Source organism: Manis pentadactyla, chromosome 2 (assembly GCF_030020395.1).
Source record: "Manis pentadactyla isolate mManPen7 chromosome 2, mManPen7.hap1, whole genome shotgun sequence".
NCBI lineage: Eukaryota > Metazoa > Chordata > Mammalia > Pholidota > Manidae > Manis > Manis pentadactyla.
The window spans coordinates 202,164,260-202,308,438 of record NC_080020.1 but is presented as its reverse complement, the minus strand read 5'-3'; the positions used below and the strand labels follow the sequence as shown (position 1 = coordinate 202,308,438).

At 43.4% G+C, this 144,179-nt stretch overlaps 1 long non-coding RNA gene across 1 annotated transcript; it reads right to left on the bottom strand.

The window, feature by feature from the left end:
• Window positions 1-43,115: 43,115 nt before the first annotated feature.
• Window positions 43,116-109,370, bottom strand: LOC130682606 (uncharacterized). The gene is made up of 3 exons (XR_008995872.1): window positions 109,254-109,370; window positions 54,414-54,569; window positions 43,116-44,672 (listed from the first exon to the last, which is right to left on the bottom strand). It is a non-coding gene; the product is annotated as an uncharacterized LOC130682606 (long non-coding RNA).
• Between the last annotated feature and the right edge of the window lie 34,809 nt (window positions 109,371-144,179).

Below are 144,179 nucleotides of genomic sequence, written 5' to 3'. Positions count from 1 at the left end.
TAGCCCTTCAACAAATAGTGTTGGAGGAGTCAGACATTCATAGGCCAAACAAATGAACCTTGATCTAAGTCTCACACCTTTTACACAAATTGACTTAAAACAGATCACAGACTTACATGTGAATCATGAAACTTTAAAACTTTAGAAAGAAAAATTAAAAGCAAATCAGGATCCAGGGATAAGCAAAGAATGCTTAGACTTACTTGATATCAAAAGCATGATACACAAAATGAAAATTTGATAAATTAGACTTCATCAAAGTTTTGACATTTGCTCTGCAAAAGGCTCCATTAAGATGATAAAAAGGCAAGCTACATATCATAAGAAAAAAATGCAAACTGCATATCCGAGAAAGAACTAGAATCTAGAATATATGAAGTACTCTCAAAACTTGACTGTAAAGAAACAAACAATTCAATTAGAAAATGAGGAAAAGACATGAACAGACATTTCAGCAAGGATGATATACAAATGGCAAATAGGCACTCAAAAACATTTTCACATCACCAGCCATTAAGAAAATGTAAATTAACATCATGATATCTCTACATACCTATCATAATTATCAAAATAAAAATGACATCAGCAAATGCTGGTGAGATTGTGGAGAAACTGAATCACTCATACACTGCTGTTGAGAAAGAAAAATGGTACAGACTCTCTAGAAAAAATTTTCTTTAAAAACTAAACATGTACCTACCATATGACCCAGCAATTATACTGCTGTGTGTGGAAAATTCTCTGTGCAATTGTCAAGTGTGGAAATTCTCTGCAATTCTCCAAAATTCTTGAATCTCTCCACCCCACCAAATGCCACCCTTTCCCCATTATTATAACAACTAAAAATTATCCTACTCACTCCCAATAGACAATAACAACCACATTGAAAACCACTGCACTAGAAGCTGACATTCTATACAGCTGATAGGAAAAACCTCCTTTATCAATGAGAAGCTGAGGGGTCTCACTAAGGTGAAGGCACCCAACTAAAATCACACAAGTAATTTCTATACCCCTGTTTTCCACCTTCACACCTCTTAACATAATAATTTCATTCCACTAGATTTCTGATCATCTACAATCTTGAAAGCTCCTTCCAAAATACTACCTTAATTCACCCTTGAGATGAATAGTAGACAGCTAGGATAGTGACAGTCATTGCAGTCTCTTTTAGCCCATATGGCTAACATCCTGATGGTCCTAACCTGAGGTGGCCACCACAGGAAAGCCAGCCAGCTTTGGTGGCCAGATACGTTAACTGCCATAATCCTGGGACTCACCAGGATGCTCACTCTGTTTTACTTAGAAGTGAGGGTTTAGTACTTACAGATGTTCATTTTCATAAACAGAGTAATCTGCTTCAGTAGCAGCAGCTACAAAAGTACCAAAAGAAGGCTCATTGAAGGATTAAAGATGGCGGCATGAGAGGAGAGACAGAGGCTTCCTCCTAAAACTGGATACAATTAGAAAATATAGTTGGCACAACTAATCCTGAGAGAGCAACAGGAAAGAGGATGGCGCCAGACTGTACACACCTGGAGAAAAGAGCAGACCTCAGCGAACGGGGTAACGTACCAGAGCTGTGGCTCAGCAGGACCCAAGCCCTTCCCCGACCCCAGCTCACCAGTGGGGGGAAGACAAACGGAGCAGGGAGGGAGTGGAAGGCTTGGGACTGCTGAATACCTAGCTCTGGAGATCTGCGCTGCGAGCACAAACCTACATTTCATGGTGCTTTCATCATACTCTTCTGATTATGGGGTTGGAAGCGGGAAAAGGCAGAGTTCCTGGGGAGACTGGGATTCCGGCTGCTTGTGGAAAGCAGGGATCCATATCTGGCTGCTCTGGGACAAAAGCTTATATCTGTGTGCTCGGCCCACTGGCTCAGGCAGTGGAGACAGGCACAGCAGCCAGGAGGAGGGGAACAGCTCTTTCCTCCCCCTAGGCACCAATACTGCTCCCCTGAAATCCCCGACATTGCTTCAGGGGCTGAGCAGCTCTATAATAGGGCTTATGAACACTAGAGGGCGCCATATACAAATATGAAATGCCAAAGGAACCTGGTCCAGAGTAAAATGATTAATACAACTCCTGAGAAAGAAATAAATGATATGGACCTTGTGACTCTTCCTGAAAGGGAGTTCAAAATAAAAATCATCAACATGCTAATGAAGGTACGGAAAGACATCCAAGAACTCAAGAATGAATTCAGGTCAGAGATCCAATCATTGAAGAGCATGATGGAGGGTATTAAAAGCAGGTGGAATACAGTGGAGGAGATGACAAATGAAATAGAAACTAGAGAAGAGGAATACAAAGAAGCTGAGGCACAGAGAGAGAAAAGGATCTCTAATAATGAAAGAATATTGAGAGAACTGTGTGACCAATCCAAGCAGAACAATATTTGCATTATAGGGACACCAGAAGAAGAAGAAGAGAGAGAAAGGGATAGAAAGTGTCTTTGAGGAGGTAGTTGCTGAAAACTTCCCCAAACTGGGGAAGGACATAGTCTCTCAGGCCATGGAGATCCACAGATCCCCCAACACAAGGGACCCAAGGAAGACAACACCAAGACACATAGTAATTAAAATGGGAAAGATCAAGGATAAGGACAGACTGTTAAAAGCAGCCAGAGGCAGAAATAAGATCACATACAAAGGAAAGCACATCAGGCTAACATCAGACTTCTCAACAGAAACCTTACAGGCCAGAAGGGAGTGGAATGATGTATTAAATGCCATGAAGCAGAAGGGCCTGGAACCAAAAATACTTTATCTGGCACGATTATCATCTAAATTTGAAGGAGGGATTAAACAATTTCCAGATAAGCAAAAGCTGAGAGTCACTGAATGGATAAAAAAACAAGACCCATCTATATGCTGCTTACAAGAGACTCACCTCAAACCCAAAGACATGCACAGACTAAAAGTCAAGGGATGGAAAAAGATATTTCATGCAAACAATAGGGAGAAAAAAGCAGGTGTTCCAGTACTAGTATCAGACAAAATAGACTTCAAAACAAAGAAAGTAACAAGAGATAAAGAAGGAAATTACATAATGATAAAGGGCTCAGTCCAACAAGAGGATATAACCATTATAAATATATATGCACCCAACACAGGAGCACCAGATTATGTGAAACAAATACTAACAGAACTAAAGGAGGAAATAGACTGCAATGCATTCATTTTAGGAGACTTCAACACACCATTCACTCTGAAGGACAGATCCACCAGACAGAAAATAAGTAAGGACACAGAGGCACTGAACAACACACTAGAACAGATGGACCTAATAGACATCTATAGAACTCTACACCCAAAAGCAACAGGATACATATTCTTCTCAAGTGCACATGGAACATTCTCCAGAATAGACCACATACTAGGCCACAAATAGAGCCTCAGTAAATTCAAAAAGATTGAAATTCTACCAACCAACTTTTCAGACCACAAAGGTATAAAACTAGAACTAAATTGTACAAAGAAAGCAAAAAGGCCCATAAACACATGGAGGCTTAACAACATGCTCCTAAATAATCAATGGATCAACAACCAAATTAAAATAGAGATCAAGCAATATGTGGAAACAAATGAAAACAACAACACAAAGCCCCAACTTCTGTGGGATGCAGGGAAAGCAGTCTTAAGAGCAAAGTATATAGCAATCCAGGCATATTTAAAGAAGGAAGAACAAACCCAAATGAATAGTCTAACGTCACAATTATCAAAATTGGAAAAAGAAGAACAAATGAGGTCTAAAGTCAGCAGAAGGAAGGACATAATAAAGATCAGAGAAGAAATAAATAAAATTGAGAAGAATAAAACAATAGAAAAAATCAATGAAACCAGGAGCTGGTTCTTTGAGAAAATAAACAAAATAGATAGGCCAGACTTCTTAAGAGAAAAAGAGAATCAACACACATGAACAGAATCAGAAACAAGAAAGGAAACATCACGATGGACCCCACAGAAATACAAAGATTTATTAGAGACTACTTTGAAAACCTATATGCTAACAAGCTGGAAAACCTAGAAGAAATGGACAACTTCCTAGAAAAATACAGCCTTCCAAGACTGACCAAGGAAGAAACACAAAATTAAACAAATGAATTACCAGCAAAGAAATTGAAGTGGTAATCAAAAAACTACCCAAGAACAAAACCCCTGGGCCAGATGGATTTACCTCAGAATTTTATCAGACATACAGAGAAGATAGAATACCCATTTGCCTTAAAGTTTTCCAAAAAATAGAAGAGGAGGGAATACTCCTAAACTCATTCTATGAAGCCAACATCACCCTAATACCAAAACCAGGCAAAGACCCCACCAAAAAGGAAAATTACAGACCAATATCCCTGATGAACATAGATGCAAAAATACTCAACAAAATATTAGCAAACCGAATTCAAAAATACATCAAAAGGATCATACACCATGACCAAGTGGGATTCATCCCAGGGATGCAAGGATGGTACAACATTTGAAAATCCATCAACATCATCCACCACATAAACAAAAAGAAGGACAAAAACCACATGATCATCTCCATAGATGCTGAAAAAGCATTGACAAAATTCAACAACCATTCATGATAAAAACTCTCAGCAAAATGGGTATAGAGGGCAAGTACCTCAACATAATAAAGGCCATGTATGATAAACCCACAGCCAACATCATACTGAACAGCGAGAAGCTGAAAGTTTTTCCTCTGAGATCAGGAACAAGACAGGGATGCCCACTCTCCCCACTGTTATTCAACATAGTACTGGAGGTCCTAGCCACGGCAATTAGACAAAACAATGAAATACAAGGAATCCAGATTGGTAAAGAAGAAGTCAAACTGTCACTATTTTCAGATGACATGATGTTGTACATAAAAAACCCTAAAGACTCCACTCCAAAACTACTAGAACTGATATCAGAATACAGCGAAGTTGCAGGATACAAAATTAACACACAGAAATCTGTGGCTTTCCTATAAACTAACAATGAACTAATGGAAAGAAAAATCAAGAAAACAATTGCATTCACAATTGCATCAAAAAAGAATAAAATACTTAGGAATAAACCTAACCAAGGAAGTGAAAGACCTATAAGCCTGAAAACTATAAGACACTCTTAAGAGAAATTAAAGAGGACACTAACAAATGCAAATTCATCCCATGCTCTTGGCTAGGAATAATTAATATCGTCAAAATGGCCATCCTGCCCAAAGCAATATACAGATTTGATGCAATCCCTATCAAATTACCAACAGCATTCTTCAATGAACTGGAACAAATAGTTAAAAATTCATATGGAACCACCAAAGACCCCGAATAGCCAAAGCAATCCTGAGCAGGAAGAATAAAGTGGGAGGGATCTCACTCCCCAACTTCAAGCTCTACTACAAAGCCACAGTAATCATGACAGTTTGGTACTGGCACAAGAACAGAGCCACAGACCAGTGGAACAGAATAGAGACTCCAGACATTAACCCAAACATACATGGTCAATTAATATACAGTAAAGGAGCCATGGACGTACAATGGGGAAATGATAGTCTCTTCAACAGATGGTGCTGGCAAAACTGGACAGCTACATGTAAGAGAATGAAACTTGATCACTGTCTAACCCCACACACAAAAGTAAATTCAAAATGAATCAAAGACCTGAATGTAAGTCATGAAACCATAAAACTCTTAGAAAAAAACATAGGCAAAAATCTCTTGAACATAAACACGAGCAACTTCTTCATGAACATATCTCCCTGGGCAAGGGAAACAAAAGCAAAAATGAACAAGTGGGACGATATCAAGCTGAAACCTTCTGTACAGCAAAGGACACCATCAATAGAACAAAAAGGTACCCTACAGTATGGGAGAATATATTCATAAATGACAGATCCGATAAAGGGTTGACATCCAAAATATATAAAGAGCTCACACACCTCAACAAACAAAAAGCAAATAATCCAATTAAAAAATGGGCAGAGTAGCTGAATAGACAGTTCTCTAAAGAAGAAATTCAGATGGCCAACAGACACATGAAAAGATGCTCCACATCGCTAGTCATCAGAGAAATGCAAATTAAAACCACAATGAGATATCATCTCACACCAGTAAGGATCACCACCATCCAAAAGACAAACAACAACAAATGTTGGAGAGGTTGTGGAGAAAGGGGAACCCTCCTACACTGCTGGTGGGAATGTAAATTAGTTCAACCATTGTGGAAAGCAGTATGGAGGTTCCTCAAAAAGCTCAAAATAGAAATACCATTTGACCCAGGAATTCCACTTCTAAGAATTTACCCTCAGAATGCAGCACTCCAGTTTGAAAAAGACAGATACACCCCTATGTTTATTGCAGCACTATTTACAATAGCCAAGAAATGGAAGCAACCTAAGGTCCATCAATAGATGAATGGATAAAGAAGATGTGGTACATATACACAATGGAATATTATTCAGCCATAAGGAGAAAACAAATCCCACCATTTGCAACAACAGATGGAGCTAGAGGGTATTATGCTCAGTGAAATAAGCCAGGCAGAGAAAGACAAGTACCAAATGATTTCACTCATATCTGGAGTATAAGAACAAAGAAAAACTGAAGGAACAAAACAGCAGCAGAATCACAGAACCCACGAATGGACTAACAGTTACCAAAAGGAAAGGGACTGGGGAGGATGGGTGGGAAGGGAGGGATAAGGGCAGGGAAGAAGAAAGGGGGCATTACGATTAGCATGTATAATGTGGGGGGGCACAGGGAGGGCTGTGCAACACAGAGAAGACAAGTAGTGATTCTACAGCATCTTACTATGCTGATGGACAGTGACTGTAATGGGGTTTGTGGGGGGTACTTGATGAAGGGGGGAGTCTAGTAAACATAATGTTCTTCATGTAATTGTAGATTAATGATAACAAAATGAATTTTTAAAATTAATTTAAAAAAAGAGAAAGCCTATTGATAGCGTTTCTGATGATATTTCAGGAGGTGCATGAAAAGAAATAAGGGATTATGTCTTTAACACTAACCCACAAGTAGCAGACTACCACTCTCACTCCCACTCCACAACTTCCTGCCTCCACATCTACCAAATCCACATTTGCACTCATATTTGCTTCCTTCACACCCAGTGAATTAAGACTCCTCCTGCTTAAAGCTAATTTCTTCCCATTAGTTTCTGGATCCTACCCACTTTCACTTCATTTTATTATTGCACCTCCTTCCAGCATCTTCAAACTTTCTCATCTCCTGGCTCTTCCACATCAAGTGATAAAACATGCTCCTTCAGCCCCATGCCCTGTTTAGAATACAGCCCATCTCCTCTTGAAGATAGACTGTACTCTCTGACTTCATTTCATCTCCTTCTTCCCACTCTAGATGCAATCTGGCCTCTGGTCCACCACTACGTTAAAATTACACTTGCCAAAGATGCCAATATGTTTCTTTGTGCTAGCTCCAATGGACCCTCTTCACTCCTTAACTTGATTCAACCTCAGCATTTGATACTACTAAATTCTCCCTTACTGGAACACTCTCTCCCATGGTCCAGGCCCCCCTAGTTTTCCTCCTACTCTCCAGCAACAGGATCTTCCTCTTCCTGCTGTCACTCAAATGTTGATTGTGCTCAGTATTATATCCTAGGCTCTCTTCTCTTTTCCTTTCATATCGTCTCCCATTACTTCAGTCACCATCTATGTTACCAGTCCACATCACTCTCTGAAGATCCAGATCCATGTAGCCTACTTCCTACTCATTATCTCACTTGTCCCACTGGGATCCAAATTCAGGAAGTCCAAATCTGAAATCATACCCCTCAAGCCTATTCCTGAATAGCTCAGAAGGAAGCATGTTCATACCACTCTCGACTCTTCTCCTTCCTCATATCCACATTAAATTTCTCACCAAGACTATTTTACCTTCTCAAAGTCCTTCAAACTATCTTCATTTCCAGTGACACTGCCTTAGCATAGACCTCTAACATCTATCAACTAGAAATGTGCAATAGCTTCCTAAGTGGTTTCCCTAGCCCTAACTGTGCCTCTTTCCAATCTCTTTTTCCAGTCACAATAAGAGTGATTTTCCAAAATGTGAGTCTCACCACATCACTCTCAGTCTTCAAACCCTTCAATGATTTCTCAGTGTCTTTCAGATGAAGTCTAGCCTTACCATACCTCTGCCTTACTTTTTTCTCCAGCCTAATCATCCTCTTCCTTCTCTAGCTCATACCCTACAACTACCTCCTCCCACAGTAAATTTTCAATTCTCCAAGTATCACATTATCTTTTGCCCTTAGGACTTCAAACAAGACTAACCCACTGTCTAGAACCCTCATCTCTAAACTCCTTCCTCAACTAGCTACCCACCACTCATCCATCACCCTCAGATAATGTACTTTCTGACATTTATTTGTTGAGGCAGGGTGCCCTTGCTTTGTTCTCCCAACACCCTGTATTTTCTCTATCATAACACTAATCACACTTTTTCATAAATGCCCATTTAACTGTTTACCCCATTAAGCCATAAGTCACTTGAGGATACTGGTCTACCTTGCTTACCTTTATACCCATTACATTAGCATAGTGCCTAGAACACACTACCACTATAGTTTTTAACAGAATATATTAAAGAATGAGTGAAGTACGAAGAAATTCAAGCCTGTATGGCCTCTCTTCTGGGACTGAGAAGTCCCCTCTGCTTCATTTTCTGGCTTATGAAACATTATGGTGACCCCTATGTGCACCATCCCTTATATGGCCAAACTGTACCCTTGGCCACCAGTGTTCTTCATTCACAGTCATGTTGGCATTGAGAAAACAGCACCCACATTGCATAACCTGCTGGACCAGCTTCAGGGAAGGACTCTGAATGTCAGGATTTCAGAAACCATGAGAAAATTCACTCCCTGTCCCACCACAGAAAAAAAAAGAAAGTTTTTTCCTGGGGAGATTCTCAAAATGCACATGTCTTTTAAATTTATACTATAAGAATAAAAATTATAAACACAAAATTATTTAATTAGCCACTGATTAAAATTAAAGTTCTGGATATCTAATGTATACTCTAATTGGTGAATATACTATACTATTAACAATACTGTATTATATACTTGACAGTCACTAAGAGAGATGTTAAATGCTCCCACCATATACACACAAAAATGGTAATTATGTGAGGTGATAGAAGGGTCAACTAACCTTACTGTGGTAATCACTTTGCAATATATATGTCTATCAAATCATTACTGTGAACACCTTAAGTCAACACAATGTTATGTGTCAATTATATCTCAATAAAGACATATTTATATATAAAATAAAATAAAAACTTTATTTTTAAAATAAAAATACTTTATTTTATTTTTAAAAATAAAATAAAATAAAAATGGGGGAAAATAGAACTTATTAAAAATCCAGAAGCCAGAAGTTTTTTGATAGGAAAGTTTTGAGAGATTACGAAGCTTTGAACTATTGACATGAGACATTAAGAATACTCTGCACGAAGCTAACAATTACACCTTGTTATAAAGATAAGGGGAAAACTGGAAAATATTTACCAGTTAACTTTTTTTTTGTCAGATTTATACTTTTTCTGTATTTTGCCATCATAAAATTCAGTAGCTTGTACACAGAAGTCTACTATGGGATTTTACTGTAACTTTGCTGGCTAATTATTTACAATCTCTAACCTTAAGACTATAAAACTCTCCTAATTGTTGCAGGAAACTGCATTTACCAATCATTGTTTATTTGTTCTAGGAAATAGCATTTTGTAATATTTTACCCACAGTAACTTCACTGAGCTTGTTATAATTAAGTCAACCAATATAAAAACTATTCAGATCCTCTTGGGGTTAATAAAAGTCACTTTTTTCCTGGTGCCAATTATTGTACAAGTAAATATAAACAGTGACTATAGTAAAAAACATTTTAAAACAACACAAAAAAAAATGCCAACTTTTCCTCTGCAGTCCTCAAGCATATGACTAAAAGAGGTGCCTTCCACAGAGTTATAATTGGGGAGGAAAAGAGCAGGAAGGCACTGGAACCCAGTGATCTTTTGAGGGAGGAGGAGAAGTTTTCACTTGCAGAGCAAGGAGATGTGGGGGCAATTCATAAAGGGAAGAAGAGGGCATCAAACAGAGTACTGATAGAAAGGCATTACACAAGGCGGAGCCAACATGGCGGCGTGAGTAGGACAGTGGGAATCTCCTCCCAAAAACATATATACTTTTGAAAATACAACAAACACAACTAGCCCTAAAAGAGAGACCAGAAGACGCAGGACAGTGGCCAGACTGCAGCTACACCAGCGAGAACCCAGCGACTGGTGAAAGGGGTAAGATACAAGCCCCGGCCCTGCGGGACCCGAGCGCCCCTCCCCCCAGCTCCCGGCGGGAGAACAATAGGCAGAGCGGGAGGGAGACGGAGCCCAGGACTGCTGAACACCCAGCCCCAGCCATCCGGGCCAGAGCGCAGACACAGTACATGCCCAGGGGGCCCGGGATACTGGGGGAACAGGGAGTAAGACCTCTGAGCGGGTGCTGAAGCTGATGCCCCTGTGACAAAGAAAAGCGGGGGCTTTTTGAAAGTCTTAAAGGGACAGGGACTTAACAGCTTGACGGAAACAACCCAGGTCACAGTACAGCAGCTGGAAATCACAGGGAAAACCGGGTGCACTAACCCCCTGGGCAACAGCTCTGAGACCCCTCACGGAGGCAAACAGTCAAGCAGCCCCCCCATCCATCACCCCACCGGGCGCTGCGAAAGCAGAGAAGCAGCCTGAGACAAATTCCGCCCACAGAAAGGGAAATTTCTCCCTCCCGGCCAGGCAAGACACAAAGACCCACTCTACACGCAATTACCCAACACAAGCCACTAGGGGTCGGAGTTGCCCAGTAAAGAAAGGCCAGTAATAAGTGAAAATTTTGGCCCTCCCAGCTGACAGTCAATAGCACCTGTCAACATGAAAAGGCAAAAAAATATGATTCAGACAAGACTAACCCAGACAGCTTCGGCATCTGCTACATCTTCCCCTGAGAAGGAATCTGGGGAGATAGATTTAGCCAGTCTACCTGAAAAAGAATTCAAAACAAAAGTCATAACCATGCTGATGGACTTGCAGAGAAATATGCAAGAACTAAGGAAGGAGAATTCAGAAATAAAACAAGCTCTGGAAGGACTTCAAAACAGAATGGACGAGATGCAAGAGACCATTAATGGACTAGAAAACAGAGAACAGGAACGCAGAGAAGCTGATGCAGAGAGAGATAAAAGGATCTCCAGGAATGAAAGAATTTTAAGAGAGCTGAGTGATCAATATAAAAGAAATAATATAAGAATCATAGGCATTCCAGAAGAAGTAGAGAGAGAAAAGGGGATAGAAAATGTCTTTGAAGAAATAATTGCTGAAAATTTCCCCAAACTAGGGGAAGAAATGGCCTCTCAGACCACAGAGGTACACAGAACTCCCATGACAAGGGATCCAAGGAGGGCAACACCAAGACACATAATAATTAAAATGGCAAAGATCAAAGACAAGGACAAAGTATTACAAGCAGCCAGAGAGAAAAAAAAGGTTACCTACAAAGGAAAACCCATCAGGCTATCATCAGACTTCTCAACAGAAACCCTACAGGCCAGAAGAGAATGGCATGATATACTTAATGCAATGAAACAGAAGGGCCTCGAACCAAGACTACTGTATCCAGCACGAATATCATTTAAATATGAAGGAGGGATTAAACAATTCCCAGACAAACAAAAATTGAGGGAATTTGCCTCCCACAAACCACCTCTACAGGGCATCCTACAGGGACTGCTCTAGATGGGAGCACTCCTAAAAAGAGCACACAACGAAACACCCAACATATGAAGAAGGGAGGAGGAGGAATAAGAAGGGAGAGAAATAAAGAATCATCAGATTGTGTTTATAATAGCTCAACAAGCGAGTTAAGGTAGACAGTAAGACAGTAAAGAAGCTAACCCTAAACCTTTGGTAACCACAGACTTAAAGCCTGCAATGGCAATAAATTCATACCTTTCAATAATCACCCTAAATGTAAATGGACTGAATGCACCAATCAAAAGACACAGAGTAATAGAATGGATAAAAAAGCAAGATCCATCCATATGCTGCTTACAAGAGACTCACCTCAAACCCAAAGACGCGCATAGACTTAAAGTCAAGGGATGGAAAAAGATATTTCAAGCAAACAACAGAGAGAAGAAAGCAGGTGTTGCAATTCTGGTATCAGACAAAACAGACTTCAAAATAAAGAAAGTAACAAAAGACAAAGAAGGACATTACATAATGATAAAGGGCTCAGTCCATCAAGAGGATATAACCATTATAAATATATATGCACCCAATACAGGAGCACCAACATACCTGAAACAAATATTAACAGAACTAAAGGAGGAAATAGAATGCAATGCATTCATTCTAGGAGACTTCAACACACCACTCACTCCAAAGGACAGATCCACCAGACAGAAAATAAGTAAGGACACAGAGGCACTGAACAACACACTAGAACAGATGGACCTAATAGACATCTACAGAACTCTACATCCAAAAGCAACAGGATACACGTTCTTCTCAAGTGCACATGGAACATTCTCCAGAATAGACCACATACTAGGACACAAAAAGAGCCTCAGTAAATTCCAAAAGATTGAAATCCTACCAACCAACTTTTCAAACCACAAAGGCATTAAACTAGAAATAAACTGTTCAAAGAAAGCAAAAAGGCTCACAAACACATGGAGGCTAAACAACACGCTCCTAAATAATCAATGGATCAATGACCAAATCAAAATGGAGATCCAGCAATATATGGAAACAAATGACAACAACAACACTAAGCCCCAACTTCTGTGGGACGCAGCAAAAGCAGTCTTAAGAGGAAAGTATATAGCAATCCAAGCATATTTAAAAAAGGAAGAGCAATCCCAAATGAACGGTCTAATGTCACAACTATCAAAATTGGAAAAAGAAGAACAAATGAGGCCTAAGGTCAGCAGAAGGAGGGACATAATAAAGATCAGAGAAGAAATAAATAAAATTGAGAAGAATAAAACAATAGCAAAAATCAATGAAACCAAGAGCTGGTTCTTCGAGAAAATAAACAAAATAGATAAGCCTCTAGCCAGACTTATTAAGAGGAAAAGAGAGTCAACACAAATCAACAGTATCAGAAATGAGAAAGGAAAAATCACAACAGATCCCGCAGAAATACAAAGAATTATTAGAGACTACTATGAAAACCTATATGCTAACAAGCTGGGAAACCTAGGAGAAATGGACAACTTCCTAGAAAAATACAACCTTCCAAGACTGACCCAAAAAGAAACAGAAAATCTAAACAGACCAATTACCAGCAACGAAATTGAAGCGGTAATCAAAAAACTACCAAAGAACAAAACCCCCGGGCCAGATGGATTTACCTCGGAATTTTATCAGACATACAGGGAAGACATAATACCCATTCTCCTTAAAGTTTTCCAAGAAATAGAAGAGGAGGGGACACTCCCAAACTCATTCTATGAAGCTAACATCACCCTAATACCAAAACCAGGCAAAGACACCACCAAAAAAGAAAACTACAGACCAATATCCCTGATGAACGTAGACGCAAAAATACTCAACAAAATTTTAGCAAACCGAATTCAAAAATACATCAAAACCATCGTACACCATGACCAAGTGGGATTCATCCCAGGGATGCAAGGATGGCACAACATTCGAAAGTCCATCAATATCATCCACCACATCAACAAAAAGAAAGACAAAAACCACATGATCATCTCCATAGATGCTGAAAAAGCATTTGACAAAGTTCAACATCCATTCATGATAAAAACTCTCAGCAAAATGGGAATAGAGGGCAAGTACCTCAACATAATAAAGGCCATCTATGAAAAACCCACAGCCAACATTATATTGAATAGCGAGAAGCTGAAAGCATTTCCGCTGAGATCGGGAACTAGACAGGGATGCCCACTCTCCCCACTGTTATTTAACATTGTACTAGAGGTCCTAGCCATGGCAATCAGACAAAACAAAAAAATACAAGGAATCCAGATTGGCAAAGAAGAAGTCAAACTGTCACTATTTGCAGATGACATGATACTGTACATAAAAAACCCTAAAGACTCCACCCCAGAACTACTAGAACTGATATCGGAATACAGCAAAGTTGCAGGATACAAAATCAACACACAGAAATCTGTGGCTTTCCTATATACCAACAATGAACCAACAGAAAGAGAAATCAGGAAAACAACTCCATTCACAATTGCATCAAAAAAAATAAAATACCTAGGAATAAAACTAACCAAAGAAGTGAAAGACTTATATTCTGAAAACTACAAGTCACTCTTAAAAGAAATTAAAGGGGACACTAACAGATGGAAACGCATCCCATGCTCATGGCTAGGAAGAATTAATATCGTCAAAATGGCCATCCTGCCCAAAGCAATATACAGATTTGATGCAATCCCTATGAAACTACCAGCAACATTCTTCAATGAACTGGAACAAATAATTCAAAAATTCATATGGAACCACCAAAGACCCCGAATAGCCAAAGCAATCCTGAGAAAGAAGAATAAAGTAGGGGGGATCTCACTCCCCAACTTCAAGCTCTATTATAAAGCCATAGTAATCAAGACAATTTGGTACTGGCACAAGAACAGAGCCACAGACCAATGGAACAGACTAGACAATCCAGACATTAACTCAGACGTATATGGTCAATTAATATTTGATAAAGGAGCCATGGACATACAATGGCGAAATGACAGTCTCTTCAACAGATGGTGCTGGCAAAACTGGACAGCTACATGTAGGAGAATGAAACTGGACCATCGTCTAACCCCATATACAAAAGTAAACTCAAAATGGATCAAAGACCTGAATGTAAGTCATGAAACCATTAAACTCTTGGAAGAAAACATAGGCACAAACCTCTTAGACATAAACATGAGTGACCTCTTCTTGAACATATCTCCCCGGGCAAGGAAAACAACAGCAAAAATGAACAAGTGGGACTATATTAAGCTGAAAAGCTTCTGTACAGCAAAAGACACCATCAATAGAACAAAAAGAAACCCTACAGTATGGGAGAATATCTTTGAAAATGACACATCCGATAAAGGCTTGACGTCCAGAATATATAAAGAGCTCACACGCCTCAACAAACAAAAAACAAATAACCCAATTAAAAAATGGGCAAAGGAACTGAACAGACGGTTCTCCAAAAAAGAAATACAGATGGCCAACAGACACATGAAAAGATGCTCCACATCGCTAATTATCAGAGAAATGCAAATTAAAACTACAATGAGGTATCACCTCACACCAGTAAGGATGGCTGCCATCCAAAAGACAAACAACAACAAATGTTGGCGAGGCTGTGGAGAAAGGGGAACCCTCCTACACTGCTGGTGGGAATGTAAACTTGTTCAACCATTGTGGAAAGCAGTATGGAGGTACATCAAAATGCTCAAAACAGACTTACCATTTGACCCAGGAATTGCACTCCTAGGAATTTACCCTAAGAATGCAGCAATCAAGTATGAGAAAGATCAGTGCACCCCTTTGTTTATCGCAGCACTATTTACAATAGCCAAGAATTGGAAGCAACCTAAATGTCCATCGATAGATGAATGGATAAAGAAGATGTGGTACATATACACAATGGAATACTACTCAGCCATAAGAAAAGGGCAAATCCAACCATTTGCAGCAACAGGGATGGAGCTGGAGGGTATTTTGCTCAGTGAAACAAGCCAAGCAGAGAAAGAGAAATACCAAATGATTTCACTCATCTGTGGAATATAAGAACAAAGGAAAAACTGAAGGAACAAAACAGCAGCAGAATCACAGAATTCAAGAATGGACTAACAGGTACCAAAGGGAAAGGGACTGGGGAGGATGGGTGGGTAGGGAGGGATAAGGGGGGGAGAAGTAGGGGGGTATTAAGATTAGCATCCATAGCGGGGTGGGAGAAAGGGGAGGGCTGTACAACACAGAGAAGACAAGTAGTGATTCTACAACAGGTTGCTACGCTGATGGACAGTGACTGTAAAGGAGTATATAGGGGGGACCTGGTATAGGGGAGAGCCTAGTAAACAAAGTATTCGTCATGTAAGTGTAGATTAATGATTAAAAAAAAAAAATGCAGTTCCTATGTGGTGACCTCTAATGAGTTCTACACAATGATATAAAGGACATATAAAAGTGTAGGCAAAGGGTCTGTTTGTGTTTATACAGAGGATCAAAGCCTAATTTGGCTACCCCGAAAATGAACTAAGAAACGATATCGATATGAAAGTGAACTTCCAACATCAGCACTCTCGGGAAGACTCATGCCAGAAGATGATCATCAAAAAACCCCAACAAAGATCCACGCACTGCTACAGCTGTAGATGCACTCATCCCACCAGCTCCTGGACTTGCCATGGGAATGAAGGAGATATCTAAGCTGGCCTGTGCATACAGTAAAACAACAAATTTGACTGGATCTATACTGTTGGAACTCAACCAAGAATTAGGAGAAGTGCAAATTGTAGCGCTCCAAAATCTTACAACTACAGACTATTTACTGTTAAAAGAACATATGGGATGTGAACAGTGCCCAGGAATGGGTTGTTTTAATTTGTCTGATTTTTCTCAAACTATTCAAATTCAGTTAGATAATAACCATCATATCATTGATAAGTTTTCACAAATGCCTAGGGTGCCTAACTGGTTTTCTTGGTTTCACTGGAGATGGCTGGTAATTACAGATATGCTTTGGTTATGTAACTATACTCCTATTATGTTAATGTGTGTGCGCAATTTAAGTAGTAGCTTAAAATCTATACATGCTGAAGTTACTCTACAAGAAGATATGTCAAAGAAATAATCAATCTTCCCATGTTTTCTCCCGCCTGCTACTTCTATAGCTTTTCTTCTTCCTTCCTAATTACAACGAATTCTTAAATAGAATTCGTGCCTCATATCAAATTTACCGAGTATCATAACTCCTCCAAGTGGTAAAGATACCTCAAGACAAATGCTGGGCATAGAAGCCACAGGGCATAAATATGCAAAGAAATAAAAAGCTAACCATTTCAAACAATAAGGCTTCTCTCTCACTTACCAACTTCACATTTCCCTGTATGGCCCCGGAAGATGACTGGTTAGCCAGAGACGGGTAAGATTCCTCAAGGGAGGAACAACCTAAGACAGGCACAGTCGCAGGGGGGTCATCAGGTGAGAAATTGGGGATCAACAGAGGTGAGGCTTAGAACCTCACCCTCCCTGTTCTGAGAGAAATCTTCTGCATACGTGGATGTTTTATTGCCCTTGTCTAGCTTGGATTAACACATAGTCTACAGGCACACACCTGATCATCTACATTTGCTCTCTTACAACACTAAACTATGTTTTCTACCTTTATGTTGTATCTACCTACCACTTCAGCATCTTATTAAAAATAATAAAGAGAGAAATGTGGTATCCACATATAAATCAAGTATAAAAATCAAATGTGTATTCATATTTGAACTGACTGTTTATAGTTCACAATGCATGAGCAAAACCAAAAGTTTCTGTGATGACTGCCCTTGTACTGTTCACCATGTAACTTATTCACTATGTAAGAATTTGTTCTCCATGTAAGAACTTGTTCGTTATGCTTCAGAAGACTGGAGACTGACGAAGATTAGGCTTGGGGTGGATTAATGATTGTGCATTGAGCATTGACTCCCCTATACAGAATTTTATTGTTGTTAACAACCATTTTATCAATAAATATGAGAGATGCCCTAACAACAACAACCAAGAAAAAGTACACACTTCCAATTGTAAAATAAATAAGTAACCGGGATGTAATGTATAGCATAAGGAATATAGTCAAAATATTGTAACAACTTGGTATGGTGATAGCTGGTACTTAGAATTATCATGTATATAAATGTTGAATCACTGTGTTGTACACCTGAAACTAATGTAATGTAATACTGTGTGTCAACTACCCTTCAATAAAAAATAATTATCTAAAAAAAAAAAAAGAAAGGCACTACAGCGTGGGGATTCTGCAGCCACCCTTTCGAGTCCATTACCTGAGTTCAAATCCCAGCTCTACCGGCTGCTCATGCTCTTTATCCCCAAGCCTCTGTTTTCTCAATTGTAAGATAATGGTACTAATGGTCAACTCACAGAAGGGTAAGGATTAAAAGAAAGGTTTATAAAGTATTTCATCCAGTTCTTAGCGTGTACTAATGTTGGATAAATGCTAGGTGCGATTTTTGCTGTGATATTGTTGTCATTATCTTCTCATTTCACCACTTCACTGAGGCCCAGTCTTGATGACAAAAATGCCCGGAACTGTAAGTCCGCAGGGACAGCCTTCTTTACCTTTCCCCCACGCTGTGGCAGCCGCAGAGCCTCCAGGGTGTGAGCGTTCTGCAGTGACTCGCCCTGGCTCATCTGCCTCACGGGAATCCTGACCTCAAGGCTCTGAGATGGCAGCTTCCTGGTTATAGCCACATCTTCCAGGTACCCTGTCAAGAACAGTCAAAGGCCATTCCAAAACATCTCCTGCCATTGTGTTGTGGTAGAGTAAAGAGAGCATAAGATCCAAAATCAGATGTAACTGAACACCACTTGCTCACTGTCTAAGCTTGCCAACTTAGCTTCTCTCCACATTCTTTATCTTAAACTGGTTTTACTGCAACCTACTTTTCAGATTCACTGCAAGTGTAAAGCATTCATCAGAAAGCTTGGCTCAAGATAGATGTCTCAACAAATGATAGCTAGTATTATACTTGTAAGAGTTTCTGTTGAATTCTCCCTCAGGTTCTGAGAAATACCGAAGACTGCAACTAGAATCAAGTTCAAAGATCATGCCTCCAACCACATCCTCTTCCATGGAAGCTATGTGTCAATCTACCTAATCTCAAAGGCTCCAAGCCTTTATCTTTCTGTTCACAGGAAGTCTTGTCTTTTATGCTACCCTGTTTTCGCTGTCATCCTCAAGATGCATATATGTATTCATAACTTAGAGGTGTTTTTGTGGCCACTGCCATGCTTCTCATCCCATGATGGCACCATGGAATGGAAAGTTGGCCCAGCACCATAAGACCAAGCCCTTCTTCCAAAGCGACAAGGGTACTGTTCCTTCTGTGTTAGATCTGGCTATGGAAGGAAGGGTCCTCAGCAAGTGTTTATTGGATAAAGCACTTTAAATTCACAAACAAAACCTCTCTGTCCTAGAATAGCTGGTATAGATGAGTTCAAGATTCTGCTGCCATGCTATACCCAGACACTTACATCTCATTTTAAAATCAGGTTCTCCTTGCCCAACTCATTCTTCCTTTTGTTAGAGTTCTCTGTCAGTGGCTTTCACCACTCCCTGAGAATAGAACTTCAGTCAGACACATACGCACACACATGCCAGTCCATCAGACATGCCTATCAATGTTTTGAACCCCAGCTGCAGACAGCAACAAAGTGCTTTTTCTCCAGCCCTTTGCAATTACACGGGGTTAGCATCATCTCCCAACTCTGTCACCAAGAGTCCCAGCTTGGCCCAGCCAAGACTCTTCTGTTATAATAAGTGAGGGAAACTCAAGGTTAAGTGATTGAGAAAGGACACATAGCAGCTGTTAGCAGGGTGTAAACTAGAACACGGGCCAGAGCTCATTCTCCTACACTGCACTCTGTTGCACAAGCTCCCTCCTCTATGCTGATGCCTTTGATTTAGCCAGACAGTTGACACATTTTTTTCTCTTTTGCCAAAAGTATGACTTGCTTTCCAAAAATCTCAAATTAATAAGCTCACGACTGCTACTTCAGATAAAGAGGATTGAATTCTAAAAAGGCACTGTAGAAAGCTATTTGACAGTATCATGTTGCTTCTGTTTCCTATCTCTGAATGCCAGATGCCTGCTTTCTCCTGTCCACCCACAGGGGATTTGTGACTGGGTCTGAATTCTTGAACACTATTTCCTGGAAAAGGCCCCAGAGCTGCTAGTGTGTCTGCAAGAAAGAAGAAAGAAACTTTTTGCCAACCCAGTTCTGGCACGCCCTAAGGCACTCTAGAGTCCTGAACTCCGATACGGGAGCTAAAAGATGTTTTGGCAATTGCTGAGGTTCAGAAGCAAACAGGAACTCAGACCTGAGCCTCTGTCTACTTAGTGGAGGGGGAAAAAAAAATGCAGCCCAAGGTTCCAGACCGACTGTGCTGATCACTGTGATATCTTTCAAATGAAATTTTAAATTTCAGTCATCCAGTTATACATTGATAGCTGGGTATTTGATATAGTTTAGGGCAGGAAGTTTTTGACTAATATTTAACCAGAATTTTTATTTTCCATGTCTTGAAGTACTTTGCAGAAATCTTCCATTTCCCCAATATAACTTAAGAAAAAAGACACACAAAAGGAGACAAGCACAATTTATTTGACCACCTTTTACTAGGGTTTAACTCAAGGCTGACAAGGCAGATACACTCTTCTGGAGACTAACAGATTACACCCATGGCACCCACTCACTCTCAGTTGTGAAGCTCTTTCACTAATCTGTACTTGTTTTACAGTCAGGACTCCCTGCTCCCAACCCTGCCCGTTGTCCCATTTCATACTTAAAAACACTGATCCATATACAATTTGGAAGAACCTGTGGACTCATTTGTTCAGGCTGCCATAACAAATACTACAGATTAGGTAGCCTGAATGAGAGAAATTTCTTTGTAGTCCTGAAGGCTAGAAATCCAAAATCAAGGTGCTGGCAGGCATGGTTTCTTCTGAGGCCTCTCCGTGGCTTGCAGGTGGCCACCCTCTCACTGCGCCCTCCTGCACATGGCCTGGCCTCTGTGCATGCCCTGCTGTCTGTGTCCTAACTTCTCCCTACAAGGACACCAGTCAGACTGGTTAGGGTCTGCCCAAACAACCCCACTTACCTCTTTAAAGGCCCTGTCTTCAAATACAGTCACATTCTGAGGTAGTGGGGCTTAGGACTTCAAAATATGAATTCTGGGAGACACTACTCAGCCATAACAATTTTATGGGAAGTTTCCAAATTATATGCAACAATAAAGAAATCCATTCCTAACTTAAGAGTCCTATGGTTGTTTAGAAAGGGTTGTTTACACAGTTCTAGGGCTGTGTAGAAAGACACAGCCAGATCTAACATGTGGTTTAATTTTAGGGACTGCATGCTTCTTGCTCCTCCAAAATACTTCACATGCCTTCAATTCTCTTACTAGAGCTTCATTTTTTCTTTTTTTACTTATATCAAACAGAGGCTTTCTTCTGTTTAAATGCAAATAGCCCTAGACTGAGTCTCATCTGTCACTGAGACTACAGTACAACCATTACTTCCTTCCTGAGAGCAGTGTCTCATGAAGGAGAGATCAGGAGACATCTATAGGGCTAAGGAGGAAATGGGGGGAGGCAAAAGGAATAGAAATAAGAAGCCAGGGACCTGAGCAAGGACAGACCATACTGGCTTCACCGTTTTAACATTCACTGTTGACATTTGTGCTACAGTGCATAGTGCTAGGAAGCAGCTACTCAGGTAAAGACTATGTTCTCTAGCTATATTAAGGGTCTAGACCAGTGCCTGGAATGTGGCAGACACATTAGCACTGAATGACAGCACTAATAATCAAGCACTTGCCAGTGCACAAAGCGCTGCAGTACACACATTATGCAAAGACTCTTTAGAGGCTTGCAGACTAGGAAAAGAGAACCACATGTCATCAACCCACTCGAACCCAATGCAAAATTAAATATATGCTAAACAGAGGTATAAAAATGCTATGGGAAAAAGGAACAGATCATTCTGATGGTGAAGGTATTAGCGAAATCTTAGGCTCAAAACTGGACCCTCATGAAAAGAAGTGGATTTCCTTTCTTTTCCTTCTTCCAAATGTTGTCAAACATTTGCTTCCTTTAAACAATATTAAATGGCATTTTATTAAGTTGTTTTAACCTGTGTAAGATGACTATCGTGACCAAACTATTTTAATGCTATGAAAGTTAAAGTAATGTGAAGAAAATATGTTATAGTCTAAAGTATAGGTTTTATATTCTTGAATAATATTAATTTCTGGACAAAAACTTATTGTTTCAGTTCTTATCATTAGAAGGGACCCTCCTAAAATCCCCCTTATCATTAAATGGGACCCTCTTAAAATTAGCAATCCAGATGCCTCCCTGGTAACTGTGCTTCAGAAAATGACTTGAATTCAGTCTATAAAGTACATACATGACTGGGTCTAAAAGAGTGTTGGCTAAGAACTAAGATGTCAACACATTCAGCTGATAATCCATGCTCACTCTAATTATTTTAAGGAGTACAGAAATAGGAAGAGATGGGCAAACAAAAGTCCTAGCTTAAACTGAGGTCCAGAACAATGACAAAGCCTTTCCCCTATTCATTCAACAAATATTAATTACTTAATCATTGTAAATTGCTTAATTAACAAATATTTACTTTGTACAAGCACTGTTTCAGGTCCCAGGAATGTATAAGTAAACAAGATTCCCAAGGTCTTTGCTCTCATGGAGATTATGTTCTGGGCAGAGGAGAGCTCATACACAACAAGACGTGGGGGGGGAGCTGGGACCATTACTGAGGTTTCTCATTCGGCCAGCCAGCCCCACTGCAACCCCCACACTTCTCTGTCTCTTCATACTGCTATTGCCCTTGGTGTCTCTGAGTATGTAAATCAATCTTTTTATTCAGAGAAGAGACAACAGTGTTAAAAATTAAGATGTTTGACGAAGAAACACTTTGTTTTATTTTGCCTTGTTTTGCTGAACTTCAAAAAGCTTGGCTTTGAACATCAAGAAAACAAAGCTTGAAAGAAGAGGGCAAAGAGTTTATCCATAAACACAGTTGAGAAAAAGAATAGATGAGATGTCAGTTTTCTCACCACACAGAGGAAGTCAAAGACCTTTCTGAGCTGAATGAAAGAGCTTCAAAATTGGGAGATAACAGCAAGAGAGAAATTTATTGGTGATGATCTCTAAAATACAGGCTCTTCCTCATGGCTGCTCTCAGAAAAGAAACTTCAGTTAGGTGGTGCTAAGGCCTCCCCAAATGGGCTTGGGAACCTAAGGGCAGAGAACTTTGCACAACCTCACATCATGTCACACAGCAGGGAATGCTCCCAGGAAAGCAGAAAGGATGTTCAGTCAGAAAGAAAACCCAATATAGCTGTCCTCCAACCACCTAAAACCAGTCCCTTTCAGCACGAATGCTATGGGAGAGCATCAGGTTTTCCCTAATCCCAATAAGGATACAGAGCTGTCTGAGAGAGCACCAGTGGGCCAGGAGAAGCAACTTGCCTTGGACAAAAAGGAAGCTGGATGACTGGCATGGACCTGGCAAGAAGGCAGGTAGTGCAAGGACCTCAGTGACTGACGGCAGCAGAGACAGAAGTCGACAACCACTCAGAAGAGATCATAGTGGACAAGCAGTGGCAATAGATCAGACGCCCCCACTCCCATAATCTCCCTCCACACGGGGCTGTAACATGCATAAGAAACTAAGTGCCTTGTGTCAAGTCACTAAAATTTGAGGCTGTTTGTGACAGTAGTTTACTATGATTATTATTAAAACTAGGAAATTTCCATTTCTTTTGCTTGTTTGAATATGTGATATACAAAACTTGTACCCAGTAAGTGTTAAATACTAAGAAAACAAAGCAAGACAATGTGATAGGGACTGAAGGAAAATGAATGATTTCTCTGTCATAAATAAATGACCTATGAAAATAATATATGAGCTGAAACTTGAATATTGAGAAGGAGCCAACCAACAAAAGCCCTAGGCAGAGGAAACACCACGTGCAGAAGAATGAGGTGGGGATGAGCTCCATGTGCTTAAGGAACTGAAAGGCCAAAGTGGCTGGAGCAGAGCATAGGAGGAGGTGAGTCCAAGAAAGGAGTATGATTGGATCATGTAGAGTCTTAAAGGCCATGGAAAGAAATAAGTCTGAATTATATACTAAATTCAAGGAGAAATCATTGGGAAATGTTAAGAAGGAAGGTGATATGATCTGATTTATCATTTATTTTTACTGCTGTTTGGAGAAAGGATAAGAGTGGGACAAAAATGGAAGCTGAGCCTCTTACTATGCTGATGGACAGTGATTGCAGTGGGGTGGGGGGAGGGACTTGATAATATGGGTGAATGTTGAAACCACAATGTTGCTCATGTGAAACCTTCATAAAATTGTATATCAATGATACCTTAATTTTTTTTAAAGCAAATCAGGTTATATAATAAATATGATAAAATTTAAAAAATGGAAGCTGAGAGAATAGATCAAAGACCATTAAAATAGTCCAGACAAAATATATTGACTGTCTAACCTGAAGATTATAGTTCTAGAAAGGAAAGAAGTGAATATACTGGAGATATATTTTGGAGATAGAACTGATTAACTGGAAGTAACATGAGAAAAAGAATTCATGACTCCCAGGTTCTTATCTTAAGAAACTGGGAAAAGGTGATGCTATTTTCTAGGGAAGAGACTGGGGAAAGAACAGTTTAGAGAGAGGGAAAAGTAGAAAATAAAGAATTCTGTTTGGAGTCCATTACATTTAAGATGCCTATTAGACTCCTCCAAGTCAGGGAGGCAGCTTGACATCAAATAAGCAGTTTGATTTATGAGCCTGCAGATCAAGGAAAGGTCAAGACTAGAGACTTACATTTGGAAGTCATCTGCATATAAATAGTATCAACATTACAGGACTAAATGAAATTCACCAGGGAGAAAGTGTAGCTGGAGAAGAGACCACAGGAAAGAGCCTGAAGGTCAAGCAAGGAAGATGGAGCCCAATTAAGAGACTGAAAGAGCCCAGTTAATGAGATTGAAGGAGGGGAACCAAACACGAGAAGTTGGTGCCACAGAAGCAAGAAAATAAAGTATCTGGGTTATCCATACTCTGAAATTAGCACAGATAGTTCAGAAGGTTTGCCAGTTGCTTAGAACATTGAGTCAATAATTTCTATTTAAGTATTCCTCATAGAAAGAAAAATGTCAAGGTGATGGACACAAACTGCCTCTCAAATGTATGCCCTTAGTCTCCTGGGGAGCTGAATAGATCTCTTCCTCCTCTCTACCGCTGGAATAGCTCATGTCTTATTGGCACTAACTCAACAAAATCTCCATTGTCAAAAAACAGAACCTTTCAAGACAGATAATTCAATCAGCTATGTCTTTCAGAGAATGACTCTGTATTTACAGCTATTATGTATATAAGAATATCAAGCTGCAGATTACCATCAGGCAGGGCACAGATGACGAATGTAAGACAGTTTGCTTACTATTAACTGGACTGTCCTTGGGGATGTATTTTAAAGGAAATATTGTTAATAGCCATCACCCTGTCTATAGAAATAGTTTGATCTCTGTAAAGATTAGTTAACTCATTACTCTATACCACTGAGTTGTCTGTTTCTAAAATCATCAAGGATAACATTTCAAGATCAAATGGTCTGTGAGAGAAAACTCCTTAAGCACCCAAATAACCTCATTTCCCACAATAATTGTGACCTATAAGATAGTGATGCAAAGTTTCTGGATTAACAAAATGACATATATCCAATTCTGTGCCAACTTTACCTCTCCATCACTACACATGACAGTTCAAGTTATGGCTTGAGAAGTCAGAGCTGGATACCCTAGTTATTACTTGTTTACTTGTTTTTATTGATGCTATCATAGTGGAAGTGATACAGTTATAAGGTACTTGAATAACAAGGAAGAATTTGAATAAAGTTCTCTAGTCACCCACATAAATCTTAAGAAGTCTACCAAAATCCATAAAATTTAATAAAATTATATAAATTAGTTGATACAGAATATTTTCATCCTCAAATGGAGAAAAAGTTAGTTTCCCCACCCACAAAAATACATGTACATAATCTTCCTCATGATTTTGTGTACAAGCTCAGATGCGTCTCAGATCCTCTGAAGACTACCTGTGTCCCCACACCTCCAGAGTTTCCAAGGTAAGCACTCTGGACTTAGCATACTTTCCCTGCATGGTGTACCCCTTCTCCTTATTTGCCATCAGAAATCAGAACTTTCAGTTTCCCAAAAAGTGTAATCTTAAGAGATGCTGAATTTTTTTTCTTTTTTTTAAAAATTCTCTAGGAACATGGGCAAGCCCCTTTGAGAATTAAGAGTTCATTTTCCATAGTGTATGGCACTGGAGATGCTGGGAGCTGTCCTGCGTCCTGAAAATCTTAGGCCAGGCACTAGGAGCTGTCCAAGGTCCAAAATGTCTTAGATAAGAGCTTCTCAAAGTATGGTCTACAGACTACCTATATCAAAATCAACTGGGTATGTGTGTTAAAATACAGATTCTTGGCCTATCCCAGAACTACCAAATCAGAATATTTATAGGCAGGCCTCACAAATCTGAATTTTGAAAGTTTCTCAGGAGATCCTTATGTCTGACACTAAGATATGTCTCACAGTACATATTAGAGAGGAGCAGGAGGGAGGATTATAAGGACACATAATATATAATACATATATTGTATATTACATAATATAAGTAATGAATACACCAGATACATTTAACAATATCTGTACTAACAGTCATGAATTATTATATTCCTGAAAAAGACATTAACCAAATTTCCTTCAGATGCTTTCTGCCACAGTCTGCCACCAAATACAAAATCCATCCCCAACAAAGAATCTCAGGAAAGGCAAACCCTTTTTGAAATCAACTTCCTTGAGCTTTTATCAAGTCTTTCCTGTCCATCCAATCCAGTAATGAAAATAATTGCAATTACAACCAATATTTACTGATCACTAACTCTGTGCCATCTGTCAAATCTGTAATAATGATAGTAACACCAAAAATACAGTTTACTATGTGGCCAGCATTGTTCACAGTTCTTCATGATTATGTCATTTAATCCTTACACCGTATAAGTACTCATGATCCCAAAAAGAGCAAGAAAAATTGTATCTTGTATTACATAGGGTGTTGGAACCCACTTACAGGTCTTGTCATATAAATATATGCTACTAAAGCTAATACTTTGATAATGCTTTTAAAAATGTGCAAAAATGGGGGAAAATAGAAATGCCCTTTATTGGTTGCTTGTGGTTTCCTGACATTTTAACATATTTTCTTCACTAAAACATTACAGCTATTTATGAGTAGGTTTTATTATCCCCATTTTAACAGGTTTATTGAGCTACTGACAAACAATAACCTGCACATGAAGTGTGCAATAGGTTTTGATAGTATATACCCATGAAACCATCACCTCCAGAAGTCTCCTTGTACCCTTTGTAACCCTCCCTCCTTCCCTTCTCTAGTTGCTTGTCTCCAGACAACCACTGGTCTACTTTCTGATGCTATACATTAGTGTGCATTTTATAGAATATTACATAAATAAAATCATACCGTGTGTATCCTTTTTGTCTATCATCTTACACCCAGCATAACTTTTTTGAGATTTGTCCAGCTACTCACTTATCAGTAGTTCACTCCTTTTTACTGCTGAGTAGTATTCCAATTATTCCCCATTTTATATATAAGTAAACTCTGTATAGAAAAACTCATCTAAGATCACCCAGTAAAGGACTAGATTCAAATGTAAGTCTGCCCAATACAAAAGCTCCAGACTGTCTCAATAAAAATTCTGCCTCTTTTTATTTTTAACTGGGATAAGTTCTATATACATTTTCAGAATGGAAGACATAAAGCCTCCAGAGGCAGCAGAATATAGTAATCACACAAAAAAACAGTTGTCAGCTGATTGGAGAGGATGTCAATTGTCCTGCCCACCCACCCCCATCATATCTGATCTCAGCAGTATCCCCTCAACCCTAACCTTTGGGCTTCCCGTTACTAAGTCACACACCCCAGGATCGCCCCTTGGATCCTGGAGATGCCAAAGGACATGAAGAGCACCATGGGCACAGCGTAAACTCCAGCTAAAGTCCACAAGGGAAGGGAGTATGTGGACGGATGACAGGAGGCAGTCAGCTTTATAGCAGGGTAGGGAGGCTTCCAAGGAATTATGAAGGACTCGTTAAACTGGATCACTTGTGTGACTTCTCCTGCTGGACAGACTTTTAATTAGGGACAGAAGAGGGGAAAACAAGTAGAAAGTGGAAAAGAAAGGAAAGGTGGACTACCCTTTCCAAACTCCCAACTGCTCATTTGGTGATCCAGGCACCCATGACTCTTGGAATATAAGAACTTAATAGATTGTACATTTTTTTCTCATATCCTCAACATATATTTTAGAAGGAATTAATAACAATGATAATAGTATACCTAAAACTATATAGTTGATACAGTTGCGTATCAACTATACTTCAATTTAAAATAATAAGAGCAACAACAACTAGTATTTATAGAATGTTTATCATGCGCCAGGCACTATACAAAGAATCTTATTCCATTTCCATTTTACTAACAAGGAAATTAATTCTTAGAAAATGTAAGTGACTTGTCCAGAGTTACACAGCCAGAGAGTGACTACATTATATCCAGAATTCAAATCTGAGTCTTATTCCAATGCTCTTCCATAACTCACAAGGACTCCAGGCTGCCCTGCACCCACCCACCACCACACACTTTACCATCATTGGTCCCACCACCAGCTCACCCTAAAGTTTACTTTGACTTAAGTCCTTCACTTTGGACCCATAACATCTTATCTTACCCCATCAGAACATGTCATTCTGTGTACCCTACCCTCACAATAGTGTTCAATACTAGTGTCAACTTAAAAGATACTCTGATAAACTAATTCTGCACAGAAGAGTTCATGAGTGTAATGTTATGCTCTTCTCAGGTACCAATTGGAGCTTAAAGGCAGGGCCTAAAAGAGCAGTAGGAACGATGGGCAGGACTGTGATGTAGAGATTTTCCAAGTCTGGTCTTCACACATGTGAATATATCCGAGATTACAGACTCCAACTCCAGGCAAAGTAACTACTCCTCCTCTTACAGAGGGGCCAACTTGAGCTCAAGTGGCCTTCTGCCTGGGGGAGGAAGAGAAACTGTAATCATAACAGTTGAGTGATAATAATAATAGGAGCCAACATTTACCAATGGCTGCACATTGGGTGTTTTTATCAGTATTATATCCATCAATCCCCAATTTCACGAAGTTGGTGTTATTATTAGTCTCATTTAAAAATGAGGAAACTGAGAGAGGCTAAGTAATTTGGGAATCAAGGGCTGGTCTTTCAAACTCCAGAACACTCATTCTTAACCAGTTCACACATTCCCACCAGTTACCACTCATTGTACACCAACAATGTGCCTGGCACTGTGCGAACCCTAAGCACATTAATTCTCTGAAACTTCACTGCAACCTTCTGAGGCAGACATTACTAGTGCCCCCATTTTACAGATGAGGCCCAGCCAGGAAAGAAAGGTACGCGAGTTCAGTGTAAAGCTGGACCGTGGACCACAGGCACTCAACCAGAGAGCCTGCTCTCCCACCCAGGACGGCGGACTCCTGTTTGAATCTAGCTCTTTCTCCTTCTAGGTCAAAAGCTTTCGGTTCCGGGAGCCAAGCAAGCCGGGCGCGGCGGACTCTGAGCCGCAGCGGCACCAGGCGTTACCCCGTAGACCACCTGAGGGCGCCGTCGGCCCCGCGCGGGAGAGAACGGCGGGGAGGCCCGATCCCTCGACGCGGCTCGGGCTCCTTGACGGCCCGCCCCGTCCCCCAGCAGCCAATCAGGAAATTCGCGACGGCGCAGCGCTTGCCGCGGCCCGGCTGTGGGGGAGGACTGGAAGATTCTCCTGAGAGACAGCAGTTGCCAAAGATGGAAAGTGACGCACATGTGACAGGAAGTCGCCACGGGAGTCTACTGTGGGGAGGGCTCCCCAACATCTTTACCTGAAAAATCATCTAGGTGAGGCGTTTCTACCCGGCCCTCCTACGGCGGCCAAGTCCGCAGCCAATCCCGATAGTCCCCTTACGCGTTTATAGCTTCCACCAATCGTCGCTCTACCTTTCGAGGCGGTCCTTTGCCACTCCAGCCTATCAGGAGCGCAGTTTGCCGCTTGCTGGCCACACAGAGCGCGGTGGGGCTCCTAGAGGCCCGAAGGGGGCGCGGAGGCGGAGGCCGGCCCTGCCCGCTCGGGGGTGCGGGCTCTGTGGGTGGGGCATCCGAGAAAGCCGCCAGGCTTCCTTTGCTGGCGCTGTAATTGGCACGCGTCTCGGTTCTGACACAGAAGTTTAGATCGGGTCCGTATTCATTCATCCCAGGGCCTTGCCTGTGCAGTACCCGCTGCTCTAATCGCACGCTCCTCCACCTCTCAGGATCTCACACAAAATAAACCTGCCTGCAGTGTATGGCCCTCTCTAAGCACCTTTGAAACTTTTTAAATATTACATTGCAGCGTTTACTGCATTGTTTCATTACTCCCACTTTGGGCTGAGGGTAAAGATCGTATCTTAAACATCAGCATTGTGTAAGTTACTTAAACTCCCTTGCAGAACTTTTCTCATCTCTAAAATGGGGATAATAGTACCTCCTGCATAAAAAGTATGCATTAAATTAATATTTGTAAAGCACTTAGAAGAGTGTCTTGCACACAGCACATGCTCAGGAAATGTTCACCACAGCTATTTATTCCTGTGCCAGGCACAAGCATATAATAAATATACAGTGGTGTTTAGAATCAGTTTCACATATACATTCTTGGAGGTTTAAATCTCAAGCTTCCTCAGAATTGCTATAAGAAAAGGATGGTTTTTCTTTCTTTTTTATATTTTAGATATATATAATTATATTTTAGATATATATATATTTATATTATTTTTTATATTTTATATTTTAGATATATATAATTATATTATTTATCATAATTACATTAATTATATAATTACATTGCTATATTAATTATATGTAATAGATATATCTAAAGTATATAATTATACATACATAATTACATATATAATTTTATATATACATCTATTTTTTACTATGAATGTGTCCAGGGTGCTTCAATGTGTTATCACAATTGAGAATAACACTCTGGAATCAGAAGCTGAGTTCAAGTTCTGACTGCAGCTTGCTAACTGAGTGATCTTAGAAATTATAAGTTCTTTAGTTCTTCAACTGTGAAATGAGGATGATAATAATAATAGAAACTACTTCATAGGGTTGTAGTGCACGCAAGTAACACAGGAGAAGTGCTTAGAACAGTGTCTCTCCTATAATAAGCTCTCAGTGTTTTCCTTCCTTATTCTAATTTCACTTTGAAAGCAAGGGCAAAAGATGTAATGGCACAGTATCACTTCATATCCTCTACCTTACACTTGTCTCCCACTTTGTTGCAAAGCACACTCATATGATCTCATTTAATGCTCCCAGCATCTCTGAGACTCAGAGCAGTTACTGATTTGCTGGAGTCCTAAAAGCATCTTTTTGATACAGTTTTATTTTCATACATGAGCATTTGGAAGAAAGTTGTTTTTTACAGTATTTTTAAATTTATTCTACAACTTGTTTTCCTAACAGTATCTCAGAGATCTTTTTATGTCTGTATCTCTATTTCTTGTTAAATACTGCACAGTCTTTCATATCTAAGTTCATTTGACCATCCCCCTATAGTCAAACTTTCTAATTTTTAAAGTCAAATTTCAGCCTCCCTCAAGACCCAAGGCTTTGGTTACTCACACTCTGAGCAGTCTCCAGGCTCAAAGATTCAAATCACCAGAAAATAAAGTCATTATAGTCAAGAGTTTCCACCTGGCTCCAGATTTCTCCCATACCACAAGCCCAAGGCTTCAACAAGCTGCAGAGGGACTAGAATCCCACCTCCCCCTGAGGAAGGGTCAGGCCAGGATGCCCACAGAGGGCTAGAAAGGGCTGATGATGAGCTTTCTGTTCATGGTATTGGAGTCATAGGGGTTCTCTCAGACAGCTCCTCCCCAGAGGGAGGGCCTTCTGAGCACCTCAGCCCTCATATCTACCCCATTCAGGTCCCTCACACACTTTGCCCCCTAAGAACTTAAATTTAACCGTAACGTGCCCCTCCAAATAAAAAAAGACTGTTGTCCTGTTGTCAGATGTGTCCCTATTCCATTAAAGCCCTGGAGAAATCCTGGCAGAGTTTCCAGTCCAGCTCTCTCTAGGGGTGAGGCTCACTAGGAGATGATAGAAAGAGCATAAGGTCACGGACACCCATCCTGACACGGGGGACCCTGAGACATTCAGTTGTAAAATGCAGCTCTGTAGCCAGGAAAGTTGCTTATCTTCCTGACCCTCAGTTGTTCATTTGTCAAATGGACTAAGAAGGTGACAAGAATCCAGGATACACAAAAGGGAGGAAGTGACATGCAAACATCATGTGCAAAGCTGTCAGGGCATGAGGTCAGGGAGAGGGGAAGCCAAGGCAAAGCCCTGCAATCTCTCCCCTGGGGTGAGCGGAGCTGCTCGGGGAGCTAGCTGCTCATGGGAGCGCCCTCTCTCCCCTCCTGGAAGAAGCAGAAAAACAGGATTGTGTCTCAGGGCATCATCTTGATGCTATTGCTGCAAGCTGTCACCCTGTGTCAGCCCTTATAAAGTGCTCTTTCCTGGAGCCCTTGAAGAGTCTGTACATTGACAGAATCAGTCCCACATAGGGCACAAGTCATCTGCTTACCCCACTATCCAGCCCTCTTTCTTCCGTAGTAACAGAACCCTGATTTTCCGCTGGGATCGCTGCCTTTTAGAAAAGGACTACATTTCCCAGACTCCTCTGCAGCTAGTTTTCTGGTCAATGAGATTTAAAAGAGAGTTTGTGTGGGGTTTCCTGGGCGTCACAGTAAGGCAGCCTCTGCCCCCTTTTGCCTTCTTCCCTTTCTTTTTTCCTCCCTCGCCGCTTTCTCAGTCCTGGTTTCTGGGAATGAGGTGACCTTCGCTGAGGATGACAGTTACAAACTAGTCGCCAATTAGGACCCTGGGACAGAAATTTAAAAGGAGCCTGAATCTTGATTAACCGTGGACCTTGAGCGGCCTGCCTCTAGACTTTTGATGTGAGAAAATAAAACCCTTATGTGTATAAGCCACTGCTGTTTTAGCTTTCCTGTTCATGTCACCTGGCCTAATTCCTAACCAACCCATCTCTCTTACCCAAGATAAAAATTGGTGGAAGGAGAGCTGCTCCAATCCCACTGATTTCGTCTTCTTTTAAGAATCACGCAGAGAAATTGAAGTCTATTTTTGGCTCAACTGCCTTAACTTTAGAGAGATACATTTATAAATTATTAGAACATTCTCCCGAGTGGATCAGGATGACCAGCACAAAATTAACTGTGGACTCACAAGACATGTAGGGCCAAAACGTACAACAAACTCTCTAAACCACACATTAGCATGGCCTTGGCATTAATGTTCATGTAGAAAGAAAGGTGATATTCTGCAGAGGGAGACTCTCAACACATAAGCAAACTCATGTACATTTTTGTTGGTGATCATGTTCAGTTCAAGCTCCAAACTGAATTCTAAGTAACAGCTTCTTTGGAATGGAAGTCAGCTACATTAGAGGTCTCCAAGGAATGTTCAAGCATTCACAGTTGATTTCGAGTTCAAAGCTTCTAAACTTCCAACCCCTGTTTCTCCTTCAGAGGGGATTCAGCTGTCCCCTCTCTTAGCAGCCTTTTGTAGCCCTGCCCTCCATGAGATAGTGTGGTTAGGAACACTTGTCCCAGAGCAATGGTCCTCACATGTGACTGCCCCAGAATCACCTGGAGAGCTTGTTAAAATACCAATTGTTGGGCTCCAGCCCTCATTTCTGATTCAGTAGATCTAGGTGGGGCCCAAATATTTGGTGCTCTAATAAATTCTTAAGTGATGTTGCCTGTCCAGGCACTACATTCTGAGAACCACTGTGCTGGAAGAAGATAAAGTATTTCTAGCTACTTCTGTCAGACCTTTGGGTAATTTCTCCAGTGTGTTCAGAGGTAGCTGAACCCAGGTAGTGGCCTCTGCCTGGCTGCCCCGAGAATTACCCTGCCAGGACCTCCGTCCGCTTCCCCAGCGCCAAGACTCCCCTCAGGCCCCTCAAGGAGGGCTCCATATCACTGGGCCACTGAGTCAGGCACCTCAATGAGACTTTTCTCCTCTGGGATCTCCCCTACAGTGTGCGGGGTTAAGTCTAGAGAAAGGAAGAGGGTATAATTAGATAATTTACTTTTCTTTAATGTCCAAATATGTTAAAACATAAATGTGTTGGTTTTATAATAAAATAAATTTTTAAATGTTAAGGAATACATTAAAACCACAATGAGATATCACCTCACACCAGTTAGGATGGCTAACATCCAAAAGACAAACAACAACAAATGCTAGTGAGGATGCGGAGAAAGGGGAACCCTCCTACACTGCTGGTGGGAATGTAAATTAGTTCAACCATTGTGGAAAGCAATATGGAGGTTCCTCAAAAAACTAAAAATAGAAATACCATTTGACCCAGGAATTCCACTCCTAGGAATTTACCCTAAGAATGCAGCAGCCCAGTTTCAAAAAGACAGATGCACCCCTATGTTTATCACAGCACTATTTACAATAGCCAAGACATGAAAGCAACCTAAGTGTCCATCAGTAGATGAATGGATAAAGAAGATGTGGTACATATACACAATGGAATATTATTCAGCCATAAGAAGAAAACAAATCCTACCATTTGCAACAACATGGATGGAGCTAGAGGGTATTATGCTCAGTGAAATAAGTCAAGCAGAAAAAAACAAGTACCAAATGATTTCACTCATCTGTGGAGTATAACAACAAAGCAAAAACTGAAGGATCAAAATAGCAGCAGACTCACAGAACCCAAGAATGGACTGGCAGTTACCAAAGCAAAAGAGGTTGGGGAGGGTGAAAGGGAAAAGAGAGATAAAGGGATTAAGGGGTATTATGATTAGCGCACATAATATAGGGGGGGCACAGGGAAGTCAGGATAGCACAGAGAAGACAAGTAGTGACTCTGTAGCATCTTACTATGCTGATGGACAGTGACTGTAATGGGGTATGTGGTGGGACTTGATAATAGGGGGGAATGTAGTAACCACAATGTTGCTCATGTGAAACATGAGCATAAGATTGTATATCGATGATACCTTAATAAAAAAAATGTTAAGGAATACAGAATGTGTTGAAAATATCTATGAATAACTAACATTTATTGAATAGTTACTAGGTCCAAACACTATAGTAAATGCTCAACAAATTATTGTCACCATATTTTCAGATCTAAAACAGGCTTAGAGAGGTAACTTCCCAATGTGACACAGCTAGTTAGTGACAGAGCAGGGTTTCAGTTCCAGGTGGACCCAATTCCAAAGCCTCATGTTTAATACTTAGGCCAACACTGCATTTTGAAATTGCTGTTAATTTTCTAATGCCACTAGGACATGCATTTCCGGTGAGGGTGCTCTGGCCCCCATGGGAGCAAAAATTGGCTCTTGAGCAGAGGCTGTATAATAGATATGCAGTACACCTGTAGTATTAAATTTGATGGGGGGGAGAGGTAACTAGGAAAAACTAAGAAGTCTCCTCATAGAGACAATAAAGAAATCAAGGTTGAAAAACACTGTCCTAGGACATGTCTCTGTTCAGAGAAAGTTAGCACTGTCTTACCAGCTTCCAAACAGTTCTCATGGAGCAGAGGACAAACAAAACGTCTGACATTTATTGCTTAAAGCTTTTAGCTGTTATGCCCTGTGGTCCTCCTAAGGGACCCTAATGAAGTCATTAAGGGAGATATTTACTATACAAATCTAATAGATAAAGCAACTGAAACTTGGTGACAATAACCACCACCTAGATTAAATACCAAACAAAATAATCCTTCGAGGATAAAGTGCTACAAAGAAATTTGTAAACAAAGTAAAGCAGAAGTTCTTAGACACTCAGAAAACTCCAATGGCTGAGATGCAAGAAGGGACAAAGAAAGCAAATAAAGTCATTAACATGCAAACAAACATACACAAACATTGATGTATATATAATACACATAACGTCCATTTTGGGGGCTTCCAAACATAAGCAGAACCAAAATGTTGGACTACAATGGCATGTAAGTCAGGAGCAGATGGTTAGAGGTGAAGCATACTCAAGTGTTTGAGTTGATTTGGGAAAAGAGTAAAGATACTAATTTGAGAATTTAAATTAAATATGCACATTAATTTCCCAAGTTAACAAATAAAAGACATTGAGTGTATCATGCCCAATCAGAAGAATGAAAATGGAAGAAGCAAATCTTACATACATGTCTTACCACAAATGCTATGAATCAATGAAAAAAATGTTGAATTGAGTCTTTTATTTTAATTTACTTAAAATCATTAGCTTTGCATAACATCTTTTTAAATGTTACTTAAAACCAATTGCATGAGTAAATTTTGTCATATTAAATTTTTTTCTTCATCTTTATAACTTAATAAATGCCTAGGCCTTAGTGCTTCCTAGAGGGTGGTCCATGAAATTCTGACTTCCTGAGATGCTAAGCCCGAAGGAAAAAGATCCATGATCCAGCGTTTTGAGGGATGTTATACACGACATCCTCACCTGGAGACCCACAAAGCTCAAGGCCCTGAAAGACTCAGAACTACAAACATCCTCGCCTTGGCCAGCCCCAATATTTTCCAAACATTTCCCCCTACTCCATGAAATATAGTAATACTCCACATAACTCACCATGGGAAACTTCCTGGGAAAAGGGTGAGCCTTCCTGTTTGAGTGAGGTGCCTCAGATTGAGAACATACCCAAAACAAAATGTGGACTCAGTTGTTTTGAGGTGTTAACAAAACTACTTCAAAAGGTTGAAGCTGCAACCTCAAAAACAGCTCGGGCTCTGTTGGTTTGGGAGGGAGGCTTTACGTGTATGGCTGGACAGTGTAGATTCACAAGAGAGAAAGACTAGAAGGCTGCGCTCCCATGGGCTTCAACCCTGGCAGAATTCTTCAACCAGCAGAATTACTGCGAAGCTTCTGAGTAACACAGATGTGCTAAGCACACCCCAGACTAATGAAACTGAAAGTCCAGGCATGAAGCCCAAGAATCTATATTGGAAAATGTCTCTAGGCAATTCAGATGCACAAGCAACATTAAAAGGCAGTGATGTAACCCAACATCAGGAGCCTCCTAATGTGATAAAACAAGAAGCATATGGTATCACCGATGAAGTATTCTTGCCAAAGATGTCTCACCCGAATCCAATCATGAGCAAACAATCTGACAAATTCAATTGTGGGAATTCTACAACAGAAATGCGCAAATGGCCTGGACCCTTCCAAAAAAAGTCAGCATCATAATAATTTTTTTTTAATGTAAGGAGGGTGGGCTATTTTAGATTAAAAACACTAAGGAGATAATAGCCTAATATTAATGCATAAACCTTGATTAGACCTCCGACACACACACACACAAATATAAAAGACATTTTGAGGACACCTGGAGAAAACTGAAACTTTGAATATAGAATGTAGATTAGATAATATGATAAAATTGTTAATTTTCTTAGTTGTGATGATGACGTTGGGCCATTGGGAGAAGTTCCTTACTCTTACAAAATGCCTGCTGAATATTTGAATGCGAAGTGCTATGATTTCTGCAGATCTCTTTTGGTTCACCACACACAAAATGTAGAGATCAGGATATAAATGAAAGGTTGTAAAATAGTAACAACTGGCAAATCTAGTGAAGCATATATGGATATTCATCCTAATACTCTTTAAAATCTGCAGCTTTAAGATTTTTAAAAATAAAACAGAAATGTTTAAGTGCTGACATTGATTAATCTGTGAGTGGGAAGATTATAGTTGGCTTTGAGCTTCTTCTCTCCACCCTCCACCCTGACTTTTCCAAAATTTTGGCAAAAAGTATAGGATAGTTTCATAATTGAGATAAAGACTAATACATGTTCATCTGTGGGTATAAATTGCACAGAGACAGAAAGGCTGGGTGTCACCTCCCAGGGCCTGGAAAGAGCTCAGTAGTCTAGGTGCACCTGGCCTCTGAGTCAGCACATACCAGATGTCCCTACTCCCAGCAGAAGGATGTCAGGGCCATGGCATGTCATGGGGTGGCAGGACCCTCAAGGACTTCCTCAGCTGCAGATGGCACAGTGGTGAAGTCACAAGACTCCCCAGCTGCTTGTGAGGCCACAGGCTCCTCTGCAGAAAAATTTCTCTACACTGAGGGCAAGAGAAGCCGGGTCCTCCTTGCTCCAGTGCAGATGATGCACAGGCTACAGAAGCCACACCTGCCATCCAGAGACACAGCCCGGGCGAAGTACTTGGGTCAAGAGCCCACACAAGGCTTCAGCCTGGAAGGTCTCTTCCCAGTGAGAGCAAGCCTCAGGCCAACTCCCTCCATAGTTGGAATCGCTTGTGCCCCCAACCTTCTGTCTCTGTCTCAGTCCCTCAGGGCCTACAGCAAGTGGTGAGTTGGCTGTCAGAGGGAAGGGAAGGTGCTTTCAGAGGACAAAGCAATGATTCCTCCTGGGGTAACCCGTGGGAGCAGGCCCACTGACCCACCTGCTTGTCCATACTTGATGGTGGACTTCTAAGCAAGTGCTCCTTTCACATATCTTAATTCTGCTCCACTCTTGTCTACCACACCAGTCCTGCCACTAGAAACTCAACAGGGTCCCTGACATTAGCATGCTGCTGCCCACAGCCAGGGGCTGGAGGAGGCGGGGAGGGAGGGTAGAGCTGCCCAGGGCCTGGCATCTCCATTTGTTAAAAAGCTGGAGCCACAAGCCCTTAAATCTAAGGCCCAGATGAGGAATGTCCCTTGTCCTCAAGCACAGAAGGGCACCCTTCCTGCTTCCTGCCTCCAAGCTGGTCCCACTTCCAAGAGACTTAGAGAAGTATTTCGCCTGGAGGAGCCAGGATTTGAGCCTATGCAACCTGACTCCTGAAACCAAGCCTTTAATGAGTTTGTCAAACTGCCTTCCACACAGAAATTTTTAGAAGAAATTCCATTTCTTAGAAAACCTCACTTCCTTCCTCTTGGTCCCCAGGCCTATAGTGGGTTCAACAAAGGCCTCTTCCCAGAAGCTTAAGTTTTCTCCAACCCCGGCCTCAAGCTGAGTTTTGGCTGAAAAAAAAACTGGGAGAATATTCCACCCTCCTCTTCTGAGTGTGTACACATTTACCCTGGGACCACTTGGAGGGGGTGGGCGGTACAAATTGCAGAGGTTCCTGCAAACCCAGAAAGTTCTGGAAAAAGTGGGGTGAGTCCTATGTCTGCCCTCACTGGGCAGGTTCTACAGGAGCGGAGAGGGGTCAATTCTTATCACCAAGGGCTCACTTCCTTGAGGTCCCTGCATCACCCAAGAGCCTGTGGCCCTGCTTTGCTTTAGGGACCTTTTATCCCCAGTCACCTGGGTGGCTGCACATCTTAAAATCAACACCCTTCCTATCACTTCTCTCACCCCACCCTTCCAGTTTGGAAGTCCTAGAGGCCCTCGAACAGTGGTTCTCAAACTTTAGTACATGTCAGCGAGGGGGGCTCGTTCAAGCCCAGAATGCTGGGCCCCACCCACAGAGCTTCTGAGCCAGTAGGTCTGAGTAGGGCCTGAGACTTTGCATTTCTAACAAACACCCAGGTGCTACAGCTGGTCAGGGCCACACGTCCCAAACTACTGCCCTAGAGGGTGAGAACGTAGGTCAAATTCTGGCCACTCATAGCTGACCCTCCCAGAAGTGCTATGGCCTCCAGCCCCAGAGCAGCTCCGCAGCCTCAGATACCAGGGGCTGGGCCGGGGGTACTCCAGAGCAAAAGCCTGAAATCTGTAGCTTCACTAAGGGCCTTGAGCCAAGATGCCTCTTTTCCAGGAAAATTCTTCGCAACATGGTAATATTGCCCACCAGGGGGCAGCAGAACCTCACGAACAGAAACTTCTGCAAGAAAAGGAATTGGAAAGTTAGGGGCCCTCACTGAGGTCTCTGACGTCCCATGGACAACTCAAGTCGTTGAAGCAGCAGGGTCAGAGTATAATAATTCTTTACATTCAATTAGTGCTTCATGGATGTCAAACTTTCCCATTGATCACCTCAACCAATACACAACCGTCCTGATGCAATGGAGCATCAGCATCTCTGTGTGACGTTAAGAAAATGAGGCCCTAAAAGGTTAAGCTTAGGTGACTTGTCCAAGATCCGAGGGCCAGTAACTTGCCAGATTAGGAACTTGGGCGCAGAAGCCTAAGCCCTCGCGCAGTGCTCTGCCTCATGCCTACACGACAGTCATCACAGTTGCGGTTTCTCGATTGTTTACCACAAAAGGCACTCCCTCCTTTACTCATTACCGCGTTCTATAAAGCACGCTCTCTAATTATCCCCACTCTGCAGGCAAGGAAAGTGAAGCGGAGGAAATGAAGTAACTTGCACGATTAGGAAACAGTGAAGCTAGGATCTGACCTTGGGTTTGTCTGACAGAATTATCCGCTGACCCCTACTGCTCCCCATTGTCACTCGTGGTCATCAGCCATGTATTGAGTGGCTCTGTGGTAATTCCAATACTGTGCTCGTCACTGGCAAAGGAAAGTCCTAGCCCCCAAGCAGTACTCAATCTAGGAAAATAGAAGATGCCTCTTCTAGGCACCACAGGAAACCCACCAAGGGAGGTACTATTATCCCCATTTTACAGACTAAGCACCAGTGCCCAGGGAGATTAATGAGTTTACCTCACTACAGGACAGTAAGTGACAGATTAGGGATTTGCACCAAGGCCATTTGCTACACCTGCTGCTTTCTTATACCCATCAGTACCAAATGTTCTGTGACAAAAATATCAGAAACAGGAAATGTCCCTAAACACATAGATATCAAACTTTCTCATATTATCATTTGCAGGTCTTTAAGAGAAAAGAAGAAAATGCTACAATTCCTAACTCATTTTATGAGGCCCCAATGCCCCAGTACCCAAACCAGACAAAGACAGTAAGTACAAAAAAGAAAGCTACAGACCAATATTTGTCATGAACATAGACATAAAAAGCCTCAAAAAAAATGTTAGAAAATCAAAGCCAGCAATATAAAAAAAAAAGGAGAGTAATACATCATGACCAAGAGAGGTTTATCCCAGGAGTGCAAACCTGGTTCAGTATTCCATCCACGTCATTGCTTTTATCAACAGACTAAAGAAGAAAAACATACAATCATCCAAATGGATGCAGAAAAATCACTGGACAAGATTCAGCTCCATTCTGATAAAATCTCTCAGCAAACTAGGAATAGAATGGTATGTCCTTAACCTGCTAAAGGGCATTCACAAAAAAACCCTACAGCTAATATCACACTTAATTGTGAAAGCTGAATTCTTTTTCCCTAAGATCAGGTGTATGACTGGGACACCCACTCTCACCACTCCTATACAACACTGTCCTAGAAGTCCTTGCTAGTATAAATAGGTAAGTAAAAGAAATGAAAGTGATACAGATTGAAAAGAAGAAATACAAATCCTTCTATTCACAGATAACATAACCATCTACATAGAAAATCTGGAATACTCTACTAAAAAGCTCCTAGATCTAGTAAATGAGTTTAGCTACAAACCAGGTTACACAATCAATATGCTTCTCTCTATCAGCAATGAACATTTAGAAATAAGAAAAATTTTAAATGCCATTTACAACAATACAAAATATTTGGTTATAAGTCTGAAAAAATGTACACAGTCTCTGTATAGTTGAAAACTATAAAAGACAAAAAATAGCAGGTAAGACCTGAAGATGTGAGAAATGCAGTTTTCATGAGTTGAAAGACTCAGTATTCTTCAGATATTAATTCTGCCCAGATTCAACTACAGAGTCAACACAATGCCAACTGAAGGATTCGTGTCCAGAATATAACAAACTCTCAAAACTCAGCAATAAGAAAACAATCAAATTTTTTTAAAAGACTTTGAATGGACATCTCACCAAAGAAAATATATGGAGGTCAAATAATCACCCAAAAAGACACTTAACATCATTAGTCAATAGGTAAATGCAAATTAAAGCCACAATAATCTACTACTACACACCTATTAGAATTAAAATTAAAAGGAAAAAAAGTATTCCTGGTGCAAACGTTTGTTTTAGCCACTTTGGAAAATATTCTAGCCACTTTGGAAAATAGTTTGGCAGTCTCTTAAAGTTAAATGTGTTTTTCATACAAGCCAACAATCCCTCTTCTTGGTATTTAACTAGAGAAATGAAAAGCTATGCCTACAGAGATTATTCATAATAACCAAAGCTGGAAACAACTCTGATGTTCTTCAGTTAGCAAATAGATCAAGAAACTGTGGCCCATCATACAACTGAATACTACTCAACAATAAAAAGAAATATACTCCTGACACACACTATAGCATGATGAATCCCCAGTGCAATAAGCTAAGTGAAAGAAGTCAGACCTAAAAAGATATGTACTGTATGAGTCCTTTTGTATGACATTCAGAAAAAGGCAAAACTGTCATGGCTCAGAACAGATTAGCAGTTGCCAGGGTGGGGAAGTTAGCAGAAAGGTTATCTACAAAGGGGCGAAAGAAGATGGGTCAGGGAGAAGTGATGTGGTGGTTCTGTATTTTTATTATGATGTTGATTAAATGACTGATGCATTTAACAAAACTCTTAAAACTAGACACCAAAATAATTGATTTTACTATACATAATTTTAAAATAACTTTTAAAAACATTTTAAAACTGCATAAACAAACTACCATTTAACAAAAGTTTTTTTTCTTTAAGGGGCATTACTATTAGCAGACATAATGTAGGGGGGCAGGCATGGGGAGGGCTGTATGACACAGAGAGGACAAGTAGTGACTCTATAGCATCTTACTACCCTGATGGACAGTGGCTGTAATGGGGTATGTGGTGGGGACTTGATGATGGGGAAGTCTAGTAACCATAATGTTGCTCATGTAACTGTAGATTAATGATACCAAAATTAAAATTAAAATTAAATTTTTAAAGAAGTTCTTTTTATTTTACCCTCACATAATATGTTTATGGTTGAAAGTCTTATCACCATATCATACTTCTTACAACAAACACATAATTTAAATTTAATTTTAAAAAATTTCTTCCAATCCAAAGGCTGTTAAAAATATTTCTCAAATGAGTTGTCACTATATTATTATTTAGTACACAGTTGACCAAAACATTAATAATACGTTACATAAAAAGTAAAATTTTATTAGAAATGTATTAAGAACTAGATTTAATTTTCTAATGAATTCATGTGTCTACTGCCACCAAGATAGAATTTCAGAACCCATTGTGTTCCATTTTTCTTTTAATAGAAGGACTGAGAAATTTGTCCACATAACAAGGAGGCCAGAACAACAAGGAGTTCTGTTATTCAAATGTCACTTCTTTGAGTTACTCCTGAATTATATGCCAAATTATATTCTTGCAAAGTCATTTTTAATCAACAGATGACAACTCGAATAACTTCTTCAGTATAGTTGCAATAAAGAATAAGAAACCAGCTGCCTCGCAATAGTCATTTGCCTTTTAATTTTCTAATAAGTGTAGCAAAAATGCTTTTGCAAGACTTAGCAAATAAGTGTGCCTTTTACTCATTCACTTAAAACCACCTTGTTTAAGCCAACATACAAAAAAAGGTTTAAGAAAAATAGAAATAGTGGTAATCTCAATATATTTTTACCAATGCAATACTTTTTGACAAAATAGTTTAATATCACTGTGTTTCTTTTCTTTTTTTGTCAAAACATAGGACCCATAGATTGAGCTAATTTGATTTATGGAAAATAACAACCAAGTCAATATTAAAGTGATGTAGATCTATGTAACTAGTTATCCCTGGTTTTAAAAGTTGTAAAAGATGATTTATCAATGTGCTCTGTTTCCTTAGTTTGCAATAATGGAAAGTAATGGGTGGCAAAAATTATGTTTTTTATGAAGCACTAAGTATGGTCAAAATAATAGTATTTTTCCAGCGTGTGTGTGTTATCAAACTCTGGTGTTCAGCTTTTGTGAAAAAATACATAAAATTCTACATCAAAAAACCAGAAATAATTTACTAAACATTATTAGACATTTATTACTCCACTTATTAACAGAGAAAGATATACACTGCTAAAAACAAACCTAATCAGTTCAGCAGCTAGTATACACCTTTTTATTTTTACTAGCAGGTAATAGAAAATGTTAAATATTTAATAAGATGCATTAAGATAAGCAATAGGTATAATCAATCCACGATTTTATTTGATAATATAGATCTTAAGCACTTTATTGTCTAACTCAGAACAAACTGAAATAAATCACACAACTTTTATTTGCAGTTTTTTAGCTCCATCTTGAATAATTTGGTAACCCCAGAGATTTGAAGAATCAGCATCACTAATGGTTTGCACTTGTTAAATGTGCCTTTTTTCTAGCTAATGAGGCATCTTAGAATGAGTGTGTGTATAGATGAAAGAAATTGCTCATGTCAAACATTCAAAAAATAGCTATTTTAGCATTCAGTGTTTCTTTCATGCTCTCTGTGTTTATCTCTCTGGAATTCTCCTTCACGAGGGATTCATTCTTTGACAGTAGTCAATGGACACAAGAGGCAAAATCAGTCTTCAAAGGAGTGTTGGCCTTCAATGGCCCCACTCTACAATGTATTAGGATTCAAAACATCATAAAGTGGGCCAAAATTTCCTTGTCTAACACTGTGTTGTACCTGTAAGAGAAATGTACATATGATACAAAGCCAGAGGGCAGGTTTATGATTCTTTGATTAATCACTAAAGAAGATCCCTGGAACTGATGTTTCAAATAATCTCTCATCTGGTGCCTCTGGAGTTACACCCTGGGGTAGTTCATCACAAGATGTTCTGAAATGGGGGGAGCACTGCTTGTTTGTGGAAAACATGGAACAGCTCGAAGCTGCTGAGAGAATGATTCCATCACCTACTTTTTGACAGGGAAATTGTAGGAAGATTACATATGAAAGTTAAATATCTGGAACTACAGTCCTTTCCCATGCCATCAAACCTCTTGGGAAGTCCTCTTATAACCCCAGTTTGAAGAATTCTCTGAGGTACTGCTCAGAAAATGCATCCCGCTTCTCTTAAAAGTGGTTCTAAAACAAAGAGGTGTCTGCTGGTCATCTTAGTAATGTTGTCTCATATTCCTGTTTCTCCTGCTCTGTCTGTCCCCAAAGGTCTGTTCCTGCTCTTGATACACCTGGCATTCTCATTCTGCCCAGTTCAAGAAGTTTGCAGGGATACAAACACCCAGTCCTCAACTCCAACTGCCCCTGATAACCCCATGCCTTTCAACACCCAAGTCAGGCCCCCTCAAGACCCAAGTCAGCCCCCCTCATCTATCCTTCCTCCTGTGTAGAATTGTGCCCCTCCTCTACCCCATACATACTTTACCACAATATTTGTAATACTTTATTGATTTTGTTTACACATCTGTTCCCCATTTTTTAATTCTTATTCCTTTATGTATCCTCAGTTCCTAAAATATTGTAGAAACACAATAGATATTACTCGAATAAATGAACCTAAGGCTCACTTGCTGCTTTCCCATTAATGACAGCCTCTTGTTCCAGCCCTGTACAACCTTACTTTGACCCAGGCATGATATAACATAACCAAAATTTAGCCACAGTGCAGCCATAGACCTGGCTGCAAAGCTCTTTCAACCCTGTCAGGATGTTGTTTGCTAGCAAGCTACTAATAACTGTTCCCAACTCTGACTGCATGTTAGAATCACCTGGCGAGCTTTTTTTAAAAAGCTGATGCTCAGGCTTGGACCAAGACCACTAAATCCGGAAGTTCTTGAGAGAGGGGACTGGGAATCAGCATTTGTAATGCTTTCCAGCTGATTTTAATGGACAAACAAGTTTGAGAACTGCTGTCATAGCAGAAAGGAGCATTGGGATTACACTACCTTTAGATGTGGAAGAATTCTCAGTTCAACCCCAAATGTGTTTCCTAATACTCCCTCTTGGTGTGGGCTCCCAAACCTTTTCTTTCAGACTACACCCACATCCACCTGGAATTCAGCTCAGCATTCAAATCCACCCACCCAAGATACCATACATCTAAATATTTAAATGTTATAAATCAAGCTAAAAACTGTTAAATTCAGTATGTCCTTTCCTCCTGCCTTGACAAATACAACATTTGTAACATCAAAACTGAATGGTTTTTGTATGACTAAAAGTTGGCAAAGTATCAAATACAAATGATTGTACATGTCTGGTTACACATGTTAATGAGTGGATCATGTTTAGGTGACTAATACAATGAAGATACACCACAATTACTTATTATAAATCTATTCCATAAAAATCTATATTCCTTGTCCCTTACTTCAGTAAATCATTAATTGTGTGGCTATAATCGAATTTTTCACAGTGATGTCAAATTTGGAGATTTCCATCTAGGGAAACAATCTACTAAGGTAATAACCATGGGAATTAATAGAATTTTTAAGGCAATACCCAGATTGAAAATAAACTATGAATTTTACATACCAAGCTCAAATATTGTAATGGAATCACATATAGTAAATTAGTGTTGTCACATATGGTAAATTAGCTGGAAATACAAGTTTTAATTTCCTTATATAAATTGCTAACTTATATAGTGATTTTTAGTTTCTCTTAAACAGTATCTGGAACTGTGCACTATTTCATAAGTTCCTCTTCTTTCACTTTTCTGGACTGGGTTATCATAAGAAAACTGAAAATAGCAATACATGGGTATATTTGTTCAAATTTCCCTCTGGTCAAGATGGATACCTTAATCCAGAATGGCCCAAAAACAGTCTATAGTATATGAATCTTCTCCTTCATAGTGATACAAACCTGTTTCATTATTCAAATTTCCTGTATTTTACTGGAATTGTAATTTTTGTTGCCTGTTGGCCATGCAGCCAGTTTTTTTCTATTTAGAATAACTATTTTCTCTAAATGTTAAGTGCATTTTCAGAATCCCTTTAAAAGTGAAATAACCAAATCTAAAAAGGTTCGGGGATTTGGTTGTCTTTGTTTCTGTTTTTGTAAACCTCTGCTGACATTAATTATAGCAAGCAACAGTTCATAACAAATTACTGGAAGATGAGAATTAAAAATGAATTTCACTTTCTGCCAAAGACCAAGACTTGCTCTTTGTTTCAGGATCTTCTATTTTTTTTCTTAGCTCTAATATTTCATATCTTGTCTAAATTAAATCTAATTGCCTTAACAGCATTTTATTAGAATTCCCATTGCACAGCTGAGTGTTCATAAAGTCATATTTGGTATGTGTTTCATCAAGATGTTCCACCTTTAAGCAATTACAATGTACTATATTTAAAATAATGTATATAATCTTTGAATTGTTCCAAGGAATGCCATTGCTATCAGCACAGCTGAAGCTATACATGTCTTATTGAAACTCAGACTACTGTTCAGAGAATGCTTCTATATTTTCAGCTAAACTTCTGGATTGTATACCTTTTTCTTTAATAATCATTTAGCATCATTATCATAAGCTTAACCTTGATAATCTCTTAAATCAGTGGCTAAATTTAAAGCTGTATTTTCATTTGTTTTTTTATTAAAGTATCATTGATACACAAGCTTATGATGGTTTCACACACACAAAACAGTGGTTCAACATTCACCCATATTATCAAGCCTCACCCCCTCCTCTGTGGTCACTGTCTATCAATGTAGTAAGATGCTATAGAGTCATTAATTGTATTCTCTGTGCTGTCTTACCATCCCAGTGACCTACTTATGTCATGATTTTGAAGTATAGTGCCCCTTAATCCTCTTCTCCCACCTTCCCCAGCCCTTCCCCTTTGGTAACCACCTGTCCCTTCTCAGTGTTTATGAGTCTACTGGAATGCTGTATTTTTCATAGCAGGGATAAAACAAAAAATACTGTTTCTTGTTTCATATGATAGTTTAACAATGATCATCATAAATGTGAGTCTTTCAGTATTTTTTACTCTGCTCTGATCTCGTTGAATATTTGCTTCTTGAAAAATTATATATTTTTCATAGTTTATTATCCATAACATTAGTAATCCCCTTTTAATCCTTCATCCTCAGTTAGGATCATATGATTTCAAATCTGTCTTTCATGTTTGCTCATTCTAGCAGCAAATTTTTAAATCATTTATATAAAACCCAGACAACTTTGCATGGTTTTCTATAAAGACTGTATAGTGAGTATGATGAAAAGTATCATTTTGTTTGGCTAATTGGGCACAGTATTTTTCTTTTTAAGAACATCCTGCCATTGTTCTGTATTGGCTATTTGTTGAATACTATTAATTGTTTAATGTTTATTCACCTCTTTTTCCCCTCAAACAATTAATCATTCGGTCTTAAAGCTGACTTCAATTTAAATTACAGAATTTCAGAATTGGTACAGAATGAACAAAAGACTGTCTTTGAACCTAAACATAAAAGCCAGTTTATACAATTTCCTTCTCCAATTAAAGAATTTTGATGTAAAATGGAATTTTAAATAGTCTGCCATCTTCATCCAAGGTTTGTAATCATTCATTTGGATGGGACTAGGCTGTAAGGAACATTCCCTGATGTGAGAAGGATGTGATAGGCCTTTTTCCAGAATCAGGCTCCCACAGGCACAGTGAGGCCCCCAAGGTTTCTGTTTCATCATTGTCCTCCCGCTGGGCTGATGTCATGATTGTCATTTTCTCTGCGTCTCCTAGGCAGGCACAAGTTGCATCTATTGGCTTCTGGGTTATAAATCTGATATGAATAATTCCCTTTTACATTCTCATTGTCTTGATCACTAATTAAATCTTTCAGTAAATAATTTGAAAGGTACTATGTAAAAATTTTATGTGGAATGGTCCAGCAAAAGCCTATGCACTTTTATTATTTCTGCACTTTTTAAAGATTTAAGCAGATCACCTCTTTGACAATTTTCTGTGTCTTTTCAGCTTCTGAGCTTTACTCTCCTTTATATATTTGTATCACAATCTTGACTTGGATTCATTCTCAATGATAACAAGATTAATATAAAATGACTATTCAAATTTGCCTCATTTGAGCATATTTCATCAAAAATGTAAAAAATGAAAATGCAAAATTAGGCTCACATGTATTTTTAATTTAACAGCATTTTAATATTCAAACTTATGCATTAAAATTAAATGGCAAGATCCAGATAGTAGTGAACATAAAATTTTAAACAATGATGACATTTTAATTTGATTGTCTGAAAATTTGATTTGATTACATTTAACATGTTTATAAAAATAAAACATCCTTTACTTTTAAGTTGCAATAGAGCATTGCAATTCTAGCATCCAAAGTCTGCCTCCTGATGTAAAGAAAGAGTGTGTGCCTCACACATGTGACATCTAAATGTACGTATATACAATTTGGAAAGTACTATGAATTGTTTAGGATACAAATGTTCCTTAGCCACTGGAAATCTGTAACTGTTAGTGTGTTAATTCCTGAATACCTTCAGCAACAGAAATTAGAAATTGAAGAGAAGCAAGAAAATAGACTTAGCACTTCTGGAAATGATATTGATAAGAATTCATAGCATTTATGCATTCATAGCGTAGATGAATGTTTTCACACATTAATGAGGTTTTTCCCTACCTAAGGGCATCTGCCACCGAAATAGTCTTTCCGCTTGGAAGCAGTGTCTTTTTCTAATATTGGTAGCAATACAGCCTCCAAACCTTCCTCACATCAGAACACAGCCACCTTCTGTTCTGAGGACATACTGCTAGGGACAAATGAAGAAGCATTTGCTGGAGGAGGACAGGTGTTACAGAGTCGTCCCATGCCAACACTGATTGCCCCACAGGGTGCCATCTTTCTGTGTGTTTGTAACATGTGGGGCCCCCTAGAACCCTCCTCCTGCTCAGGCCCAACAGTCTCAAGTCCCGCCTGGCCCTTACCCCTCCTCCATGAAGGGAAAGCTCCTCCTTACCTTGCCCCAGGGAGCCCATTCCCTGGCTTTATCCCTCCACACCCTAACACAGCACTCTTGGAGACACTCCTCCTGGGAGTCAGTGCAGGAGCCGGAAAACCCTGCCTATCTCCAGCCTATCTCTGCCCTGTTTACTTTACCAAGAGAATATTCACTCTTCAAAATTATTCATGATAGTGTCATTTCATCAAGCTTTTCCTTTGGTATTTCTGCCTCATGGCAAGAGCTCAACTAACTCACACGGACTGACACCCAGACAAGCTAACAATGAGACAGCTCTGCAGACCGATGAGTTTTGTTGGTTTGTTTTTTGTTTTTCATGTTTGGAAGCAGGAGAGCAGAAGGGTTAATCACTGGACCTCTGTAGTCCTGCCACCTGGGTGGGCACCCCAGCTCTGATGCTTGCAAGTTGTATGACCTGAAGTCAGGTTACTTATCCTTTCTAAATGTTAATTTCCTCTCCATTATATGGGAATAATAATACCTACCACACAGCATTTGTTGAGGGTCAAATATGCAATAACATATATGAAGCATAGGGCACATAGTAAGCATGCTATACCTATTCTTTTCATTATTTATCAAACATTTATTTACATGTTCAGGAACAACATTATTTCACATTAATAAAAACCTTGTACCTCTTTGTTCAGGCTTAAGACATGATGTATATCACAGGTTATTCTTCAAACCAAACAATGTATCAAGGGAAGAGGGAGCATGTTGAAGTCTTATGTCATATTTGCATAATAAAGTCAATCATTTGTAACTAGCAAATGTATTGGATCAGCTTCTCTCAGAATTGCAGCAAATGTGAAAGTCAGTGACGAGCAACCGCCAATGGCTAGACTCAGGGATAAAAGGGCCATGCAAATAAAATGTTACATTTGCATGAGTGTGATACTGTGATTTATAATAAGAAATATGTATTTGGCCTTTGTCCCAGTTCCTGGCACAGCTCCCAAATCCCTTGGCATTTCCTAAGTGATAAGAGCAATGAAGGTATCTTGATAGGCAAAGCAAACCCCTTTCAATCACACCAGAGTTCATGTTAATGAGATGGCTTTTAGAAAGTGCCAAGGGAACCAACCATGTGATTGGGAGGGCTGGACCTTTCAGTCCCACCCCCTGACTTCTAGGGATGGGGAGGGGGCTGGAGACTGAGTTCAGTCACCAATGGCCAGTGATTTCATCAGTCATGCCTACATAATGAAGCCTCCATAAAAATCCAAATGGATGGGGTTTGGAGAGCTTCCAAGTTAAGGAACAGGTGCAGACTCAGGGAGAAGGGCACATCTGAAGAGGACATGGAAGCTCCCCTGTGCCCCTTCCCACAGACCTTGCTCTATGCATTTCTACCATCTGGCTTTCTTTTATAAAAGAAAGTTTATTATCATAAACTGATAACCTAATAAGGAAAATGTTTCTCTAAGTTCTGTGAGCCACTGTAGTGAATTAATCAAACCCATGGAGGGGTCACTGTAACCTCCAATCTATAGACAGCAGTCAGAAGCACAGGTGACAACCTGGACTTGAAACTAGTATCTGAAGTGAGGGTGAAGGGTTATCTTGTAGGACTGAGCCCTTAACCTATGGGATCTGGCACTATCTCTAGGTAGATAGTATCAATACTGAGTTGAATTGTAGGACACCCACCTGGTGCCAGAGAATTGGCTGTGTTGGGGGGAAAACCCACACATCGAAGTTGGGAGCAGAATTATACTGAGCTAACTGGCACCGTATTTCTGATGTGGTCCACCAATGTCTGGTCACCCTCTATAGGCTGGCCCAGATTCCAGCCCCGCACCCCACCCTTGTACCTGGTTTCTCTCACAGCCCTGCCCTCTGCAGCAACTGCCCATGACCTCATGGTTGGCATGGATCACACCAGCCCTCTCCAACGGCCCACGCCTTCTGGGACCCATCACAAAACCCCATTTCTAGTGCCTCCTGCCTGGGTGTGGTGTGGCTAGTTGCTCTTCTTCCCAGACCTACTCCGGGATCACTGAGAACATATCCCTACAGGTCTTCTGTACCAAAATACTTCAAGCAGGATCACTCAACCTTGCCTCCAAGAAAAGAGAGGCTTGTTCCCTCAGCAAGTCACATGTCCCAGAGCTGGGCTCTGTCTCCACAGGACACCCAATAGGTCAGCCCCATCCATTCAGTGAAACAGAAACCAGTCCGACCAGTTGTTTGGCATCATGTGAACCAAGTATAAGTAAACTTGAGAACAGATGGTGGCCCAAGGACAGGGAGGCTGTGCGTCTGCGTAAGCTGGGGGCCTGCTCACACTTAGCCTCTGAGAGCACAGACATGCTACATCTCTGGTAGTCCGACCAGTTTCCCCCAAGATTATTATGGTTTTTGACCACAGAGGCCCTTCAGAGCCTTGAGAATGCTCACACAGTAAGGAAAGAGTCTCTCTGTGTGATCAGCTGGGAAGCAATTGTCAATTTCTTCACCTTTGTTCCAGGCTTAGAGCCTCAAAGGGGTCTTTTGTTTGATATTTTATGATGAAAGGACACTAGGTAAAGACATGTTCTCTGACATACAAATATGCAAGCCCTGAACAGACAAGAGAATGATCTCAGACATAGTTTTCCCTGTGTTGTCTCCCTACTGCCAGGGAGTCCTAACTCACATGACCTCACCGTCCATCAACGTCTTTGCCCTTCGTCTGTCTCTCTTCTCCTTCTCTCTGTTTACCCCACTTAGTGCCAGACAGACTCCTCCAAACAAGAGATATGGCTGATACATTTTCATGTTGTTTTTCTTTGAAAAAGAATTACATTTCCCCATACTATATATGCAAAAAAAAATCTGAGTACAACTTGTCTGCATTTCCTGCTGAACTGCTGCTCTTCCAGTTTCCTTTGGAACAGTTATCACGCTGCAAGAGGAAATACTATCCCTTGTCATAAATTTACCTTCCACTCAATTTATTTCTCCCATATTTATTTTATAGGATTTTGAACAAGGGACTGTTAATTTGCCTTTTTAAAAAAACTCTTTCAAGCTTGATTTGTGTCTTCTAAGTCTCCCTATTGTAAACCCCCATCTCCCTGCCCACAGTGCATATTACATAGTCTCCCCCTGTCATTTTGGAGTGCCTCTTTCATAAAGAAACTCTTAGCAAAAATACAAAGTAATAGTACCACAATGTTGAAGTCGACTGATTTGAGGCTGGTATGAAAATACTATTCAAACAGACTGCACAGACCCAGCTTCAATCTTCCCATATTTGAAGTGGTCAGATTCACTCTAATTTAGGGAAAGTCTCAAAGGCCCTTTCCTACTCACGCTTTCATTTATTCTTAGTTACCCTCACTGGGCAAAGGCAGCAAGAATCTGCCTGGTGATGGGAAGGCATGGAAACCAGAGAAATCATCAAACTGGGAGAGGGAAATGGAAATGCAGCTAAAAGGAAGCTATCTGAAGTAGACACCAAGGTGATGACCAGCTGGGGACATGAGCTACTTGCCACAGATGCAGACCTTTTAAAAATAAGACTTAGAGAGCCAATCTGGGCCCAAAACCACACATATACAAGCCACACAGGTGTACACACACACAAAGTATACCTGACCTGTGTGCACATTCACATGTGCACCATGCACACCCAACACACACATACACACATGCTCACACCATGCTCACACAGCACACACACTATCATATACGGACCCCACAAACACTTGCAAACACATGCACACCATATACAGACCCCACACTCACCCACTATCTACAGAGACCACACACACACCCCACATACAATTCTACACACACACACCTCTCATAAGCACCCGCACAGAGTTGGCTGTGACCCTTCCTCCTTAGTTTCCATTCTTGAGCCTGGATTTGGAAATTGCTGAGGAGGTGGGGGTTGGGAGTGGCCAGTGAATCAGGAAACAGAAGCAGGCTTTGTGTGGGGGTCCCTCGGGATCACCCAGATGTCTTTTTAAGCCTGGAGTGGTTTTCTGTCACGTGTGGAGGGGAGAGCTGGGGTGACGCCAGGGGGCGGAAGCCTCAGGAGGAAGTTCCTAGGGAGGGCAGACACCAAGAAGAGGGGGCTCAAGTGGGGAGAGTGGCAGGGTGGAGAGCCGGGGAGTCCGCCCAGGACCCCAGGGTGAGAAGTGTGTGCTGGGTTCTGCTCTAGACTAGGAAGCCCTTTACCAAGACTTAGAGAGCCAACCTGGGTCCAAAGGGAAATAGCTGCCTGAACTGACCAGGGCTGACTACGACCTTGGGGCTGAGTGAGGCTGAACCCCACAAGCTGTGTGCAGAGGTAGCAGGAGTTAGGTCAGCCCCAGCCAGGTAGCCAGCATCCTCCCTCTGTAGCCACATCCATAAACATCCCACAAAAGACCACTTTAAAGAGAGCTGTTTAACACTTGGGCTCTCAGAACTTAAGAAATTCCCCCACCCTTCAGTTTCTAAAGGTCAATCTCATTCTAGCATTTTACAGAAGGTCAAGAAGTTTTGCCACCTACATCAGAGACATGCAGCTTTTCTCCCTCCTCTCCCTTTTGAAATGATAAACAAGTAAGTCTCCTGGTGGCTTCACCGCCTGGGAGAATGCTGTGCCACACTCAATGTCCGGAAGCAGTTAATTTTCCAAATGGGAGATGGTCACCACAGATGCAGACCTTTTAAAAATAAACACTAGAAAAATATTACTCTGGAAAAATGAAAGCCTAGAATCCTTGTGAGTAGGTGGGAGGTGACTGGCGGTAGGATAGGATCCAGTTTGCACAGATCAAAGCCTAGTTTACCCGGCTGTGCAAAAGCAAGAGAATTGGAACCACAGAACTTCAGAGCCAACAGGGACCTTTTGGGGGGTATTCCAGCCTCCTTACAGAAGGGGAAATTAAGGCCTGGGGCAGCAAGTAAGTGCTTATCTGTGTCGGGACTGGATCCCAGGCCAAGAGCTTTTTTGCTTATTATAAGCCTCATTCTTATTTGAATATTTCAGCTTTTTCCTTTTTAGGAAAATAATAGGCCTCTGACTTTAAAGTATCGCTTTTAACCCCTACTTGGGGCCCATTTGAAGTGTTAGGGAGATTCCCATCCTGGTTTCCTAAAAGTGCTTTCTCCTCTTGCCCCCCGCCCCCTCGTGCCCTGCAGCTGGGCTGGCAGTGAGCAGCCAGGACCCTGTGAGCAGAGGCCATGGTGGGGGCGAGAACTCCACGTGGGCAGCTGCTTCTTATCCACCTTACACAATGAGGTGGCCAAACTTGAGGATCTGGTGCCCTGAGACCAAAGAAATCCAGGTCATGGAGGCCAGCACTAGTTGGGGGTGTTTGGAACAGGGCAGCCTGGAGATCAAACTGCACCCACATCCTACCACAACCATCCCTTTCCTCTCCTAACAGGAACACAGTGCCTCTGGCCAGGAGTAAAAGGAAATGGAAAAGGACATCCCCAACATGGAGACAGGCACAGATGAGGCCCTCAGTACACTCCCGGTTTTAGGGTTGGAGTGGAATGGAGGAAATGTGAGAGACAACTGGTGCATCGTGAACAATGTATTTCTCTCACTCCAGCCCAGATGACCCCCCTGGACAGTGCTAACTTGTCATGCTTTATCAGCTTTTAAGTCTTACTCTTAATTTATCCATTGGGTCCCTACAAGATGGTTTTCTACAGCGAGGTTTTGAAAGACAAGGATGAATTCAAAAGAAAAAGCAAGGGACTAGACAAAGAAAAGGATAGGTGGAAAGAACAGTGGGCAGTGGGGGCCCTGGGAGAAGTCCCAACCTAGGAAAGAGATAGGTGCCACCAGGGGGCGCTGCTGACCCACCAGCCGCCTTGGGCCTGCAGCCTCAAAGGGTGCTCAGATCCACAATGGGCTTCTGTCCCTCCTCCACCCCACTCCAACTCCCAGGCTGTTCCTTAAGGCTTTAAGATCTCCCCTCTTGGGCCGCTGGGCGTTGTCTCAGAGGACTCTGGAGGGCCTCCTCCCTGGGAGCCTTTTCCTGAGAGTGAGCAACAGCAGCCTGGCCAGGCAGATAGGGGATGATCATAGAAGCGCTGCGTCAGGAGTGAAGAGGCTTCCCTGCTTTGCACTCGCCGAGTTTGAGACCACACACCTGTAGGGGTGGTGGGTAGGAAGGCACCTCTGCCTTTACTGGCATAGCCAGGCTGGATGGCAGCAGGGTCCTCCCTGCCTGCTCTGAAGCTCCAAAGCTATTTGCCCAGCATATCCAAGAGGAAAGTGCTCACTCTGGGTCTCCTTGTCAAGCAGCACAGAGATGATGCAAGGTATGCCAGAGTGTCAGGAAGCTGCCTACAGTGAATCTCAGAGGAGAGGTGGAGGGACCCCCTGTGGCCCACAGTGGCTGGGACTTGCTCTTGGAGCACAGAATCAGAGCCTGGGCATACATGTTCCTAGGGCCATTTGCACCAACCCCAGTTCCCCTCTGTCTGAGATCCAGCACCTGTTGTCTAGAATCACCACTTACTTGCCTCTGGGCAGACACCCTGACAAATTCTACCCACATGGGCTTCTCTGTTTTCAGTTCTGCTCCTCAGACACCAAAAGCTCCCATCACTACAACCTTCCTCATATTACCTTCTCCAAGATTATGGCTTAGCAGATATTAGTTACAATTCAGGTACACTGACATCTCTCAAGAAGATTTTAGGGAGACCTGTGCCTTTTAAGCCTAAAACATATCTCAGGATGGTTTCTATGCAAAGCCAGACTTTCTTTCAAAAGGCATTTATTGGTCTGCTCTTGCTTTTCCAAGGGCATGAGTGAGGCAGGCTTAAGGAACTAAGCGTGTTTGGACTCTGGGCTAATTGTTCCAGCCTTGGAGGGCACACTTGTGAGGGTGTGAGCCATGCCATGCACCTCAGGCATGGTTCTTGTAGGTGACAACTGAGAGACTGGCCCTACTGAGACAACAGGAGACACCAGCAGAGTCCAGACACCAGTGGGACCTTGAGCTGTCCATCCAGAAGGACTCCACCCAGCAGGCCGCTGTGCCCTGGGGAGGCTGCAAACCTCAAGGAAGAGGGGGCAGGATCTGGACTACTAGACAAAACTACGGTCAGATTGTGGATTCAGGAATCTCTGCTGATGCCATTTGGGTACGGGAATACCTGGGAAATTCTGGAAGTTGGGGGCTGCCCAGGCAACCAGACTGCCTCTGACACACCCAACCCTCATTTGGATTTGAGCAGAGACTCAAGAGCAGGAGGAAGGCACCCAGGAGCCTGAAAGTCATGCCTAAGCCTCTGGATCCCACATCTGAGGAACATGACTTACTATCAGCTATGAGCATTGGTAGCACCGTCGCCTCTGAGGTTTAACCCAGGCACGATTGTTACTGATTGAAAACAGAAGACCAAATTCCAGCCCCCTCCTCCCTCCAGTGGCAGGCAGAGGCTCCCCATCCATTTCCTGCCTTGGTCAGAATTGGCTGCAGAATGGGACATGCTTGACGGTGGCTCCTGCCAGGAGAGGCTGAGATTAAAGGCAGAAACAGAAAGGGATGCCAAGGGGGATAGAGCATGGACCTGGGGAGCTCATATCCTCCCCCTGCATCCAAGTCCCCCTAGAACCACAGGCACAGGCCCACAGAGGCTGTGGGACAGTGTGAGACCATCCTGTGACTGTGAAGCCACACTGCTGTGATGCGCTGGGGACAGCCCAGCTACCCAGCCATTCCCCACAGGAAGAAGGACCCTTCACAGCCACGTCGCCCTAGTCCTGAAGTTGGCTGGCTCTGCAGTTCTGAGAAAATCAAAGCTGCACAGGGTATAATTAGAGGGCTCCTAGCAAATGTCAGGTTTAACCAAAGCCTCTACATTTTATCATCAGGGTTCAGAAAAGCGGAGCAACCTCACAGAGCTAGATATGCTCTGCAGCTCTTCACTAGTGATTCCTAATTGCGTGCTCGTGACACCAGAATCTTCCATGAGGTCTCTGAAAGATGTCAAGAGATATGCAGCACTAATCAAAGTATAAAAAAATCAGTTTCAAAATTATGATAGGTGAGCAGTCAAGGGGGCCATTTACCCCCTCACTGTTTCATTCAGCATGGTCCTGCAGCCGTGCCTTATGCAGAGCCATTACTTATACTTTTGTTCCCCCTCAGCCCCGTGCTCTGGCAATTGAAGCCACATACCTGCCTCAGAGGGATACCATGAGGTTGCCATGGCAAGACACACAAGCAGTAGTGTCTCCCCAATCCTGGAATCACTTCTTCAGCTTATAATTAAGAAAGAGGAAGTAGGAGAAGCCCCCAAACAGCCAGTGCAGACACTACAAAGTCCACATTCCGATGGTCATGCTGTGTGCTCACTGAAAGTCTTCTCAGACTCATTCAGATCCTTTTAACTCTTGCTTCATAAATAGTTCTAACAAGCTTACCTCTCAGGTTTTGGGTTGGGTTTTGGTTTTGTTATATTATTACTTTTTTTTTTTTTTGTTCCCTGGAATATTAGAAGCAGCCAACAAATTAGAAGAAAATGCTGAACTGCTAGCGATGCGCACTGAGAATTGCAAAGATGAGTTAACTGTGAGATACCAGGAACAAGAAAGATATGAACAGGAGTCCCCAAAGCATAGAAACCTGGAGTCATCTTAGCATGGGACTAAATAGCCAGGTACATGTCAGAAAACCTGAAGGTATTACTGTGTGCCTGAATCACCAAAAACAAAGCTTTTCCACCCATCTTTTTTGACTCATTAAAAGTCATTTCAACAGCAAGAATGAGACCGCCTCTGCCTGGGAACCAGGCCCCTGTGTTAATGTTTCCTCTTCAAATGCGCCTACACACAGTGGACAGATTCACTCAGCAATTCCATTCCTTTAGCAGATAAGAATATGACTGTAAATTAGCATAAGGATTCTTCAGAGATGGTGCACAGAAACGGTGCATGCAGGATATTGGAAGAACATATAAAACACTTGAGAACAAACTGTTTCCAAGCCCCCATAAGGAGTTTGGAAGCTTCTATTTATCTACAAATAACCGACATGCTTCAGATATTCTTCTCTGTTTGTTAAAGGAGGCCCTAGGAGCCCTCCAGGCCACCGTTGAATGATTGGATGAATGGATGGATGGGTGGGAAATAAATAAACCTGGTGACATAGTTGGAATTATTTAAAAATAACAAACAACCTTTCTTTAAATGTAGTTCAATGCAGACTTTCACTGATTCACACATTTCTCACAATGAATCTTCATCACTAAGATCTGACTGTATTCATATTTATACATTTTGGATCATTTTTGCTGCTTATATTCTAGGATGACATCCAACATTCAGATGAAAAGCCAGGAATCCAACCATTTAAAAGTTTCTAACTATCCAGATGGCTGGCACCAGTAGATATAACCACTGTGTATCCATTCATTCAACAAATATTTATTAAATGTCTGCTCCATGCCTGGCTTTCTGCTCTGAAAACCCCAAACTGAGTAAGATTGATTATTCAGTCAACTTCCACAAAGCCACATCATCTTGAAGCAGAAGGAAAAAGCAACTGTGCACATAACCTGCTCCATGCCTAGCACTGTTTTAAACGATTTCATAACAACACCACTTTTTGTTTCATGTCAGCCCTCAAAAGTAGATGGAACTAGATGGAACCCTTAAACAGATGAAGAAACTGAAACTCAGAGAGCTCAGGTCACTTGTTCAAGCCACACAGCTAGTAAGAACAGAAGTCAGCAAACTATGGCCCATGGACCAAACCTGGCTCATTGCCTGTTTTCGTGGAGGTCTATGAGCTGAGAATTGTTTTTACATGTTAAATGGTAGACAAAAGTCAAAAGAAGAATATTTTGTGACACATGAAAATTACATGAAATGTAAATTTCAGGGTCCATAAGTAAAGTTTTACTGGAATATAGCTACAAACATTTGTTTACCTACAGCCTATAATTGCTTTTTTGTTACAATGGCGAAGTTCAATAGTTGGGACAGAGACATTATGGCCTGCAAGTCTAACATATTTATTATCTGGTTCTTGAAGGGAAATGTTGGCCAATTCCCAGTAGAGAGAAAATGAAGGAATGCCTGAAAGTGCCTGCAATAGTAAATAACTAAAAAATGTTAGTTATCATTTCCTCTTATTACCATCTAGCTCCCATTTGCTATTGGAAATACATTCCCAGGTAATTCAAAGGCTTTCTAAATTATTTTTTAAATCACTGCCTAATACACTTTCCCCCGAAGAACACATCTAGCTCTACTTGGCATTATCCACACAAAGTGCATTGTCCTGGCCTCACAGAAAGACAATGGGAGAGAGGTCCTGTTTCCTAGATGTCATCCTTTGGACTTATCCTTGTTGGAATACACAGTAGAAGAACCTGGAATGGAAGCAAATAATAACTAAGACTCCAGATTTCACTGTATCACAGGACACTGAAGGGAGAAAGGGCCTTGTAAATCATCTGATCCAATTGCCCATGTTTTACAAATGAAGAATCTGGTCACTGGTAAAGTTGTGGAACTTAGCCTAGAGCATCCAATGTGCCTGCTTCCCCTCCCTTTGATTTTAAATCTTTGGTTCAAATGACACACTGCAAAATGATCACAATAAGTCTAGTCAACATCTGTTACCATATACATTACAAAATTTTTTCTTATGATGAGAACTTTCAGGATCCACTCTCCTAGCTACTGTCAAATATGCAATGCAGTATTATTAACTATAGTCACCATGCTGTACATTACATCTCCATAACTTATTTATTTTATAACTGGAAGTTTGTGCCTTTTGACTCCCTTCACCCATTTTGCCCACGACCCCCCAACTCCCCTCAAATTCATTTTTAAAACAAAAGAGCAACTACCTGCCCCAGCTTCCTGAGCAAATGCAGGCTCCTCAATGCCCCTAATCAAGATCTGTCCATGTCAATCTCTCCCACAGGCTCCTGGTACCAACCTCACTCAGCTGCCGGTCAGGGAACAAGAACAGCTAAGAAAAATGAGAAGGCCCCACCCAGTGCGGTAGGACGTGGCCCTCACAGCCTGTTCTTCATACAGCAGGACAGAAAAAGCATTCACTTTCCTCCTCCATGTCATGATACCAATCAAAATTACCTTTAAATGAGGAAGAAAGTCATTATTTAATCAATAGGATTGTGTCAATTGAGGAAAATTTGTCTCCAGTGTAAACAAGCGGAACGTCTTTGCGCTCTATGAAAACAGTTTAAATTACTTGCAGATCCTGGCGACGAGAGAAATGTAGGAAGTGAACCTGAAGCTTGACACAATCAAGGTCTGGGAACCGAAAATAATAGGAATTGTTCTGATTTTCCTAGCAGAATAGAGCAGAGATAGGCACGCCTCTTTGCAGAACCAAGGATTCCTGTGCCTCCTCATTGCTCAGGAGGATGGGGAGGAGAGGATGGACAACCCCAAAGAGAGACAGCAACAAAGGTTAAATGAAAGGCTGGCAGCAGACCTCTCCTGAGCTGGCCACTGTCTCAGACCCGCAGGGGGCTAGTGGTAGGGAGAGAGTAGCATTAAAATGAGGAATGATCAGGTTGCAGAAGTCCAGCACTTCCTGCTCACAGCCCTCCCTTTGCTCCATCAATTCCTTTCAGCAGATCATATTGAGAATAAATTATTGCAGTGGTGGTTAATGTATATTGAGTGCCCACCCCATGCTCCAGCGTGCTCAGCACTGGATGTTCAGTGAGCTATTCAGTAGTCACAACAGCCTTAGGAGGTAGCCATGGTCCTGCCACTACAGATGATGAAGAGGACAGTAACAGCTGGAGAATGCCGGGCAGTTCTACCTGAGGCCTTCTGTCCTAATAGCCCAGTCTCAGAACCCGTTCGGCTTGCAGTATGCTCACTCCTGTGCCATCACAGGAGTCAATACAAGCCAGAGCTGCCCTCTGGACATCCCCACCGCCACAGGGAAATGGGAAAAGAGATTTTACCTGCAGTTTGTCCTGGGATCTTGGCTGAACAGCCTTTGTGTCTGCTTCTCGCTTCCTTCCTCCTCCACCCCTACCTCCCCTTTCACCAGCTGGACAGAACCTTTCCATGGTGAATGTGACCTCAGTCAGGGCGAAAGGCAGATGGTGAGAACTAAGTTTCCTGCTTCTTGGCAGGACTTGGTAGGAACTTGACTTCCACCTCTTACCTCCTAAAGGGGACTATGCAAGCAGCCACATCAACGTCACTGACATGCTCTCTTTCAGGACAAAGGGAACTATAACCAATTACATTTTATCTCTGGACTTTTCAACAGCCAGATTCCATCACTTTTGCAGCAAATTCTGGCTAATGTCCATTTCCCAACCTCTCCCCACCCACCCCTCACTTAGTTCCAATTCTGAAGTGTCCAAGTGTGTGGTTCATAATGACCTCACTTCCATGACTATATTCCTTACACATTCATCAGGAAACACCTAGTCACTGCACACCTAGGCCCTGGGTCACCCTAGTCATTGGACGTGGCTTAGGCCAAGGGGCCTCTTGGCCTCTGGGAAAGATGGGCCTGCTGGCCTGTCTGTGTGATGTGGCATCTTGGGCAAGAGAGCCAGAGGCTGGCCTGCTGAGAAGAGTTTCACATGAAAATAAAATAAGTGAAATGAAACATATTTGACCTGGGAAGAAAGGGAAGACCTCTCAAGTTGCCAAACTGAGAAATTAGACAGGGACAGAGCAAATGTGAACTCACAGAGAGCCCGTCGGAAGGAGCCCGGATGGAGCAGACTGGGGGCAGGCGTGCAGACAGACAGTTTATCCAGGTCGGGTTGGGGGACCAGTGAGAAACACTCCACAGAGCCAGACAGTCCACCCTTTGTACCGGTATTTATCTAACTTGTCAATTTTATAGCCACATAACCTTCCCAGTCGGCAGGAAAGCAGATATTGGTGCCATCAGGCAGCCTGGCTGTGGTTTGCACGGCCTGACAGATGCCAAAAACAAAGGGGAGGGGAGAGGGCACTTCAGAGACCACAAAAGATCCTTTATAATTATGCCTCTGCCTCCCCGGGGAGCTGGCCTCTCCTCTCCTGCGTGGGGAGGGGCCCGGTTGGCTTCAGGAGTGCTGTCTTCCCGGGCTACACGGGGCAGCTGCCTCGCACGCGTCGATTAATAACCGTGCACGGACTTGAAGGGAGCTATTACGTCGCCGCCTCTCTTCTCCGGGCTAAATGGCGGCAATCCCTTTAACCTTTCTTCATGGGCCTGATTTTCCATCCCTTTAATCATCCCTGTCACTTTCTGCTAGATGGTCTCCACTCTCACCACAGCCCTCCCCCAGGCTGGAGCGTCTGAGCCCACTTGAAAAGCAGGCGCGCGGCGGAGCAGCGGCGCCTTTCCCGCTGCACACCTCGGCCTCCCTGCGGCGGGTCGGGAATCCCCCCAGGCCGCCTTACTGCGGTTCACGACCCCGGGAGCGCTTCCCTCCTCCCTTTCGGGTGTTCCCCGTGAGCGCACCGTCGCTAAAGTCCAAGACCCCCTGGCGGAGAGTTCTCACGTGGTCGGTCTCTGCCCCTCCGTGTGCACTGCCCACCCCCACCCGGTCCAGACCCCAGCCTGTCCTGCGGCCCATGAAAACAGCCCCCAGCCAGCTTTCCTGCCGCCAGCTTCTGCCGCCAAAACACTTTAAAGCCAGCTTTAGAAATAATTTTTGAACTCAAATGTCATTTTTATCACGTCCCTCCCCTACTCGAGAGCCCTCAGCAGCTCCCTGTTGCTTTAGGGTATAGCAAATGTAAACACTTGCCAGATTTCTGAGCTCAGAGTGCTCTTTCCCACTTCTCTCTGCCTATGTCCAAATCCTCATTTAAAAAGCTTTCCCTAGTTAATCTTCTCACTCTGTGACGCCTTTACCAGCCACCTATCCCACTCTGTTTTGTTAGATACTGTTTTGGGTGTATTGATGTATATGTGGCTTAGATATATATATATATATATGGCTTGACAGCAAACAATAGAAACCAGCTCTGACCAGCTTAAGGAACAGAAAGGGATAGGCTGGAAATCAAAGGTATAGTTTGAAGAATTAAAAGGGCTGAATGCCAGGCCTAGGAAAGGACAGAACAGAACAGCTCTGAGGTCTTTCTAGAACACTGTCATCACATGATCAGCTCTAACTGCCTTCCATCCTTATTTATCTTTGCTTAAGATTCAAAGTTTCAGGACCTAGAATCTACACAAGTGTTGGGGAGGGCGGGAGCCCTGTGATTGGCCACCTCCCAGAACCACACAGGGTGGGGGAGAGTTGCCAGATTTAGCAAATAAAATACAAGATGCCCAGCTAGATTTGAATTTCAAATAGACAATGCATGATTGTTATTATGAATCTATCCCATGCTGGATATCCTGGATTTGTCTTCCATTTTCACCTTCCTTCCATCCCACCACGCAGCTCCTAGGTGGACAGGCACTCCGTCAGACCTGGGCCTGCATCCCTTCTGGCGGCCACAGCACCCGGCAGTACCTCACGCCTGGCAGATTTCTTCAATCCACCCTCAGGTTTGCTGTGGATTTTCTTTCTTTCTCTTTACTTTTGATAACCCAGTTTAGATCACTTCAAAACTATGCACTAACTGACAGAAATAAAAAGGCTCATGTGCCCTTTAGCAATCATTTATTTCCTCTTTACCTCTACAGAGGAAAAAAACATTGTCTTCTCTCTTTTGCCAAATACTTCAAAAACAGTCTCGATGACATTTAGCATTTGTATAACTCTTTATAGCTTAACATATTTACATTCAGCATTTTATTCAGTATCATAAATTATCACAATTAGTGAGTTAAGTGGTTAGATAGAACCAATAATATAGTCCCCCATTTCACAGATGAGAAATTAAGATTTTGAAAGGTAGGCTATAAAAGCTAGTGTGGATTCAAAGTTGTGAATTCAGGACTTAGAACAAACAACGTGTTCTTTCCACTACATCAGGGATCAGCAAACTTTTTCTGTAAAGGAACAGATAGTAAATATGTCAGGTTTTGTACACCGTATCATCTCTGTTCCAACTACTCGACTTTGTGATTTTAGCATAAAAACAGCCAATCAAGGAATAAATGAATGGATAGATGTTTTAATAAATTGTATTACAGAAAAGGTCAACAGGCCATATTTGGCCTTCGGGCTATAGTTTGCTTCTAATGCCTCCTCTATTCCACACAATAAGCACTCTTCAGTCTTTATGAGTCTATCAAAGTTTGCCTCCAATTTGGATGGTATGATTTTGGCCCATATCAGTGTTAGATCACTTTACTAATTTTTACTCTCTTTCTTACCTCTAATATACCAGTATTGTTCAGACAATAACTGGCTTGGCTTTGCACTACCTCCTTGGTCTCTCCTACACTGTGATGAGGTTTTCTCTCATACCATGGACATACCCATTCTTCCTCCCCTGAATCTTTCTTTACCTGCACAGGACAGTTCTAACAGGCCTTTCTGGGGCAGGGCATTCCTTGAGGCACCCAGTATTAACAAAGATAAATCATCCTTCCAGCTTCTCCCCTTTCTGGTTTCATGTGCCACCTCCCTTGGGCCTTCTCTGTGGCAAGTTTGTCCCCAGGAAAATCATGCCCTAGAATGGTAACTCTACCAGCAGGTCTTCCTGTGTGGCCTCTTCAGCTCTGGTCCATGGAAGACAGAAACTGGTTTAGTTCCTTCTTCTACCTGCAGAGTGAGAATACTGACCCAAACCCTCCTTCTAGGGAGCGCAGGAGCTCCCCAGAGCAACCAGCTAGTTTGGTTTATACACTTCACTGTTTATAGATCTGAGACCAGTGAGGGTTCGGGGACTGCTTGTAAAGAGCATCTCTTGGACCAGGAGGCCAGTTGTTTAGATGACTGGAGCTGCAGACCCTCAGGTGTGGTTGTTGGCCACCTGGAACCAGAATTCTGCTTTTGTAGGAGCCACTGGGACATGACTGAAACTTTACATAAGGGATTCCAGGTCTTTAAGAGGGCTTCTAGGTGCATGTGTGTACACACAAAGTATAAACTCAAAAAAGATAGTGGCGATCAAGTTCCCCAGACCACTCATTTACAAATAAGGAAACCAAGGCTCAGAGAAATCACCTCCGTTTATCATAATGTCAAGGGATAAGGATTCATATTGTCTTCATAAATGGTATCTATAAAGATGATGATGAACTTGATTAATGAAAATGACATCTATAGCTATAAATCTTTCCTAAAATATCAATAACTTTTATTTTAAATAAGAGGAGAAAAGAATATGCTCAACCCAGCACAGCACAAAAGTCATGCATGAGATCAACTTTTTGCAAAATAACTTGAGATTTGGCCTTCTGGAGGCTTCCATGTGTCCCAAAGGTGGAGTTTTCTGGGAACATCAATACTCCCTCCAAATTTCTGCATAGTCTTCAAAAAGGTCAAGAGAAGTAGCAGAGGGTAGAGGGTACAAGTATCACTTGGGCTCTGAAAGCCCTGGCTGGACCATTTAGAAGCTGTGAACTGGAAAAAATAATTGTACTTCTCTAAGCCCCATTTCTGACCTGTAAAAGAAATACAATAGTAGTACTTACCTCCTAGAGGTGATGTGATAGTTAAATTGAGATAATGTATACAGAGCACCTAATATAAGGCTAACTTAATAGTAGCTATTCAATCAATATTCACTATCATTGCAATTGTTGACACTTGAGGATTTTGCCTTCAGCCCAACTCTAACTTTGAGTTGACCACTCTGCCTACTTTAGGGGTAGAAATTTAGCAGGAGAGATGGATGATTAAGAGTTAATTATGATCTGGGGAAACAGCTCTGGCTCCTTGCCCAGAGCCACAGTACGGCCTGAATGACCTCCAGACTAAAAGACAAGGTGCCTCTCTGAGCTGGGTGTCCTCTGAGGGGGTGGCCTCCAGGCCAGCATTCCAACTCTCTAGAAGAGGCAATGGGCAGTGATAGGTCAGAGGTTCAGAGAATTAGGGAAATGTAAAAAAGGCTAATGCACACAGTTTTCTTTGTGGACAATGTTTCTGGCATTATGATTTTCTTGTCAAATTGTGACATCCTTTGAAAAAGTCCTACAGATGGAGGGCAAGGGAAATCAGGGAATTCCTATAACAAAAGGACAAAGGGCTCAGGATAGATCCTGGGTAAATAAAGGTCCTACTTCAGGGATATGTCAGTGGACCAGACTCTACTATTTGCAACATCTTCAAACCATTAAAAAAAAAAAAAAAGACAAAGGAAAAACCAGACGGCCTAGAACTTCATTTTCCTGGTGATAGCAGGAACGTGCTAGACAAAATAACTCTTCTCCTTTCCCTGGGTTACTTGGCAGCAACAGCGAACACTTGACAAAAAGTTCCAGAGGAGCTTGATATTGAGTTTGAAAAGTACAAATTCCCACAATAATCAGTGACTGCAGTAGCAATATTTTAGCGATTCACAGGAATCTGGTTATTATTACCATTAATGCCAAGTATCTTGTTTCTATTCTTTTTTATTTTAAGGTAATTTTCTTTGTAAAGGCCTGCTTTGTTTTAAGCTCTACGCAGTTACAGTGGTTTCGGGAGGAAAAGAAGTGGGCATGTTGAGAAAGTATCATGTTGTCCTGAAACTTTAGAGGACCTGGTTGTGAAGAACCCCTTTGTTTTGCTCTGACCCTGATTCAGTTCTTTGGTCTTCATTTTCTAGCTCATGCACTAATTTCAGCGTTGTCCACTCTGATGATGAGATCTCTGCTTGCACATGAAAGTTTCCAAGGCCGTTGCCCAGGAGGCTGTACCCACCTGGTCAGGCCCAGCTGTTACCTGGCCAAAGGAGACCCAAGTCATGCTCATGTCTAGAAAGTGACCCAGTGACTCAGGGCCCACTTTGTAGACAGTGAGAAAAGGCAGATACCAAAGAGTGAAACATCTAGTTCAGTGGTTCTCAACTGGGGGCAGTCTTGTCTTGGGGAGACAACGTCTGGAGGCATTTTTTATTATCACAGCTTTACCGTGGAGTATGGTGCCATTGGAATCCAGTGGGTGGAGTCCAGGGATGCTGCTAAACATCCTTCGTGCACAGGACGGCCCACAACACAACTTATCAGACCCAAATATCAATAGTGAAGTTGAGAAAGCCTGAGGACGACAGAGGGCCCTGCGTAGCCTGGGTCTTGCCCACTTCTCTTGCCCTACTTTGCCCCAGCCCCCCTCACTCCCTGCACTCCAGCACCCTCTCTGGAGCCAGAAGGCTAGTGTTTGAATCCCCTTCTGGTATGTTCTAGGTGTGTGACCCTGGGCAAGTCTCTGAACTTCTCTGGTTTTTCACCTCTAGCCTGAGGATAACTGTACCTAGCTCCTAGGGGTGCTGTGAGGATTAAATAAGAGATTAGGACCACGTCAGGCCCATCATGAGCACCATATAAAAGTTCAGTATCATTATTACTTCAAGAAGTAAAAACTGCCCTTCTGAGACACTAAGCTGCCTGATAAGAAAGATATGCAGCGTTTTCTCTTCCCATGGCCCTGCATTGCTGTCTTCTCTGCCAGAGGAATCAGAGCTCAGATCATTTGAAGAAGGGGAGCATCATGTCCTTCTTAAGGAGTAAGACCCCAGCAGAGTCAGTGTTTTTTGTTTACAGACCAAGAAATTAAGGTTAAGGGATTTGGAAACATCCATGGCAGGTTTCTTTCCACCTGCTCAATCTCTTGGTCTCTCTCTCTTTCTCTCTCTGCCACCTTCTCCCCTCCCCAGTCCTGCTTCGAGGTGCTAACTGGTATGATTCCTGATCTACACTAAATGAATATCCCATAGCAACTATCTCCATCTGACCACAGGGCCCTGCTCCCCGGCCTTTCTACAAAAGACCTGGGAGTTGTAAAATCCAACCTTATCAGAACAGAGCACACCAAACAGAACACAGCCAGGCTTCTAATCAGAGATTTAAGGTGCTTACACAACAGCCTGGAAAAGAAAATCTAAGCCTGACAAAAAAAGCAGACCAACGGCAAATAATAACCTAAATATATTAAGAAAACACTGAAGCCGTCTCCTGAAGTTTTCTGCCATTACATCACTGACCCGAGACAGGACTGTGGAATGTCTCTGCCAGGCTACACAGGCAGGGCCTCATCTCATTTGTTTTAACTCCTTCAAATCCTTTTTTTATTCTTTGACACCTTCCCAGCCTCACATGGCTGTTCTTACTCTTTTTCCACCCCCACAGGCTTTTGTAAGTTCACTGCTTGCCAACACTGTATTTCAGCCCAGAGTTCCGACCTTAGATCTCATGGGGGCAAATATGGCATCCAGATTGTGGAGTGACACTGGCCTCTGGCCTCTTGGTCTGGCCACGCCTGGGGAAGCCAGCTCTGCTGGGGTCCTACCCCTTAAGAAGGACACGAACAAACTAGACTAGCGTGAGAGGAGTGTAATTAGGGTAAGACACTTTGTCAAGTGAGGGACAATAGGATGAAGACGACTTGGGAAGGAGCGTGAAAGTGGTCTTCAGCAAGTTGAAGGACTATTAGGGTTTCAGGTTCTAGCAACATCACAGAATCAGCTGATGTGAACTTCTAATTCCTCTACAAACTCATTAAAATACCAGTAAAATACAGCAAAAATTTTTTTATAAATACAGCTAAGCTCATAAAAAATAAAGTAAAATCTCTAGGTGCCAGAAAAAGAGAGAGAGAAAAATTTTCTAGTCAGAGTGGCAAGCATCAGTTGATGCCTTGATGGTCCAGGAAGATACTGACCCAAGTATAGGCCCTAATGTATAGAGGCTGGGGTTGCAATAACCACAAACACAGCAAAGCAAAAGATGGAGCTTCAGGGCCCTGCACTGGAGAATCCAGAAGCATTAACTGGAGACCCTGGACAGAGAGTTGCTTCGATTTAAGCCCAGCTCACAGGCCCAGAGAAAAGCCAGGGACATGGGTCTCAACCCAAGTTGCAGGGAAGGAAACAAAACTACCTCTGAGAAACAAAACCTCAAATCAGCACCAAACACAAGTGTGTTCTTCCAACATACACTACTTACATGGTATACTTGTCAGGGCTATCCAGAGAAATAGAAAAAACAGGATATTTTATTTATATACATATATGTGCAGAGAGATTTTTACATATATACATTTATATATATACAGAGAGAGAGAAATTTATTTTAAGGAATCAGCCATGCAATTGTGGGGGCTGGCAAGTCTGAAATCTATAGGCTTCCTACCCAAATGAGAACCACACTTTTGGAGAAGCAGCAGATACCTTGTGAACATGAAAAGAGGACAAAGTCACATACTAAGAATGGGAGAAATGGATGAAAGAAAGAACCTGGGTGCTTGATGAGCCTTAAAGAGGTACGCTAGCTCTGGATTACTTGACTCTGACCTTCTCGTTACAAAATAAACCCCTAGATATTTAGTCCATGGTTTCTATTATTTGCAGCTACCCAATTGCAAAAGGGCAGGGGGGAGGGGTGTTCTCCACACCACCAAGCAATTCTCTGACACCTGCCGGATGTACTACCTGGAGACAGCATCAGATTCCACAGGTTAAGGGTTCAATCCTACAAGACAGCGCCCCCTACACACACACACACACACACACACACACACACACACACACACACACACACACACACTTCAGAGCCAATCAGAAGTTAGGTTACCACACTGGCTATAAATTGGAGGTTCCAACAACCTCCTCCTTGTGCTCCATTCATTCGCCAGAGCAGCTCAGAGAACTCCAAGAAACATTTTGCATAGTAGATTAGTGGTTTACAATAAAAGGGCATAACTCAGGAACAGGCAGAGGGAAGAGACACATAGGGGCCACATCTGGGGCAAGAGCATGGAGTTTCTTTGTCCTCTCAGAGGACACCACTCATCCCAAATCTCCATGTGTTCATCAGCCCCAAAGCTCTCTGAATACTTTTTGGATTTTTATGGAGGTTTCATGATATAGGCATAAATGATTACATCACTGGCCACTGGTGATTAATTCAACCTCCAGGCCCTCCACTCCCAAGGGGACCGCTCCAACCTTCTAATATCATGGCTGTTTCTCCTGGCAACCAGCCCCATCCTTAGGTGCTCTCCAAAAGTCACTTCATTAACGTAAAAAAAGACACCTTTCTCTGCTCTTCCCAATTAGAAAATTCCAAAGGTTTTAGGAACTTGATGCCTGAAATAGGGACAAAGATCAAATAAATATTTCTTATTATAAATCACAATATCACAGCAGCCAGATGCCTCCCTATATTGCCCAGCATGTTAAAAATTTAAGGATGATCATCAAAAGAAGAGAATTTGAATGTAACTTGTAAAACTGTAAGACAGGAAAAGATGAAATAAAACTCAGTCAATATACTAGAAGGCAGAAAAAAAAGTGTTTAAAAAAAAAAAGAAAAAAGACAACAGGCCCAAAATAGGATTGGTTATGCTAAGATTCTCATCACCAAACCAAGATTTAGCTTAATTACATTTGGTTCTCCCAGAAATGGAGTCTTAAACCAGCCACTCAAGAACTGCCTAATGAGCACTAGTCAGGTCCTCTGCCTGACAGACCTCTGCCCTGCCCCTAAGGGAAAGAAACTTTGCAGTAACCTGTCTGCGTTTTTGCCTCATACAACTTCCTTGCTCGTGCTGCCTTCTGACTAACAGTCTTTCATTTTGAACAGCTCCTCAGGGCTCTCTTCCGTCTGCTAGATGGGTTGCTGCCTGATTTGAATTGATTTATGGTCAAATAAACGTTTAAAAGTTTGAATAGGCCTCAGTTTATCTCCTAAGAACAAAGAAGTTAAGTGATCGAAACAAAAACATCCATATATCAATACCCAGGAATAAGTATATTCCAATAATAAATAGAAATGAAAATAAAACTTACAAATTATATAAATATAATTAAAATTACTGGTTGAAAGAGAAATGCTAAGATCAAATACGATGCAGCTTTTGTTTTTTCTGTTAGACACATTAAGGGTGTCTACTAGAACACAGAAAGATTGAAAGTAATGAGACATGAAAAAATACAGTAAGCAAATCATTATCCAAAAGAACATGGAATGAAGCAATATTAAAGTCAGAAAATACAGAGGAAATGATTACAAAATGGTAAAAAGAATTATACAGGAAAAGACAACAATCATAAACTTGGATATGCCTAACAACATAGCCTACAAATAAAAAAAAGAGAAAGAAAAAGCTGACAAATTCACCATCCTAGTGAGAGATTTTATCTTAAAATAGGCTGAGACAAAATACGTGGAAGTTACAGTAGGGAAGGACCTTAACTCAATCTACAGAGGAATTTTTTGACTTTTAGAGCTGTTCAAAATTAAAATGGACTGGCTTGGGAGAGAGAGCTCCAAAAACATAGAAGTTTTGCAGAATTTCTGTCACTCTCAATGTGACAGTTGCTGGAATATACAAGCATCGGACACATAGTTCCATGGGGCAGGAACCATGTCTGTTGCATTCACACTGTATACCTGATGCCTTGATCACTATTTGGCACAAAAACGGCATCAGCAGGGACTTACTGAATGAATGGATGATCCAGATGAGAAAATGGATACAAACACTTCTAGAGGGGCTTCCAATTCAATGCCTCTCACATGCCCATTGCTCTGCCCTTTGCCCTGACTTCATTCTGGGGCCCAGGGTCACCACAAACCCAGGAGACTTCAGGCTGGCAGTGAGAGGTAAGGGCAGGGTGAGGAACACATGGAGGAGTCGCACAGAAGCCCCAAGGATGGAAGCCAGCTCTGCAAAGAGCTTCCAAGAGTCTTCCTGACAGAGAAATTCCACTTGGCCGCAGTGTTACCCTGGCCCAGGGCCTGGAGGAAGGCGGCGGCTGGCCTGCCCACTGCAGGGCCCTCTGTTCAGTACATCACGCCTGTGCTGCTTACAAGGGTGGAGAAGCAATACTGAGTAGCTCACCAAGTCAGTCAGGCCCATGAACCAAGCTGCTCCCACATACTGGGTTCTGGGACACATACAAGGAGGGGATGAACTCTCCACCTCTGTGGATTCCTGAGCTCAAGGAGGGCAAGGATCTGTGTGCACGGGGACCATCCAGTCTGAGAGGAGACGCAGCCCAGCCCACACGGAACCTGTCATGGACTGGAAACCTGTGTCCCCAGCAATGAAACGTTCACATGTCATGTTGAAACTCTGATCACCTGAGTGATGGTGTGAAGAGACAGGGCCTTCGGGAGGTGATTAGGTCATGAGGTGGAGCCCCATGAATGGGATTAGTCTATAAAAGAGATCCCAGAGAGCTCCCTAGTCCCTTCCATCCATGACAACCATTTACGAGCCAGGAAGCAGGCCCTCGCCAGACAGCAAATCTTCCAGCAGCTTAATCTTGGACTTCTAGCTCCAGAACTTCGAGAAATAAATATGTTGTTTGTAAGCCACCCTGTCTATGGTACTTTGTTATAGCAACCCAAACAGAGAAAGACAGAGGCACTAGAATGAATGCTACGTACAATCACTCTCTTCAGGAAGAAAAAAGAATCTAACAGAGGAGACCGGGCCCCTGCCCTCAGGGAGCCAGAGTGGGAGCCTGCTGTAGGTCTGGCCCTCCCACCTGAGCAGGAACAGGGAGGGAGGGACACGCACCCAGGACAGGAGCATTTCTCTGACGAATGGAGACTGTGAGCACTGCCGACAACAGGCTCTAGGGATGTTCCGAGCCCTGCCCTCAGTGCCCCCTTCCCCTCCTTCCTTCCCCCACTGATGCCTGGCCATTAGAATGAATTCTGCGCCCTCAGCCTATTTCTAACACAGGAATGTTGACCCCTTTGTCACATCCTGCTTTTCCTTGCTCTGTTTTTGCTCCTTTTCCCACCCTGCCTCCCCTTCCTCCACCCCCATTTCCCAAGCTTGCTCCTGGGAGCCCAGACCCAACAGCCCACTGGTGATCTTGTTTTACATGAGACATGTCCAAAAAAGACCAAAAACTCCTTTCCAGGAAAATGCCATTTAAAAAATTCAGTTCAGACACTGCGGCAACATAAGGAAAACAAAGGACTTGGCAGTAAGGTTTTCTGAATCGCGACTTTCTCTCTAAAATACCTTTACCAAATTGCCTCCAGTGGGAATAATTCCAAGGGTCAATTCCAGACCCTGGCAACTTCAGATAGACAGTGACTGCTGGTTTTTATACCATCCCAAATTTTCCTAACTTGGGGTCATCCTAGGATCTTCTTCCAGGCTCAGAGAGCCACTCCCAAGGGTTCCCAAAGGAAGCAACTGTCTCTGGAGGGTCCGGAGATGCTCCTCAGCCCCTCTTTTATCACCATCGCTAAGCTGGGGGGCCAGTCTGGGTGACAAACTGTGATTAGGAGGGAGCTCTCTTCTCTTCTCATCCAAGCAAGAGGAATGTACTATTTCCGCTGGGTGTACACAGAGGGTGGTGCTCTTTTTGTATGTATCAAGTATAATCATGTTGATGGCATACACATAATAATAGTAACAGCCATTATTAGTACATACTTACCACATGTCCACCACTAACCTACTCTTTATACTTGCTTTATCTCATTTAATCCTCATAACATCATTATGTGCCAAATTACACCTTCCTCCCAAATTCATATGTTGAAATCCTAACCCCCAGTATATCGGAATGTGACTATATTTGGAGGTGGGGCCTTTAAAGAAGTAATTAAGTTAAAATGAGATCTTTAGAGTGGGCCCTGATCCAATACCACAGGCATCCTCCTAAGAAGAGGAAACCTAGATGGACAGGCAGACTCACAGAGGAATGAACCTGTGTGGACACAGCAAGAAGGCAGCCATCCATCCATGAAGGAGAGAGGCCTCAGCAGGAACAAACCTGCCAGCACCTTGGTCTTGGACTTCTAGCCTCCAGAACCATGAGAAAATTCATGTCTGTTTTTTTAGGCCCCCCCAGTCTGTGTTGTTTTGTTCCGGCAGCCCCAGCAAAGTAACGCAACAACCCATAAAGTTAATATGGTTATTATCACCAGTGAACAGAAAGCAAAACAGTTTAAAGATGTTATGAAACTTGCCCAGCAAGCAAATAACAAAGCTGAAATTTGCAAGTCAACTTTCTGACCCCAGAACACAAGTTCTTAAGCACTGTGCATGCACCAGTGTGTTTGTCTATTTACCAGCAGCACCATATCATTGAAAGTGCATCATACTAGGGGGCCAAAGCCCTGAGCAAGAGCTGTTCAGCTGTAAAGGGCCAGGATTCCAAAGCCCAGGCATGAAGAGAGCAGGGCCTGCTTTAGGTCCTGCCACCCCCTCTGTGTGGGACTGAGATCACTTAACTCCATTCCAGTCTCTCAAATAAATGCTGATCTCTAGCTGAAGGAATTTTAGGATGCTGCTCTTCTAATGCTTCACTTGACTCTCAGTTATGATATCCTGAGTCTTGCCTGGTCCCTGTGCCAAGCTGCTGTCTTGGAAATGTAGTCATCTGTGCACTGAGCATTCCCCCATGCCTGGTAGTGCCACCCAGTACTACCGTGGCCAGTTTACATTTGTTGCTTCATTTAGTAATCATTTCAACCCTGTGAAGGAGATAATATTATTATCCCCATTTCACAGATGAAGAAACTGGAGTTCAGGGAAGCTAAGTAACTTGCCTACAATTATAAAGGGCAGAGCCAGAACTACAGGCTGTGCCCTGGCCAGCTCCATGTTCTCGAGGACCCCTGACCAGCATCCAGGGCTCCCTGCATGACCCAACTGTCTACCAGGACATCCAACAGCTCCTGGTGTGTCCATCTCTCTGCTCCACTCACTTTTCAGGATCTTCCATGCTCCCTGTTGAACCATATTCCTGCCCCTAACTGCTCAGTGGGCTCCTCCCAGGGACGGCTACCACACTGGGTCACCCTCTTGATCTATGTCCCAGCCCCTTCACATCTGGGTAACAGGAGTGGGCCCTGGCTTAGCTAGAGACAAAACCAAGCAAGACAACATCATAAATTTAAAAAAAAGAAAAGAAAAGGCTCCAGAATCAGGCCAATCCAGATCCAAATCCTGATTCCACCTTTTATTACATTTACTTATGTAAAAATGATGAAGCCCGTGTTGCCTCATTGTAAAGATTCCTGATGAGTTAATACATGTACAGGGCTTGGCGCCCTGCCTAGCACGTAGTAAATGCTTAATAGATATTAGCTATCTTCACTGGTGTTATCAATAATATTTGTAAAAGATCCACTAGAGAGCCTAGCATATGGCAGGCATTCAAAAATGATAGCTGTTAATCTTATTGTTTAAGTCCTGGAAAAGCTACAGGAATTCAGAGAAGGGCCAGTAACAGGGTAGTGAAGACAGAAAACAGGCTGCCCAAGCAACTGTGCAGACCTGCAGATCTCCATCTAATCCTAGAGCTTGGGTATGACTGGCCTTGATTAAGTGGAAATGCCTCCCTACAGAACTGCCATCTTCATCTGCCTCAATTAGGAGATGACAAGAGCTTCCTGAATCGGAAGCCCCTGGGAAAAGGAATTTCAAAACAGAAAATCAGAAACACCCTCTGTCTGTGTTCCTGCCCAGCAGCCCCTGCTATGGCAATGGGAACTGCTCAGCCACCACATCCTGCCCTGCTCATCCAGTCATCCTACTGGTCTACCATTTCCCTGGCTTCATCCAAGCCTGTTAGCTGTTGGAGAGCTGGTGAACCTGGTCAGAAGCTGTAAGTCTCCCAGCTTCAAGCCCACTTCAGGCTGAGCTGTCAACAAGAATAGCAAGCAAGTGGACAGAAAGGAGCTATCAGGTTTATAAAAAATGAGCCATCACACACACACACACACACACACACACTTACACCTCTTGGAGCATTTGGAGCTGCAACACGGCAGTAGTCCTCTCCCATCACATTTTTCCTGCTGTTACTTTCCCAGAATCATCACAGCTAAATCCACCAATGCTCGAAGCTCCTGAGTCAATGGTGAGCAAGCTGGGGGATGTATGTGGTTTGAGTAGAACCAATGGCTTAGAATAATGTCACCAGCTCAGTCGTAACTGTTTGGCTCCTGTGTTCCTCCTGATTTTCCTTCAAGCCAGATGATCAATGAGGTGACAGCTATTTCCCCCAGACCACTCTCATTTCCCTCTTCCAATCAGACAAGGATCTGGCGCCTTCTGGAACGACTTCTAAGAGGCCACATCACTGCTCATGTTGCCTCTGAATCTAGTTCTCCCCTCCCTGCTCTAGATTTGGCCCACGTTGATACAACTAGACTTCTGGTCTGACCCATAGTTCCTCATTTTGCCTAGAATCCAGTTCTTCTCTGTATTTAGTCAGCTATTGCTGCAATAACACTATGTAATAAACACCTCCAAAATCTTAGTGGCCTATTAAAAACCACTATTTTTCTCTCTCATAGTCCTTGGGTTGGTGAAGTGGATCTGATTCAGTCTGTGGGTCAGGTACAGATCAGTTCCATATGTCATTCATTCTGGGACCAGCAGCTGCCTGGGGTAGGCTCTTCTCACACAGATGGAAACAGCACAAAAGGCTAGTGGAAACTCCCATGACTCTTAAGGCCTCAACCCAGAACTGGCCATTGTCAAGTCCACCCATATTCCATTGGCCAGACCATGTCAACTGATCAAGCCCAAAGTGAAATAGATGGGAACATATACTCCACCTATTCTAACTGGGAGTGCACATTGTCATATGGCAAAGGGCATGGATACATAATTCTATTACAGAAAGGAATGAAGAATTGGGAATGATAATCTAATCTCCAACATTTCTTAACCCAAAACCCTGTTATGTGCTCACCTGAGGGAACTTCCAGCTTCTGCTTGCTGGCCAGGCTTCCTCATGCCTTACCACAGCTCACTGGCTTAGGGGCTGGCTCTCACATGGCGAACCCAGTCCACTTGACAGTGAGCCATTGGCTGCCACCTGTATCTCTTGCTGTGATTTACCCACCTCATTGTTCCTCTTGAACTCTAGAGAAGCCTACCAGCCAAATAACCTCCTCAGTCCCTAGTACACACCGACCCCAGAGTGGCTAGAACCAAGAACTGGGAAGCTAGAAAGCTACTGGGGAACCAAGGCAGCCTTCCCCACTCTCTCCCTCTTGCTGTTTTATCTTGTTGTTCTTTCTGCACACCTGCTTCATTTCTCTTTCTGGGTGCTATCTTTCTCTGCTCCTCCCCTGAAATGGTGCATTAAGTTCTTCTCCAACCCTGGGGCTAGGGAAGCTCCCACTTTCAGCACCATTACCCAGCTGAAGAATATTTCCATGTCCCACTGCCAAAATCCCAGAGAAAGACCCCTGTCAATCATGACTGGGATCATGTAGCACAAACATGGTCGCCTACCCTCTAGAAGGAAAAATGTGGTGTGGGTTGCCAGACACCAAAAAACCCAGGACTTCAAACTAGAGTCTTCTAGGCTGACTCTGGTCAGAAGATGTGTTTAGTTTGGCCACAAGGTTTTAAATTGTTTCAAATTACTGACAAAATTTAGAATTGAGAGTCCACATATGAATCCAGGGTTTTTTTCTTAGAAATGTGAAATCTCAACTGAAAGGGAGTACAAGGGTGCCCTGGCCTAATACTTCTCTGCTTTTTGATCTAGGTGAGGGTTATACCATGATGTTCCACTTGTGAAAAGTTCATCAAGCTATGCTCTTAAAATATATCTGCTTTTTAATATATATATTACACTTTCTTTTTTAAGTTTTAAAAATTTAGAAGACCTGGCAACACCAGAACCACATTCCAGCATGGCAAGTCCACTAGGGCTGAGTGGTTTTCCATATTGCCATACTCCCCACCTCTCCCATCCTCTTCCTACACTGAGGCTGAGGGTCAGTACTCATTTATTATTTTGGACTGTGTTTTTCTTATAATAGAGTTAAAAAGAAAGTGATCTTTTTTCTTTTATAGCTACAACTCCATCAGATGAGGAAAAACAAAAAGCTCCAGGGATAATTATGTGCTTGCAGAAAAATGGAAAATAGCTTCCTTTTTCCTTCTCTTTGCAGAAATTAAAAATATTTATCCAAGTTTGACATGCAAATATGTGTCGGTATCAGAAGAATCTAACCAAAGAGGCTGTGACTTGTATATGGAAACTTAATGATCTAAAAGCCAAGGACTGACATTTTGACATGTTTTATTTCTCAGGGCAAATAAAACAAGTGATAGGACTATGAAATGAAGTTATAGAGTAAAATAGGTGAGAATACTGCTCAGCCATTAAAACCTTTATGAATGGTGAATTTGTAAAAGAGTATCGACTGAGGACAGAGGAAATTCATGCCTTGAACAAAAAACAAGTATTTGCAAATGGAAGGCTAAACAGAAAGGCTGTTGCTCAGCCAGATGACAACATGGCTGAGAACTTACAGGACAGGTTGTGTGAAAAAGTTCAATCATTGGTGGCACTTCCTAGGGAAGCTTATGAGAGCCCAGTTAAAATAATACCACCCAGTCAGCTATATTTATTTTTGGTTCCAAAGAGACTTCAACGTGATTGGAGAACTTTTGGGCATGGTGTCCATCACAGGCACAACTTCAGGAAATGGTTTAGCTTTGTTGAGAAGCCTTGAAAAACTTAAAGCAGACAGGTCAAAGTTAGTAAGCCTGGCTATGAAACAGAGCCTCTGAGATGGTCAGTGTTAACATTGACCTTGTTATCAAACTTAAATTCAAAATGACAAAGTTTGCATGATCCAGGAACCTAAGTAATTTACCAGGAATTGTTAAAATAGAACATATTTTATGGATCCTCTCCCATGGCTGAAAACATAGAGTTCAATGCTATGCTTGATGCACTGGATATGCAATAGTTATAACAGTCATCTGTTAGTTGGTGTATAAGGTTGGAGTCTTTTTTTAGTGGATGGGAGGAACAGTTGAAAAATTATAAATTTGCTCATTTCATCGAAAAGAAAATATGTACCCCCAACTCACCAGCAAAGATTGGGTCAAAGTGAATATCACAAGCCATCTAACCCATTTGGGTACTTCTCTGCAAGAATCTTCACAAATATGCAAATGGACTCTTGAATTTGTTTATTTTTAGTGAAATTATATTTTGGGGAAACTCATCTGGCAAAGAGTAATCTGGCCCACTTTCCTATGTTGATCAATTTTCACAAATGAAAGAGATCACGTAAACTGCTCTTCCAAAATTATGGGGCTGAAGACAGATTCTAAAAAAAGTTCTACATTTATGAAATAAACTCCTATTATTCAACTCACCTTTCTTAATTAATAGTGTGACATAAATGCAATTTTGAACAATTAAGTCCCCAAAACTAAATATTAGAATGCCAAAATTCTACAATATTTCTGGAGTAGTTACCCTATATATAAAAACCGCCATACAAATTCTATCCATGTTCAGCCATGAACAGCTGTTTTCAATTATGAAACTAAATAAAACTATTGCTCTCAGTTAAAGGATTCAAGGCTGAATTCTATATAGCACATTTGCAACATGAAATGCAAGACCCAACATTGACAAGCTGGGGCAAAAGAAAAAGTGTCACATTTCTGGTTATAAAGCAAAGAAGTAATGAGTTATGAAAGAAAAAATTAATAATTAAATATTTCTATTTTTCTCAAATGTTATGTTTTTAAATTTTGAACTTCATATATAATCTCCAGTATCATACATGTTTGCATTATGTTATGGCTTATGCCACAGTCAAGTAAAAAAATGAAAGAAGGTTTGATTACATTTCTGGCAGTTGATTTTTCTTACACCCAGACCACTTTACTCATTTTTGTTGCATTTCTGGGTTCCGTAGGAATCCAAGTGTAAGCTCTAGTGTACACTGTATGTTTTTTTTCCCTACGTTTTCACCATTGAGCAAGCGAGCATGTATTGAAAAATAATACAAAACAACAAAATCCAGAAAACAAGCTCGCTTATTTTACCATCTTGACAGTGCTTACAAAAACAAAACAAAACCATAAATTTGTAGGAAACATATATATTTAAAATGCATTTTAATTAAAAATAGAATTATACCACACATAAAATTTTATAGATTTTCCATATGGTTAAATGTTCTACAAGTCAAGATTTTAATGGCTGCCTATTATTCTATAATATATCTCTAATATAACTATCTTATTTGTTATTACTGCATATTTAGTTCCCATTTTAAAAGTATTGGTCTTGATACCAGTCTCGGCTTCAACCTTTTCTTAACCATAACCATATTTGTAATCATAACGTCTTATATACAGTACCTGACTTTCCACTTGTAGTTTCCAAAAAAGGCTGGAATTGGTTCAAAATTAAAATTTGGTAATCCTCTGAAGGAGCTAAAAGAATAGTTCAAATTGTGGGCTCTTTTTGAGCCCATCAACTTCTGGCACTTCTAGTGACCCTGAGTGGCATTTTCTGGACACTTTGTTACTGTTACTACTTGTTCAAGGGCAACAGTTTTGTTCTGTGATGAGGAGTCTCTGACTGGCTCATTCACCTATATAGATCCCCTTGAAAAGAGCCAGAGATATCCCAGAAAATAAAATCCAACCTACCCAAGTCAGGGATGCCTAGATTTAGTGAGAGAGCACCTCTCTGAGGTTAGGACCAACAGCCAGCTGCCACCCAGCCAGTCCAGATACCACTGCTATTTTTATCTTAGGCTTGTGTCACCTAATTACCTCTGCCCCCAACCCCACTCCCACCACTATTTGTATTCATCACATATGTCCATAAATCTCAGACCAGTTAGTCCTAGAAAAGATACAGGCATAAACAGGATGCCTCCAATCTAATGGGGGAGGCAGTCCTGCCAAGAAGGAAGCCCTGTTTAATTAGGAAATCATCATATACACCCTTGGGAATCCCCCAGTTTGACAAGCTGACTCCACCATCAAGAAGCCTCTGGCTTGATGAAAGAAACCCAGTTTGTTGCTATGATCAAAGGCTCCCAGAAAATGTGCTGATGGCATCAAGTGGGCAATGAAAATAAGCATGTGAAAATAAACAAAAACTTGCAAAGTTGGGGTGAAGACTTCAGACCACCTGCCAGAGCTCTAGGACTACAGAGTAGGAAAAAACAAACAAGGATGCATCTCCCTGCAGCTGGACACAGGACATCATGAACTGACCAGAGCAAAATCCATAGAATAACTATCTTTAAAGGGAGTGATTGAGCTCCAAACTGCACAGAATAAGAGCAAATTTTTAAAAGTCAAGATTGTATGACTAAAGAATACAGATGAGCACATGTGTTCACCATCTCTCCTTTGAGACTCCATGAAAATTAAGTTTTTAAAAGTATAAAAACCTTAACAAGGAAGAAAATGGGAGGAATCCTCCAGCAGAGGAAGAACTTCAGCTCATTTCTGGAAATATGAAAGCTAACAGAAGAGATTTAACTGATGAAACACAGTAAGTGGGGGAGTAAGAGTCCTGACCTTCTAGAACTTTCCAGGGTCATGACCTAGAGGCAGTAGACAAGCTGGGTGATGAAAGTGAGAAGTGAGAGATTAATTCAAAATCCGTTTACAGAATGGTGACTGATACTGTAACCCCTCCCATCCTCGGCTGACAAATTGGCCTGCGACCAGGCTCAGAGATCAGAGAGGGGAGAGACAAAAAGAAAGGGAAAGGGGAGGAGTGGCAGGGGGCCAGAGGACAGGAGAGGAGACCTCTTCTCTAGGGAAATTTCACTGTCTAAGAAACAGTGGCAGCAAAGGCTGTTGTTAGTGTACCAGAATAAAAGAAAAACCTCCACCCCGCTAGCGTTCAGAAGCACACAGCATGATGGCCAGCCCCCACCCCAACTCCCATTCTCACTCTAACCGAGCCTTCCAGTGGTCCCAAGCACGCTTCCTGGTTCCTCATTCTCATACATGAACAACAACCAAGGATCCCCAGACACTGAGGAGAGCCTGCAACAGGAGAGCTGTACAGGGCTAGTTCCTCATGCATTACAGCCAGAGGTCGGAAGAGAACGTCTGAAGTTGGTAAGTCAAGGAAGAATGGTATGAGTACATTATTTAGATATGCTTTACAATTAAAAACAGAAACAGATAAAAGTGGAGGTCTCTCAGTAGCAGAACAGGAGGTAGGGGCATCAGATGGGAAGGGCAGACTGTTGTTCTTCATTGTAAGTCCTTCATCACTATTAGGCTAAATTTTTTTTTTAACTTCCAAGATATTTTTAAGAAAAGGTCACACTGTAAAGCAATATTGCCATAAAAGGAGTCATTAAAATAACTCCTTATTATGCAATCTTAACTTTTTGTTTCTGAAGTTTTGGTTTTTCTTCCTAAAAAAATTTTTGTGTGAATGGAGATCCTCTAGCAGTTATTACATGTACGTCCATATCCGGTAGTAAGTACCTTATGTTTTAAGGAATTGTTACAGAGAAGGAACCAGATATTACCCCTAAGTCATTTCACAGAGGGTTTTTGTTTTTGTTTGCCAATTAAATCAGGGACAGAGAAGAAATTAAGACCTAAAGGATCAAGTCAGTCTCCTATCACCCCCAGTATTTCTTGAGCACATACTATATGTCAGGCAATGTTCTAGATGCTGGAGATGCCGCAGTGTTAGGAAAGACAAGGTACTGTCCTGGAACTAACATTCTAGTGGGAGATGGGGGACAAACTATAGTCAAAGAAACAAATAAACAGGAGCATCATTAGGTAGTGTCAAGAGCTATGCAGAGGATTGAAATGGTTTGATGATAGAAAGTGGCTGAGTAGCTACCTGAGTGTAGATGATCAGGGTTGGCCTATTGAGGGATGACATTTAAGCTGAAGTGGGAATGGAAAGCTTTGTAAAACCTCAGGGGCAGGAAGTAGCATTCCAAGTAGAAAAGCACTAAGTGGGTGGGGAAAAGAGCCTTAATATGACATATGTATGTGTTCTCAGAACAGAGAGAAGGCCTATGGCTGAACCTAATAGGTAAGAGGAACAAGAAGACATAACGAGATGAAGTAGGAAATGCAGGGACCAGATGTTAGATTCATAAGTCATAGTGAGGAATTTCGATTTTATCATAAGCTTGATGGAGAGCCTTATGCCAGAGAAGGCGTTGGCCTGATCTAGGCTTTCAGACCACTCCCTATCTGAGCTGGCTGGAGGCCAGTTATTTTACACATCTTTAGTTATTAAGCAAATAAAGAGGATTAAGGTGAACTCAAATGAAGTAAGCATGACCTCTCTTAGGAAGACAAGTTTTCATTCATTCATTCATTCAACTATTGAGAATTTACTATCTGCCCAGCACTATGCTGGGAGTCAGAGATAACAAATCTTTGTCTTCAAGGAGGCTGCATGAAAGACTGGCATTAAATCAGATACTCAGCAAGGATAAGGTTGGATGAGAAATTGCAAGATTTTCTTTCTCTGAGAAAGTTGTCAGGCCATCTGGATTTTATAGGAAAGAAAGGACACTTCCCTATTCTGTTCTCAAGAGGAAGTGTGGTAAGTTTGTGAACGTGGCCTTCCTCTGTCTATGCCCTTTAATGTACCACCCCTGCCCTGACGCTGGGCTGGCCTGTGACTTGCTTTGGCTCATGGGAAAATGACAAGCATGGCATAAACAGAAACTTGAAAAGTACTTGCACACGAGGCTTACTCTCTTTCGCTGCTCTGGGGAATCTTACAACTACTACCAGGCAGGTGAACAAGCCAGACTAGCCTGCTGGACAATGAAAACGAATGTGACCAGGTGTTCTCCATTGCTCCAACTGAACTGGGGCCAACTACCAAACAGGAGTCTGAGGCAAACCTAGACTATCCATCCCCAGACAAGCTAGTCCAGACCCAACACTTTGACCAGCCTACCCATGGAATAGTGAGAAAGAATACATAGTTATTTTCACTGCATACTTTGGGGATAGTTTGTTATACAGCCAAAGCTAACTGATACAAAAATACAGAAAAATCAATCTACCTCTCTCAAAGGAAAGATCCTCAAATCACGTCCTTTAGGCTAAGGACTGGCTCTTTCTAATCAATGACTTCTGAATCATGTCGTCATTTTCTACCTAACATCCACTTTGGACACTCACCCATCTTAGGGGAAAAACAACTGTAATGATCTGGTCGAGATGAGAGCTAGCCTTGTCAGAGGTGTGTACAAACAGGTGACAAGGGAACCCAAGTGAAGCCTGTGGTGACAAAACAAGAGTGGCTGCACCATAAACACAGGGTGGGATGGACAAGAGTGTAACAAGGCAGCCCCCAGGGAAGAAAACACCCCAAGCAGCTTTGCTCTGAACTCTGCCCTGTCCAAGAACTCTTCACCCAGCCAAGGGATCTGCATCTCAATGGAGAGTCCCTAAGCTCAGTAAGAAAGAGGTTACAGCTTCCTTCCTCAGAATGCTCCAAGATAAACAGAATAAACACCAGTTGGTCTCAGTTGGTCGCAAGTTGGCCTGCCTGGAGGAGGGGGATGCCAGAGATAGCTCCTTGAGGTTGCTCCCTGCTCTGCATTTCTAGGAAATAGACAATTATGAGCAACATGGATTTTATTATCATGACATCTCTAAGGTCTCTGCATAAAGCCTATATTTAAAAATATAAACATGTAAGTGAAAAAAAAATGTCAGGGGAATAAATATTTGTCTTAAAAGAGACCATCTGTTTCAAATTTTTATTTAAAAAAAAACCAACATGTGTTTTATTTTAAATTTGTATGTGTGTTGTTATCCTTGGGTTAAGTATTAGGTAAATAGACAGAAGCATTGAGAATCCATTTTCCAGCAAATTTTGGTTAGAAATCCTTGCACACGTGATGCAGGAGATAATTTGGGGGCTAATTGGAGCTTTGTGGGCAGCCAACTCCTTGCCACCTACTCCCCCAGTCAGTCCCTACATGATGGGGGTGAGAATTTCTCTGGCACTGGTGTTTGTTTTGGACAAGATGGCGTTTTACACCTCAGCTGACACAACACATTGCAGGCTGCTCCCAGGCCAACAGCTCCCAAAGGCAGGTGCACGCAGAACCTGCAGAACCGCAGAACCTGCAGAACCTCAGAACCCACTTTTGTTTAGATCTCAGCTCAGTCAGTTTGGATGCAAATCCTGTTTGACGGCTGTGACCAGGCTGGCTGGGGTGAAGGCAGGGTATCAAGAAAAGATGACTGTGAGCTGGACTTGATGGGTTAGTAGGGGAGAAGCATGGGAGAGGTCATTTCAGAAAGGGGGTGCAGCATGGAATTGCGGAGGGGTCCCGTATACTTGGAGAAATGGCATCAATTTGGGGTGGTTGTAGGGTAGAGAGTGGTTGGGGATGAAGCTGGAAAGGCAGCTAGGAACAGTGGACACCTCTCACTTTTTTGTCTGTTCTTAGTCCCTTCTTGTTAAGAACTGCCCCTTCCCCCATTCATTCCAGGTGATTGGAAGTCAGAGGGAACTGTCAGGCTCCCCACTCAGAACATGCCACTACCCTGGGCATAGCCATTGGAGAAGAGTGGTCACATGACCCACGCGTGCCCAAAAGAGTCCTTTGCGGGGTGGGAGAGGGCAGTCATAAGCTGTGAGAAGAGTTTTTTTTTCTACCTAAGCTCATGGGCTAAGAGGACCTAGTAAGGCACCTTTCTCTTTTCCTTCCCTTGTGGAGAGTTCCTGCTTATACATTAAGACCAGTATAATGAAAAGCAGAGAAGAGAGGGAGAAAGACCGTTGACATTATTTGAGCTCCTGAGTCCATCTGCACCTATCCAGGGTGTTTCCCTTTTTACTAAAACTGGTCAGAGTTGGGTTTCTGTCTCTTGCCACTAAGAAATTATTGGCTCAAATCAAACCAAAATAAACTTGCAACAAGCAGCAGACAACCTTACCTGATTTAGGCAAGAATGGGGTGGTTCCCTATGGCAGAGAAAGCTAGATGGCCACCAAAACCTATGCTCCCACTGCATCAGACAGGGTTGTTACTGGGAAGTGGATGCCCAGCTAAGGATTACATCTAGATGTGGTACAAGACAAATTCTCGTCAGTGGAATATGAGAAATGATTTGAATTGTTTACAGACAAAGGCTTTAAAAGCAGACCTGCCTTCTCTCCTCTCTTTACCCTTGTACCTGGATGGGGAGGATGATGGCCCCACAACATGGCAGGAGCCTGTATCTCTGAAACATCACACAGAGGACAGCCACTACCAAAAAGGAGCGCCTGCTCTGGATAGCTAATGTCAGCAAGGAATAAATTTCTTCTGAGTTTGAGCCATTATGCAGTTTGGGAATCTTGTCGTTACAGCAGCTGGGGCTGCCCTGATTCATACATCCCCTTCCACATACTGAAAGTCACTTGCCGTTCCCAAAGTCTGCTGCCTATAGCTTTGCTTTCCAATGCCAGAATCACTCAGACCCGTGACTCCTGCTGGTGAAACCCACCACCACCACATCTGTCAGTTTTAAGCCCTTCGGAAGTACCTGCTACATACCAGGCCATGTACCATTGTTCAGGGTTACAAAGGTGAATTAAAATAGGTATGCCATAGTTCATTGGCTCTAAGTCACCATCAATTGTGAGACATAGTATTATTTATGTAGCACTACAAAAAAAGTATGTATTATGCAGAAAATAGACTGTCAATTAAACTATGACCCGCCATCAAAAGCTAATTTCAGAAATGTAAAAATGTGGAGGAAAAAATATGTATCTGAAAACTGATGAAATACAGTATCTCTTACCTTCAGGAAGCTGAAGATCTTGTGAGAGGCAGATAAGCAAATAAATATGTACCCTGCCAAACAAACGTGTTAACAGGCATGTAGACTGTTCAGCTGGAAAGCAGAGAGAAAAATAATTTACTACAGAAATGGGGAAACTTTGGCAAAAGTGACATTTGAGCTGAATCTTGAAAGATGAAGAGGGGAAGCAATTGCCGGGAGAGATTCTCCCCTCGGCTGGCAGGGTCAGCAGGTCTTCTAAATGCCTTCTCCAAGCCTTCAGGAAGGCTTTCGTGAGTCCCCAGGGACTGTGACGATTTAGCAGAATCTCAAAATACTGCAGCAGTAAATTCCATCCAGAGAGCTTCATTTTCTGGATAAATGGTGGCTTAATCCCTTAGGTGCCAAGGCATAATTTTAACTGGATTGTGTGTGTGGAAAACCTTCCAAAATGTGCCATAGTAAGCCCTTGGCACCTGCACAGGGTACATCAGGGGTTCTTGGTGAATCTCCAAATTCACAAATACAGCTAAGCCTGAACAGACGCCTGGCTTGCTCAAGAATCACATTTACATGAAAAGCCACAGGTATCCTGTGTGCAGCCTGGCACCAGACATCACCCTCCCTTTCCACTGACTCTACAGTTTTGCCTGTTTGCTTGATGAGCAATTATATGTAACTAGTATACTGACCACGCATGACTTATGATGTAATCAAAGCTCAATTTTACTTTCGTCTCCCATTATCCCTTTAACCCTGATTCCATGTGGGTAGTCTTCCTGGGCCGCTGAATAAAAGCTTTTCTGGTCCAAGATGTTTTAGTTCATTCTTGGGTAGCTGACACACTAAGTCATTTGAAATGACAGACACAGTCCTAATTCAGTAACTTGAATGCCCACTTCTGTATAATCATTAATTTGATTTATCAGCATGCCTTCCTCCCTTCCCCCAGGTCCACTTTACTTTAGGCTAGGAACTGTGGAAGGAAGGGAGGGAAGTGATTGGTCTCCCCATCTGCTTTGTGGGTCTTTCAAACACACACACACACACACACATACACACACAGTGGGGAGGGAATCAGAGCATTACAATAACTTTCTCCAGAGAAATGTCTTCGCTGATCTATTCTCCCTCCCTACTGCCTCAACCACTTTATATTTTCAAGGTAGATAAGATGGTATCAAGAGTTCAATTTCCTCTGTACATTCTGCAGATGGTAAGCTAACTGTGTAATTTCACATCTATTGTTCTTTGCTGTCTGTCACATTTTTAACATCCTGTGGGATATACTGTTGTTACTGACTGAATACATCCCCACTCCTCCAAAATTCATACAGTGAAGGCATAACCCCCTATGTGATGGTGTTTGGAGATGGGAACTTTGAGAGGTAAGTAGAATTAGATGAGGTCATGAGGTCCCCAGGCTCATGAGATTAGTGCCCTCATAAGAAGAGCTCTCTCTGTGCTCTCTCTCCTCTGCTGGCTTTCTCCACAGTGAGAGGACCTAGCAAGAAGGTAGCATCTGCAGGACAGGAAGAGAGCTCTCAGCAGAACCCAGCCATGCTGGCACCCTGATCTCTGGTTCCAGCCTCCAGAACTGTGAGAAAAATGAATGTATATTGGTTAAGCCACCCTGTGTATGATATTTTATTATGGCAACCTGAACTCATTCATATATTTAAGAAGACTCAATGAAATAGTTTGATGGGTAGCTTTCTTTAGTCTTTCTCTAGTTTCTGTATCAGGCATATAGTAGGCACTCAAAAAATGTTTATAAATGAATGAAAGGGTGTATGTATAGCAGAATGACAGAATCATTCACTTCAGATGTCCAAGCCACTGTAGAATGCTGTATTCTGTGTATGTTTTGTTTTTTAAATATGCAAATACATGAACACATTGTGCATGTGTATACATGTACATGTGTGGATATTTTACTCTGACTTTTCCTAAATATCTCTTATATTAAACTTCTTCAGTTCTTTCACTAGCATCAGGAGTCAGCTTTTGGGGAGGATCTATTTCTCATGTTCACATATACACAGAAGATTCTTTTCACTTCCATGATGAACAACAGAATGCAAATACTTGAAACCATTAATAAGAGACTCCTTTCCCACTCCAGTTTTGCACTGTCAGCAAACCAAATGCATATTTCAGCAAATATCAAATTCTTACACGTTAGGGAGCATGCAAGCTTCAAATGCAGCTATTCCATCCAGACTACTGTTACACACAATTTAATAAGCTCCAGGGATCAAGGGTAGCTGTTGTTGACCTGGAGTGGGCCCTGGCCTAGGCTGCTACTTAAAACGTGGGCTGTTGATGCCTATCTAGAACAGCTCTGAAAGATGGGAATGGCCATCCATGTCAGGGGAATTTGACTTCTGACTGTACAAAGTGTGCAGACAAGTATTAGAGGGATGTGTTCTGGGATCGTTTCCGTCTAGCTTATTTTCTAACAGCCTTCTGGATGTCCTGCATGTCCACCCCAACCTCCCCTGCCCCAACGCAGAGTAAAAAGTCAGGCACTCTTTTATACTGAAATGACGTTTTATCTTGAACTAAGGGTGCCCTGAAAATAAATTTGCCATGCTAGCAATTCTTTCCAGAAAGAAAGCCCACATATCAACTGTCCTGAAACTAAGTGCGTTATCTCTGAGAGGCAGTCCACATTTTAACCGATTTATGAACAGCAACCCAGGACAAGTTACCTCATTTGGTTACCTTGGCACTAATGTAGCGTTTGTCTTGGACGGGGTCCTGACAGTAGCACTGCCCAAAGCCAGGCACTCTCTGGTGCTCTGCCAAGATTTTACTTGGCTGTGGCAGGGGCCTGGTTATACCAATCTTAAACATTCTCAGCCATGGGCACGACTTCAGCCAATGAGGTGGGCTTTGGGGACCCAGTTTGCTCATTTGTTCATGCACTGGAATGGACTCAAGGCAGCTCAATAAAGAGGCCTGGTCTTAACCTGAAGACAGTGATGGGAGGGCTGTTTTCCAAAGGGATGCCCACCTCACCTCAGCTCGACTGTCAGTTAAGACGTGGTTAGGTACTCAGAGGGCAGCAAAGAACACTGCCCTTCAGGTCCAGCTGGGGAGTACAGTTTGAACGCCCCATCACTAAATATTTATTTTAAAGCCCCACTGAGAAATAACACCATTCAGAGAGGAGTGCTCGAAGAATAAGCAGCTCATCCACTCTTCCAGATTTTTCTAACACCAATCCCTGGATCCCGCCAGAGCAGCTGAAACTCGGATACCTGGAGTGCATCACACTGGCCCCAGCAGAATTGCTCTCACTGAACTGTTTTTGGTATAATGCCATCAGGATTTTTTTCATGTAATTACAAGAAACAGTCCCATGAAAAGCGCCGTTATATCTGGGGTAACAAGGCTGCTGAAGACATTATTTATTACATCACACAGTGTTTTTGTTATTAAGTATCCTCAAGGGTAATTCTGTCCGAATTTAGTACTAAATGTAGTGCTTCTCCTGGGCAATTGGCTTATTTTTCTGTGGCATGATTTTCTAGAGGATGCTGTGAGGAAGGCTGAAGCAAGAGGCAGTTAATTGGTGTTCCATGAAAGGAAGGTTCCATGGTAAGAAAAAAAAAAGTAAAAATTTCTGGGACAAAACCAGTTGTTTTGTTTTTATGGCAGGACTCCTCTGAGTCCCTCATATGCTAATAGGCATTATATAATATTACAAAGTTTAACCTTCACTTAATGACTGGGGATGATTGTAACAGACCCCAGTCTTTGGGTTGGGCTTCAAGCAGAGAAGCTGGAGTAGACATTTGCATGCCAGATCACCTTGTCTTCCCCAGCCTGAGACTTCTGCCTTGCACTGCTCAGCTCTGCTTCAGCCTGCTACTGCCACCTTAGAGGTCCTGGCAGGTGAAGTGGGACATGATGACTGTTGGGCCTCCTCTCATGCTCCCCTGCCCTGAACCCCTGCCCGCACCTGGCTGTATCCTGACACAGGCACCCACGCTCAGGAGAGATGTGCGGGTCTTCAGACACTCCACCCTTGACCATCACAGAATGGACTTGCTCTCACCTCACAGAACGCCTGCTCCTGCCCCCAGCCTCCACTGCTCTGGCTTCTCAGTGTCTCCATTTCATTCTTTTCTCTTTTGTTGCCTGGCTATTTCTGGCAGATTTTGCAAATTTTTGAGGGGAAAATAGACATCATGGGCTGTTAAGATTCTGCTTTCCTACTGTGCAAGGAATAGACTAATCAGAGGGCATAATGTCCTCTTGGGATATTTACCTTTAAAACACAACTGTGTTGCTGGAGCTCCAAGGCTGCCACTTTGACAAGAAATTGTTCCTGTCTCCACCACCACCACTCCAGCCTCTTCTGGATTCAGGGTTAAGGGACTGCCTTAAGATTCTAGTAAGTGGCATTCACATTATGGCAGAGACTGGTGCTTAACCATTTCCCTCTTCCTTAGCAATAAAAGCCTCAATTTTTAAGTGGCATCTGGCCACCCAGAATAAATACATTTCCTTACCACCTTTACAACTAGAAGTGAACATGCAGCTAAGTTCCAGCCAGTGAGATGTAAATGGAACTGGCATATATAACTTTTTGGGAATATCCTCAGAGGCTTCTTTTCTTAATAAATCTCTTCTTTCTGCTGGTTGGGATGTGAATGTGATGGCTGGAGCTCTTGTAGCCATTTTAAACCATGAAGCAGCATACCATGGTTGACAGAGCAGCAAAACACAAGGAGCTAAGATACACCTAGATACAGCCCTGGACTCCCTAAATCTGGACCCTTTCATGTGAATGAGAAATAAATATTCACCTAGTTTAAGCCTCTGTTGAGTTTTTCTGTGTCTCACAGGCATACTTCGTCCTAATTAAAACACTGGATAATTGGGGTTTTACTAGAACTGGAAAAAGCCTAGGATTCACAGCCTAAGGTTGAAGGGACCCTTGAGAGGGAACTTCCCAGTTGTCAAAAACAAAGAGATGATGAACAGAGAATGAGACTGTGGACCTTAAAACTACAAGGTCTACAGAAGTAACTGACCAGAGATGCACTTGGGGACTCTGCTACTCCAAGCACAGGTCCTGAATCAGCACCCTTAGGATTTCCTAGAAGTTTGTTAGAAATGCAGAATCTCAGGACCACCACAGACCTACTGCATCAGACTCTTCATTTTAACAAGTTCCCTGGTGATTCATATGCACACTGAAATGTGAGACGCTGCCTTGGTGGGGGCTTTGATATTACATAGAAACAAAAGTAAAGGCCACAGTTTCTGTTCATCACAAGGAGCTGGAAGTAGCTAGATATTATTTTGGAAAGAATGATCCTATCATAAAAACTCCTACTACTCACAGCTATAACAGAGATACTGGCTGGCCACCGCAGAATGTCATCAAGAGGAAAACAAATCAATGAAAGAAACTGGAGCACTTAGTCTGTATACGCTGATATAAAACCCTAATTCTCACACTTCTTGCCAGGAATTGAAGCTAAAAGCCAATGAAATAAAGTTAAACTGGTCTAGAAAAAAGAATCCTATAATGCAGAAACTATACTAGAGGGATGTCTCCAAGTGCTACAGAATGTACAGGACTCTGCAGAAGGTGATCTGCTGAGGATGAGACAAAAGTTACAAAGCATATGAGAAGAGATACCATGAATGTCAGCAAATGTTACAAGGGAGAGAAATCATTTCAAAGGAATACCTGAAAATTGAGCATTCTGGAAAGGAATCTAAAATGTTTGTCTAGAGTGTTCTGAAGCTAGAAGCACATAATCTCTGCAGCAAACACAAAACATTACAAGAAAAGAAGAGCTGGTTTGAAAAAGAACTTAAATGAAATTCTAAAAATGAAATATTTGCTCAAATGAAAAAACAATGAATTCAATAGTCTGACTAAATTGTCCATCAACATAGCAGTAGAGAAAACCAGCGACTTGAAAAACAGATCTGAGGAAACTATCCAGAATATAACAAAGCATAATAAAGACATTTTTTAAATATGAAAAAGAAATTGAGACACACGGAGAACATGTTTAATATTCCTATATCTATCTGTCAATAGGTGCTGCAGAAAGAGACCGTACAGATCAGGTGAGAGGCAATATTTGAAGAGACGATGGCCAAGGATTTTTCCAAATTTGAAAGAAAGGTTACGACCTTGAGTTGGAAAAGCACACAGGAAGTAAAAACAAGTACATACTTAAACACAATTGTGAAATCACAGACATCAAGGGGAAAGATAATATTTTTAAAGGTACTAGAGAGTAGAATAAGATTATCTTCAAAGAAATGTCTATCAGATTGATGTCACCCTTCTTCTTGGCAGCCATAGCTGCCGGAAGATGAGGGATAATATCTGAAAAGTACTAAGGGGAAACAAAAGTCTGTCTGTAGTTCTCTACTCAGCTGACCCACATCGAAGATGAGAGATGAAGGAAAGATATTTTCAGAAAAAGATTAAGAGTTAACTAAACACAGATCTTCAGAGAATAACTTCTAAAGGATTACTTCAGAAAAACTAAAGATGGGATTGCAAGAAACAATTGTGTTTAAAAGAAATGATAAACAAGTTTGGTAAACCTAAATAGGTACAGATTCTAAAAATAATAGTAATGATAAATGGTGAGTAAAAACATTGAACTAAATAGTAGGCCATGATTAAAGTGGAAGGTGGGAGCAAAGATAAAGCATTCAGAGTTCCAGATCTTATTTAGGAAGACAGTAGAGATATCAATTAATTTAAAATGCATTAAAAAAATATGAAGTATGGATGTTAAAAATGTTAGGGAAACTACATAAGGAATAGAAATACAGTGTGTAATTTCCAAAGTGGGAGGGACAGGGGAAGAAATACAAAATCTCACTATGGATACATATTATAGCATGAGTACAAAAGTCATAGAATGGAGAGTTACACATCAATTCCATGATAGACGTTGTCTCCAGGTGGGATTAGAAAGCAGTTCAGTGAAGATTTTAGCATTATCAATAACTTGGTTCTTCTTTGAAAAATTATCTCATTTAGGTGGAGCCTCATGAGCTGCTATTTTGCTTGTGGCCTCCTACCCTGTAAATTGTAGAGTTGGATCTGTAAAAGAAGCGGTTCCACAAAAATTAAAAGGGCAGGGAAGAGCCCTCCCTCCTTTCCCCTCCCTCCCCTCCCTCCTCTCATTAAGGCCCTACTCTGCTGTTAAACCTTGCCCTTTTTCCCTCTGCCCTCCAATACCTCCACCCTCTGCCCTTGACCCTAGAGACTTCCAGCCACCTGCACCCACCTGGCTTGCCTTCACAGTTGGGTTGCTGAACTCTGTTCTGGCTGGGCCGCTAGCCCTTCACCACCTGGATTCACCAACAGTCACCAAGCTGCCAGCATTGACTTGCAATTTACCCAGGCCAGGAGTAGAGCAGGAGAGGTGAAACAAGGGGGTCCCACATTTACCTCTACAACGCGAAAGCAAGGATGGAACAGATGGGACCTAACGCTGTGGCAGGCATGCTCTGTGCATCGCACTGGCTGCTTTGCACATATTTTCTTGTTTAATCTTCCCAACAAGCCTGCAAAGTGTTATTAGCCCCATTTTAGATGTGGAAAGAAAGGATCCTGGTGTAAGTGACTTTCCTGAATTTGAGTTGTTTCTCTTATGGAGAGAGATCAAGAGATATAGGTTCCAGGATCCTGAACACACACCTCATAGCTTCCTATAGCCACCCATAGGAAGTTCTCCAAGGATTCTAGATGCTCCAGGATGATAATGATCATCATGATCAAGATCTTGACAGAAATAACAACACACATGTCACTCTACATTCGCTCTGCATCACAACCACCATAGAAAACTTTATATAGCAGAAACAACAATTGACAAGAATGTTCTGTAGTGAAAAAGAGACTGACTAATTAACCAACTCTTCCTGTGATATTTACACAAAGTTGAATTGATCCAAGTAGAAATAATTTCAGTAAAATGAAAATGGAATAAATTAGAAATGCTTTAATGGTGTCATATATACAAAATTGATTACAGAAGGAGAAAATATACCAGTTCCTTCAGAGGAAGCAAAACTTGTCCTAGCAGTTAGCTCTAAAATAAACTTTTCCACGGAAGTGACATGCTCACCTCCAGGGCTCCTTAGACGATTTGAAGTACTGATTTCTCTGTGAATCTGATTATATCTGTGAACCCACTCTCCACCAAAACAGCACATACAACAATGCAATCACATTTTTTCATTCAATTTCTGGGAATTCACAGAAGCTCATCCATGGATTCCAGTTCAAGAACCCCAGCCTAGGTGATGCGTGTGACAGAGACACTTGTCTCAAGCCCTTTCCAGATGCCGAGGGGACAGAGGGGGGAGATTCTTATGGCCTGGTAGGGAGCCACACTGGGGGATCTCTGAGAGGTGGCTGGATTGAAATATGACTATGTGCCTTTAAGCCGTAACAAACAGTTGAAATTTGAAATTTATGAGCTGTCCCAGTGGTTTCTATTTGTACTCCTCTCCTTTCGCCTACCTTTTCAAAGACTCATTGGAATACATTTAACTAAGACTCAGGGGTGGGGACAAGGAGAATTTTGCCTTGATTTAGGCCTAGATACAAGGGCATTCCTGCAGGCTTAGAGTTAGGGAATGAAAGACAGAAAGCAGCACCAGAAGAACAAGGCTGGGGCCAGGGGGACACACACTCAGAGCCAAAGCACTCTGATCCCTGCTCTTTCTGAGGCCAGGAAGCCCCAGTGCAGAGGAATGAGGAGGGGCTCTGACACCTGACAGACATGCATTGAAATGTCACTCTGTCACTATGGTCACTTACTGCCTGCATGAGGTGGGCAAGTCATTACATCCAATGTTCAGTGTCTGGCATGTCATAGATACCAAATAAGCAAAGCTTCCCTGAGAGAACTTAGAGTTTAGGGGTATGGCTTAGTCTGTTCAGGCTCCTATAGCAAAGGACGTGCTCAGGGATGCCTTCAGGATGCTGGGGCCAGAGGAAAATCTCAGACTTGCTCATCCAGATGTGCAGAAGCCAAAAGTACATCCCAAAACCATTCTCTGAGGAGAGAGAAAGGAGGCTGAAATGGAGGCCAGGCTCCAGGGCAAAGGGCTAATGGGAAATATGTTCAAATAGCAGTGAAAGATGAACAGAGAGCACAAAGACAAGGCACAAATGCTTGGGGGAGGAAAGGGCAGATGCTGCTGTGAGCATTTTTAACCAAAGATTGATTTCTGAGTCCTATCTCCACTGCCAGCAGTCAGACTGAGTCCTACTTGGGGTTGCTGGAGACCGTGCCCACAGGCAGACAAATCAAATGCACAAGGAAGGGGCATCTTCCTTCACAGCCCCCACCCCCAGGCACTTATTTGGAGAGAGCATGTCTGCATTCTCTGGAACCTGAAGACAACATACTGGTCCACACTGGTCTCCCTGTGAAGATCCATCCAGAGACAAGGCTGTCCCAGTTACCTGCTAACTCCTTTGGGCACCCTTCTCCCTGCACGTTAAATTAGCCTGAGCAACCAATCCAAAAATGCAAGGAAAAGAAACACAAGCAAGGATTCCCCCCCTTTCCCAGCCCACATCTCAGGCCTGCCTTTTCCTTGGCAGAGCTCAAGGAGGGCTTATTTCCCCCAAGGTTGTCACAGACCAATTTCCTAAACTGCATGAAAACAGAAAACAAACAGAAAACCAAACCCACCAAAGCCTGAGTCTCAAGAACAGCTTGGCAGGCGGGAGCAGCGTGCTAACAATTTCATGCTGTTTTAAGGGTTTCTAACCAAGCAACATGCACCAACACCCAGATGTGCCCTGCTCTTGGGAGAAGAGAACATGAGCTTCCAGAGACAGACAAAGACTCACAGAACAGGAAAACACTCATCAGGAAACTGTAGCTACCAAGTGAGCTAGGCCTGGGGACTGGGGGAGGCTGTCTGGGTCCCCCTGCCCTGCATTTAATTCGCACAACCATTCACTCAGTTCCGCTCCAGAATTCCGGTCAGGGCCTTCCTGTGCCAGTTGCTGCGCTGGCTACCTGGTAAATGTTCATAGCAAGCAAATGCATTTACCAAGTAAATGCTCATAGCCTGTGCAGAACAAAGGCAAGGAAATAAATATAAATACAACATAATATGTTATGTTCGGAAATGGAGAAAAGAAGCCCAGGGAAAATGGCCTGACTCAGTCTATGTGGGAATCAGGGCACTTCATAGAGAAGATTTGATTCAATGTATTTCAACATTATTATGGAGCCCTTACATGCTGAGGGTGCAGGAGAGGAAAAAATCAGACATAGTTCCTGTTTCATGGCACTTGCCACCAAATTGGGAAAGCAGCAGTCATCCAAGAAGTGAAAGAAAGCACACTGACTATGCCTGCACAAGGGACTCTAGAGCAATTACTTGGCACCCACTACATGTAGGGTGCTGGAGCCAGAACAGCATAGACGCACACCAGCCACAAGCCGCACAGCCACAGAAGGGAGCTGGCCCTACCTCTTGTTTACAGGTCAGTGGCTTGTGAATGGACCTTACTCTCCCAGTGGGATGAGGTCATCTCTGAGTCTCTGTCACCAGGGCTCCACTCAACTCTGAGAGGACCACAGTGCCCAGCAGAGGCCCTGGGCTCCAAGCTGCCCATGGAGTGGGGCGGGGCTGACCCGGGACACACAGACGTCCCTCATGCTACCTTTAGCTTCTGTCCCATTAGCTTATCTTACTACCTGCTTAATTGCAGTACACAACATTTCATTTTTATTGGTCCTGAAATTACTGTGAAATAACACAGTTAAATTGTGTTTGGGGTTTTAACTTACTAATTGGACAAATGTAAACATGAACTTATAACATAGTTTTTGTAATGCTCTATTTATGCATTTCTTCTTCCTTAAAAAAAGAAATCTTTTTTTCTCTAAAAGTAGCTGCTTGCCTGGGCCTTCCCTGGGCTGGGAGGTCACTTTAGGTCAGAAGTCCTCCTCTCGCCTCAGGGACTACTTGCTCCCTGGCAAAGTCCATTAACTCAGGCTTAATGCTGACCTGAAGCCAGCCACCCTCTTTATCAGGGCTGTGCTCCTCACCTGGCAACTCCTTTATTGCACTCGCTCTGGAATGGGGAAGGCAGGATGGGCGTGAAGGTCACAAGTAGGTGGGAATTGCACACCTCAGGCAGGAGCCTCTCCTTGGTCATTATTTCCCCGGAATGACCTCTGGGGGTGGGGGGTACCCAGCCCTCTTTGAGCTAACACGTGACAAGTCTCACAAAAGAACTACAAACAGGCCCCTAATTAATGGGTTTGCTTAGAGCTGTTTCCCTGTTTAGGGACTTCATTGCAATAATTGCAGGCTCCATAATCATTAATCAGTCACTGCTAGTTTTCTGAGCACTCACCACAAGCCCAACTCGTTCCAACAGCTGTGAGGAGAGAAGAGCAGAGAACAGGAACGCAGACCTGTGCAGGAACCCACAGAATCTCACAACGATCCCAAGAGGGAAGCATTATTAGCCCTCTTTTCAGATAAGGAAACTGAGTCACAAAGGAATTAACTAGCATAAGGTTATCAGCTGATAAGCAAGAGAGGCAGAATTTGAACTTGGGTCTAGTCGACTCTAAAGCCCGCATTTTGGAAGGTAAACAGCATATCTGTTCAAAACTGGATTGTGCTGGGCACATCACAGCCCATCAGAAAGAGGCAAGATAACAGGACACAGAGGATGAGACTGAGAAGAGCCTGGCTTTCCTGAGACTTGAATCCCAGAAGAAACACAAAACTAACTGCGCGACCTTACTTTAAACTGATTTATTATTCTGGGAAGAAGGCAGCGTTGGGAGGGAAATGGGGAGGACTTCCAACGACAGATATTGTGAGTGAGCAGTCCTCCTAGAAGGCATGCCAGCAACAGTGCCTGCAGGTTCTGGCTAGCGCAGGATCCTCACAAATGGGCACTCCCATTCTGGGGCACCCAGAGAAAGTGAGCCATGGTCTCAGCGCTTGGCTCAGTACGAGCTGTCCTGGGCTTGTCCTGAAGCCAGTATTTGGAGACTGCTTCAGCCAAGAGACCAGCACCAGCTTAGGCCTCTAGTGGGACAGGCTGGAGGGATGTGCTAAGGGTACCCGCTGTGCTTGCCATCCTACATGGTGCTGAATGTCTCCAGCTAACTAGCCAGTTCTCTCCGTCCATCCCTCCCTCCTTCTTGCTACCCTCTCTCCCTCCCTTATCCTCTTTCTCTCCATCGCTCCCTCTCCCATTTCTCTCTCTTATCCCACACATCTCTCTGTGTGTCTCTTGCTGGCAGCCTGCCCTTTCCTACTCTCTGCCCACCTCTCCCCTCCCTCCCTCAAGCCCCCACACACTCTGAAGCAAGCAGGGGATGAGTTGTTCAGAGCTGAATGGAATGGTAAACTGCGCTTTGACTCTGAACGTGTTTCGGTGCAGCGGCCCCTGCTGAAAGCCAGACACGCCGGGCCCAGACACTGAACAGCAGCTTCGGGGACATGCTGTGGCTGCGACTGTGGACCATGCTTTTCCTTTCACCACCTCTTCCCTACATACTGATGCCGGGGTTCTTGTTTGCGGAGCCAAAGAATGAGCTTCACAAACAGCCAAGGTAGGAGAGCAAGGTACAGGCTTTTATTTAGAGATACAGTGAAAGGACAGAACTCCCAGCTCACGCCAGGAGGGGACGAGAGTCCGTAGTGGTGCGTTGTCTACGGGGTTTTATAGGCAGCTGAGGATTTTTCGAGAACATGAAAAAACTTAGGGGTGTGGACTTGTTAAATGGTCTCTGAATATTTAGAATTAACTTAATACAAGCAACTTCCTCTGATGATTTCTCCCTGAGATACCAGCATCTTGGTCTGGGGGTATATGAAACAAGGCCACCTGCTCAGCCCCCAAGGTGGGCTGAGGTATTGTTTTGCTAAAGAGTAAGTTAAGAATTTCTAACGTCTTAACTTCTTGGGTATTAAAATGCAATCTTATCTTTAAGTTGGAATCCTTCCTGCCTTTTACTGTGTTGTTTATGCCTGGGCTTACTTGCTACATTAGTTGCCCAGTTTGCAAAATCACTTCATCAGATCTGAAGGAGAAACAGCACATAGGCCTGGGCCTTTTAGTATGCTAAAGAGAACCTTACAAGGGGTACCAGAGGAAGAAGAGGGAGAAAAACGATAGAAAGTGTCTTTGAAGAAATAATTGCTGAGAACTTCCCCAAACTGGGGGAGGAAATAGTTGCTCAGACTATGGAGGCACACAGAACTCCCGAGAAACGGGATCCAAAGAGGACGACACCAAGACACATAATAATTAAAATGGCAAAGATCAAGGACAGGGACAGAGTATTAAAGGCAGCCAGAGAGAGTAAAAAGGTCACCTACAAAGGAAAAACCATCAGGCTATCATCAGACTTCTCAACAGAAAACTTACAGGCCAGAAGAGAACGGCATGATATATTTAATGCAATGAAACAGAAGGGCCTTGAACCAAAGATACTGTATCCAGCACGATTACCATTTAAATATGAAGGAGGGATTAAACAATTCCCAGACAAGCAAAAGTTGAGGGAACTTGCCTCCCAAAAACCACCTCTACAGGGTATCTTAGAGGGACTGCTCTAGATGGGAGCACTCCTAAAAAGAGCACAGAACAAAACACCCAACATATGAATAATGGAGCAGGAGGAAAAAGAAGGGAAAGAAATAATCATCAGACTGTGTTTATAACACCTCAATAAGCGAGTGAGGTCAGACAGTAAGGTACTAAACAAGCTAACCTTGAACCTTTGGTAACCACAAATCTAAAGCCTGCAATGGCAATAAGTACATATCTTTCAATAATCACCCTAAATGTAAATGGACTGAATGCACCAATCAAAAGACACAGAGTAACAGAATGCATAAAAAAGCAAGACCCATCCATATGCTGCTTACAAGAGACTCACCTTAAACCCAAAGACATGCACAGATTAAAAGTCAAGGGTTGGAGAAAGATATTTCATGCAAACAACAGAGAGAAAAAAGCAGGTGTTGCAATACTAGTATCAGACAAAATAGACTTCAAAATAAAGAAAGTAACAAGAGATAAAGAAGGACATTACATAAAGAGAAAGGGCTCAGTCCAACAAGAGGATATAACCATTATAAACATATATGCACCCAATACAGGAGCACCAATATATGTGAAACAAATACTAACAGAATTAAAGGAGGAAATAGAATGCAATGCATTCATTTTGGGAGACTTCAACACACCACTCACTCCAAAGGACAGATCCACCAGACAGAAAATAAGTAAGGACAGACGCACTGAACAACACGCTAGAACAGATGGACCTAATAGACATCTATCGAACTCTACATCCAAAAGCAACAGGATATACATTCTTCTCAAGTGCACATGGAACATTCTCCAGAATAGACCACATACTAGGCCACAAAAAGAGCCTCAGTAAATTTCAAAAGATTGAAATCCTACCAACCAACTTTTCAGACCACAAAGATATAAAACTAGAAATAAACTGTACCATGAAAGCAAAAAGGCTCACAAACACATGCAGGCTTAACAACACGCTTCTAAATAGTCAATGGATCAATGACCAAATTAAAATGGAGATCCAGCAATATATGGAAACAAATGACAACAATAACACAAAGCCCCAACTTCTGTGGGACACAGCAAAAGCAGTCTTAAGAGGAAAGTATATAGCAATCCAAGCATATTTAAAGAAGGAAGAACAATCCCAAATGAATAGTCTAATGTCACAATTATCGAAATTGGAAAAAGAAGAACAAATGAGGCCTAAGGTCAGCAGACAGAGGGACATAATAAAGATCAGAGAAGAAATAAATAAAATTGAGAAGAATAAAACAATAGAAAAAATCAATGAAACCAAGGGCTGGTTCTTCAAGAAAATAAACAAAATAGATAAGCCTCTAGCTAGACTTATTAAGAGAAAAAGAGAGTCAACACACATCAACAGAATTAGAAACGAGAAAGGAAAAGTCATGACGGACCCCATAGAAATACAAAGAATTATTAGAGAATACTATGAAAGCCTATATGCTAACAAGCTGGAAAACTTAGGAGAAATGGATAACTTCCTAGAAAAATACAACCTTCCAAGACTGACCCAGAAAGAAACAGAAAATCTAAACAGACCAATTACCAGCAACGAAATTGAATCAGTAATCAAAAAACTACCCAAGAACAAAACCCCCGGGCCAGATGGATTTACCTCGGAATTTTATCAGACATACAGAGAAGACATAACACCCATTCTCCTTAAAGTTTTCCAAAAAATAGAAGAGGACGGAATACTCCCAAACTCATTCTATGAAGCCAATATCACCCTAATACCAAAACCAGGTAAATACCCCACCAAAAAAGAAAACTACAGACCAATATCCCTGATGAATGTAGATGCAAAAATACTCAACAAAATATTAGCAAACTGAATTCAAAAATACATCAAGAGGATCATACACCATGACCAAGTGCGATTCATCCCAGGGATGCAAGGATGGTACAACATTTGAAAATCCATCAACATCATCCACCACATAAACAAAAAGAAAGACAAAAACCACATGATCATCTCCATAGATGCTGAAAAAGCATTTGACAAAATTCAACATCCATTCATGATAAAAACTCTCAACAAAATGGGCATAGAGGGCAAGTACCTCAACATAATAAAGGCCATATATGATAAACCCACAGCTAACATCATACTGAACAGCGAGAGGCTGAAACCTTTTCCTCTGCGATCGGGAACAAGACAGGGATGCCCACTCTCCCCACTGTTATTTAACATAGTACTGGAGGTCCTAGCCACGGCAATCAGACAAAACAAAGAAATACAAGGAATCCAGATTGGCAAAGAAGAAGTCAAACTGTCACTATCTGCAGATGACATGATATTGTACATAAAAACCCTAACGACTCCACTGCAAAACTACTAGAACTAATATCAGAATTCAGCAAAGTTGCAGGATACAAAATTAACAGACAGAAATCTGTAGCTTTCCTATACACTAACGATGAACTAATAGAAAGAGAAATGAGGAAAACAATTCCATTCACAATAGCATCAAAAAGAATAAAATACCTAGGAATAAACTTAACCAAGGAAGTGAAAACTACAAGACACTCTTAAGAGAAATTAAAGAGGTCACTAACAAATGGAAACTCATCCCATGCTCCTGGCTAGGAAGAATGAATATCGTCAAAATGGCCATCCTTAATACTTAGTCTATAGGCACACACCTGATCATCTACATTTGCCCTCTTACAGCACTAAACTATGTTTTCTACCTTTATCTTGCATCTACCTACCACTTCAGCATTTTATTTAAAATAATAATAATAATAATAACAATAATAATAATAAGGGAGAAATGTGGGATTCATATATAAATCAAGTATAAAAATCAAACGAATAATCATAATTGACCTGATTGTTTATAGTTCATGATGCGTGATCAAAACTGAAAGTTTTTGTGATGACTGCCCTTGCACTGTTCACCATGCAAGAACTTATTCACTATGTAAGAACTTGTTCACCATGTAAAAACTTGTTCGTTATGCTTCAGAAGACTGGAGACTGTTGAGAATTAGGCTTGGGGTTGATTAATGATTGTGCATTGAGTCCGCTATACAGAATTTTATTGTTGTTAACAACCATATGATCAATAAATATGAGAGATGCCCTCTAAAAAATAAAAAAAATGGCCATCCTGCCCAAAGCAATATACAGATTCGATGCAATCCCTATCAAATTACCAACAGCATTCTTCAATGAACTGGAACAAATAGTTCAAAAATTCATATGGAACCATCAAAGACCCCGAATAGCCAAAGCAATCCTAAGAAGGAAGAATAAAGTGGGAGGGATCTCGCTCCCCAACTTCAAGCTCTACTACAAAGACAATTTGGTACTGGCACAAGAACAGAGCCACAGACCAGTGGAACAGAATAGAGACTCCAGACATAACCCAGATATATATGCCCAGTTAATATTTGATAAAGGAGCCTTGGACATACAATGGGGAAATGACAGTCTCTTCAACAGATGGTGCTGGCAAAACTGGACAGCTACATGTAAGAGAATGAAACTGGATCACTGTCTAACCCCATACACAAAAGTAAACTCCAAATGGGTCAAAGACCTGAATGTAAGTCATGAAACCATAAAACTCTTAGAAAAAAACATAGGCAAAAATCTCATGGACATAAACATGAGTGACTTCTTCATGAACATATCTCCCCGGGCAAGGGAAACAAAGGCAAAAATGAACAAGTGGGACTATATCAAGCTAAATGCTTCTGTACAGCAAAGGACACCATCAATAGAACAAAAAGGTATCCTACAGTATGGGAGAATATATTCATAAATGACAGATCCGATAAAGGATTGACATCCAAAATATATGAAGAGCTCACACACCTCAACAAACAAAAAGCAAATAATCCAATTAAAAAATGGGTAGAGGAGCTGAATAGACAGTTCTCTAAAGAAGAAATCCAGATGGCCAACAGGCACATGACAAGATGCTCCACATCGCTAATTATCAGAGAAATGCAAATTGAAACTACAATGAGGTATCACCTCACACCAGTAAGGATGGCAGCCATCCAAAAGACAAAAAACAACAAATGTTGGCGAGGCTGTGGAGAAAGGGGAACCCTCCTACACTGCTGGTGGGAATGTAAACTAGTTCAACCATTGTGGAAAGCAGTATGGAGGTTCCTCAGAATGCTCAAGATAGAAATACCATTTGACCCAGGAATTCCACTTCTAGGAATTTACCCTAAGAATGCAGCACTCCAGTCTGAAAAGACAGATGCACCCCTATGTTTATCGCAGCACTATTCACAATAGCCAAGAAATGGAAGCAACCTAAGTGTCCATCAGTAGATGAATGGATAAAGAAAATGTGGTACGTATACACAATGGAATATTATTCAGCCATAAGAAGAAAACAAATCCTACCATTTGCCACAACATGGATGGAGCTAGAGGGTATTATGCTCAGTGGAATAAGCCAGGCGGAGAAAGACAAGTACCAAATGATTTCACTCATATGTGGAGTATAAGAACAAAGAAAAACTGAAGGAACAAAACAGCAGCAGAATCACAGAACCCAAGAATGGACCAAAGGGAAAGGGACTGGGGAGGAGGGGTGGTAAAGGAGGGATAAGGGCGGGGAAAAAGAAAGAGGGCGTTACAATTAGCATGTATAGTGCATAGGGGACACGGGGAGGGCTGCGCAACACAGAGAAGACAAGTAGTGATTTTACAGCATCTTATTACGCAGGTGGACAGTGACTGTGAAGGGGTATGTGGGGGTGACTTGGTGAAGGGGGGAACCTAGTAAACATAATGTTCTTTCTGTAATTGTAGATTAATGATACCAAAATTTAAAAAAATATGTAACAGGTGAAAAAAAAAGTGGATGAAATGTTGTAGGAATTTAGCAAATGTAAATGTAAATTAAAAAAAAAAACAGAGAACCTAACACATGATTATAAATGGTTAGCATAATAAAACATGTGCTACTCTTCTTTATCTGGGGAACATTAACTAATTTTACTGAAGAATGATTCTAGAGCTCAATGTTTAACATAGTTTTAGCAGGGGGGTTTCCTTGCATGCAGTTGTATTGCTCTGACTGCAAATATCCCGCCCTGCCCCCTCCAGAGGCCCTCACCCTACTCTGACTACATCTATGGTCCCTGTCTCAATATGTCTGAGTCACCATCAGCTCGACACTGTCGCCTCCTGCCCAACAAGGCACCTCGACTCCCTTTCTCCTGGGCATAGACAGCTGAAATTGGGCGAGTGCCAGCGGGAGAAGAGGCCACCTCCAAGGAACCACCAGGAGCCACTTCAACCCCAAAGGCCGCAGGTGAGCTGGGAGAAGGGAAGTCCAAGGACATTGTCCAGAGGCACAGAGTCATCCTGCCAGCGCTAGTCTGGGGCACTAAGCAAGCCCTGCAGGACCCAGGATGGAGGACCTCCTGGAGACAAGGTTCAAACTGTGGGGAAAATGGAAGTTACCATGGCCAGGCTCCCCACTGGGCCACTGCACATGTGAAGTGCTCGCAGGCTCAGGCTTCCCCACACATTGGCAAGGGGCTGTTATTGACTCTATACAAAGAGCCCTGCCCAGTGCCCTGGAGCAGTGAAGAGCCTCAGAGGCAGAAACCGGCTTGCTGCATGCAGACTGCCCCAGAGACGACAAGATTCTAGCACTTGATCTGCCACCACAAGAACAAAGCTGTGTATAAACCCTTCTACCCACAACATTCCATTGCTGTGATTCAGTCTCACCGAACCCAGAGCAAACTTGCCCAGGGCTGCAATCTCCTGCAAGACACAAACACGCGTGGACCTCATCTCAGATGGCAAAAGCCAACTCAAGGCCTGGAGAAAGTCCTACTCCCTGGGCAGATTTTTCAACACTGAGAATTTAGGGTTGTCTATAGATCAGGACTGTCAGGTAAAATACATAATACACAGTTAAATCTGAATTTCAGAGAAACAACAAATACTTCTCTAGTATAAGTATTCCCAAATAATGCATGGGACATACTTATCTTAAAAAAATAAGTCATTGTTGACCTGAACTGCAAACTGAACTAGGCTCCCTGTGCTTTAATTTGCTCAATCTGGCCACCCTAATATAGAACCAACCACCTGACTCCATAGTCATGTTGGAAATGGTGACAGTACCATAGGTAAACAAGAGCAGTCACAACCTGCTCACCTCTGTCTTGTCCCCCAGGGTTGTGCTTCACTCTTCATCTCAGCCCTGGCTCACCCAGTTCTCCATCTTGACCTCTCTTGTCTCCAACCCACCTGATCCCCAGCCACTCCCAGTTCCTATATACAGCCCAGTTGTAGACCAATGCTTGGCCCCTTAATTCAGTGACACTGAGGTTGAATTTTTCAAAAGGAACTTTATCAGAAAAGCAAAGGAGCGTGCAAATATTTGGATTCATGGAAAAGGACAGTAGTTGTCCCCTGTCCAGGGATCATACATAGAACAAAGTCCTGAGACCAGGTAAGTCTAGACATGTCTGGTCATTCTTGTCCTTCAACTGTTCTTGGATCCATTGACTTGTAGCAAGGTTGTTAAGCTGTCCTTTCAGTGAAGCTGGACTAACATTCTGAAAAAGAGGTTTTCACTTGCTGCATAGTAGAATCACTTAGGAAGCTTTGTGCAGCCTATCCCAGACCCATTAAATCAGAATTTCTGAGAGTGGGACTCCAGTATCTGGATATTTAAAAGCTCCCAGGTGATTCTAATATGTAGCCAGGGTTGCGAACCCATGCATATCAGAATCACCTGAGAACCAATAAAAAACTACTGATGCTTGCATCCCACCCTCAAAATTTCTGATTTAATTGGTACGAGGTGTAGCCTGGGCATTGGATTTTTAAAAGCTCCCTAGGTGATTTTAATGTGCAGCCAAGTTTGAGAACCACAACTCCTTACACTTTAATAAACTTCAGATCTCCCAGGGACCTTGCTAAAATGCAGGTGCTGACTCGGGGTTGGGATAGGGCCTGAGATTCTGCATGTCTCTCAAGTCCCAGGGCATATCAGTGCTGCTGGTCCTCAGGCCACACTTTGATTAGCAAGGTCCTAGATCAGTGGGCCTCAAGCCTGAATGTACACTGAAGTGACCTGGGGAGCCTCGACAGCTCCCTCAGCCTGGTTCCCACCCTCGAGATCCTGATATGATTGCTCTGAGGAGGGGCCTAGACAGCAAGATTGTAAAAGCCTCCCAGGTGATTCCAACATGCAGCCAAGGTTGAGAAGCTTGGCTGTAAACCAACATCTAGAGTCATTTTACAAGTGGCCCTGTGTCCCCCAGAGGGGAATACCATTCTCCACAAGCTGTTCTGACTCACCTCTGTTCCCTGCCCCAGCTGGCAGAAGATACTTTCTTCCCTTGCCTCACAAGGCCATGCCCTCTAGTAAAAGTTCCCTTTCTCCCACTTGGGACTGAATAAAGCCTCTAACTCCCAGCCCAGTTACAAAAGAGAGATGATTGACACAATGCTCTGAAACCAGGGACTAGTCAGAACTCAGCCACCTGCCTTGCTCTGTCACCAATTCTTCCCTTTGCTTGAGTGGCCTTCTCTAACGATGCCTCTGTGGAGGAACCATGGGCCACAGAAGACCACCCTTTGTCTTACAGCCCCATGCAAAGAAGAGATATCCTGTGCATTCACAGCACACAATCAATCAAAGGTGCTGACAGTTTTCATTACTTGTTAGTTCCCAAGCCAGGTTAACCCACTCTCTCCTCTCCTTTTGAAAAAATTGTGGTGACTTGTTGGACTAGAAAGAGCCTGCAGAGAACAAAAAGGACAACATGGAATGGAGGAATTATTACTCTACTCTTGGTGTAATTTCCATGGACCTAACTATTCATGAATCTTGTTGTTTCCTAGGAGATGACCATAAATACCATCTGTAACATATCTTCATTAGCAACATTCATCTGACAGGGCTTGTATCTTTTGTTGGGAGGTGGGTGTTGCTGGTAGAAATTCAAGTCTGTATCTTGGGTGTATGGACTTTTGTGTAAAATATGAACTCTAATGTGCAGAATTTGCAGGTCACTGAAGTGTCACAGTCTATTGAAATGGGTCTGGAATCAATAAGGTACACATCAAACTCAATTGTGTTTAATTTTCATTGCTACCTAGAGGAAAGCCTAGCATAGCCCTCCACGAATGAAATTAAACATGAAAGCCCATCTGAAGTGTAGAAGTGATATTTAAAATTACCTGTAAATAGGGTATAACATGGTAGCCCAGCCCATCACAACATTATCGTTCATTTTTCTTTCCATAGTGGAGGTGACAGCCACAGTAAGAAAATCAGAGGAGACATGAGCACATTGCAGATCTAAAGGAGAACAAAGCGTTTTTAGTTACACACCAGCAGGACTTCCCTCTTTGCACACCCCTAGAGTCTCTTCCAAGTGGAAAATCATACTCTGTCCTTCAGCTGAGAGCAAAGAAGGAAGGCAAGTAAAACAAGGCCCTCCTGAACTTGGCCAGCCCCCACTGCCATGCTGCCGCAGCTAAGTTCCTTGGCTAGTGAGATAATAATGGAAGGTTCAGCTCCTGCAGCGGACACGGGTGGGGGGCAGACCCCCACTCTGGGCACTTCCAGCCGACACTGACCTTTCAGTCCTGGAAACATTCCCCAGACCGACACTAATCGGGGGCACATCTGGCGTTTGGACTGCATCCAGATGGGGCTGTGTTAGTGGAGTCAGCATGATAACCCGCTGGGGAGGCAGGGGAGGGGAGGGTGCAAGGCTGCTGAGAGCAATCAACATCTCTGGCTGTGTGTGTGAGACGCGGTCATGCTGTGGCCAGTGAGTCATAGACTAGAGACCACCTAATCCCAGTCCACCCACTCTCCTTACCCCCATCAACAGAGGAGAAAACTGGAGAGCCTGAGAGGGCAACTTCCACAGGGTTTCACGACTGGTGAGGGGCAGTCTAAAATCCCAGTGTCTGACTCCCACTATCACGCACTTCCCATGTTTCTACACTCTCTCCAACTGTAGTATATGCCTATTATCTCAAGATAATATGTAGGCTAAGGTGATGAAAAGCATCCAGATGTTTCTTCTCTGCTAACTTCCTGTGACTTGCAAATGTGTAGGACAATTTTCCAAGGCAGTGACAAATCCCCTTAGCCTCCATCTCCCGGGCCCATCCTCCCACCCTAATTCTTCCACATTAGCTTCTTCATCAGAATTGGAAGAAAGGGTTGCCCTTCCTGACCCGTTCCTGGACTTGTATCAGAAATGAACACAAGACCTTGTATCTCATCCCCAGTGCAAGAGACTGCAATTGGGAATAAGGCCTTCTGCTATTGAAGGTGCAGTCCCACAGGTCAGGAATGACCTACAATCTTGGCCAGCTCTCTGTGTCTTTCTTACAAAGCCTAACACCTGTTGCAACCATGACTAGCCCTGCTAAAGAGGTAATTAAGCAAACTAAAGCCAGGATAAAAGGGATTATGTCCCTACCCTCCCACACAGAAGGCTGTCTCCAGCTGTCACAAGGAAGTTTTTCCCATGGCTCCCGGAGTGCACTCCACCGAAGGGCACCAGGTTTCAAATCTACCCCGACGATCCTTTCCTGTATAAATCTCCAGACACAGGTAATTATAGAAATCAGGAATCTCATCCACCTGCTCAAATCACAGAGTTTAACAGATCTTCAGGTATAAGAAATAGCAGAGATCTGTTCATCCTTCTCCCTTTATTTGTTATAAGCACATAAAGGCAGGGAAGTAGCACAGGTTAAAAACAAGACCCATATTAATGACCAACTTCCCAAAGTAAGTCTCAGCTCCTCCAGGAACCAAGAAGCTTGCAGAGCCCTCCAGTACTGCTCTCTTTCCCCTATGTCCAGCCTCTAGCAAAGGCAACTATCAGGCCCCTTCTAGTCAGTTTTGGCCTCTTCTGAAATAATCAAAGAGGAAAAATATCTTCACTCCACTTTCATTCCAACCCACCTGAAATCACTCCCCAAACCCAGACCCCTCACTTCTGTTGTCCTATCTGATAAACAGGCTTTATCCATCCCTGACAGGCAGAAGAGAAGTTATTGAGATGGAAGCGTGGTCCTCCTCCCTGTTTTAGGGAATAGGTTATCAGTTTGGGGATTTCGTAAACCTCCACCGGCGATCCAGGTCTCTAGAGAAACTCACAGACAGTTACTCTACCTAAGCCACTCAAGGTCTCTGCTGGTGCCAGCCCTTTTTCCCATCAATGATTTGGTACAAAGCCATTTCATGCTCCATGCCTGAAGGCCCCCCACCCATAAGATGGCAAACTTCCTGCTTCTCTTCCGGGTCCTCGGTTCCCACCGGCGCCACCTGAAGCCCAATCACCCCTCGCCCCCCTAATCCCAGCACCTAGCCAATAGCCACCAGCCCCGTAGAAGTGACACCTCAATCACCCCATGCCCCTTCCTATATAACCCAGCACCTTTCCCTAATAAAGGGGAACTCTCCGGTGAATTGCTGCTGTGTGTCCCTCCTTCCTTTCAATGCCAAACCAGTAATTCACAACACTCATCAAAATCTGCCTCCGTCAGCTGACTCAGCATTCCTTTCTGAGCATAGCCACATCCTCCCTAACGCCCTGACATCCTGGCCTTCAGCTTCACTCTTTACATCATGTGAGAGCTTTGGGCTTAGAAAGCCCAATTCCCTTTGGATAAAGTATGATTCATCCTCTCTGAAAAGACTACCCACCCCAGCCTTGATATTCATGCCAAAAAGCTTCTGAGATACAAAATCAGAGAGAACAGAATAGGGAGTCCTGTTGCTATGGAAACCAGAGTGCTAGTTTCCAAAGGGGAAAAACCAGCTGTTCTTGTGGCAGGGTGTCCTATAGAAACGGAGGAAGCTTCTGGCTGGGAGGGCTATGGACACTGCACAGGATCAGTGCAGAGCCTCAGGCCACATTCATGCATTCCTGTCCCCTGCATCTACCTCCTCTCACACTGAGAGATCCAACTCGCCACAGACAGCCCATGTGGGCTCCTGGGAGGTTTCTTTAGCACAGCTCCCAAGCCAAGTGAAAGGTTCACTCTGTGTCTGTAGACAAAAAGGGTTTTGACTCAATTCTGTGTTTTAGGGAGTGAGTTAAATTCCATTAACTTTTGGGGGTAAGTGAGAGGGATGACAAATAACAACTTGTCTTAATGTTTTACATTTCTCCTCAGTGCCTCAGTAAGGTTCACGAAAAGGTCATCACCGATAGGGAGGGAGACTGCGCCACCCACAGTCCCTCAGCCCCAGGAGGATACTCCATAGCAATAAGTTGACAGAACCTGGAGACTGATTCACACTCTGAGAGGGTCATGGAGCAAGGGTTACAGTAAGAGGAGTCAAGGCCTGTCTCGCCAGAGGGTTTCAGCCCCAGGCAAGTTCACTATGAATTCGTGAGACTGAAAAATTATGTCAGAATGCTGCAGGTAAAAAGGGGCTCATACTAAACTTCATTCTCACAATGGCAAATCAAGTGCTAGAATCATGTCTGCACCAGACAGACTATAGGAGCATGCCCAGCTCAGCCTCGGCACTCCCACCCTTTGCCCCAGGCACTGCCTCTGCTCCAGGCTCTGTCCTGCTCTCCAGGCTCTCTGGTTCTGGTTCAGGATGGGCTCTAGCACTGGGCAGAGCTCTTTATATAGCAACACAGGCAATAATGGCTTGTGGGTAACAAGGATATGACTATGCGCCTACATAGTAGGCTAAGTACTACATCACTGCGCATATACACTGGGTATCAGGTGAGGATCCTGGCCTGCATTTTCCCTGCAAGTTCCCAGAGACAGAGTGCTCATGTAAGGGTCATCAAATATGCAACATACAAGGGAGGAGGGATAAAAGAGTCCTTATCGGGTAAGATGTATAACAGAGATGGTAAGCGCCAAAAATGGAGGCTTCAACTTTTGGAGGCCTTAGGGGCCAGGACAATAAAACTACCCATAGACTTCAAGGACTCACTGTGCACCAGGCACTCTATGCTATGTCAATCATTACATTTATTACTTTATGCTATCCTCACAGCAGCCCTGTGAAAATAGAAACCATCACAGGCCCATTTAACAGGGGAGAAAACTGAAACTTTGAGAGGCTAGCTAAGGCGACATAGCTAGTAAGTGAAGGGCCTGGGATTCAAATCGAGGCCTATCTGACCAGCGTGCACACTCCTAACCACCATATGGAGCAACAGATCCTGGAAGTGGTGACCATATCACTAGCCAATTAGAAACCAGTATGTGAATGGTGTAGAGAGGATTTTTAAGATACAGAAGATAGTCTTTGGCTTCATTCTGACTAGGGTATTAGTCATCTACTCCAAGCAGCACCATTTCCAGAGAAGGCATATTACGACACTTATCATTCTATGTATTTGTATTCTATGGCCAGGTAGTCCACTGTATAACCACTGCCTTCCAACCCTCCTTGCAACAGAAATATATCTGAGCATGGTGGGCTGACCTGAGACCCCTGAACAAAAGCCCGTGTTATGTGGAATACTCATCCATGATTTCTCCACCCTGTAGGGGTCTTGCAGGAGATGGTAGGCCCCTGAGACCTTAGGGATACAAAATCAGAGCAGGAGGAAGAGGCTTCACTCACCTGATTCTTGCCCAGGAATTTCCTCTTGTCTTCCCATACCCTGCCCTCCCGCAAATTACCTGAGAGAATTAGGCCAAAGGCCTCAGGAGTCAGTCAAGTGACAGGATGGGGGCAGAGGTCAGATTTTCTCTTTCAGTTGATTATTTTCTGATTACTCTAGGCCAGGTCTAGTCAAGCTGAATCCATCACTCTTAGTGGGTGGTAGGTAGGGAGAGGTACAGAACTTAGACGTTTGCCTAGGATGTTTAAAACCTGGGTGCAAAAAGAAAGGCATGAGAAACTAAACCAAAGAAGGAGAATCAGTTGTGCAAAGTTAGAGGATCTAAAGAGCCCCCTTGGTACCAGAAGGACCAAGACAGTAAAAATTTTAAGAGGTGATAAAGGTAACTTGCTGTCAAAGGAGAGCAGATATGGCTAAAGAAACAAGTGAAATTCATTCCTTTCTCAAGCTTCCATAAAGGTGAATGGCTATCAGATGGTCAGGCAGAAATACCTGTCCACAGCCTGCTGGAGAAAAAAAATATTTGCAAGAAGAAATCAGATCCTCCACTGAGCAGGTGAGCAGGAAATCAAAATATCTCTATACTGACCACAACACAAGACCACACATGCTCATGGAGAGGCTATTAGGAAGACCGTGTAAGTGTGAGTGAGCATCTATCCTCTGTTGCAGGTCCATACCCAGAGAGGGTAGACCCAATCTCACAGTGCTAGAAGGAAAAATCTTCAGAGAAAATCTAGCAATTCCAGCAGAGAAAATCCAAGGGATGAAGATGGGACAGCACAGCCCTGGGCCACTAAGGGGCAACTAGCACACATCCCAGGCCATGTCACTAGACCAAGTAACAATGTCTTTTCCTGAGTACTTACTATGCACCAGACACTTTGCTGGGATCTCAAGGTCCTAGGCACCTTCTGAAATGACTCTCACTGATTCTTGCCTCCTGTGTAATCCCTGCCCCTTAAATGTGGGCTGGACCTAAGGACTTGCTTCTAATGAATAGAATAGAATAGAATAAAATAGAATAGGATAGGATAGGATAGCACAGGACAGGACAGGACAGGACAGGATAGGATAGGATAGGATAGGATAGAAGTAGAGTAGACTAGAATACGGCAAAAATGATAGGCTGTTGCTAACTCCCATCAAAAAATCTCTCAGAATTTGTGCTCTGCAGATTCCACTCTGTCCATAGGTGACTTAATCCTCATCCTTTCTTTTAGTCACCCTTTCTGTGTACTTGTTGCTAAATTCCTCCTAGAAGACACACACACACACACTCACACACACACACACACACACACACGGTTCTAGGAGTATGAGGCAGCTCAGCCTTCTCTTGCCATTGTTCAGCTCCTTCCCAATCAATCTCCTGCCAACCACAAATTAGCATTACACAGGCATTTACAGTGCAGCCCCCGAGGGATAGATAGAAGCTGCTAATCCTTAAGAAGGGGCACTGGTACAATAGCGGGAGGCCTAAAGCCTCACCACCACCCGTGGGGTGCTCCTTTGTTAGCTGTCCAAGTCAACCACAGATGGTGAAGTTGCTGGGCCTCAAACAAACAGGAGACAGTAGGAGCCTGAGAAGCACCGCCCTTTGCAAACGACTGCCGGACACACGGTCCTGAGACTCCATCCGCAGCAGAAGACTCCCCGGGGACGGACTCCTCGCAGAGCTTCCTGGCTGGTCTTTGTCGGTATTCTTCCCTTTTCCACTTTTCCTGGTTAATGTGAATGAACGGCTGGAAGTGAGACCCACCCAGTGCATGAAATGCCCTGGGGCCAGGCTACAGTTAGACCTGCTCAGCTCTCCAGCAACTTCTTGGATTAACAAAACCCAGGGGTTTTCTTTATTTTAAGAGATTGATTTGGCTTTATGAAATCTGACTGAACTTCCGGATCCCAAAGGAAGGCATCCCTGGCTGTGTTCCCAGGGTCATTTTTACCCCCAAGCACTGGCTTTCTTCAGGGCCCCAGGTGCCCCTGCAAAGGCAGCCCTTCCTGCCACGTCCCAAAGGCTGGTTTTTGCAGTGGCTGCCTCTAAAGCTCCCTGCCCTTACCCCTGCAGCGGGGTCTGAATTCGGACGGGAGCTTGCAAAAGGGAAAGAAAACCGCTTATCACAAATATTTCCTGCCTATTCCCTCCTGACCCTGCATTCCACAGCCCTTTCCTAGCCATTTGGGTCACCAACGGCGGCTCCAGCAACCTCTTCATAAAGGACCTGCAAGGCACGGTCCCTAAGACCTGTCTCTACCCTAGATTCTTCTCCATCCACACCTGTCTCCCTTCTCCAGGGAGCTCATAGGTTCTTAGAGGCCACCCAAAATGGCTCAGTCACTGAAAGACATGGAAGGAAATCAGGTGGAACCAGGAAGAAAGAGGACAAAAGACAAGTAAGGGTTTTTAGTTCAAATAGAAAATGTGACTCACAGCTGGAGTCCTGCCCATCTCCTCTAGGACTGCTGTCTAAGTCTGACAAAGAGAGAAACAGACAGATAGAAAGGCATGCACACCGCAGAGTGCCTGCATGTCTATGCCATCCCTGCGCCTGTGCTGCATGCACACGTGTGACGCATGTGGAGTTCAAGCCCTAAAGACAGTTGCGGGGTACTCCGCTGATGAATGGGGAGCTGAGGGCCAGCAGATCTAGAACCAGCCCAGCCCAGCTGTGCTCAGCAGGCCACTGAGTCTTAGGTCCCTCTTCTCTCCCTACCCCTGGGGCACCTAGTCCCACCCCTCCATTCGACCTTCTCTCAGCCTCCTGCCCCCAGCTTGCTGTGTGGTCCCAAGCCCTCTGCCACGGGGAGAGGGAGGGAGGGAGGGATGGGCCAGCATGTTTACAGTCAAGCATAACTGAACCTTTATTTTAAATAAATAAAACTTTTAGCCAGTTTTTATTTCCCTTTTTTTTTTTCCAACTCGATGTTTTCTCCTCCTCCTCCCCATCAAGGCTGTCTTTATCTATGGGGCCACCCAGAGAGGGGCTGTGCAGGGGGGAAGAACAGGGACCAGGCTGACCCTGATGCTTAGAGGCCTCTCCGGTCACGTGACACTCCCCTCCGCAAATGCCCACAGAGCCCCTGGGGTGCTTACGAATTCAAGGATATCCGGGCAGAGGACTAGAGACTAAACAGGAAGCCTTGGCCCCAGCATCAGCATGCCATCCATCTGTTCTCCCCAATCACAGGGTTGCCTGGCCCCCTCACCCACTCTCCTATGAGAATGCTGTCCCTCTGTCTTCTACTTTGACCTGCCATCTCTCTGTCCCCACTGTTCGACTCTCACCCATCTGTCCCCCCACAAGGACGACCATCTCTCAGTGTCTCCTTCGCTCATCATAAACCCACCTTTCCCATGAGATGTTCCATCTGTCCATCAGCCAGTCATTCCATCCGATACCCTTGATCATTCTCTTTTGTCCATTTGTCTCCCCCTGTCAGATACACTTATGCCCATCTGTCTCCCTGAATGAGGCCTAAGATACGGGGTCTCTGCGATATGGGAACATTTGGGATTCTGTTGTGATTTTGATGCCAGCAACAATAATAGTAGCTACCATCAATCAAGTGGCTACTATGTGCTATGCACTCTACATATATTATGGCCTCTAACCCTCCAACAGCCCTAGGAGTAGGTGTTTCTTTTCCCATTTTACCAGTAAGGAAACTGAGGCTCACAAGGGCTACATGTCTTGCCCAAGGTCACACAGCTCCTAGTGGCAGATGCAGGGTCCCGAAACAGCTCTGCCCATCCCAAGTACAGGAGGACACAGTCTCCTTACTCCTCCACCCCTGCCATGTAGGAGTCCCCCTCCTCTGGCCTCTCTGCACATTTAATTTACACTTTGCTGCTGGATGTTTTCAGACTGATGAAGTTTCCTCCCTGCCCTGGCTCTACACAAAAAGTGAAGAAAGAAAAGCAGCCAGATGTGAGAGCAATTCGAAGGTCTTTTTTGGGGGGATGGAGAGTGATGTTAAATAAACATCCAATGATATTCTTTCTGCAAAATGATCCATTTTCATGGCACCCAGGAGTTCGTCCAGGGGTCTCTGGGTCACAGGGGAAAAGAGTTCCGTGTGTTTTGGCTCCATATTCTTCCATTGGCCACAAAGACCTAATTCTTCCAATTAATGAAATCAGCACTGCCGAGGGAGATTTACTGAAAAATTATTTTCAACGAATATATTCACACCAATGGTGGGGCTGATAGGCCTGAAGGATTTGGGGGATACAGAGTGAAGGTGCCCCACCAGCCAGAGACACTGAGGTCATTCATGATGGCCGGGATGTTGGCCACTGCCTCAAGGGACACCTTTCTGTGCCCGGAGCCATGCAGGCTGGGCTGGGTAGTCTGTGTTGAGGGGCTGCCTATCAATGGGCTTCTGTATGGCCCCGGCAGGTCCCCAGCACCCCTCCCCTCTCCCGGAGTGCCCCAGCCAAATCCCCTTCAGGGCTGGTCTGAAGGGCCTATTCAGCACTTCGGATTCCCTGGTGGGAAATGAAAAGGAGACAGACAGATGCTTCCGTGGAGCTGAGGAAAAGCTGGAGGCCTGGAGACAGGAAGGGAAGCCTGAAGCCGCAAAGAAGGAGCCCAGTGAGAAGAAAGAGGGCAGGCAAGAGGTCCCATGGGATGAGAAAGAAAGGAGAGGAAGGAGGGGTGACTGGGGGAGGGGAGCAGAGGGTGCAAGGGCCAGATGGGGGTGGGGGAGGCGGTCGGAAGGAGGCCCCAGGAGCAGGCAGAGGTCCCAGCTGGGAGAGGAGCAGAGCCAGAGGGCAGTGTGGGATTTTTTTAAAGCCACAGATATAATTTCCTGATGATTTTCTTTTCAGGCTGATATTAGCAGCATTTTTCATTCTCTGAGCAGATCCACTAGTTGTGGAAAAGTGAGCCAGAGTGTGCTGGGTGCTGGGGCCCAGCCTTTATCTGGACTGATGCACAAGGATGGCCCAAGGTCAAGCCAACGATTCATCTCCTTTTGGAACCCATAGCAAATAGGACAGATTTTGCTTCTGGCCAGTACCAGAGGAAGGGGAGGAACAGTTTCTAGGAAGCTCTGGTAAAATCAGTGATGATTAGAAGCCAAGGGCAAAACTATTCCAGTTAAACTAGCTAGGGTTTCTGTTTTTCTACCTGACCCCTGACTGAATGGGTGTTAAGAGCTACAAGTTAGGAGCTAAAGGAACCAAGGCCCAAACTTGCTCCACAGCAATCTACACTACCACCCAACATCCTTCTAAAACCATCTGTGCAGTCCTGGGCTTACCAGATAAACACCATACCCCGAGTTAGGAAAGCAAGGCTTGTGAAAGTCCAAAGGCTCAGGGTGGTCCAAGACCAGCAGCCTTGGCATCCCTGGGGGCCAGCACGTCGGACTGCAGAAGCTAAAGCTGCAGTTAACAAGATCCCCAGGTCCCCCCGATGCACAGGACAGCATGAGAAGCCCTGCTCCTGACTGCTGCCAACCCACTCCAGCTCCCCACCTGCCTCCATGGAGGAACTGCTGCCCCACCAAACTGAAATTGCAAAGTTCTGCAAGCACACCTCCCACTTTCCCAGTTCTGAGGGCTGGCTCACATCCTCCTTTCCATCTTGAAGATGCTTCTCCCTACGTCTGCATATGGAAGTCTTGCCCACATTTTAAGGCCCAACTCAGATGCTGCCCCTCCAGGGAGCCCTTCCCACCACTCCCTGCCCTTGCCAGAGGTTAGTCCCAGCAGTTCGTGTGGCTCACTCATGGAGTGCTTTTCACTTTCTATCTTGCATTTTGGTTACTCATGTACTTATCAAGGGGCAATATTGTGTAGTGGTTTACAGGACCTCCTAGGTTCAAATCTTTGTCCCACTGCTTCCTAACTGTGACACTCAGCAAATGCTTAATCTCTTTGGACCTCAGTTTCCTCGTAAACTTTAAAATAGGGATAATAATTGTTCCTACTCATAGGGTTATTATAAAGATTGTAAAAAGGTATTTATTGCATTGCCAAGCAAAGCCATATAGTATGCGCTTAATAAATGATCGTCAACTGAATGAAATGACCCACAGAACAGGGTTCATCATAACACAGGAAATGAGAGATGATCTCCATAAACTCACAGGTTATCCAATGTGTATAGTCTTCCTAAGACTGACTGGTTTTGTGTCCCTCTTCCTAGCACCATTTTTTGTTTTTTAGAAGAACCTATAACTGTTTTTCTTTTTCTAATAATAATTGGTTAAAAATCCTGCTTCCTCAGTTTGTTTTTGACACTGTCCCCTTATTGGGTCCTTTCTGCCCCCCTCCCTAGCTTCCCTTCAAAAGCTCAATACTTTCATATTTTTAAAACTATTTCAACTGGTCATAAGTATTTATTTTATTTTTGAAGTCTTTATATAACAAGCAACTGTCTCATTAACATTCTTTGCCTCCCCCTCAAAAATGTTTTAACTCTTATTCTGTGTTTTTATCTCCAACAGCATACTTTGGCTGGGTTTTCTACCAGGAGTGGCACAATTCTTTTCAGAGCAATGCAGAGGGAGAATTTGAAAACCAATAGGTGACAGCACCTTGATCCAACACCCAAAGAATTCATCAGACACCCAAGTCCCCAACCCTCCCACAGGCCATATTTCTTAATGTTATCTTTACCCAAAATGTTCTTTCTGGTTAAAGCCTAATGGAAAGTGAAATAAAAAACAAAAGGAGCTCACTCAAGATGGAGATTGTTCCAGAGTCCAGTTGCCTTGGATTATAATGGTCCTGATAATATCAGACTCAAATACGGTATTTTTAATTTCAGTCAATATTCAATATTCATTTTTCATTTCCTTTCAAAGTCCCATATGGTGACCTGGTTTGGTTTAGATGTAATTCAGGTACCATCTGTCTCCCATGGTGTGTGTCATCTATAATTTTCATATCTCAATCTTTTTATTATCCAGGGACAAAATATTGATCCATACAACCAAGCTATTTCCACCCCAATAGAAGGTTTTCCCTCTTCTTGCCATGCTCACCCTCGCTTTGAGAAAGGGAGAAACAGCCAATTAAAGCCACTTGTTTGAAATTTCAAGGAACTGGGGAGAAATGGACTCTCAGGCAAGGGGGAATGTGATCTACATGGGAAATCTCTTAGCCAACACCTGCTCCTGCATCAGGTCTTTGTCTCCAAGTCTCCTGGAGGTGCAGCCCCATGGGAGTGGCCTCTTGTTGGAAAATGGGGCAAACAAGCCAGCACCGGCAAGGATAGAGGGCTTTGTCCATGGGAAAAGGACAGTCAGGGAACTTTCAGACCCAGGGGCTGGGGGAAAGGCTTACAATTTGAGCTAAATGTCTGGAAACTCAATAGTGCCCAGAGTATCGATTACCTCATAGACTCTGATCCTCTCCTGCTCCAAGAGCAAGCGTAGCCAAGCAGGTCTCTAACATGAAACTCTTAGTGCACCTTTTAATTAACTCCAAGAAATGTACATCAGAGTCTCCTAGAAAGAGAGATTGTTCTGTTTGGTAGAAGGACACAGGAGTCATCAAGATAGGAATTTGAGTATGACAAAAATATCAAAAGTTTCCCATATCCACCTCAGCCCGGGGAACTAAACCGCAGTGGGTTCACTCTTTAACCCATGGGGTTGGGACAGCTGCTCCACACCAAATTCCTGCTCAGGCTTTCCTTTCCAAAGAGAATCTTAAGAACTCTACCTGCCCTACCTGCTGTTTCAGTATCAAACGTCTCTGGTACCCAAGCATCAAAATAGGAGGAACCATTAAATCTTGATTCTATACAGGTTAGTAATTCCAGATAGATGGCTGTTACAGAATCCTACTTAACATCTGGGTGTGAACTCTCTCCAGCCATTCTAAGCCTGTCACTGGACTCATCTTCTTCAAGCCTTCATCCAGGTATTCTCTACCAACATGTAGCATGTCCCTACCAATACACTGGACACTGCTCTAGGCATTGGGATAAAAACAGCCAAGACATGGTCACTACTGTTAAGGGGGTATTTTCTAGTACAGAATACAGATCTGTGAATTAATTATAATAGCTACTATTTATTGAACATTTACAGGCTTAAAAAATCATTTTTAACAAATAAAAATTGTATATATTTTAAGTTACAATGTGATGTTTTGATATATGTATACTTTTTGTGAACTGATTACCATAATCAAACTAGTTAACATATCCAGCACCTCTATAGTTAGCAATTTTCTATGTATAGTAAGAACATTTGCTATTTACTCTTAGCAAATTTCAAGTATATATCACATTATTATTAACTGCCATCACCATGCTTACATTAAGTTGCCAGAACTTATTCATCTTATAACTGAAAGTTTGTACCCTTTGATCAATATATCCCCTTATCCCCACCCTCCAACCTCTGGTAACCAGCACTCTCCTCTGTTATCATGAGTTTGACTTTTCTTTTCTTTTCTTTTTTTTCAGATTCCACATATAACTGAGATCATGCTATATTTGTCATTATGTGTCTGGCCTATTTCACTTAGCATAATGCCCTCCAGGTTTGTACATGTTGTTGTAAGTGGTAGTATTTCAATTTTTATGGTTAAATAATATTCCATATATACATACACACACATTTTCTTTATCCATTCATTTGTCAATGCATACTTAGATATGATACATTTTTGGACACACATTGCTAAGTACTTGTAACAGCCGGCCTGCAAGATGGGTCCTGAGTGATTTCCACCTGATATGTGTATGCTTATCTAGTCCCCTTCTATATTGAATAGGGCTGATATGTGTAACTAATAGGATTTCTGAGGGGGAAAAAAAGGATTTGTGTGACTTCTGAGGCTACGCCATAAATGATATTGCTTCTTTCATCTTGCTCTTTCTTAGATCAGTCACCCTGGGGAAATCCAGCTGCCATGCAGTAAAGACATTCAAGAAGCCCTATGGCGAGGTCCACTTAGAGAACTGAGGCCTCCCACCAATAACCAGTGAGGAATGAAAAACTTCTAACAATAGCCAAGTGACTCAGCCACCTAGTTCTAGTTTCAGACAAATAGTCATTTTACTGAAACCTCACGCGAGGACCACTCAGCTAAACTGCTCCCAAATTTGTGACCCATAGGAAGTATATAAGATAGTGTTGGTTTAAGCCCCTAAATTTGGGATAATTTGTTATGCAGCAATAGATAACTAGCACTTTGTGTCCACTATATATTGAATCCTCATGACAATCCTATTGACTATTTATTCTTGCCCCAATTTTATAGGTGAGGAGCTGGGATTTAGAGGTTAAAATAAGAAGCGAAGTCAGAGCTGAAATCTAAGTCTACTGGACTTCAAAGCCTATATTGTTAACTGTACCATAAGTGTTTTTGGTGCAAATGTAAACATCTATACAGGAAGCAAAAGGTCACAGTAAGAGAAGTAGTGCGTTCTACCTGGAAAGTCTGGAACTAGAGGTGAGGAGTCAAGCAAGACTTGTTAGAGGGTGTAAGACTTACAATGGAAATGAAGGATGAGCAGATGGTCACCAGGTAGGCAGAGCAGGAAGGGGGTCCCAGGGGGTATAATATTTGCAGAGGCATGCAGGCTCAACAGCCTGGGGTGTTCAAAACCTGCCTGGAGTTTCCAGATCCAGTAGAATCAAGGCTCTGTGACTGGTTTTCCAGGGGAAAATCTTGGTTCTAGCCCAAGATCTACGCTTGCAGTCATAGGACCCCGCAAAATCACTGGAACTGGTGCCTTTTCCACAAACTGCTGCCTCAGTCCCTGATTCTGATGAACTCAAACCCCCTTCAGATCTCTCTTTCTGCTCTTGGTCAGTTCTCTTTTATAGACCCAGCTCCCTGGCATGTCTGAAGCAGACCAGTCCTTCCTGGCAAGCAGTACTTTCTCCTTACAAAATTGCAGTTATGATGTTTACATTTGTATCTGTGGATAAAATGAAAGTTCTGTGGCCAGGATTCTTACCTGGCCCTGGTTGGCTAGCTCACTACACACGTGTGGGCAATACGTTGCTATTCACTCTATATAAAGAACTCCACCCAGTGCTCTGGGTGACATGGTGGGACAGATGGCTGCAAGGCTGCAGGAGAGCAGAGGACAGAGGCCCAGAGGACAGCTGTGCGGGAAAACAGGCCCAGAGGCAGAGACCGGCTTGCTGCATGCAGACTCGCTCTGAGTGGATGGGATTTTAGTAATTGACCTGCCACCATGGAAATAAAGTTGGGTATAACCCTTTGACCCCAAGAACGTTCTACTGTCATTTCTTTGGTCACATTAAATCCATAGTGAACTTGCCCAGGGCTGAAACCCATTGGCAAGACAGCATCCATTACATATCTACTGGAAAATTACATGTCTACTGCAAAATACCACATAAGCTTCAATTTTTTTCTTTATTAGAGTTACTAGACTGGCAAGTCAGGAAGATTCAGGGGACCAGATGCACTGGATTTCAGAAAGGCATGTATCTTTTCTTCCAGATACATTGCTGGATTAAAAACTAGATAAGCACAGTATGGGAGATTAGTAGCTGGTTTAATAACCATCCCCAAAGGTATACTAAACACAGGTTGATGTCACATTTTTGTAGATCTATATTGGTGAGATTGATGACTCTGCCCTCAGCCCTCTCCCAGGCAACATCTTTTAAATCAGTAACTTGAATGAAGATAGAGAAAGCAAGTTTACCAAATTTCTTAAAGCTGAAATGGGGATGGTTAGTATAAATAGGTGGGATGACAGAAATGAAAACTGCATGCTTCTCCGAAGGCTAGTCTAGGTCAAATCTACCAAGATGCATTTCATCCGAAATGAATGGTCCTTTACCAGAGTTCCGAAAGTCAGTGCACAAATGCTCAGTGATGATTCCTGACTCAGCTGTAACTGTAAAACCGAAAACACTGAAGGTTTTTAGCCAATGGTAAATTAATAGGAGCGAAGCCCCCGCCTGTGCTAATCTGGTTTTATGTTGGTGGGGGCAGGGGAGGAGGAGAGGCATTGGACTCCAAGTGTTTACTGCGGAGATTCCACTGCCCACCCCCACCACAGGGCTGTATTTAGTAACTCACACTCTACTCCATTAAATGTGTTTGGGTTCCCAGCCCCTACCCGCCACCCTCCCCCCACACTGAGCCTGGGAGCCCTTAGAAGGTAATGAGATTGCTGAGAGCAGGGAGTCTGGGAAGAGCTTGGAAACTAAAGCTCTCTGAGCCTCTCCCTGGCCCTATCCCGGCTGATAAGGATGAGAGCAAAGCTGGCTGACAAGTGATTGGAAACAGGAGTTCCCAGCCCTTTAACCCTCCCCTAGCCTGCCTGCGTGTCTGAAGGCTCTAGATCCTGAGGCCCTCTCCTTGTGGCTTCCTGCTGACTGTATCCGGCTCTCTGATTCTCCCCACCAGCCTTACATCTTCCTCTCCCTTTTTCCTGACCATTCACCGAATTGGTGTTTTTTTATCCAGAAAACCATTAGGACCACCACTTACGGCTAAGATGCAGTGCCCCCGACCTTCAGGCCATCTGGACAAGTCAGCCAGGGAATTTCCCTCTGGCTAAAGACCCTCCCCACCACCTGACCCAGTCCAGCACACGTAGCCACTCCGGGGCCAGTCCAGGGGCTGCTGTTCAGCAGGAGGAGCCTACCAGGTGAATGTCAGTCCCGTTGGGTGTTTGGGGTTCTTGGTTCAGGCACAGTCCCAGCAGCCTAATCCCAGACCCATTCTCTGTGGCCCTGGCTGGCTATGGAGCCCTAAGAGAGCCTCTGGAGGTCACCCCCAAATGAGACCTGACTTGCTGAGTCGTCCCAAAGGCCGTCCACCTCCTATAGGCATCCCCTGGTGCTGGTCAGGCCTTGTACTGGGACAGATGGCAAGGTGCTTGCCCCTGGCAGTGGCCATCTCTGCTGAAGCTGCGAGGGCAGTTGCCTAGCTTACCCTGCAGGAGGGGCCTTAAGGAGAAGCCCTACTTACTGGCAACAGTAATTAAGTGTCAAAGAGCTTCCTTCACTTGAATGAAATTCTGATAAACTGTCATTATCATGCAAAGTAGCTTTGCATCTAAAAGCCCTTATCCAAACAGGCAGTTTAATTAAATCCCTAATCTCCTCTGTCCTGTTCTGACCCCTTCCCTACTCACCTCACTCAACCCTCCCACACCACTGATTTAGGAACTTCAAGATTCCATTTAAAACACCTAACCTATAAGCCTGCAAAACGAACTCCAAAATGGTGGGTCTGAGTCTGGGATCTCTTTGAGGGTCTGGTCACTGTGTTGGAGGGTGTTAGTTCCCTGAGGCTCAGATAGTATTTACTGGGGAGCTGGGTGCCGATGGTGAGGGTGAGCATGACAGTGGAACCAGCAAAGTGATGGGAATGGGCACAGCCTTGAAGAGGAGGGTGTGTGCATCACACAGCCCTATTGAGACCCCTCTCATCCCCAGGAGGCTGATGCCCATTTAGGATCCACCCCATGCAATGAAAATTCGGCAGTCTCACCACCCATAGGAAATGTGTAGCAGCTCTAAAAGACCCAGATGTAAGGACCCTGGTATTAAAGCAGAAGAGGTGGGGTGGACGAACTGACCTGTCCGTGGGTGTCCCCATTTGTGAGGCTGCTATGACCACTGCTGTGAACCACGAGGAATGCCAGCCTGTTAGAACCAAGTTTCCTGGGGAAACCCTGAGGCACTGATGTGGAGTTGCAGCTATTAGAGGGAGAGATTCAGATAAAGGAAGAATAGAATGGGATGGGGGGAGGCAAGGCTGGGGAGAAGGGCCCATGGAACCTTCTAACATCTGCAAAATGCCTTCGAAGAGAAAGAAGAACAAGAAATCAAGTATCAAATGCCAGGTGCCATGGCATATGGTATCTCTTCTATTTCAACCTTGTAAGGTAAATCTTATTCTCTTTCCCCTGGAGAAAACTGAGATGCAGGGAAGACTTGGCCAGTGTCACACACATCCTGTGATCAGCAGAGCCAGGATTCAAACACTGGCCTGCTATACTGAAAAGTCAATGCTCTTCAGCTAAACCACAGATCAGCCACAAGGCTTATAATGTTGGAGGGGGGATTAGCTCCCCAAGAATACTCATTGTGTCCCCCTTCTCTCCTGCAGCAAGAATGTTTCCATCCTGAAACAATCCATTTTCTCTGAGCGAAAGCAGGAAGGTCTCAGCAGGGATGAGGGAGTCAGCTCTCGGCCCTGAGGATATAGCACAGGGAGCTGGGCTTGTGGAGGCTTCTTGCAGCTCAACCCTAAGAGGAAGAAAAGCCCCAGAGGAGAGTTTTCTTCACAGGAAAGCGGGGGAGTTAAGGGCACTGTGGTGGGGAGAGGAGCATCTGTAAGTCATATAACAAACACCAGACTCTCCATTTTATGCCTCATTCCTTTGGTGGGAGCAAGCAGAGGAGCCATCTCTATTTGGGAAACAGTGAAACTGAAATCACCCTGAACCTTGCACTTATTCTGTTAATTGTATAGATTTCATTGTGCCTGGATAATGCATGGACCTTATTTAGAGGAAGTTATATTTCTGGAAATAAGACTCTCTGGAGTCATGAAACTTCCCTGTTTCTTGGGGGATTCCCTGCTTAACTTGTACAATGGGTTTTCTTTGCAACCAAGAGGAGCCCTTTAGGGAGGTTCCAATAATCTTATGAAATAAGAACTCTTACAAATAAATGAGGGAAGCTAGGGGTTTGAGGCAGCAGATACCAGCCCCTGAGGGAGCTCCCAAGCCTCAGAGGTTTTCAGTCCTAAGCAAGTTCTGCCCAGCCAGGCCTGGTAGCGGCCACCCTGTTCCAAAGCTGGGTATTTCCAAAGGTCGTCCACTTAGGATAACAGGTGCTGCTGTTTTGACTTCAGAAAGACAGCCCAGGACAGAGGAAGCCTCCTTGGCTCCAGGGCTGATGTGGGTGGGTTAAGAAAGTGTGATTTTGGACAAGATCTGTTACAGAGTCCTTTGTCTCTCTTATGGCAAAGACAACAGAAGAATTTTAAAAGGCTCTCTTGGTCTCCAGAACCCCTCTGGAAGCAGATGGCATGTCAACAGGTTCCAGGGCAGGGCTCAGAGGCCCCAGACCTGCGAGCCTTATTGGAATGCAATTACCCTAAGTGCTGGCTGTTAGGATGAAAAGACAGGAATGCAATTATGGAAGGAGCATGCAGTGAGCTTTCATTGATTAACCTGTCCTGTCTGATTCCATTCCCCACAAGGGTGATTTTTTGGGCCTTGAGGGTCGCCCTGTGCCCTAGGGTTATGAGAAAGAACAACAGTCACACCAGAAAGCAAATGCCAAATGCAGGGCCCATAATCTTCAGGAGAGCCTGTGGACCCTTGAAATTGCCTGGGAAATGCACTTGAGCAAAATGCAAAATGTGCATTTTCTAGAAGGGGGCTCTACACTCAGCACGTGCTTAGTGGGATCTGCAGCCCCCAAAGGGTTAAGAAAGATTAGGTCAGACAAGTGAAAGATCAGCGGGCTTGTTAGAAGTGGCCTCCAGGAAAAGTTTTCAACTCCAAGGGGCCCCATGAGCCATCTGGGTGCAATTCTGGCCCCACTCCTCTACCAGCAAGTTACTTAGCCGCTCTGTGCCTCAGTTCATTGGTAAAATGAGGGTAAAAATACCTACATCTGGCTTTGATGAGAGAATTAAATAACATACAGAGTATAAAGGCTTCAGCCCAACATCTAGCCCTTAGTAAGGTGGCAATAAATGGAAGCCATTTTATTATGATTAATTATTAAAGTTCAGAAAATAAAGTGGAACATATACACATACTCTTTTGAGAGGTCCTTTGACCCCACACTCACAGTCTAGATTCCATGGGAATCCCCTGGCAAGACCCTTGTCCAAAACTGAATGGGGCCAGGAGACAGACACAGGGCCTCCAGACACTGCTTCCTTGAACCCTCCCCTGGGAGGGCACAGCTCCCCTGTATGCACTGGGATCTGGCCACATGGGGAGATAGGAGCTTCTAGAAGTAGGGGCACATCAAGTGTTGGGGTGGTGTCAGTGCAATGGAGGGGTTGCCTGGGCCTGAGCTGAAGTTATCACCAGCCTGCCTCATCGAGAGAAGTTTCTGGAAATTTCTATCACTGAATTCTTCCTGCATTTTAGGATGATACAGGCACACACTCAATTGAAATGGACTTCTCTGTCTGAATAGGGCCTAGAAAAAGATTAACCCAAGACCCAGCATATGCAGAATGTCTAGTGTGGAACTAGGGAAGGAAAAATCACTCCTCTTTTCTTCTTTATTAGCATGTCTTTTTATTTTCCATATTTTTAATGCTTTGACATCTGTGGCCTCACTGACCCCAGAGGGACTGCCTGTCCCAGGCTTAGCCAATTCCTAGACATAGCAAAAGTATGCCTTTCATTCCCAAACCAACCAATCCAGAGTCCATACCGTAGCCACCTCTTTGTTGAGCCCTTATACTCCAGCTCATATACCCCTGCCCTAATGCTCCAGAGCCAGGGGCCAGACAACTAGGGACAGTCCCTATACCCCAGAACCCACAGGGATGATTCGAAGTAGCCGATCCTAAATCTGCTTACCCCGCCTGCCCATTCCTTCCTGTGGAAACCACAGTGAATGTCCTTGCCCACATTTTCCCTCACTCCCTCTGCCTCCTGACTGACCCTGGTGCTTCCCTGTGTGGCCAACCCCCCATGATGTAACATGTCCCCTTCTCTTGGGATCTGTGAGTATAACAAACTATCTTTTCAACGGCAAACATCTCCTGATCTGTTGGCTTCACCATATCTGAGTAATACTAAAACCTGCATTTCAAAACACCCTGTTCCCCCTACACCTTCCCTTCCTCTGAGATCCTCAGAGCTCTCCTCTCTAGGAACCTACAGGACACCCCCAGGCTCTGCCACCCACCCCAGCCCCAGTTGCTCTGGCCTCCTCCACTGCTGGGGTCAGAAGCAGTGTGATCCCAGCTCCAGCAGGGGATTCTAGAGGTGAGGGCCATAGGAGGATCTTTAGTCCTTGGTTCCCAGGAGAGAATTCACCCAAACAGCAGAGAGGTAGAGCTGGCTCTGGGTAGATTTGTTTATTCATCAATTATTCATTGATTCATTAATCATTTATCCACCTTTCCATTAATCATTCATCTGCTGACTTATTCATTCAGTTTGTACCTCTTCCTGCTTTGGTTGCCACAGATGCTGGTTCTCTCCTGCTTTGATCTGTCCCTTGTTTCTGTGGCAGCTGCACACAGAGCCATCTGATGTCGCTTTGTCAGTTACCTCAGCCAGACACCCTCTCAGAGGAGCCTGAGGTGACCAAAGGGATAGCGCAGAGCTGTCTCCTGCCTAGACGGCCCCTTCCATCCCAGGCCCCAGCCTTCTGGTCCATGGTTAGTGGAAGGAGAGGGGAAGGGAGGGGAGGGAGGGGCTGCAGAGGCATCACCTGGCCAAGCAGGGAATAATGATCCTGGACATGCCTCACAGTTGCTGGGACCCAGTTTTCTGGGAGGCAGGGGCTATAGAAGACTCAACCTTAGAGCCTGGCTATGAGGCCTGGGCTCAGCCCTTTGGGGGGTCTGGAGGACATGGTACAGGGGGACCTGGTGCTAGAGTTTTAAGGCCTCGGTTGTTAGTCTCCTGCCTTCTAGCTTCCTTCCTCCCCGGGCCCCTTCAGCCCAGACAGTCTCTTCTCAGCCAAGCAGCCACAGATCCTTTTATGTAAGTCAGCTAATGTCCTACCTCTGTGCTCAAATCCCTGCCGTGATTTCCCATTCACTCAGAGCAGAAGCCAACCCCACTCACCTGGCCCCACTCACTCCCTCTTCTCAAGTCCTATTTCCCTTCTCCGTCCTCAACCCCCCCAGCCAGTCTTAGGGAGTAAGCTCCAAGTTGTTTCCAGTGCCCTCTGGAATGCTCTTGACCCCTGGGACACTCATGAAAGTGGCTCAGTATCTCATCCTTTTCAAGTCTTTGCTCAGGTGATACCTTCTGCATGAGCCTACCCTGACCCATCATGTTTAAAATTGCAAACACATGCACACACGCACACACACACACTCACACACCACCTTCAATCCCCTTGCTCCTTAGCACTCACCATTGTTGAACATACTCTGCAATTTTCTTATTTCTATCTACTGCTTATTGTCTGTTGCTGTGTGCTAGCATGCAACCCCCAGAAGGGCTAGGGGTCTTTGTCCATTTTCTTCACTGGTATATCTCAAGGGTACAGAACAGGAGTTCAGTAACACATCCTGAGGCTGAAGGAAAGAATGAACGAATGACTGAATGGGCTCTAGGAAACTCTGGGGGTGATGCCTGTGGAGCTTGGGACTTCCTGGGGTAGAATTTAGGAGGCCCACAGTGGTCTCTGTCAGTTGCATGGAGGAGAAAGGAGCCAGCAAGCCACCGCTGCCAGCCTTCTCACGGACGGAAGGTAGGCAGCAGCGTCGACGGGGACTGCGCTAACTCGAGATGCCAGCTCCGTGCTGCTCTGGGGCTGGCCTGTACTCTGGATGTCATTAGCTGATTTGTTCTGCTCTGCAGAATGTACTTTTCATATTTAGGCAGAAAAAACAGCTTTCGGTCCTCGTGCCCTTTCTTCTGTGAGCTGTAGCACATGGCCTGCTTATTATGAATTAATCCTCTAAAGAGCATGTTCATTATTCTAATTTAATTGTGCTTCGTTTCAGAAAATAACTAAACCCAGTGCGGAATAAACTCCAGTGCTGATCGGTTTTCAAGAAGTTAACCTAAGACAAAATACTGCTAGAGGGCAGCAGCAATTTGGAATCATTAAAGGGAACCCATGTAAATAATAAAAACAAAACTAAAATGCAGAATTAAATTAAGGAATAGGAAATTAAATTTGTGAATCTGATCTGAAATTGGGGCCCTCTATGCACAGGCTTACCCTAGCTTGGCTCTTTGCTCAGGAGTGCTGGGGCCGGGAGGTTCTGCAGAGGTTCCCAGTCCAGGGAAGCGGAGGGCAGGAGGAAATGCTCAGACCTCCCCTCCTGGGCGACAGTGTGCCACCCTGGGAAGGCGGATGTGGGCTGGAGGAGAAGAAAGGGGGCTTCCCTCCCACGGGTCCCCTCCTAGGAAGAGGCAAACCACACTGTCACAGCTTCGTCCGGATGACGCCTGCCGAGCTCAGTGACTGGTTCAGGACCTGCTGCCAAGAGTCTGCACTGCTCCTACTGCAGGACAGACAGGATGAGACAGATGGGTGCAGGGTGGCTGTGGCCCAGCTGCTAGTCCCACTCGGTCCCTGGCAAGCAGCCCCTCCAGCCCTGCTCCACCTCTGTGCCCTGGGTACCCTCCCACAGGTCACCCAGCTCCAGACAGGGACTGAGGGACTTGTCCCTGCCCTAAGTGGCCTCTAAACAGAGTCCTGACCTCTCTACCAACACCACAGGGGCCCAGTTCCAGATGCAGGAGGCTGAGATTCCAGCACTGGAACAGTCACATTGACAGGCCAGTGAAGAGGATGGAAGAAGATAAGGGGAGTGGAGGTAGAAGTGAGCAGGCCTAGACTTTAAGGTGTCTGAGAGGTGGGTGGGGGTGGGGGTGCACAGTTAGTACCACAACTCAGACTGGATTTTGCAGTGTTCTGGGATTTGTAGCCCGTGTCCCTGGGATGTCTGCTCCCCTCCTTTCCATACTGCTGCCCGCCCCCTCCCCGCAGCTGGCCCTCCTCTTTCTTCTCCCTTCTTTCTCCAACCTGCAGATAGACAGGTCTGGGTCACAGTTCCTTCTCACTTGGTACAACTCTCCCACATCCTTAAACCTCAGTTTCTTCATATGTAATAATTAACACCTGCCTCTCAGTTCATTACAAAGAGTAAGTGAAATAACCCACTGGCACAGAGCAGGCACTCAGGGGCTCCTTGCTATCTCATTTTCTGCTTCATCGGTGCAAGTTCACACACTGTCTACACACAAATATACACACAGGCACACCCAGGCTCCATCCTTGGCAAGGGCCTCAGGCTGCGTTTCTAGAGCAGCACAACTAGTTGAATGAGAGAAGTCCAATTGACTGGTTGCCTAGATTCACAATGCAAGCATTCAGACAGACGGCCACATCCCTGTCTCTGGGTGAAGTTTTCCACTTGCATCTTCATTTTGGTTTCTACATAGACAAATTAGCCACCTTAGACCCTTTTTTGAAACAAAGAGGGAGTACTAGCAAACAAACAAAAAACGACAGTCACTTTTTTCTTGTTTAATTTGTATCTTGAGGTCCTGATCAAGGAAACTATGCACATAATTTTGGCCAGAGTGTTGTTGACTGGTAAGTAAACAGTGATGGTACCTATAAATACCAAACATAGAGAGAACAAGGGCAAAAGGGCTAAGAGTTCTCTTGAATTCCCTGGCTGCTTCCCCTGATCTCACTTCCCTAACTGCCCCAGAGAGTGGGAGATCTCTTGCTCATCGCATGATCATCCCTGTGTGGGGCATCATGACATAGAGCCGATCTCAGCCCTCCCAGAGCAAACCCAGAAGCTCCTATTAAAGAAAAATTATTCATGATACTAGTTAAAGACTGTAAGGCAGACTTTATTCATGGGCCTTTTCTACAGTGGAGTTTTGTAGTAAGGGAGAGAGATAGGACTCAACTCCAAGTACAACAAGGAAAAGTGGGAATTTATAGCCAAGGAGCAGGGTGGGAGTCAGTGGAAGGAAAATTGTTAAGAGGAAGCATCAGGGCTAAGAGAGGACTCTGGCTAAACTGACCCAACAGGATTCTTGCTGAGGCAGGCCAGGTGATCAGATGTTACCTGGGAGATCAGAAGAACCTGAGTAGAGTTGGTCAAAGGGCGAATCTTTGTTACTCTGGAGCAGCTCCAGGGCACAAATCCAAGACTAGTTGAAGACCCACCTTAGTGCCAGCAAAAGGAAGCTGGAGAGCTAAGTGTTGGCCTGAGGTGATTAGAAACCAGAGGAGCTTAACATGAAGGTAAAGACAAGGGGCAGGAAGGTCACAGTGGTGGCCTACACCTAGATCCAGGGCAAATGCTGCAAAGTGACCCTTCAGCCCTTGAAAGCTGGTTTCAGAAAAAGCCACCCAAATTTTGTAGACATACAAAACACAGGAGATAAGAAGACTTTCAAAGGGGTAGAGCCCCACGGGACCCCCACCCCCTGAGTGGGGTTAATGTCTAAGAGGCTGAATCGAGTTTGGTCAAACGGTTTCTGTGTTTTTGACCCTAGAAGAAAATATCTGTAAGCAGAGGATGGATTGGTCTGTGCAGGAGGGCATATGGTGGGGACAGCCTCCTCGCTTGGCTGTGAAGGTTCAGATCATGCCTACCTGATAGAAGCTTCTAAGGTGGCTGCACCATAAAAGGCCAGACTGGTTTCTCTCAACTGACCAAATTCCCTTCCATAAAAAGTGAATATTGCTTGGGGTTACATGACCCACCCACACATAAAATCACCTGTGCATCCCTTTTCCCACTGGATAATAATACTGTTCATAATATTATCGCTAATAGTCAACACTCACTGAGAGCTTACTCTTTGCCAAACATTTGTTCTAAGGATCAGCTCAGTACTCACAACAACCATGTAAGATAGGTATGAATTGTCCCCATTCTATAGATGAGGAAACTGAGGCCCAAAGAAACTGAGCTACTTGTCCATTATAACAATGAAGCAGAGCAACACCAGAGTTTGAACCCAGACCCTGTGCCAGACTCTGGAGCCTCCTAACCACAATACAGCACTTCCTGTATGTAGGTCACCAGCTCCCCTGTTCACTATCTATCTGTAGTGACCCTAAATGTAGGTGACATGGAAAAGAGGCCTTCATTAGCTAACATCTGCAGAGCAGGGCCATGTTTTCAAAATGCCTTCAACCTCCTTTCTCCCTGGTCCTTCTGACTGGGTCTTCATAGCCCTCTTGACTTTTGGTAAATTTTGTGGCTCTGACTGGGTCTTCATAGCCCTCTTGACTTTTGGTAAATTTTGTGGCCTGGGCTCTATGAGACACAAGGTTTATAGACAAGACCATGCCTTATTCCATTTCATGGGCCAGCTTCTCACAGCTTGTGAGGACAACGTAAGAGTGGCAACTGAGAGAATGTTCCTGGAGGAAACAGCCATGTCAATGTGCAGGTACTCGTTTAAATTCCAGATCCTGGTTTTTTAAGACATACATCTGCAGTAGGCATATGTATTGCAATAGATGAAAACAGAAATGGTTTTCTGTTGTATCTATATTATTAGATTTGACCTACCATCAAAACGGCAAAGAAAGAGTGGAAAATTAAAGGTGATCTGATATTAGCCTCCTATTCATATTAGAAAAAGTAACTACTCTTGCGGTTTTCCTCACAGAGGTGTCTTTATTCATTTGACATGCCTTTAATAACTAATTCTAGTTGTCTGGTTGCCAAGAAAGATTTCCTACGGGCATACTTGAAAGTGACTCAGAACTCTTAGCATGCCCGGCTTCAAATGATCCCAGAACAGCAAACATTCAGCTTCCCTCCAGACTTGTGAAGTGTGGGGATAATATGAAGGAATGAACAAGAATCATTCTGCAGCCTGCTTATGGTAGGAGTGGCGCTGTCTGGCAGAGACTGTGGTCGGGTCTACGTGGACCAGGCACAGTGAGATTTGGAAATAATCTCATGAATTTGATCCATGGAGTCAGCCAAACCAAATGATTTATTTCAAGAAAATAAAGGTACTTTGGGGCTGGAATGATCCAGGTCAGTCATAAACACACTGAGTTTTTCTCTGTCTGTGTTGATCTGGAGTGGGCAGAGAAAGGGAAAACTACCACAGTTGCTCTCACAGGGTCACAAGCAAAGAGCACACACTATGAATATGTATAAATAGTCACTACAGTATTTGTTCATCTACACATGCCAGGCTAAGTGGATGACACATGATCTCATTTAATATTCACCACAATCCTACCTCTCAGGTAATTATTCCCATTTTACAGATGTGCGAACCAAGCTTCCAAGAGGTTAAGTGACTGGCCCAGGATACACAGGTTGGGGGCAGCTGTTCATCAAGCATTTCCCTTTCCTTCTTGCGCACACAGCTAGATGCCACTTCCAGGCTCCCTGGCAGTAAGCTGCAACCATATGACTCAATGCTGCCCACTAGGAAGCACATGGAAGTAACTTAAGTCATCTCCAGCTCTGGCGCAGGAAACCTGCTCAGAAGAAATTCTCTTTTCCTGCCCGATGGCCAAACAGAGAGGATGCTGAGGACCTAGAGGGTAGAATCCAATACGGAAGACGGAGAATCTAGGATCCTCAGTAACTGCTTTAACACAGCCCTTTGCTTATCACTGTTCCCACAGTGGACAGTGATGTGAGCTAGAAATAGTGTACTGTATTAAACCCCTGAGATTTGGCAACTGCTGGTCACAGCAGAAAGCCCAAACTGAGTAACACAATTCATAAGCTGCCCCCACACTCATGGACTCCCAAGCCCATGCTCTAGGCCCCTTTCTTGTTTAGAATTACACTGATGCCTCCTAATACCTCCAGAGGGAACACTAGGATCCCCTAGACCTTTTTGAGTCTTATCCTTCTTCCCACTCTACCAGGCCCGAGGTGGTGATTTCTTAGCTTTCTGCTTTCCTATCTATATGCAGGCACATTCCAGGTTTGTAAGAATCTGATCAAAGCTCCTCTTTCTATCTCTTGGTTAATCTCTCCCCTTGTGGGGCTCTAGGGCTCTGGTTTTCTTTGATTTCTCCTCTTCCATTTGGACACATCCAATCAGTCACCAGTGACTCTGCCACTATTGGCCTTCCCCCCCTTCCCTCAGGCATTTCTCTGCTCTGGCCCTCATCATATCTCACCTGATGTAATCATAACACCCTGCACACTTGTCTCTTCCCCTTCTTCCCATCATCCTGTTGCCTCCAAAAGGACCTTCCTAAAATAGATCTGGTCCCAGCATCCTCTGTATTACATTTTCCTACATGAAGTCCATCAATATCAGAATTACAATTGCCCTTTGACCAAGCAGTTCCATGTGTATGACTTTACAGACACATGCACAAACTGATTTACATATAAAGATATTTACTGCAGCATCATTTGGAGTAACCAAAAACTAGGAAGACCAGATGTCCATCAGTCAAGTCTTATTAAGTAAACCATGGGACACAATGTGCTTCATCTAAAAATCTCCAAGATCCATGGTTAAGTATAATGAGCAAGGCACAGGTAAATGTATACAACATGTTAACATTTGTGTTTAAAAAGTATTGGGGGGATATATTCACATATGTGTTTGCAAAGACATGGAATATGCCTGCAAGAATTGCACAAGAAACTGGTAATAGCAATTGCTTCAGGAAAGGGAACCAAGCTAACTGGTGATCAGGGATGGCAGGGAGACTTATTCTTCACTGAATATGTTTGTATCATTTGAGGATTTTACTTTATACACGCATTACTTTAAACCATGAAAATAAAACCTGACTTTCTAGTGTTTATGTGATAAAGTCCAAATCCCTTAGTATGAAAAGAAAGACTCTCCAAGTTCTGGCTCCAACATGTTTTCCTGCTTGCTCTCTCACTCTACCGCACTGTTCTCTGAACATTCCTTGTACTCCCCCATCTCTGTGCCTTTGTTTAGGCCCCTCCCTCTCCTGGAAAGTCCCGTTGCTGGCAAGAACTAATCTCCTCTGTTATCTCCTTCGTTTCCTTGATATTTTTATACTAGGCCCTTTATCCTAGTTTGCTGTGTCTTAGAGGTAGATGTCTTTCTTTCCTACAAGATAGCATGATGTCTAACACATAGGAAGTGTTCAAAATATGTCAATGCCTTGTACCAAATTTATAATTCTATATGTCTCAGCCATAGCTTCTGAGAATGGCTGGGAAGAGGGAGACGGATGTGCTTACCCTCCCCATCTCCACCCCCACCCCCCAGGTAAGGAGCAGGATCTGAAATCTGGGGGCTGGACAAGGTCGATGATGTATCTCAGCCAGAAGCATTCTGCAATCACGGACCTCCTTCCTCTGGTTCACTCTCAGGGTCACTGCCCTTCCCATCAATGCCCAAAGACCCACCAAGTCTATGGTGCTGTTATGCTCAGAACTGCACTCTGGCTCCGTAGAATCAGACCTGGAGGAGAAAGAGAGAGAGAGAAATAGACAGAGAGGGACAGAAAGAGAAAGACATCCATTGCCCTGGACCACAGTCTGGGGTTTAAACTCAGTTGTCACAATTATTTGAAGCCTATTAAGTTTATTTATGTTCCAAAGCAGGTCCACTAGAGAAGGACCATCATAGTCATAAATATCAGGGCTGCTGTTCTCCAGACACAGCTGGGCCCATAGGCCCCTCCCCTCTGAGCTCTGCAGGTCATGCTTACAGGCATGAGCCATGCGCTCGGATTCAGTGCAGTACCCAAGCCTGTCTGACCAATTCTGCGAGCCCAACCAGCTCAAGACAAGCTGCTTCTACACAGTCTGTATGGTTGGGAGTGCCTGAGCAAGTCTCAGACATCCGTGGGAGGAATGGTGACTTCCAGTCCTGCTCAAATCAGACATACAAGTTTAGGGGCCCAAGAGTCCAGGCTTTCTGCTCAAAGAACCCTGGAGACCTAAGGATGGGCACTGGACCCCAGGCACATCTGGAGGACTTCCAAACCCAATCTAGAAGTCTTTAAGAGAACAAAGGACTACAGGAGATGTCCTCTGAGTTCATGGTTGCATGAAGGTTTCTTCATTTCACCAATCAGTGTGGATTAGGAGACAATTTAGTCCTAAGAGCCAGTGTTTTCCAAAGTATACCTCACTGTACACTGGTCTTGTAAGATTCTCCACGAAAAAGTAAAGGAGACTCTGTGGTCATAAAAGTTTCAAAACACTGAATACTAAATCCTCCTCTGGGGACATTCAGAATGCACATTTGTATATTAAAGGCCCTGAGAAGTCCTGCACTAAAGAAATCTGTTTAACCCAGTGTGTTCTAAACATATTTGGCAAAAGAATCCCTTTCTGGGTTCTCTTCTAGATACCTATGAACATCCCTCGATAGGAGTGTTACATGGAGTACATTTTGGAAAAAGCTGCCTATAGGGATATGTATATCCCCACCCACCCTGCCAATCCCTCCAGTGAGTGCTTCAAGAGGTTTAACATAGTCTAGGAGGAAGAATGCTTCTCTAACTTTCCCCTCTCTGTCTTTTTATTCCCAAGTCTGGCCAATGCACCTGCCTGACTACAAGGGTTCTCCCTCTCTCTGCTGGCTCTTTCCTTCTTGGCCCCAGCCCAGGATGCTGGAGGAAGGAAGGGGGACTGTCAGGTCCACTTCCAACTAACTGGACCATTTCCCAACCTACCTGCAGTTGATCCTGTCTGCATCTACTGGGGACTGAAGTTTTACTGTCCCTTGTTTTTAAAGAGGCTAAAAAATTTCTATTTGTTCTTTTCAAACTTTTCTCCAGGTTTACCTCTTTCAGGAAGCCTCACTTGATCCATCAGAGCATGCTCTGTTGTTTAGAGCAGTGATTGTCAAAGTGTGGTCCCTGAATTAGCAGCACATGAGAACTTGTGATAATTGCAAATTCTCAGACCCCAACTGACTGGACACTTTGGATCCAACAATTTGTGTTTTAACAAGCCCTCCAAGTAATTCAGATGCTAGCCATTAATCTAGGGTTTTGGAAGTCTCTTTCTCTGGACAGGTTCTATTCTACCTCACCCATTTTGCTATATGTTTTTATTTGTACCATGCCCAATTCCAAAAAGGAAAGGATATGGACAAATTCTCATGTACTAGCACAATTAAAACATACATACAGACCAACACTCCAATAATTGTGCTCACCTCCTGCAGGTGACCTGAGGCCTTCCTTGACCATTTTTAAAATGTCAATCTCCTCCTGCTGTCCCTTCATACTACCTTTCCTCCTGTTTTTCTCCTTAGCTCTTTTTTACTATTTAATGCACTATATAATTTATAAGTTTTTACATTTATTTTCTCACTCACCAATCTCTGTGGGGACAGGGCTGGTCACCAATTTTGTTTACAGCACTAGAATAGCCCCTGTTTCCATACATATTTGCTCAAAAAATGGACCTTATCACAAGGAGGAAGGGGAGGGCTGCTGCTGTGACTGAACTCAGAGCTTCCTGGCAAGCAAAGAGTTACAAAGATCTCTTTATTCAATAACAGGAAATCAGACACTCTCAGAAAGGCCGGAATCAGCAGAGACCCTCCCTTTCACCCAGAGAGCTCCTCGTGTGGGTAAGAGCTGTTCCTGATAACATGTCCCTGGAGGCTTTGCTGCTGATGGCTGATGTCAGTCATCGCCTTGGAAGCCAAGACCAGCTTCCACCTCAGACCATTCGTTCCTTCTATCCAAGGGAAGTTTCTCTTTTCACACTCTGGTGAGAAATGGGCAGACTCCTGTGGGCAGATGTCTGTGCTGAATGCATCTCCTGGCAGGAGAAGCAAAAAGGCATGGATTACAGGAAAATGTCTGCTTGTGTCAGCAGTTCTGGAGGTTAAATGTGTCAGGGCGTGAGGAGAGGTGGGGAGAACATTCGACCCTATTGAATTCTTTTCCAACAGGCTGGAAGGGTAGCCCCCAGCTTGGAAGAATGTATCCAGCATTGATAAATTTATAAAGTATTTGACCTTTAATCAATCCTAATATTTTCAATCCACAGAGCCTTCTTAAACGCCTGCAGCCCTGCCCCTGGACCCCTATTCATCACAATTACTGCTCCAACTGTCGGAGGCAGTGCATGAAACGGCACACACTGACGTCCAATATTTTATCACTAATAAAGAGAAACATCCCAAGTATTTGCAGAGTTCTGATACTTTCCAGCCCTGAGCCCAGGAAAAGGGGGGAGCATGGTGATTTATGCTCACTGCCCAGCATTGTTAATTGGCCTTCTTGGCTGGGCCTCTGGGACCACTGTTTTTCTTTGCTGCCCAGCCCCAGCCGTGGGTGTGCAGAGAGCTGGAAGGACACAGCAGCAGGAGGCCTGGGCAGGGTCTGCAGAGCACACAGTAGGCCCTTACTCGGCATCTGGTAAGTGGTGTGAAGCATTATAAAGGTAAGTGTTTAAAAATCACGATTTGGCAAGTGCTTGCCTACACTGGTGGCTTTGTAAACACATCCAATGTTTATGAGGAATCCTGTTCCAGTTGTTGCCACGGCTGTGATCCGCCCCTAGTTTCACGTCTGGCCTTCCCGCCTCCCTCCGATTCCCAGGCAGTGTCTGCTGCCCAGCCCTATCCCTCTTAGCAGCCCAGCTCCAAAGCAGAGGGAAGCTCAGTTTCCAGCCACAGCATTCAGATGGCCCACAGGCTGCGTCTACATGGCACCCAAACATCTGGATGAAATGTAAATAAAACAAGCAGATGTTTCTCCTTCATTATAGCAGGTGCCTTGGCAGAGCCCTTGGCCTTGGGCTGTAAGGGAAAGGCTCTCTGGAGCTCCGGGCCCAGAGCGGTTGGGGAGAGCTGCATACCATTGCCCTTATCAAGGGCTTGTCTCTTGAGCCTCACAGAGAGGAATGAGTAGAGAAAGCCAGACACTTCTAGAAAAAAGGTGCTGGCAACGGAAGTCTCCATGGACTGGATGAAAGGATGGGAACTGCGGGCAGGAGGAGATAGGTCGTAGTGCATGAATCAGTGGGAGAGAAAGTTAATGCCAAAGCGCCCTTTAATTTCACTGAGACAAAGGGTTTTCTGAGCCTCCACATTCCACATCACTGCCTTCCAGGAAAAGGGACTTTCCAAGAAATGACCTCCTTACCCTAAGGAGGGTTGGGCTCTAAGGACAGAGGATGTCCTGGGCTTAGAAAATAGCACAAAACTCTACCTTCTTATCCTGTCTTCTATCTAACAGGGAACCAGGGGTGATCACATTAGACTTATAATGGAGAGAGTATGGTACTCTGATGGGGACAACCGAGGAAGGACGGGGGGGTCAGAGGACCAGAGGCACTTGCCTTCTTGTCACTCCTTCCATCGTCTTCACGCTGACTCTGTGTGTCACACTGAACACACCCCCCTTCCCGTGCCCCGCTCACCCAGCCCTGCCCATCACACTGAACACACACACACTCCCCCATCCTGTCCCCTGCTCTCCCACCCCTTGGGTGACAGCTAGTCCCCTCCCCTGGTACCCCATAGCCCTGTGTGTCAGACCAAACATGTTCCTCAGACTCACTTTCCTTGGAAGCAGTTTTATCCCATTTCCTCCAGAGAGACTTTCAGGACCCTACAGCAATCCTTTGCTCCCTAGCTGAGCACAAACAAGCCCTGAGGTGTGGGCGTGTGAGTGTGCATGTGCATGGGGTGAGGGTGGACAAGGGTTATTGAAGATGACAGCAATCTATCTAGAGGGCCTCTGCTCCCAGCGCCCGCCCCTCTTCATCCATTGATTATTGGATTTTCTGCCCAAGGCAAATATTTTCCTTTCATTTCAGTGTTCCATGTGTGACACTGAGCTACAATTTGACCTCAGGCTATCTGGGCCCCATCAGAAAGGGTCTGACTTCAACAACTGGACTGTGCTTAGGACCAGGTGAGGCAGTTTGGAGAAAGCAAGTTAAACTTTGACAGAAAAGTAACTTTTTCATTTTAGTTTTCTTAGTTTCTTTATGAAACAACAAGAGCCAAGCAATGCCCCAAGGCTCTGGGGTTTCTAAGCAAAGACTTTCAGCCCTGATAGAACAGCACGACCTCAAAGTGGAGGGCTTCCTTTCACATTCTGGGAAGAGGGAGTAGGAATCAGACACAAAGAAAACTGAAATACATGGGTGATCCAATTCCCCTTCCCCAAGTAGCCTTGCCTTTTAGCATCATGGGTTAGAAGTTTATAGGAATTCTGGATCCATGGTTTCCTATGGTTGCTTTTACAGATCTTGTTAATTTATTATCCGTGATTACACTTTTAATGGAAATCATGAAGAAATGGCAAAGGAAACATGAGCTAATTTTTTTCCAGTGACACATTTCACTGCTATTTAAATAGCTGTTTTGCCAAACCAAACATAGCGCTTACAGCCAGCGGTGACACATGAAGGAGATCACTGTGGCTGATCCTGCCTGCAGCATCCAGAACAGGCGAGACTTTCTCTCAGCTTCCCCAGGGGCCGGAGGCCAAGGCGGGTGGGTTGGGGGGAGCTAGAGCCAGGGGCACAGCTGGAGCCCCAGAGGCTGGGTGACTGCAGCTCCCAGCCTCTCCCTCACAGGCAGCAAGCCTTCTCTTCTACCCAGAGCCCACTCTTTGCCTCCCCTCAGGCACCCTGGGGTGGCTGTTTTCCCAAGCAACCTAGTAGCCCCCCAGAGTGGGCCACAACCCAGCCACTAACAAGGGCTGCCTGGCTCTCACTGCTGGGTGATTTGCTCAGGCCTCTAACCAAGAATATTATCGGGTTGTATAAAGCCAGGGATCAACTTTGAGGGGAGCTGGGCCAGCTTTGCTCCAGGTCTGTGGTGGCAGTGGCTGCTACCGTGACCACACTTGCACAGGGAGCCTTTGTCGGGCAAACCCAGAGCCTCTGACTCCTCAGAAACGCTGGCCTCTGATGCTTTCTTGCTCCCCGGCTCTGGGGCTGTGATGTCACCAAACATTCATTAACTTTTCAAGTGGCATTTGGCAAGAAAGAAGCCAGGGCCTGAAGAACGGAGAGCAGGCCGATAGAGGCTCTGTAGAGAGTTGGTGCAGGGAGGCAGTGGAAGGGGAAAACCTTCCTCACAGTGGCCATGTGAGTGATTTTCAGTGATTTTCAAATGCAGTGGGGTTGAGAGGAATGAAGCACTGACGGGCTGACATCCAGACCTTGGAAACTTTGAACCAGCTGTCAACCTCGGGGTCCTGTGAGAACCCCATGGCACCAGCGTTCTCACGGTGAGCTCCTCTGATGGACAGAGGGAGTTCATTCCAGCAGGTGGCGCAGAACGGGGAGAGAACATCCTGAAGGGAGGTTACTGTTGGCAGGAACTAGGGTTTTGGCCCTATTCAGGCTCCCACTGGATCTCGAACGAGTATGGCTACCTTTCTATTCCTTCCAGTGGGATGCTCTGTGGCCCCCAGAGCCCCTGCAAGTGTCCAGGGGGGCAGGAGAGAGGGGCTGTGACAGAATTCAGGCAGCAGGCCTGCTGGCAAGCTGGGGAGAAACCACTATCCCTCCTCTGCTTTCCAGGGAGAAAGCTCACTGTAGTGAGGCTCCAGAGAGGTTAACTGTTGTCTTCCCTTTGCCAAAAAGTATATTAAATTCACTGACCACATTTTTCCAAACCCAAATGCAGAGGACGTTAGATACAACGTACACTGGCTGGGCTCTGGTGCACTGGGCACCCCACACATTTCATTTTGCATTATTAATATTTAAACCAAAGCAGCTGTTTTCTACACACACAGAGCCCAGAGCCTGCCCAAGGCTTCTATGGAGACTCCTCCCTGGGGCCAAATGTGCCAGTTAGAAGCCTTGGGCCTCCTGGGGCGAATTTCTCCAAGCAGCCATTCACTGATCTGCAATGACATTTCTGGGACGTTCTGGGCAAGGGGGCTTGGAGGTTTACTGGCAAGAGCAGCTTCTGTTGATGTAGCTCAGCTG